This window comes from Nannobrachium achirus, assembly GCF_963921795.1.
Source record: "Nannobrachium achirus genome assembly, chromosome: 7".
NCBI lineage: Eukaryota > Metazoa > Chordata > Actinopteri > Myctophiformes > Myctophidae > Nannobrachium > Nannobrachium achirus.
The window spans coordinates 39941686-40073297 of NC_137816.1; the positions used below are offsets into that span (position 1 = coordinate 39941686).

Consider the following 131612-nt stretch of genomic DNA (forward strand, 5'->3'; position numbering starts at 1 on the left):
CCCGCTGCAACTTAAGATTATTGTTCAGCTCTCAATTGAGGGAGAGTTCTGTTTAATGTGTCTCTCCTGTGTCTCCCTCTGTCCGAGCTCATATCATAGGAAGAGTTGAGAAACACTGAGGGGGAGAGAAAGTTGGACAGAAAATTACCCTTACTGGTCAGGGTGCAAAAATGAAATACAAATGTTATGTACGATATATCGGTCATCATATCTGTATCTGTAATATTTGCCTTAAAGGGATATTCCACTTAAAAAAAAAACGATAACTGCGATGACTTTCTTCATTTATTTTTGGAGCGGTGAAAGCGCTCCCAATAGACAGTTATGTCCGTGGGTATGTGGGTGGCTGGCTGGCTGGCTGGCTGGCTGGCCGTGTCCGTCCGTAGCCTGGCAATACCTTGAGTGGCCACACACAACACACTAGTTAAAGGAGGGGCACTGTTTTGTGCTGGCCAGGCACACTCACCACTCACTCACACTCACACGTGCACGCAACACACACACACACACACACACACACACACACACACACACGCACACACACGCACATAGAACACAGAATCAAAAACAGATCTAGAACACATAGAATCCAAAACATAGATCTAGAACACATCGAATCAAAAACATAGATCTAGAACACATAGAATCAAAAACATAGATCCAGAACATATAGAATCAAAAACATAGATCTAGAACACATAGAATGTAAAAACATAGACCTAGAACACAGAATGAAAAACATAGATCTAGAACACATAGAATGTAAAACTAGACCAGGTCAACCTGGTTGTGCCAGACCCCCTGTCTGTCATCATCATTTATGACATCATGCCTTTTGTAGGCATGTCATCATCATGTCATCATCATATATACCCTTTATATAGAAAACCCGGACAGACCGACATTTGCTTATGTAGGCCTACCCATTTCATGGGTCTGGCAAACATAGACCTAGAACACAGAATCAAAAACATAGATCTAGAACATATATAATCAAAAACATAGATCTAGAACACATAGAATCAAAAACATAGATCTAGAACACATAGAATCAAAAACATAGATCTAGAACACAGAATCAAAAACATAGATCTAGAACATATAGAATCAAAACATAGATCTAGAACATATAGAATCAAAAACATAGATCTAGAACACATATAGAATCAAAAACATAGATCTAGAACACAGAATCAAAAACATAGATATAGAACATATAGAATCAAAAACATAGATCTAGAACACATAGAATCAAAAACATAGATCTAGAACACAGAATCAAAAACATAGATCTAGAACATATAGAATCAAAAACATAGATCTAGAACATATAGAATCAAAAACACCATATAGAATCAAAAACATAGATCTAGAACACATAGAATCAAAAACATAGATCTAGAACACATAAAATCAAAAACATAGATCTAGAACACATAGAATCAAAAACATAGATCTAGAACACAGAATCAAAAACATAGATATAGAACACATAGAATCAAAAACAGACACACACACACACACACACACACACACACAGGGTATAGCTGCTCAGATTCACCGCTCCACTTCGAACCGAGGTTTGATTTTTGATAATTCTTTGGGAAAATGTAAAAAAAAATACAAAAAAAAAAAAATGTATAAAAAGAACACGGCCTGCTCACGTATTAGGAGGGTAGTGTGAGTCACCAGAAAAAGTAATGGGTGTTTTTAATGAATCCATCATGGTTAAAATGGAGTTTGAAGTTACAATGGGTGTGTATGGGGAGAAGCCCTGGAGGAGGAGGACTGATAACATTTACATCAAACATCTAAATATTGATATATTAAAAGTTTTTTTGAAAGTGAAATATCCCTTTAATCGACCAGTATCAAACTGATATCAGAATAATATAAATGTATTGTTTTAGCCTTTGAATGCCTTTTGCAATGACTGGTTGCAGATGCAATCAATGTTTCCTGCAGAATATTTCAAAAGGGTCAGCAAGTTGGAACATTTTCAAATAAAAATATTACGTTTAAGTTGTTTATGTTCAGATGTGCGGCAAGCCGGCAACATTTCTATAGCATTGCTTTTTAAAATTGTGTTTCTATGTATTTTTCAGAATGGATAACATTTTAAGTTCTCTTTATACAGATAATAAAGATATTGGTAAGCATTGGTTATTGACCATAACAGCAATGTATCAACATTGCTGTTTTGGTAGATAACAAATACCAATACAGTGTTGGTCAATACATTGTCCAGAAATGTAACATCGGTGGATCCCTAAAAGGAATAAGAGCGATTGAAAAGACAGAACTTTCAAGTGGAATGCTATCTTGCGTCGCACATTTATGATGACAATGTGACAGTGGAATAATATTCCTTTTAATGATCCCATATCGTTTCTCTGGATATGTCTCCTCGTCCTCATCCATGCTCCCTGACTGAGTGTGTGCATCTGGTTTTATAGCCTGTCGTCGTCTCCTCTTTAACTTTCCCCTCAATCCCCTCTCACACCGCAGGGAAGATTGGATGATGAAACATTAATGTTGTTTTTGTTTTATCTTCTCCAACCTCAGCCTTGCTTAGATTCAACTACAGGAAAGCACAAAGGAAAACAATCTATAGGAAATCATGTATTGTACGCACCCACACACTCTCTCTCTCACTCACACACGCACGCATGCACACACACACACACACACACACACACACACACACACACACACACACACACACACACACACACACACACACACACACACACTCTCTCTCTCTCTCTCTCTCTCTCACACACACACACACACACACACACACACACACACACACACACACACACACACACCAAATCATGTCTGTGGGTGGAGGTCATTGGGTTGGTGTAGAAGGTCACCATGCTCTTGGACTTCTCTGCCCTCCAATCCCACACAACACGGCACACCCTCTTTACTTCCTTCTCTCTCCTTTCATTGGTTCTTGTTAGTGTTGTTAATTCTCCTTTCTTTCTAAACTCACCCCTCGTTCCTCCCTTGTTGCTCTTTTCCCCGTTCCTCTCGCTCTGTGTCTTGGATCACTACTCGGCTGTTGTCCCTTGGTGTCCACTGGGACCACTCTCCTCCGTCCTAGTATTGTTTGTGCGTGTGTGTGTGTGGTGTGTGTATGTGTGTTTTGGCCGTGTGCTCCTCAGTCCCCCAGCTGGACTGGCTGGTTGGCCATCATTAATCTTTGTCTCCACCTAAAGAGCCACTTAAGATGATGTAGGGCCTGTCCGCACACATACCTTCACTACTGTGGCAGGCTGTGATACAGCAAAGAGCACACACACACACACACACACACACACACACACACACACACACACACACACACACACACACACACACACCGGCTAGCCCTGCACTGCCCAGCCCAGTCCTATCACCCAGTAGCACAGTATAGGCGGCTCACACTAAAGTGCCTTGGAACAGAATGCTGACGTTAATATGATTTAATTACGTTTAGCTATTTGTTTAATGTTTACTCACAGAGTCCTTTTCCTCTTGCACCTCAGATTATTAGATTGGAAGCACGGGCTTGGACAACTATCAACTAGGGATGGGACGATAAGCGATATTATCGTTTATCGTGATAAAAAACGCTCACGGTAATCGTATCGTGGAGATTTAATTTATCGTGATATCGTCCTCCGTCATGCACTGGGATCAATTCACCTTTTATTTACCGAGCTGCATATCTGGTACCATTTAAACCCTCTATAATTGGTAAAAGTTATAATATACGTACTTTATACAGTCTTTTTTCACTCTCTATCAAATGTCTTTGCCAAAAAATAGTCGATCTACAAGCCCACAACGCGTTGTAAGCTTGTAGATCTGCAATTTTTTGGCAAATGTTCCGCCCCAGGATAATGGATTTTGATTATCGCGATAATATCGTGAATCGCGATTTATTTTGCCACAATAATCGTGACATGACATTTTCATATTGTCCCATCCCTACTATCAACCAACCCAGGTCATGCATCATGCATTTCATTGAGGACACTGGACACATCCCGTCTTGTCCTGCCTTTAGCTCACCTTCCCAACAACCCCCGTCTCAAATCCCTTAATGCAGCGGGCAGTTTTTAGCCCACTCTGGCCTCATCTTCACTACTGTACCTCTGTAGCTCATCTGTACCCAATCAATAGTCTTCACTGAACTGCTCAATTTCCACTGGGGAGGAGAAGACTGGGGAGGGAGGGAGGAGGCAGGGCAGAGCTATTTGATTGTCTCTTCAATTCCCCCACCTACTTCTCTCTCTCTCTCTCTCTCTGTGTGTGTGTGTGTGTGTGTGTGTGTGTGTGTGTGTGTGTGTGTGTGTGTGTGTGTGTGTGTGTGTGTGTGTGTGTGTGTGTGTGTGTGTGCGTGTGTGCGCGCACATATTCCAGCAGTAGGGTTATGAATCAGTAATCAGAGTGGTGACACACCTGAGCAATGCCCCCCCCCCCCCTTTCCCCCCTGGGTGTCATACATTATAAATCAAAAGGCTTCATTTGCATACAGCCTGGTTATTATTCTGTTTTTTTTGCTTTTGCACTAGCAAGCTAAGGGTTATAATCATGATAATGAGCTTTGCTGACTGTGGGCTTTTCATTTATTTGTTTGGAGAGCGCAGAGGGCATGAATAAATATATTGTTGGTTTTTGATTTACAGGTCTGCAGTATGGGATGTTCAATGCACAGACAAAACAATATAAGTTTGTATTATGCTGCAAGCCTCTGGTACACAGCGTCTGTTTGCCTGGAGAGGATGCTCCCTTGAATAGTTCTCGCTCGTTGATGCGTCTCCCTCACATTTACTCGTTGTACACGGCTCCGTCATTTATCTGAACGGAAATCACAAACAATCAATAGTAAACACAGATAGCGGGGGAAATTAAATATCCCTCATGCTGATCAAGATATTGTCTTCCCACGGAATCGCACATTTTGCGATTTCAGATAGGCTAGTGGCCAATCTTAATGTGATTCTCAGCTTTTTTTTTTTTTTTTCTGTGGGAAGTAATCCCGAGATAACGTCGGTGCTAAGCTTAAGACAAATGTGGCACACATGGAGAGAGAGACTAATGTCAGACTGTAGCCTACACAGTCCAGCCATTGTAAAGGCTATGAATCAGGGGCGTCACAGGGGGGGGGGGGGGGGGGGATCTGCTATTTTTGAAAAGTCGTGAGAATGTGTGCAAATCTTTGAATATATGTATTTTTTAAGCAAACATTTGTACTCAACTTTTGCTCCTGGGGGTCCCTGGAACTAAATATTTTGAGATGGGGGTCCGTGGCCAAATACATGCGTATCATTTTGGGGGTTCTTCACATGAAAAGGTTTGAGCACCACTGACATAGAAACAAGACTTTAGAGGTTTTCCAAAAACAGCAGATCTACAAGCTCGCAGCGCGGCACCGAGTGCCGCGCTGTGAGCTTGTAGATCTGCTATTTTTCAATGGTTAACACAAGATAACGCAGTGAATCCTTGTACCCAGGGCCCAGAATTTGGTGCGACACCCCTGGATATGAATACAGGAAGAGAGGAGCAGGTGTTGCCACATTGGAGGAAGCCCCACTGCCCTGTGGGAGATCCACGCGGAGGGGGGGGGAGGGGGAGGAGGGGGGGGGGGGGCAGGGGGGAGGGGGGGGGGGGCAGGGGGGAGGGGGGTGCTGGACAGGGCCCGAGGTTATTACTCTAATTGACACTTCACCTCACACACATGCACATGCTCCCCAGGGGCCAATCAGAGGGCTGGATTTGGGGAAGAGGGCTGGCGGGGGAGAGGAGGGAGGGATGGTGGAAGGCTGGCACAGGTGCTGCTGGTGAGTGTATCGGGGGTGTAATTGCACTGGTGATATTTGTCTATCCGTGTGTCACGCCACCAGACGCCCACTGTCCAAAACACACACACGCACGCACGCACGCACGCACGCACGCACGCACACACACACACACACACACACACACACACACACACACACACACACACGCACGCTCACAGAGCCCATTAACCCTACAGGTCCTATTGAGAGTAGCGTTCCTTTGAAAGCCTTCAGGGCCTCTGTGTTTTACACACTGAATATAATGATGCACAGAGGTGCTCGCTGGTGTCCAACAACAGTAATTGAGAGACGGGGGAGGGGGGGCGTCCATATATGGTCCGTCCTGCTCACTGGTGGGCCTTCCCCAAAGGAGGTCAGTGCTGTAGGGCAGAAACCTTGTAACTCCATATTTGAACTTTTTATTATTTTTCATTTAAATCAGGGGTCTTCAACGTTTTTCAGGCCGGGGACCCCTTAGTTGAGAGAGAGATGAAGCAGGGACCCACCCACAACCTTTGTGGATTCCATATAGTTTCATCGTTTGACAGCACAATCATCATTGTATTTTGGATTCATGTCAATTTGTGTTTTCATTTACCGAAACCACTTGAACCGTCAATACGGAATAAAGTTGACCTTTCACTCTGTACTTGGTCTGCTCTTTTTCCCCTCTACACCAAACCTCTTTGCTGAAAATAGTCGATCTACAACCTGAGCTTGTAGATCTGCTATTTGTGGCTAAAGTTATGGACACTAGGGTTCAAGTGGTTAATATAAAAAAGGAGAAAAAGGGTTTCTATCACACAAAGATTTGGAGGACCCCCTGTAGAAGACCCCTGTTTTAAATGAATGTCCTACTTCGTCAGTGTCACACACAACAAAACATGCAGAAATAGCTTCTAGTTGTGAGCTTGTAGATCTGTTATTTTTTGCTATTTTTAATAAACAAAATTATGTGAAAGTAGTTACGTCTGTCCGTGGGTTTTCATACATGTTTAGCCAATTAACAAGAGCTTGTGAGTAAATAACTACATTGGATCCATTGGAACACAGGTTCTTATTTTACCATTTCCTGAAAAGTACAAGTTTTGGACATACAAGGTTTCCTTGCCGATCGTGGTGATGTGTGTTTTTATCTACCGCTAAGTGTTTGTGTGTTTCTTTGCTTGTTGAAAGTTATGTCACCTCGAAGTGATGAGTTAAGCTGTGAAATGGCAGCGGTGGCGATGTCCCCTTGATGTTTATTACGTGCACACGTACACAGTACACACAATGCATTCACTACAACAGCAATCTGGCTAGCCATCGTCAAAGAAAAGGGAACGCCCACTCTGGTTTTCCCTAGAAGCGTAAGCTATCATGACTCTGTCTCGAGAGAATGCTACAGCAGTGGTTCCCAACGTGAGGTCCTTGAGGGGGTTCCAGATTGTCCCCAGCAAAATGAGTTAATATAGCATCAAAATCAGTTTAACCACTTTAAAGGTCCGTTCCCACCGAGCACTATAACTATAAAAATACAGTTAACTTGACATGACAAAGTTTGAGAATCACTGAGGCCGACCTTCAGAATCACATCAATGGCTATTCTTCTTTAGGTCTGATGTCTGTTCCTTCTCGTGTGTGTGTGTGTGTGTGTGTGTGTGTGTGTGTGTGTGTGTGTGTGTGCTTGCAGTGTGTTATCGAAGGAGTACCAGACTGTGTTGAACCGTATCTCTGCGGTTGTGCAGCAGCATAAGGCCACCCTGGTGCCAGCAGTTCCCCAGCTCAACATGTGTGACTTGGCTGTCATGGTGAGAGTCATGCACTATACATGCATTTACACACAAATGACTTGTTTATTTACTTATTTATAGCTTTTATTTGATGATACATCAGGTGGTGCATAGTACCAAAGTAGCAGAGTTTCATGCAAAATAATACATATTTTAACAGTCTACTTTAATCCATTGTCTGCTGAAAGGAAAATGACATAAAACTCTTCCCCTTTTTTGTGTGTTTGCGTGATGAAAACCTTTTGCGTTCTGTTAATTTGATTTTCATTCTTTTCTTATACATCAGATACACGATTAAAGGGAAACTGATAAAGCCTTTACTGTATGAAACAACTGAGTCGTTCTGTGTACCAAAGCCATTCTCATTTCCTCTCTGCATTCAGCCAGCAATGAGCCTGAGGATGTTTGTTCCACTCCACCAGACCGTCTTTTATGTTCACATGTTCATATGCTTACCAATATTTTTCTTCTCTCCTTATTAGCTCAAATAATAGCTTGTATCAGAAGTCATCAACCTAGTGGAAATCTTTTGTCGCTGATTGTTTGCTTGTTTCATGCATTTATATTAAGTCAGCTGAATTGCATTATGGCTTTGTTTCCTAAAGGAGCACTCTCACAGAACTCCTAAGTGTGCATCATTCATACACCAGCAGTGCGCCAGTGCCCCCTTGTGGGGAATAGAATAAACAGCATGACAAACTGCACCATTCTAACCAGACTAATGGATCTCCGTCCACTCTCTCTCTCTCTCTCTCTCTCTCTCTCTCTCTCTCTCTCTCTCTCGTGCTCTCTGCAACAGAACTGGGCCCCAGCAGGATGTGAGAAACTAGGAAAGTGCCTCAAAGCTCCAGAGTCTAAACCCTGGAAGTGTGACTGGCCTCACTGAGTGCACAGGCCTAAGCCGGAGAAGAAGACCAACAGTGAAGCATCAGAGAAGTGTGCACCGAACCCTGCCGATGAAGAACCAATCCAGTGATGTGAATAGTTTTGACATGCTGAAAACAACACACAAACAACTGGATAATAATGTGTCCTGAATCAAGACTCGTACAAATCCAGTCCCATCACCCTACCAAGCCATATTTAACAATATATCAACAAGCTTAAATAAGTAATTGTAAGCTGAAATCGTTTATTTTTTACCCCTGTTCTTGTTTGTGAACAAAATATAAGACATTGTGTATAAGACATAGTGTGTGGATTCTCACCAACTTGGAAAAGAGTCTGGTCATTTGGAAATCATTACGTTTTGATGGTGAGTCTTATTTTCAATTCGATACATGATTTTGATGTGGGTTTAATTCATTTAATTTGGTTAAGGTTGGACATTATTTCTATGTTTAGGTTTAGGCCTGGGTTGAATTAATTTACCGTACTATAGTTAAGTATTATTATTATTGAAATGTGGGTATAACTGAAGTTGTCTGTACTATACTAGTGGAAGTTGATGGGCTCAAGGAGAAATTATTACTGAATCTTAAACGTAGGTCTGCATCATTTGCACATGCTAGGTGATAAACGGTTTCACTATGTAAAGACCACACCTTTTTTTTAAGCTTTTTTTTATGGATTCATTGGAGAGAGACATATGCATCAAAGCGCTTTTACAATGTATGGACCCATTCACAAACCGATGGCAGAGGAAACCATGCATTTAGGGGCTCAGGGACTTGCTCAAGGACACTTCGAAACTTGGCCAGGAGGAGTGGGAATATTCTGCTTCCAATATGGCCACTCCACCTCCTGAGCCACTGCCCCTCCCCATAACAGTGGAGGAATGGAAGTGGTTTGTGTGGGTTGGGCAAAACCCGGGAGCCCAGGGTGAGGGATGGAGGTTTTGGGGGAGGATGGTAACCCTGGTCTTTTGGCTTGGGGACAGGGGCGTCACAAGGGGGGGAAAGTGGGACTGAGTTACTAGGGCCCAAGGTGGAGGGGCCTTCATTAATTATACTTTAGCTATTGAAAAATAGCAGATCTACAAGCTCACTGTGCGGCACTCGGTGCGAGCTTGTAGATCTGCTATTTTTGAAAAGTCGTGAAATTGTGTACAAATCTTTGAATATATGTATTTTTTAAGCGAACATTTGTAACTAAAATTTTACTTCTGGGGGTCCCTGGAACTAAATATTTTAGAAGGGGGTCCATGGCCAAATACATATCATTTTGGGGGTCCTTCACATGAAAATGTTTGCGCACCACTGACATAGAAACATAGGTTTTTCAAAAAACCTTAGAAGGATTTGAAATATTCAAAAATAGCAGATCTACAAGCTCGCAGATCTACAAGCTTGCAGCGCGTCGTGAGCTTGTATAGTACCCAGGGCCCAGAATTTTGTGCGACACCCCTGCTTGGGGATCCATGCTGCATGTTTGTCCTGTGAAGGACATTGGAAACCCCAAAAGAATCGACATGAGGGAATGATTACGGAATGAGGGAGTTTTGTGCATTCTTAATTAAGGTGGTGGGAGTTGTAACAGATGTAACCTGATATTCTTCATGCGTCCAGTGTCCCAGGATCTGTATCATGACTATCATCATGTGGTTGGAATGGCTTTCCGTGAAGTGGAGGGAGGTGTGTTTGGCATCGGCGTAATCAGAACTGAGGAGGAGTATATTTATGCTCAGGGTGGTGGAACAGTGGGCAGCAAAATGACCAATTCACGTTCCATCACTCAACAGCGTACCAAATAGCAGACCTACAAGCTCAGCGTACCAAATGTGTGCGATGAAGTATGAATCGGGCTTATGTCCATTGTTTTGCTGATCTGCGAACTTAATTTAGACTTGTGATGCATACTAATAATCTAAGGCTAGGGTTAACCCACAGCACAATATGTCTTGCACAGACGTGAAAGTGTAACCTAACCTTCCCTGGGTGAATGCAACCTTTCATATCCGGAGGGGGACAGGGATTGTATGTGTTTTTATCTCACCGCCAGGCCATTATAAATGGTAAATGGTGCATTTATATAGCACCTTTATCCAAGGCGCTTTACATTGGGCATTACATTCACCCATTCACACACACACATTCATACACCGATGGCAGTGGAAACCATGCAAGGCAGTGAAGGCACCAACCAGCTCACCGGGAGCAACTAGGGGTTCAGTGTCTTGCCCAAGGACACTTTGACATGTTGACAGGAGGAGGAGCCGGGATTTGATCCTCAGACCCACGGATCATTGGCCAACCTGCTCTACCTCCTGAGCTAGGGCCGCCCCTCCCTGATTCCTTTCTGATGACGAGCTTACTCTGACCAGGCGACCCTCTGGACGTGTCTCGTCATGTCCCGCAGGTCTAGTTAGTTCGTCAACCCACACTGTAATGTCAGTAAGTATAGGTTTTCCATCAGCAAGAGATCACACCTCTAAAGAAGTTATAAGTCATTTATTAAAGCAAAGATAAAACGAGGAGAGTGCAGGTTGAGAAGAGGAACCTGGGGAAGGATGAGACTGAAGTCTGAAGGTGAGGTTGTAGTCTCAGGACCTGGCAGCTCTGGTCCTGTCCATAGTGTTAAGCTTAGAGGAACGCTGTGGACCAGAGCTGAGGACCTGGCAGCCATTGTGGCTCTGCTCCCACAGGTGGGTTCCTAGAGAGAGGACTGGAGAGTGATGATGAGGAGAAAGAAGGAGGTTGGTGGTGGGGAATTTGGATGGAATTTGGGGGCTAAGCGGAGGCAAAGCCCCGGCCTTGATTGTAAACAACTGAGGGAGCTGCATCCCTGTAGATCTGGATGTGTCTTAATGAAGGTGGTGCGCTTGGGACAGCTCTTGCAAACAGCTGATGGGGGACGGAGAGACACTGAGGACCACCGACTGGATGGCAAGGAAGATCTGTTGGTGGTGCCTCCAAGGATCCCGCCTCGAGCGGGGCTGGATTGGTTGAGGGCTGACCTGCACTGGTCTTTACCTGAGTCAATGGATTCAGGCAGGAAGAGAGGAGGAGGAAAGCTCCTCGTTCAACACATTGGGCACGAGCTCCACAGCCATTTGATGGTAAGAGCAAAGCCCTAATCTGAAATAGGGCTAGTCATTTTTATTTACAGTATATAGCACAAAACAGCAACACATAGTTCACAAAAGCTAAACTAATGTCTAACATATAAAGTATAACAATCAAAAATCCAATTTGTATTATTCTCATTATTATTCACATTAAATTATTGACTTTGTTCCATTATTTAACAACGACTAAACTAAATTATTGACTTAATCTATGCTTGCTTGTATTATTCAAATTATCAGTCTATAACAAGATGTAACGGCAATGGTGGTTGTCACTGTCTGTCACTTGGGCGATCACACCAGAGTAAGTGATCATGTACCCAAAAAAGGGTTTTCACACCTGAATTAAGGTTTTGTTACGTGCCGTGCAGAACCTGTCCAGTGAGCTAATGTGCAGCACACAGGAAAAGTAGCACCCTCTGAGTCTGTTCTCTTCTCACTCAGCAGAGCTTCATCGGAGCTATGGCTGCACCAATACAGTGGTGACGACAAGAAGTTAAGGACTTTTCACCTCTTGGACTCCATCCTTTTTGGCTCAGCTCTATTTACTCTTGGCCTGGAGTTAAGTATGCTACCCTCTACCTAGCTCTGGTCCATCGCGTCACCTCCCGGTGAGGTGACACGATGGACCAGAGCTACCCTCTACCCACCACCATCCTCACAGGGTCCAATTTGTCATCTTTGTTCTCTGTGCTGACCTGGGCTGGAGGCCCAAGCAAGCCTCAAGTGTACAGACCCTTCTCTAGTCTCCAGAACACACTCCACTTGTCAGCTCCATCTGACAGCTGGTCTAGGCAGAATGTGTGGTGCTATCCTCCAGTCTACAATTACACTTTACAATTTAAACACAAAACACATGGAAGCCAAATTACTAAAAGGAAACTAAACTCTACCAAACTCACTCCAGCATGCCTCTTGCCAAACATGAAAGCCTTATAAAGGCCTATTAGTACAGCAGATGGTGGTAATTGGCCCTAATGAATTCATTTCAGCTTTGTTGTGGGCTGTTCACACTAAGCACTATAACTTAAAAATATAGTTTTAAAAGTCCTTCTAAGTCAAGTGGAAGGCAGAGTTCACACCAACTATAAAAGAATGGTGTGAACTCAACTGCCCTTTAGTTCTCATCTAGTTCAAACCCAAACTACACGCTTCACTAGGCAAGAGGAGGATTTGCAACACCCATTTTCAACCAATGCTCATTATAAGTAAGCACCATTTGTGTCCACTTGGTCTGTATCTCACAGGGCGGCTGTGGACAGTTCATCCATTACTGTGTGACCATTACAAGATTGTCATTACCTGATCTACAGTACAGTCATTCTCATCATCATGACAGGCTCTTTCATGGGGAGTTGAACAGGAAGGCTACGCTTTTCCATGGGCTCAAAAAGACCAATAACAGCTTCTTTATCTCTGAATGAACCCCAGATGTACAGGGGTGTCGCACCAAATTCTGGGTCCTGGGTACAAAGATTCACTGTGGGCCCCCCATGAATGTTCTTCATAGGGGAGGGGGTTTAACCCATTTAGGCTGGGAACGCATTATTACGCATTATTTTGTGCTTTAACTATTGAAAAATAGCAGATATACAAGCTCATAGCGTGGCACCGAGTGCCGCGCAGCGAGCTTGTAGATCTGCTATTTTTGAAAAATCATGAACATTAGTGCAAGTCTTTGAATATTTCAAATCTTTCTAAGGTTTTTTGAAAAACCTATGTTTCTATGTCAGTGGTGCTCAAACTCTTTCATGTGAAGGACCCCCCAAATGATATGTATTTTGCCACAGACCCCCATCTCAAAATATTTAGTTCCAACTTCCAGGGACCCCCCAGAAGCAAAATTTGAGTTACAAATGTTCGCTTAAAGAATACATATATTCAAAGATTTGCACACATTTTCACAACTTTTCAAAAATACCAGATCTACAAGCTTGCAGCTGTGAGCTTATATATCTGCTATTTTTCAATAGCTAAATAATTAAGGCCCCTCTACCTTGGGCACTAGTAACTCAGTCCCACCCCCCCCCCCCCTTGTGACGCCCCTGCAGATGTACACTGTAGCTGGACCTGTTCTCCCTCTCAACCTTTAGTGTGTCTGTATTCGACAGCAGGTTAGAATACCATGAAGTATTCAGATCAGAGTGCATAGTCCATAGATGTCTTTTTCCACCATGATGAAGGCCGTTTTAGGCCGAAACATGTTGGCGTTTTAACAATAAAGTTAGTTTTCCCCTCTTCTAAATTGTGCCCGGATCATGTGTTATTTTTTCATGATTGCATCCCGCTGGATCCAGGAGCATCACTAACACTTTTTATACCACTTTTTTTCATCCGTGAACAGCTGATCGTTCTGTTTTCTTCATCCATAGATGGTTTATTTAACTTCACTATGAAGTAGTGGATGTGAAACTATTGAGTCATTTCCTACACCAGGGGTCTTCAACGTTTTCAGGCCGGGGACCCCCAAACTGATGGGGAGATGGAGCAGGGACCCCCTACCACCTCGTAGGGTGGGGGGGTCGGGGCTACGACATATTTTTTATTTTAAACATGTACAAGTTACAGCGAGCAGGGTGGGCCGTACCACTACCATTTCTAAACATACTACTTATTAACTGAGAACCAATGTCAATAATATCAACAATCTGTCAATTGCATAGTAATCATGTATTCAAGCTATTCAAAATGGATAGAATCATGATTTATTTTTTAACATAAATGTAAAAAAAGATTTTTTTTTTTTTTTTTTTTTTTAAGCAATAATTTCGCGGACCCCCTGCAGTACCTACGCGGACCCCCTAGGGGTCGCGGACCCCCTGTTGAAGACCCCTGTCCTACACAGCTAAAGGGGAACTTGCTTCATCAGGAAGCAGTCATAGATAGCGCTGTTGAGGACATTGCAACAAAAACAGAATTTATTTTACCCAAACTGCCATGGAGGTTGATACAGCTTTTCTCAGATCTGTGAGGGGCATCGTGAAACTAGCAGAGATGGTAAGCTATTGTGTTTATAATGACATGTTTAAACTGCTTCAATAGCTTCTAGTTATGACAGAGAATCCCCACTGTAAGGAATACTGTACCTGCGTAAGTAGAGTAGTGCTAATTGATGTATGTACCTGTGATGTAAGAGATGTGTTAATTGATAAATATTCTCAGAAGTCGAGTGAAAAGTGTCTGTAGGGCCAAGTGAGGAGATATTGAACCTACTATATACTGTACGTCAGGGTCTCTTATTAACCTGCTCAACCTATTACACCTCCTCCTCCGCTTGTCATAATATTAGGATGGATCACGCATGGCATCATGGCAAGAAGATATTGTATGGTTTAATTTAACATCATGGTCAATGTGGAATAAATGAATATTTAATATTTTGCCAACAATGTTGTATGCAAAGGGAATATGATCTTTATAGTTCTATTGATTGAATTTGTTTGTTCATTACATGTCCTTGCATGGTGTGTTAAGAGTGTTGCACTGATGTGATTTGCTTGATCAGTGGATGTAATAATCACAGCCTGATTATCACTTATACTGTATGCAACATACTGTAGTAGATTGTGTTACTGTCTGTCGGACATATGGTGAAAAGCCAGTCTCAAGCTTTAGTAACACATTAAAAAAAATGTACTACCAGTCATGTTTCACAATTGATTGTTATTGTTTGTTTTGTTTTGTTAGTTTTTCAGTAGAATATCTCTGACAGTGATATCAAAGAAGAGGACCCGCACACTGTTAGGAATTTGTAAAAAACAAAACTTTGAAATAAAGAGCAAAATCTTTTGCAAGTTCCTGACAGTGTGCGGGTCCTCTTATTTGATATCGCTGTCAGAGAGCTCCTTCTGAATATATATGCACGTGTTGTCCTACGTCACCAACCTAGCTTTGAGATGTGCATCAGATGCCTTGCTCTAAAAAGTAATTTCTTTCAGTGAAAAATACTAATTGGATTTCTTTTCTTTTCCCCTGTTCCAGCTGACTCTGTTTGTGGCATTTGTGTGCTTCTCGGCAGCATCTAGACCCAAGTACATTGCAGTTACAGGCCTGGAGTTTCTGGTCACTGGTCTTCTACTCTTATTATACACACTCAAGCTGAACAAGAAGCTGACTTTCTTCTTCTGGCCACTCATAGTAAGAAATATTATACCCAGTGACAATACTTATACATCGTCACTGTCGGGCAGAAACCTTGTATCTCCAAGTTTCAAATTTGTATGTTTTTTCGTAAAGTAAAGCCCTGCTTCATCATACAAGGCCGTCGCACAAAAGTAGTGAGTAACAGCGAGTAACGGTGCTTGTAGATCGGCTGTTTTCACTAGTTTGAATCATTTTTAAAATGATAAATGCAAAACGAACGGTTTTGGACATACAAGGTTTTCACCCGACAACGTCGATATATTGCATTTATGCAGGGTGGTCTAATAATGACTCTCTTCATGTTTCAAAATGTTTCTCTTTTCAGGATGTGTTCAATTCAGTGTTTGGTGCAGCTCTTGTGCTCGTCTTCAGTCTGATGGCTGTGTCTACTTACACTGTGAAGGGAACACTGGGTGGAGGGGTGAGATATTGGCCATCAATACGAACTAGAAGAGAACATTTCTAAGAAATTTTAAGTGTGCCTGCAGCTCGCTAAGTCTGTGCAACCTTGTGTAGCGGTTGGTGTTAGCATTAGCGTTATTTCATTTGACGCAACCCGCGTGTCTGTATGACAAACGGTTCACGAGATCAAGGGTCACTTCCTGTTTGGTGAGGGGCACTTCCTGTTTGGCGAAATAGGCCCCAATTAAGGTCATGGACGATTAATGAATTAAAGCTGCAAGCAGCGATGACCAGGCCCTCGCAGCTCTACCCACGTCACAAGGCCAGCAGCCAATCAGAAACCAAACAGGAAGTCAGCCATTTCTACTAATTAGTGGCGTTTTGGAGCATTTTTGGCCGTTATCACGGGTCGCACTTTAACGACAGTTTTTTGAGAAAAAATTGTTTTGTGAGAAAAAAAAATTGAGAAAAAAATTTTTTTGAGAAAAAGAAATTTTGAAAAAAAAATTGTGAGAAAAAAAAATCTTGAGAAAAAAAAATGTGAGAAAAAAAAATGTTGAGAAAAAAATAATTTTGAGAAAAAAAAATTTTGAGAAAAAAAAAATTGAGAAATTTTTTTTTTGAGAAAAAACATTTTTTGAGAAAAAAAAATTTTTGAGAAAAAAAATTGAGAAAAAAAATTTGAGAAAAAAAAATTAAAGAAAAAAAAATTTTTGAGAAAAAAAAATTTGAGAAAAAAAATTTGAGAAAAAAAAATTTGAGAAAAAAATTTTTTGAGAAAAAAAAAATTTGAGAAAAAAAAATTTGAGAAAAAAAAATTGAGAAAAAAAAAATTGAGAAAAAAAGAAAAGGTATGACACCAGCCGCAAGTCTGTACGACAAACGGTTCATGAGTTATAGAGGCACTTCCTGTTTGGTGAAGGGCACTTCCTGTTAAAGAGGGGGCGAGGCTTAATCAATTACAGCTCATCCCTATTGGTCGGAAAAAGACCAAAGTTGTGTGAGCATTTTACATTTTAAATGACGTTGCTAGGCAAAAGTATGGCAGAGTTATGTGGCGCCAAAGTTTCTGGGTTTTTTTCGGAGTCCCCCATTCAAAGTCAATGGAGTTTTTGGGCGTTGTTTTTTGCGAATTACATCGCAATCGGAAAGCGGATCGGAAAGAAAAGTAATAGCACACCATTCCCGGCCGAGCCGCACATTTTGATGTATATATTGCGGGGGTGGCGTAAATCGTGCGGCAGTTATTACGTGCCGAAGTTTCCCCCATTCTAAGTCAATGGGGTTTATTGGCGTCGTTTTTTGCGAATTACGTCGCAATGGTAACGCGGATCGGAAAGAAAAGTAATAGCACACCATTCCCGGCCGAGCCGCACGTTTTGATGTATATATTGCGGCGGTGGCGTAAATTGTGCGGCAGTTATTACGTGCAGAAATTCGTGGCGAAAGACTTAATGACTTAAGTATGGCGGATTACAATAAGTGTTTTGCTATTGCATAGCAGGCACACTTAATAATTAGGGCCCGAGCACACAGTGTGTGAGGACCCTATTGTATTTGCAAAGATTATTATTCTTCCGCCGAATGAATCGTGTTTTTGAGCCGCAAAACGTACTCCAAAAGTTGCGCAACTTTGCACACACATCACAAGTGGCGAAAAATTTCGTATTTAAAAAAAAACAAAAGGGGGCGTGGCCTAATGGCTCAATAGCGCCCCCTAAAAAACTTCGTGCCTCAAGCCCCACTATACGGTTTCACCTACACGTACGAAAATCGGTACACATCTGTATTGTGTCCGGACTCACAAAAAAGTCTCTCGGCGCCACGTCCGAAACCAAACAGGAAGTCAGCCATTTTGACTAATTAGTGGCGTTTTGGTGTATTTTTGGACGTTTTCACGTGTCGCACTTTAACGAACTCCTCCTAGGGGGTTAATCGGATCAACTTCAAGTTCGCTCGGCATACTCAAGACACCTTAACGATGAAAAGTTATCAAAATCGTGAGTTTTCGTAAAACGGCGTGCCCGTGGCGAAGGGTCAAACTTCCTTCACCAAACAGGAAGTGCCCCCTCTTCTGATTGGTCCATACTTGATTGTTCCTTTTTTTGGCTGTTACTCTTCAACCGTTTATCGTACAGAGTTGTGGCTGGTATCATATGACTTGATTAAGAGTCCTTAACCTTAATTGACGCTTCCTTCGCCAAACAGGAAGTGCCCTTCACCAAACAGGAACTCATGAACCGTTTGTCGTACAGACTCGCGGCTGGTGTCATCATTTTTTTTTTCTCAACATTTTTTTTTCTCAAAATTTTTTTTTTCTCAAAATTTTTTTTTCTCAAAACTTTTTTTTTCTCAAATTTTTTTTTTTCTCAAAAAACTTTTTTTCTCAAAAAACTTTTTTTCTCAAAAAATTTTTTTTTCTCAATTTTTTTTTTCTCAAACATTTTTTTTTCTCAAATTTTTTTTTCTCAAACATTTTTTTTTTCTCAACATTTTTTTTTCTCAAAATTTTTTTTTTCTCAAAAATTTTTTTTTCTCAAAACTTTTTTTTTCTCAAATTTTTTTTTCTCAAAAAACTTTTTTTCTCAAAAAAATTTTTTCTCAAAAAACTTTTTTTTCTCAAATTTTTTTTTCTCAAAAATTTTTTTTTCTCAATTTTTTTTTTTCTCAAACATTTTTTTTTCTCAAATTTTTTTTTTCTCAAACATTTTTTTTTCTCAACATTTTTTTTTTCTCAAAAAAATTTTCTCAAAATTTTTTTTTGAGAAAAACTTTAAACTATCGTTAAAGTGCGACCCGTGATAACGGCCGAAAATGCGCCAAAACGCCACTAATTATTCGAAATGGTTGACTTCCTGTTTGGTTTCTGATTGGCTGCTGGCCTTGTGACGTGGGTAGAGCTGCGAGGGCCCGGTCATTGCTGCTTGCAGCTTTAATTATCATTATTATTGGATTGTGACATTTTGGTGGACTGATTTACATATCGTCACTGTCGGGCAGAAACCTTGTATCTCCAAGTTTCAAATGTGTACATGTTTTCGCAAAGCAAAGCCCTGCTTCATCATACAAGGCTTTTGCACAAAAGTAGTGAAAACAGCAGATCTACAAGCACACAACGCCTCGCGGTGCGAGGCGTTGTGTGCTTGTAGATCGTCTGTTTTCACTAGTTTAAATCATTTTTTAAATGATAAATACAAAACAAACGGTTTTGGACATACAAGGTTTCCACCCGACAACAACGATATACACAGTCACACCACCACTAACTGTTTTGACCTGTAGCTGATGTTGGAGCCATTGACACGTGTTCTCTTCTTCCAGATCGTGGGTTTAATGTCAGCGGTGCTGTTGTGTGCAGACAGTTACTTAGTATTCAACAAGATCACATTCAACAAGTCCAGGAATGAAAACACAAGTGACGGATGAAAACAACTCTACTAAGCACTGACATGCACAGCTGATCACATTAAATCTGTTCTTTCTTTCTTTCTTTCTTTCTTTCTTATTGTGTGTGTGTGTGTGTGTGTGTGTGTGTGTGTGTGTGTGTGGATCAAACATTTCCTAAGCCATCAGTTGTTTAGGAAACAGGAAGGAAGATGAGAAACATTGCAACTCTGTCATCTCTTTATGAGTAAGCTATTGCACGTAATGAGATAGGGTAGTACTGCTGTATATATACACTTGTGTCTGTATATTCCAGTACCTGGCTGTTATAAACCATTATAAGTTTTGACATGATTTGACCAGCACCATGATGTTCTGGTGACAGATCGCTAACCTATTATCATGATGAAACTCTGAACTTGTATCCAATCCATGTTATCATTCATCATGATGAGTTGTGAAGCCTGCAGCAAAACAATGACTCTACTTCAACCAATAGCACATTATTGATTTGGTAACTTTCATTGAGGTTGTAATTGACTAGTAAGACGCCTCAGGGCGACATACTGTACGATAGGGCGAGGTCGTGCCAATTCCTGGCCATCTGGCCAGTGATGTATATCGGACCACCCATATATGGAGATCCATGTACTGTATATAGTACAGTACATCCCTTTTATGCCCATACATGGAGATCCCTGTCTGAACCGGCCGCACATACAGTATATGGTCTGTCTTTCTCCAGCACCTGTGTGTACAGTACTTGTCTTAATTGTTTTCCTATATTTCATGTAATGTAGGATAGTGGTTTTTCGAATTTGAGTCATTATATACAGTAGGTTTATTTACAGTAGACATTTATTTATTTCATATACTTGAAACTTTGTTTGAGAATGTTGACAATGTGTCCGAAAATGTTATGGTTAGACTAGCTTACTTTTACAAAAGCTATCCACGACTATTACAATAAATAGTATATTACATATCATATGCTTTTTCTTCATTCTCAAGAACAAGCATTACATCATTTTCTAACATCATTTTCACCACACCTCTATTACGGGCTTACGCCTTGCGGCTATATTCATATGATACAACCCAATCACAAACTTCTTCATGATTTTGTAATGGTTTTCCTCACACTAGTTGGATTTCTGTTTGTACAGGTCCATCCCAAACAATTCGAATATTGTGTAAAAGTAAATTTTCTTCTTGTAATATATTTAATTTTTTTAAACGTTCATATATTCTAGATTCATTGTGCATGCAGGGAAATATTCAAAACCTTTTTTTGTTTTCATTTTGATTTGTATGGTATACAGCTCATGAAAAAAAAATCCATAATTATCTAAAATTATTAGAATATTATGTCAAAAGAAGGATTTATAATACAACATCAGCAATACAATACAATGCTGTTTTTTCTCCACACTGTGTTTTATCAAGTTCAGAGTCAACACAGCCATCTACCCAGGGATTTTAGAGCACTTTGTCCTTCCATAGGTTGACAAGCATTATGGAGATGATGATTTCCTTTAGCCAGAAGCACTTGGTACCTACCCACAGAGCCAAAACTACTAGTAACTGGTGTACTGACCTTGGTATTACTGGGCTTAACTGACCTAGCCTAGCACAGCTAAACAATCCACCCATGTTAAAACAACTGCAGTTAGTTAGCTGCATTAGTATTATAGTCTGTCCAAGCCAGGCTATAACTGACCAGCAACTTGCCTGACCTGAACCCCACAGAAAATAGTATGTGTTGTGTAGTCAAGAGGAAGACGAGACAACAGACTCAACCACACAGATGAGCTTAAGGCCTCTATCAAAGCAAACCTGGGCTTCCATAACACCTCAGCAGTACCACAGCCTGACCACCTTCATGCCACACCCCATTGATGAAGAAATGTGTTCAAAAGTATTCCAGACCAAGTACTGAGTGCAAAGATTAACATAACCTTTCAGAAGTTTGACATTTCTGTATTATAAATCCTTCTTTTGACGTAATATTCTAATATTTTGAGCTATAGAATTTTTATTAGCAGTATTGTTTTGAATATTTCACTGCATGCACAATGAATCTATAATATATGAAAGTTTAAAAGAATTAATTATTTTACAGCCGAAAAAAAAAAAAACTTTTACACAATATTGAAATGTTTTGGTAAGGCCCTGAAGAAGGCTATAGTCAAAATGTTGGTCCAAAGAATGTTGTTGTTTGGGCGGGTGAAAACCTCATACACTGTATAATGAACAAACCGGTTACTTGCTTATATACCGTATAGTATAGTATAGTATAGTATAGTATAGTATAGTATATAGCGCGTATATATAATCACTGTGATGTCTGGGGAACCAAACCCCTTTGGCCAATACATGGCGTGACTAGGGCAAGGTTTTTCACCCTTAGTTGTCTTATTGGTCCTGTATTAGTAGGCTACATTTATAGTCACATATTGTAGTTCTCTCACCTGATTGGATAAAATTGGTACCACAATAAACATCTATATAGAGAGCTGGTGAGATGGGGATACTCCTGTTACTGCTATTACAATAGTTATTTAGATGTGTATTTTAACAAAATAAATATAATTACTCCAGCTTTATGGCCTATTTCAAATATAGGCTATTGAAAATAGCACATCTACAAGCTCACAACGGTAACATGTCATTAGGTCGAACACCCTTTGGATCGACCTGCTATTTTCACTGTTAGCCTATTCCCTATTTATATTGTTTATATTTTCTGGAATGTCAATTTCTATACAAAATAATTGGTTCAAAGTTTTAAAAGCAACTCATGTACTCCTGAACTCAAGTACAATTTTAACTGAGCAACTTTCATTGTTGTAGTTGCCTATATATTTCACCAGGTGTGGGGCGCTAGAGTGGGTTCCAGGGGGAGGGGTCCGTGGCCAAATAAACATTAATGTAGGGTCCTTGACATGAAAAAGTTTGAGAACCATTGGGCTAGCCCAGGGGTCTTCAACATTTTCAGGCCAAGAACTCCTTAGTTGAGAGAAAGATGAAGCAGGGACCCCCACAACCTGTTCATAGATTCCATATATTTTCATTGTTTGACATGACAATATCAGTGTATTTTGGATTCATGTCAATTTGTTTTCAGATGCACGTGAACTGTCAATATTGGCTACTTAATACTCGACCTTTCACTCTGTAGCCTACTTATGTCTGCTCTTTTCCCCCTTTAAACCAAAGCTCTTAGATCTTGGCGTTGAGCTTGTAGATCTGCTAATCTGCTATTTTTGGCTAAAGTTCTCAGAATATGCACGCTAGGGTTCAAGTGGTTAATATAAAAAAGGGGGGAAACAAGTTTATTTTACTCAAAGATTTGGAGGACCCCCAGCTAACTCTGAGGACCCCATAGGGGTCCCGGACCCCCTGTTGAAGACCCCTGGGCTAGCCTACTTTGTCCAGCACTTCTAGCCACTACCTACTCGGGGCATCGCGTTTCACATCTGGAGAATGCTGCAGATGTTGCTCCTTTGTGAAGCGCTCTGCGTTTGTTTCCGCAGTGAGTGTCATTGTTTCCGTTTCCACTGTCAAGAAGCAGTACGCTGCTCCAGTTACACAGTCAGACTAGTGCATTCTCTTCAAACTTAGGTTTACTCTATTTGAGTTGATTTATTTCAAATTCCTTCAAAGACGCATCTTCACAATGGGGGATATCGAAGCTCCCAATTCCACTGCCACTGGACCTCGCGAAAGTGTTCTACTCTCCGTTCTGCCCAGCAAAGAGTTTGCAACTTCACGGAAAGGAATGCTTCTTATTGCTGAAGTGGTAAGATTTTTATAGGCTATTGGTTGGTTTAGCCATGGGTAATAACGGGTACTATGGCTCAAATGCGTAAAAGTCAAATGGTGCAAGTGTGCGTTACTTTCGAATTATCCACGTTTTATGATGGAAACTCGTTGGAATATTTGGAAAGTTTGTACCGTTTCAAATCTGTCATTTTCTTTAGGCTCCATCCATCACAAGGTTTCCATTAGTCTAGGGAGGAGCGTGGCGGTTAATAGCTATAATAATTAAACAATATAGAGATAAAGTATTGTGGTACTCCGAAAATTTAAGTTGGATATGCATTTTTTGCGATTGGTAGAATCGTAGCCTGCTATAACCAGCATAATGTCAAAGATGAACTGATGATACGCCTAATGAATCCAGATCTAAAGCCTACCCACCGTTTCTACAATCTGCAAAAAGCTATTATATTTTGTTGTGCTTTTAAAATGCCCTTTGTTTTGTTTTGAAATGAAATATAAGTAGGCTACAAATCAGGAAAAGAAAACGGGGGTGTGTCCAGAGGGATGGCTGGGTCTCTTATTTGAACAGTTGTCCCGTTACTTCAGCTTTTTAACTTCGCATCATTACAAAAGTCACTCTTTTATTAGGGTAAAAAGAGCGAAATATGCTAATCTGGGGGAAAGCTTATAGACTGTTTCATGTGGACCATACAACCAGCAGACCTGTGACATAAATGTCCCAATGTGTCGTCAGTAGGTCTAGCTATCATGTGACATTGAGAGTACAGCCTTGGACACAGCTATCTCTATTCACACTGCCCTCAAAAGGCACAGTTCTGTGTTTCTGTACAGTAAATGCAGGGAGGGCTCTATGGACCCCTTGCCCTGCCCTGAGGCGCTGGAAATCTGTCTGCTTCAACAATGGTAGTTCACTCCCACATCAAAATGTGATCCTCCTCACCCCTTGGCTGTCAAACTAAAACTGTATGGCCACCAGGGGCGTCACAAGGGGGGAGAGTGGGACTGAGTTACTAGGGCCCAAGGCGGAGGGGCCTTCATTATTTTATACTTTAGCTATTGAAAAATAGCAGATATACTAGCTCACAGCGCAGCACCGAGTGCCATGCTGCGAGCTTGTAGATCTGATATTTTTTTAAAGTCGAGAAAATGTGTGCAAATCTTTGAATATAATGTATTTTTTAATTGGAAATGTGTAACTCAGATTTTGCTTCTGGGGGGTCCCTGGAACTAAATATTTTGAGATGGGGGTCCGTGGCCAAATACATATCATTTTGGGGGGTCCTTCACATGAAAAAGTTTGAGCACCACTGAAAAAAAATGTAACTTTTTCAAAAATAGCAGAACGGTGCCGCGCTGTGAGCTTGTATATGCTATTTTTCAATAGTAATAGCACAAAATAATGCGTAATACGGTAATAATGCGTTCCCATGCAGTCTAAATGGGTTAAACCCCCTCCCCCTATGAAGAGCATTCATGGGGGGCCCGCAGTGAATCCTTGTACCCAGAGGGCCTCTAATAAGAGTGAATGACAATGGAAAAAGTGTGTGTGTGTGTGTGTGTGTGTGTGTGTGTGTGTGTGTGTGTGTGTGTGTGTGTGTGTGTGTGTGTGTGTGTGTGTGTGTGTGTGTGTGTGCGTGTGTGTGTGTGTGTGTGTGTGTGTGTGTGTGTGCGCGCGCGCGTGCGTGCGCGACCGTGCGTGTATGTGTGTGGGCTGCTGCACGAGACTTCAGTGTTACCATTTTGTTTCTTTGAGTGTGAAGTGTTTTATGTACCTGCTGTGAGCCTGTATCTATAAAGAACTTTTCTTACACTGCTGTAACTGTATCTTACTACTCTGCTGCCTTTGACAACTAGATTCCCTCCACAGGGTCAATAAAGGTCTTATCTTCTCTCACCATGGTATTTTGACATAAAGACACCTGTGCCAAAAGCACAGAATTAGTATAGAGCTGCCACCTCAGATATTTGTGGCTGCAGAATTGCTTATCAGGTTGGCACGAAGGACCCCATTTTTCATGGTCTTATTGTACACCAGGGGTCTTCAACAGGGGGTCCGGGACCCCTAGGGGGTCCTCAGAATTACTACAGGGGGTCCTCCAAATCTTCCAATCCTTTTTATATTAACTTGAACCGTAGTGTCCATATTCTGAGAACTTTAACCAAAAAATAGCAGATCTACAAGGGTGAGGTGTTGTGAGCTTGTAGATCGGCTATTTTCGGCGAGAGAGCTTTGGTGTAGATGGGGAAAAGAGCAGACTGCATAGTGAAAGGTCATGTTTCGCCGGTTCAAAGTGGTTAAATATCTGAAAACACAAATTGACATGAATCCAAAATACACTGATGATTTTGCTGTCAAACAATGAAACTATATGGAATCTATGAGGTTATGGGGGTCCCTGCTTCATCTCTCTCTCAACAAAGTGGTCCTTGGCCTGAACACGTTGAAGACCCCTGTTGTACACAAAAATGCTACCGTCCGTGTCATATGGAAGCAGCAGCCCATATGCAGTGACGCTGGGCCTCTAGATTTAGGCCTCTAATGAAAACAAGTAGGATTATAGGCTACTTGAACTGTTCTTGGACATGTGGTCAGTCACAGATCTCACTGTGCTTTTATAAACAGTGCATCAGAGCACCTTGTATGGCTTACTGTGTGTTTCAATTGCAGCTATTTCAAGGCCATGCAAGATGCCAGATATATGAACTCACATTTTGTAATCTATATGTTTAAGACGTTTCTGAAACACACTCCTCACTGTATTTGAAATGGTATAAAAACCAGCATGAAGCATTAAAGCTTGTGATATGGTCACCAGTAACGGCTAAAACTAAAATAATCCTCTCTTTTAAATACTGTTCATAATGTGTCTCATCAGGTTGGTAAAAATGATGCGTTGTGAAAGGGTTCTTGAGGATACAACTGATTTCCCCCACCCTTATCTTACATTAAAACATTTGTCCTCTAATATTGTATATAGAAAGAATACAAACGTCAAATGGTGGAGCTACTGTATGGTGTGACCAAAATGTCACTGTGTGTATGGGTGTGTGCAAGTGTTTTTAGTTTTTTTAGTTTTTTTTGTTACCTTGTTTCCTTTTCTGTTTGTTTTGTTTCCCCTTTCTCCCATACGGCACGTTTCATGAAATCTGACACGATGTATTGTTGTCGTTGTGCAAAAAACCCCAATAAACAAATATATATAAAAAGAAAGAATACAAACATGTAACTTGAGTTGTTGAGTGCCACAGATAGCCCATAAACCTATATATTTGAAAAAGGTGTGACTGGGAGCCCGATGGCCTAGTGGTCCAGGCGCATACCGTATACGTAGGCTTTGTGTAGCCTGCTGCGAGTCGCTAGTTCGATTCCCGAGGCCGAGCGAATGTTGCTGCTTGTCACTCCCAGTCTCTCTCTGTTAGTCTACTGTCCTATCAATAAAAAGGCAAAAAGCCAAAACACATTTAAAAAAAATGAAAAAGGGACGAAAATGCATCTTATGATGTAATGAAAAGCTCATTGTGACTTCATCTGCATTACACACCCCACTGTCAAGGTTGCTACAGTATATTATGAAGACATTTCCGGTACAGGATGTGGTCTATTTGGCAAATTCAAGCTAGTGATGATCAGAAGATAATCTTTTCTTCATGCAATACGTGGCCTGTAGATGTTCTCCCAGAACAACAACAGTGAATCCAACTATCAATTTAATTGATTACAAATGAAATAATCTGTAAGTTATGAGTTTGAAGATCTGCTATTTTCAAAGATTTTGCACGACACTGTTGTGCGGCGAAGTATAAAATAACGCTTAAGAGCTAAATTGATTATTCAATGAATTAAAAAACGAATAGATAGAATAATCGCTAAGTAAATAATGGATAGTGGCCTGGTTGGAGGTTAGTTTTATGTAGAATAATGCACATTAAACTTGGGCAGCGTCTACTGCAGGAACAGCAGCCACAGCAGTTTTGGTTTTTAGTTAACACAGGGGGGAGTTTCTACCCCCAGGCCAACGTCCCACGTCTGTGTAGTTCTGATGACTGGCTTGGCTGCTGCAACAAAGACAAGATGGCTGAGTCTGCTTAAGATTACAGTGTCTGGACTTGCCCACACTCCCGGTTTGTGTCCAGTTAGTGCTCTGCTCACTAGGGAAAAGAATCAAGGCAAGGCAGGTTGTTGTTACCAGACCCATTAACCAATGGTCAACTGCATGGTTCACATACACTGTAGCAGACACACTTTGTCAGAGTTTAACTGTAGTGTGTGTGTGTGTGTGTGTGTGTGTGTGTGTGTGTGTGTGTGTGTGTGTGTGTGTGTGTGTGTGTGTGTGTGTGTGTGTGTGTGAGAGTGAGAGAGAGAGAGAGAGAGAGAGATGTTATGCTGTGCAACCAGTGTGAATAAACATTGTCTTTAAACAGCTGTATCTCATTAAAGCTGGATACAGGAAGTATGCCTGTGTGTGAATCACAGCTTTTCTCAAAAGGCAGAGATATGCTGTTGAATCACAACACAACGTTAAGTGGAAACTGAAGTGGTGTGGAGTCTGTGGACACACATACAGGTTATGTCTTTTTGGTTTTAACAATCCGATACAGCCATTCTCAGAAGAAAACAACAACAAGGATCAAACACAAAAAGTACACATATGAAACAGCCTTAAACTAAAAAGAAATGTAGAAGGGAGCAGATACAGCCAGACTGGCTAAATCAGGGGGTCCGGGACCCCTAGGGGGTCCTCGGAGTCACTACAAGGGGTCCTCCAAATCTTTGTGTGATATAAACGTTTTTTTCCCCCTCCTTTTTTATATTAACCACTTGAACCCTAGCGTCCATATTCTGAGAACTGTAGCCAAAAATAGCAGATCTACAAGCGCGAGGCGTTGTGAGCTTGTAGATCTGTTATTTTTGGTAAAGAGGTTGGGTGTAGAGGGGAAAAAGAGCAGACTAAGTACAGAGTGGAAAAGGTCAAGTTTATTAGGTAATGACGGTGTAAGTGGTTAAATATCTGAAAACACAAATTGACATGAATCCATAATACACTGATGAGTGTGCTGTCAAACAATGAAACTATATGGAATCTTTGAAAGGGTTCTGGGGGTCCCTGCTTCATCTCTCTCTCAACTATGGGGTCCTTGGACTGAAAACATTGAAGACCCCTGGGCTAAAACATCAGCTTGTGTATTTTTAAACCTTTGAAATGATTTGACACTAATGCTTTCGCTCCTTGTCTCCTGTCATTTCAGGCTCTGTCCTTCATAGCGTTTACCTGTTTCGCAGCGTCCACAGCAGCAGCCTTCGTCACGGCGCCCCTCATTGAGTTCCTGCTGGCACTCTTCTTGCTTTTTCTCTATTCCACCAAGTTCAATGAGAGATTTAAAGGGTTCCAGTGGCCTCTTATGGTGAGAACACTTTTTTATTTTTTTTATTTTATATAATCTGTTTATTAGTTGTTGTTTTTACAGGTATACAAATAGCAACATCAGAAAACAATTGTTCAGTTTTGAATATGTGTGTACCATGGGGCGTCACAAGGGGAGGGGGGAGTGGGACTGAGTTACTAGGGCCCAAGGTAAAGGGGCCTTCATTATTTTATACTTTGGATCCGCGCTACTCAAACCGCGGCCCGCATGCGGCCCTTTCCTCATGTTTGTGCGGCCTGTCATGATCATACAAATAAAAATATAATTTTTCTAAGCCTGTCAAAGTTAACGCACGATTAACGCGGTGATGTTTGAGCCTCGGTGCACTGATACGAGTCAAGGAAGGTTAGGCAGGAACAGACAACACCCGGAAGTTGGCACACCATGGGACGCCGCCATGACACTTTTGCGTGGCGGAAGTGACGAAGTGCTCATAGACGCTAATGTTATTTTGGGTGGCACTTCCGCCACCCAAAGTGTCATGGCGGATGGCCATGGAGCCTAAAATGACGTTGGTGACTGTTCTTGCTGAGACCTTCTTTGATACGAGTCAGGAAGCGAATGCAGTCAATGCACAGCAGTGCGAGATGCGGCTACACTAGAGCTAGTACAATGAGACAGTCAGACAGACAAATCTGCTGAGATTTTGCAGCAGACAACCACAGTCGGGTTCACTGGAGACTGGACACATGACGGTAGTGCGATATGAACGGTCGCGACCGTCATGTTTCAGGCTAATGAAGACGTAGAAGGCACGTAGCCCTTGTTTTGTCTCTGCAGATCGCAGCAGCCAGGGAACTATGCTTATTGTACCACAAATCTCCTCCAATGAGCTGTTGTGTTTTACAAAGCTTAAAGCGTCAAACTGTTTTACAAGTACAATGCAACTGAGGCTGAGTTGAACTGTTACTTGAGTTATTTTTCCATACAACAACTCTCTTCACCAAAAATAGCCGATCTACAAGCTCACAATGCATCTTGTGGTGAGCTTGTAGATCGGCTATTTGAGGTGACTGTCCCCCGATAATAGGGATTCTGGCGTTTGAGTGATTGAATAATCTTAAAAATAAATGCGAGAAGTCTCTGTGTGCGTGTGTGCGTGAAATTTTCATGATTTTTCAAAAATAGCAGATCTACAAGCTCGCGCTGTGAGCTTCAAGACCAGTGGTTCTCAAAGTGGGGTCCGACCGTCCAGGGACCCCCAGGGGTCCTTGACGGGGATCTCTGGGGACCCTATATACATTGACTATTTGAAAATAGCTGATCTACAAGTTCACAGCGCAATGTGACACGTTGTGAGCCTGTAGATCGGCTGATTTAAAGAAAATCTGGAAAAGATATGTGGACTACCGGTATCTCACTTCTTGTATTGACACAACATGTTTTCAGATGGGGGTCTTTGGCCCAAATACCTATTAATTTGGGAGTCCTTGACATGAAAAAGTTTACCAACAGCTGATCTAGACCCTTCCACGTGAGGAAAACAAAATATAAATGAATATCCCAATGATTAATTATGTGGGTTTTTTTTTCTCTTCAAGGATTTCCTGAGATGTGTGAGTGCCTCCATCCTGTATTTCATCGTCTCCATAATGGCAGTGTCCAAATACACAGATGGTGCTTCCAGGGCTGCTGGGGTAAAGTTGATTAAGTTTGATCCACTTAACACGTCCAAGCTTACATCATCATTATTAATCTATTTAGGCCTAGAATTATTTAATGCTTTAACTATTGAAAAATAGCAGATATACAAGCTCACAGCGCGGCACCGAGTGTAGATGTTGTAGATCTGCTATTTTTGAAAAATCACAAAACTTTGTGTAAATCTTTGAATATCTCGTTTTTAAAGTAAACATTTGTAACTCAAATATTTGCTTCTGGGGGGTCCCTGATACAAAATATTTTGAGACGGGTGTCGGCGGCCAAATACATATAATTCGAGGGGTCCTTGACATGAAAGAGTTTGAGAACCACTGACGTAGAAACATGAGTTTTTCAAAAAACCTTAGAAGGATTTAGAAGACACAGAATCGTGTCAAAATTTAAATGTTCACGATTTTTCAAAAATAGCAGATCTAGAAGCTCGCAGCGCGGCACCGAGTGTAGATCTGCACTTTTTTTTTAAGTTAAAGCATAAAATAATAATACGCAATAATGAGTACCCGGTCTAAATTGCTTAATGTACATGCTTCTAAATTGGATGTTTATCAATATTATTGCCTATTATTTCTGCATGTTGTTTTAAAATATGGCCAGCAGATTGCTTTTCTTACCTGCTGCAGGTTGATACTGTATTGATAAAGTTACTATTCAGGAAATGGAAAAAATAACCTGTACTCCAATCAATCCAATGTAGTTATTATTTAGTCATAAACTCTTGTTGATACTTTTTAAGATGCCATTATGGAAGTACGAGTTTTCTGCCTGACAGCAACAACATCAAACACCATTCTCTTCACAGGTTTTCGGTTTCATTGCCACCATCGTTTTTGCCTTGGATTTTTACATAATCTTTAATGACCTGGCTGACTTCCTCAAGCACGCAGGGGAGTCAAATGAAGAAGCACCAAGACGCCAGGGTAACACAAGCTTATACACTGATGCTTTATGACTCAGACGCTCTTTAAGCTGACTAGAAATCAAAACAATACATTTAATTATACACATTATGTGACATTGTTGCAGTGGTGGACAAAATATACAGTATATACTCAAGTATTCCAAAACTACAAATTGCATATATGTATATATTTTCTATTTAATTTAATTTAGACCAAAAAAAGCAACAAAAAAAAGATCTACAAGGCAAGCTTACAGCATGTTGTGGCGTGATGCGTAGTGAGCTTGTAGATCATCTATTTTCACTATATTTGAAATATAGGACTTAAGTAGTTAATTAATTGTCTCTGCCAGGCCAAGGCGTGGCCGAGACTATGTTTTGCCCCCTGTCCATCTGTCCTTCTGTCCTTCTGTCCGTCCGCTTGTCTGTGAACAACTAATCTCAGACACCGTTGCGAGAAACTGTGCACGAACATACTCCGTGTAGGCCAGAGCAGAACCTCTGCCCCGCATTTTTCACATCAGCCTGTTATAGCGCCACCAGGAGGCTGAGGTTTGCATATTACTTCTGCAGATTTTGTCCAAACATCACGCAAATCTGTGCACAGTATCTCTATAGTCATGTGATCAAGACGGATCTGTCAGATCTTTCATGTTTCATTCTGATTGGCTAAGAGTGGTTTGCAGGAGTGGTCCGTTTTGCCTCAATGAAAGCAGCGTGCGATTGCCGTGAAACTTTGCACACATAACAGGCCAATTAGCATTTTTACCTATAATTGGACCGATCCGTGTGAAACTCTTGACCGACCCGTGTGCTAGAGGCCAAGGAAAAACCTCTGCCCTGCATTATTTACACCAGCCTTTAATAGCATCATCAGCAAGCAGAAAAACTATCTTTTTCATATTATATATCATACTCCTACAGATTTTGTCCAAACATCTCGCAAATCGGTAAACATAGTCTAGACCTGTGCTCCGAGGAGCACTTTTTGTAGTTCATAAAGTTTGGGAAGTATCCCTTCAAATCCCGTCAAAGGGGCAATATTTCTATTTGAAATGTAGCAAAGTGAAAGTCAAGAACTTGGTAGCTGTCCACCACTGCATTGTTGGCATAATGTTCTAGTGCCGTTCTCAACCTGTGGGTCTGGACTCTGGACCCTCAGGGGGATCCCCACGTGATTTTTTGGGGGGTCCCCAGATGACAATGAAGTGTTGTTTTAAGGACTTTTAAGACCTTATTAATACTGTACCTCCCCAAAAAAGGAAGAAAAAAAGAGAAAAGAAAGAAAGGAAAAAGACCATTACTGCATCAAAAGTAAAAAAATAACTACAGGTAGTAGGTATGCGATACAAACTGGTCAAACATTGGTCAAATTGTCAACTAATGGAAGAAAGAGGCCATACCGTATATCACCAAATAATAAATAGCCTGGGCGTTTAATACGCAACAGTGATTTGGACACCAGGCGTTAACCAGGTGGCTATTTGCAACAGGCTTTTATTTATTCTTGCACCATTATTTGTTTACCATTCCAATTAGGCTAAAGAAACTGCAAATAATAGCCCGGGTGGACCCAAGCTAGGCTGAAGAAACTGCAAATAATAGCCCGGGTGGACCCAAGCTAGGCTGAAGAAACTGCAAATAATACGCCCCCTGCAAATAATAGCCCAGGTGTTTAAACAAACATGGGCGTTTATTTAAACCAGGCCTTTAATACGCAAAATGGTAGACCCCAGGTGGCTATTTGCCACCAGGCTACTATTTGGTAATATTCGGTATTTGTGAAAATACCCAATCTACAAGTCGATCTGGTTTTTCACAATATTTTTCTGTGGAACAGAGTCAAACAAAATTGAATGCCCTCATTTTTGTTTTGCACTGTTCCAGTGCATTGACAAGTCAGAGTGCAGCCACTCGGTTAGTAAGAACATGAAACAGAGTCAGAGCTGTTGTTTCATATTGTCCTACATTTGTTCCATGGGGTGAATTCAGCCTGGCAGGGAAGTTTAACCATGCACAGATAGTAGACTTTAGTTTCACTTACCTTTTTACAGCAGCATGCAGGCTAACAGGAACTAGTACTTGTCTCACTTATCCAGATGAATCAGATTTCTCCATCTATCTATAAATGCGACAAATCTCTGTCTGTTTGTTTGTAATCCGCGTATCTCGAGAACCGTTCATCCCACCGGCTTCAGATTCGGCACGCGCGTTCCCCGCCGCCGCGCGGAGTGCAGTGCAGGGCCTCGACCCGACCCGACTCGCGGTTTTCCGAAACCGGCGCAAAACGTTCGGAATCTCCTTATGCGGAGCTGATTGTTGACATCAGGCTGTTCCGGAGGAAATCGGCGCAAGCGCTGACTCATTGTGACATCACTTCATAAAAGGCTGTGACATCACGTACGCCACATGAGTCAACAAAAAATCTCTGTGAATGTGTATGTATGTATGTGAATCTCGAGAACCGTTCTTCCCACCGGCACACGCTTTCTCCAGATATAGGCATAAAATGAATCCCCGAATGCGGAGCTGATGTCTGACATCAGAGTTTTCCGCAACCGGTACTGTGTGTGCAGAGATCTCCATATATGGGCATAAGGGGACAAAGGCAAACAGATGGTCAAAACGGGTCCTATGACAACAGGTATATTGGGGTTTGCATTAAAGGGTGGGGACAAAGGCTAACAGATGGTCAAAACGGGTCCTATGACAACAGGTATATTGGGGTTTGCATTAAAGGATGGGGCATTCATGGGGTCCGCTCCAAAAAAGAAAATAAAAGAGACAAAAACAAACATAAGACAAGCGACAAAGCGTGGGACTGGGAGGATGACTTGAATGATGCAGATTTAAGCAGGCTGTGTATTCTGCTTAAAGAAGAAACAAACAAAAAGCGACAGAGATCTCATATATGGGCATAAAATGGACGCAGATAAACAGATATCTCCATATACGGGCATAAAGGGACACAGACGGACAGATACAGAGATCTCCATATATGGGCATAAAATGGACACAAATAGACAGATATCTCCATATATGGGCATATGGGCATAAAATGGACCCAGAACTATATCTGCAGTGATCTCCATATATGGACATAAAATGGACGCCGACAGACAGACAGATATCTCCATATATGGGCATAAATGGACACAGGCAAACAGATGGTCAAAACGGGTTCTATGACAACAGGTATAATGGGGTTTGCATTAAAGGGCGGGGGATTCATTCCCTATTTACATCGTTCCCGAGTTGGCCAGGTCGCCGACTAGACGCTGGGCCGCCCAAAGGGCGGCCCAGCTTCTAGTAATAATAATACGTCTTTGACATTTGTATATCGTCACTGTCGGGCAGAAACCCTGTATCTATAAGTTTCAAATTTGTACGTTTTTTGCAAAGTAAAGCCCTGCTTCTTCATACAAGGCCGTCACACAAAAGTAGTGAAAACAGCAGATCTACAAGCACACAACGGCGTTGTGTGCTTGTAGATCGGCTGTTTTCACTAGTTTAGATAAATACAAAACAAACGGTTTTGGATATACAAGGTTTCCACCTGACAACAACGATATGTGATATTGGTCTGCTAAATTGTAAATTGTTTTGTGTTGTTTGTTTATTGTTATAATTGTGTTTTATTCTGCTGTCTTAGCCAGGCCACTCTATGAAAATACATTTTAATCTCAATGAATATGTTACCTGGTTAAATAAAGAATATGATGATGACATCCAAATTCAGTGGAGGGGAAATGGAAAGACTAAAGACTGGTCCTTTATATTAGGACAGTGAGTGATATACTGTCCTGATATACTGAGGATGTCTCTGTGTTCCTAGTAGTCCACTCCATATATTGAATTTAAATGTCACCTGATTATCTATTTAAGTGGATAGATCTCTGATAGGACTGGCTATGTGAGACTAAGGAAGTACATCTAGTCCATGGGCCATACGAGATGTCGCTCTCGGAAAGGTGGCAAAGGTTACTTAGCATTTTTGAGAAGCTCTATATCTGTAGATTATATTTTGGTATCATAACCCTTCCTGAGTCACAGCAAAACTTGTGTTATCAGCTGCTAAAGTTGGTGTCCCATTAACTTTACTATACTAGGGGAAAAAAACAAAAAAATGATCTGCTTTAAGTAGCATATGAGGGGTCAAACTAGGGGTTTTTCCATGACTCTGGATCCATTGCAAGCATGTGTTTTGCACGAAAAACATTCCGTGGGCTAAAAACGTGCCCCACAACACTGTGAAAGGTGTTGGCTCATCACTTTTCATCACTAAATCAAAGTTTTGTGGGGCCGTTTTTAGCCCAAGGAAGGTTTTTTTTTTGTGCAAAACAAATGCATGCAATGGATTCCGAATCGTGAAAAATCCCTAGTTTAACCCCTCATATGCTACTTAAAGCCATACTGTGTAAGATGCCCAACTAGTGGTCATTAGCCCTATAGCAAACCGCGGTCGCGTCCGCGTCTTTCGGACATTTTTCGTACCTTCAGACCCCCGCGTCTGCCTCCACCTCGCTGAGATCTATCTTTTAAGGGGTCCCTTGTTCCTGTGCGTTCAGTAATTCCAGAGATACGGACTCCTTCACCCTGCCTGGTAGGCGAAATTACCTAGAGAAGGGATGGTACAAACGGGCGACAACAAATATGGCTGCCATAGCGACCCCACTTCAAGATGCGCTGTGATTGGCCGGCAGTTGAATAACCCTCGCTGTGATTGGCCGGTAGTGTGATGACGCAATTTTGGCGCGAGATCCGGTCCACGGCAAGGATCTCAGTTTACATACAGAGAAGGCTTTACAGGCTGAAATTCACGGCGCGGATCTTCTAAAACTTTTGTGATTTAATAGTTAGGAGAATTTTAAGATTTGTTTTATAAAAAAAGTTACATAGTACAACTTTAAAGCAATCTTTTGCATTTTTTTCCTGTATGGTAAAGTTAATGGAACACCAACTTTAGCGGCTGATAACACCAATTTAGCTGTGACTGCAGGAAGGGTTATCATACCAAAATATAATCTACAGATATAGAGCTTCTCAAAAATGCTAAGTAACCTTTGCTTCCTTACCGAGAGCGACATCTCGTATGGCCCATTTAATTGACTGATCTGGAAAAGAAAGTAGTCATGACAGCTGAGTTAGCTTCAATTGACCTGTGACTTTTTTTCTTTGCAGAGGATTTTTCAGACTCGGACTCAGACTGAACAGTTCGCTCCAGGTATCCTCACCAGCCAAAGTTTTATTGTGCAAGAGGAACAGAGATGCTCAGAGACAGCTACTGTTACTCTGACGTCTAGAATGTTACACATCTTCTATCATTCCTCAGTGATCAATGAAGGCATTTTATGGTAGATCCATGCAAAGGTCACATTGGTTCTTGGTGAATTAATAATGCACTGAACAGCATTTGATTTGAAATGTCCAGTAAAGGCACATGAAGATGCATAAACTAAATGCGAGAATACTTTAGATGGCTCTATAGTGTGTACAGTACAATCATATACAGATGGTCAAAAAATATCAGTGATCTTATTTGAAAAGTCCTTCTGAAAATATCTGAAATGTTACTCATACCAACACATACAGGAAAGCAAATCTGAACTCCTGAATTTTGTATTGTTTTCTATAAATTCCACTGCTCACTGCGAATAGCTTTTGTTTTCACCACTTCATCTGCAATGTTCTAGACTTAAATGTTTATATTTGGAAATAGCTGTCCTTTCAAACTCTTTTGAATGTGATCCTGAAAGTTGCAAAGCTGTGAATAGTCTGTAATGTCATATTGAGGGCTTCGATATGCATTTACAGCAGACTGTGTATTGTTTCTACAGTTTTGGTAATAATGATTGGGGATGCACAGTGACCCTGTATTGCAAGCCCATTGTTAGTCAAACTAGAACACTAATACCCAATGAATCCCGGGTAAAGAATAATATGGAGAGCCTTAATCTAATCTAAATTGCATAATTTAGTGAAAGGTTTATTAACAACCCATTGTTATAATGACATTTTTGTGATTGTTTTCAGTGGACAAATCGGCATATGCCACAGTGTCCAGTTTTTTTTTTAGTTTGTATTATTACAACAAATTATGTTTACTTTATGACTGAATGGATTGGCAGCAGGTTGGCTGGTACACCCTCTGTCTAATACTGATTTTGCTTGCTATAGCTACAATTTCTATATTGTAAAACTATAATAATTGTGTGATAATTGGGATGGCATTATAAGAATGGAAATTCTACTTTTATTTTTACACTTTGTTTACCTGCTGTCTATGTGCTTGAGTGAGGGTTACAAACACAGACAGAATTGTACACATATGGGTTAGAACCACTTAGTGTAGCCTTGTTTAGTTTGATAATGTCATATATTTGAATAAATATACTGTGTTGGATTGCATCTTTATCTTTCTGTCATATTCAGCTTTTCTGTCACCTCCGAAATGGTGGACATTGTTTACGGCTACTTAGCCAAGATCTCCGTCAAGGAATGCTGTTGAATTAATGTTACATTCAGTCACATAAAGAAAAGAGGCCCCTGTTATAATAATTTAACATAATAACAAATATTTACAAAAGAATCTCTGTGTTTTCAAGGCTTAACAGGGTGTTCCGGGGGCGAACTACTACTAATACTAAATTACATATTGCTCAACAATTACAGATAATGTTGGGGAGAAATTCTGCACAGAATATCTTACCCTTTGTATATAAATGTTTTAAATAAAAATAGACCACTTGTGTCTTGTGTGCCCAAATCATTTTATTTAAATTGTCACTATAAACTATACTGATGCTGAATTTGTTTCAGATACAAAAATACAGTTAAGTACGGCATCGTGATGTACAAGAAAAACATTGACAGACCACATAGCTAAAAGGAAAGAAAAAAGCATCTCATTTTAAACAGGCCATGTTCTAACTTTGCCAATATTACAGGCAATTCAACATTCAGTTACAGGGATTGAATCATGGATATGACCTTTGCTGTGAAGCACAGTTGGTAAAATGGAGCTAGGCTTTTCTGTTTTACTTCATGAATACATTAGGTATAACTTAGTGTCTTAACATGATAAAATGTAATGGTCATTTTGAAAGCAGTTTTTTTGTCTTCTTTTCTCAGGATATATGACTCCATTGTGGTTGTCTGTAAGGTTTCTGTGATGTACAGATTGCTACTAAATAATACAGAGGTGGCTGTACAACCGAATATTGTTAGTTACACCCATCTTTTGATGTAATGAGAAACCAATATAAATACATTTGATTGTCAATTCAAAATAACCTAGGGCACCACACCTGGGGACTGAACACATTTTGTTATCATTCAAACAATATGAGAAATTCTGTCTAGCTGTCAATGTGCCTATTCTTGAGGCTGTGTAAAATATTTGACATTTTGTATAGTTTAACAAATCAAATGTACTTCACCTTATTCAATTTGAAGCTACATTCAAACATATTTCTGATATTGTTTGTCAATCACTATATTAAAGGTTATCACTAACAGCCCATAAGCATCAGTTACTGAAGTTGGGCGATGTTCCCTCAAACACAATTCAAAGCCATTGACATCAGGCCTGGATTGGTCCATTCTTGTCAAATATAATTTAGACAAAGACCAGGAGATGGTGCTGTTCAGTCCATTTAGACTCGAGCATCACTCCCTTAACTGTACAAACATTACCACATATACATACAAAGGTCTCAAACAATTCATAGAACACACATATTGAACGACATTGGTGTAGATACAAACAAATATATTAGAATGATTAAAAAAAACACAAAGAATGTTAAGTCAACTTTTCTTCATTAACCCTACCAAGACACAGGCATATTATGATCAGAGTTCTCAAGCCTACCGTTTGTACAGTAGCTACAGTAGGTAAAACAAAATATGCTGAAGGAATGATGAGACATCTTTGAGTTCTGTATTTCAATATCACTTCACATGACAGATGCGTTGTGGTTTAATAAACTTTTATAGTATCTGATGAAATGACATATATGCAGACATTTTCTAATGCAATCAAGTCTTCTTGATTCTTCTTTTTGTGAAGTCAAACAAAATCGGGTCCCCATTCTGTGAGACAGTCCTGTCATGGCCACTAAAATAAAGCAATTTATATACTTTGTCCTGTGACGAATAGCACACATAGCAGATCTACAAGATCAATGTGTCTCTATTTGTTATTTTTGAAACATTTGAAGAACAAAAAAATAAAAAATACTTTAGATTTTCAAACATATTTTGCCCAATGACAGCTATTAAGAAGGAAAAGGAGGAAAAAACAGCTTTCAGGTCAAGGCACACTGCAATTTCACTTCAATCAGTCTTAAAAATCATCATGTCTATGTCAATACCTGAGATATACATACTCTACACGATCACTTTATCTCACCTGTGGATTCTTATTTTCAAATGTACCACATTGACGTACCTCCATTCATTTCAATTTCCTGAGGCCCTGGATTTATAAAATAGTAAAATATTTAACAACATATTAAACAATCATTATACCTTCTACGAAATCATCAGCCAACATCATTATGCACACTGCTCTACAAAACAAATACATCTCAATTCCATTTCTGCAATGCGATTCTGTATCATTATTGGAGCTGTATTCTGTAACTAGTTTTTTAAGAACTCTATTCTTCTTTATTTAAAATTGGAGTCTTGCGCTTAACAGGGCAACAATATATCAATTCACTCGCATAACTCTCACAAGACAAATCCTGACATTATGAAGGCAGTCACAATATATTTTGGTCTCGTGGGTTTGCCAAGTCTTTGGCAGCATTGTGTTAGAACATTGCATCTATCCCTCAACTCACTTCATTGCAGTCGGACAGATGTGTTACAGCTATACCGTATATGCTGGCAGCAAAGGATTTTTACAGTGGCTAAAAATCACATGCTAAAGGAATTCATTAGAACCAGTGAGACAAAAGAAAGAAGATCTTCATCCTTTCATTCATAACAACATGTCTAATGTTTCAAATGAATTGTAATGAATCTTTCTCATGTACACTACAGTTGCAAAAAGGCTGATGTCAGAGTAACCCAGGACAGAACATAAACCACTTATAAGCCCTCCACGATGCAGCACTGAAGTCTTCTTTCTCTCTGCTTGTTAAAATATCTCATTAATGTGTCCTTTCAATCAATGCACCTCAACCCAATTAGCCCTTCGCTATGCCCCTCCTAAAGCCGTCCTTGTCCAATGCCAAGTTAGCAACAGGTTACTAACGCAGCTGACTTGGCAAGCTGCCATGGCGGCGCGCATCGCTGTACCGCGAGTCTGGCTGCTAGATAGAGATGGGATTTATGGTTCTCTGAAGTGAACCGGATCTCTGAGATCCGTTCCTTTCAAAGAGCCGTTCAAAAGACTGCCTCATTTTAGTTACTGGTTACTTTGTAGATTTTGATTATGATTGTAAATCACTTCCACCCAAATAGGCCTATACATTTTTGCCATTGGATACATTTCTGGCATTTGAAAATAGGTGATCTACAAGCTCACAATGTGTCACGTTGCAATGCATTGTGAGCTTGTAGATCAGCTATTTGCAAATGATTTTTCTACATTTTACTCATTGGAAAACCTGTGAAACAGGACATTCTGCATGAGTAGGCCTACGTTCTAATATTGGTAGGCTACTTTAAGTACATTTTGATACCAATACTATTTTACTTTTACTCAAGTACATTAATAACATTCCAAACTTGATTGCAGATATGTTTACCTAAGTAAAGAAATGTATTACTTTTCCCAACACTGTTCATTAGAAAGGAACGGCTCCCTACTGTGAACCGAATCATATCGTTCATTTCAAAGAGCCGTTCAAAAGACTCGATTCGTTCGCGAACGTCCCACCCACTCGCTTCCGTGTCACAAACACTGAAACAAAAACAGAACGGATTGCACTGACCTACACAAACCCACAGGAATAATTTAGGAGCACTTCATGAGAAAATATAACTGGTAACACTTGTGTACTGTATGTTAATCTGACTTTAGTATAGGCTATTGTTTTCTTCCTAGACGTGCGTTTGAGGCAGGTTAGTCTGCAGCTGGGTGCTATTGCTGCACGCCGCCATGGCAGCTTGCCAAGGCACCCGCCTTAGTAACCTGTCGCTAAACGTGGCATTGGGCAAGCACGGGTTTAGGAGGGGCATAGCGAAGGGCTAATTCCAACTTGGGGAAAGTTTTACTGTGTTTCTCCATTGACTGAATGTCTGGTAAATAAAGTTATAATGTCAAATCAGTGGCTCAAAGTTTTTCAAATCAAGGACCCCCATAATAATATGTATCTGAAAATGTATCTGAAAATATTGTGTGCCAGGGACCCCGCATATAAGATATATGTTGTTAACATGTTTCATGAATATTTCACGATTCTTTGAATACAGCAGATCTACAAACTCGCTTGTAGATCGGCTATTTTCAAATATCCAATGTATAAGTGGTTTAACTGATTCTGCTGGGGAACCCTGTGAATGGCCCCTGGGGGGACCCCCACTTTTAGGACCACCGATGTATACGCTATGTGGCTATATGAGACGAGGACTTATTCACCTGCGGTGAAGACAAACAAGATAAGAGAAAACTGGTGAGTTGGGTCATGGTGTTTTGTAAGGCTGACTTTTTTTTGTGTGTGTGGAGTGTGGAAGGTGGAGTGTGGAGTGGGGTGGGGTGAGATGATGGCATTGCACTCAGTAATAATGAAATCCAGTGCCATGTTCGATGGCAGACTGTCTGTTGCTGCTCTAAAGAAGGAGGAAGCACAGCTCGTAGCCACGATGCAATAATGTTTTATTCTAAAAAGATGACAACCAATGTTTGGACTGTACAGTTTTCCTCAGTATCAAAGCCCTGAGGAAGACTAAACAGACTATATGGTAATTGCATGGCACAATTATTGTGGCCAAAATAATGCTTAAAACTCCACTAAAATACCACTTTTGTTAAGCACTTTCACAACAGCATCCATATTCTGGAGGGAACATTAGCCAAACATATTTCTGGCGAAGACATTTGTTGTGGACGGGAAAGGCACAGAGACAACCCATGTTATCGCGATCGACGATACAAACAATTAGTGCCTTCGTCCCTAGTCTATACAGTCCAAACGTTGGTTGTCATCTTTTAAAAATAAAACAGTATTGCATGGTGGCTACGATCTGTGCGACCCCCCTGTCTTCCAAACAGTTCTGTGTCTACCATACGGTCAGCACCTCTTCAGCGTAGGCGTGCGTTCCTTCTCCTTTGTCTGCTGCTGCCACTGTGTGACTGTGTGCAGCCATTCATTCTGAGTTTGACCGTCCCGCCAGTCAAGTCCTTTACGCGAGTTCAGGCCGCGCCTCCATCTCGCCGCGCGACGCGGTGCGCGCTCGCATGTACTCGCTGCTCTGGGCCACGCCCTGTGCTGCGTCCCCGCGACGCCATCTCCGCACGGCCAGGAAGGTGTTGACGCCATACGCGCATGTCACCAGGAAGCCGAAGATCTGCGTTGAAATGACACGGAGGGCAGGGTTATTTTAGTTAACTACAAAAACTAAAGTTTATGCTATCATCACTGTCAGGTGTACACCTTGTAACTCCCAAACTGTTACTTTTCAATGTAGTTATTATTTATTCACTAAACTCTCAGACAGCAGACAGACAGCATTGGCGTTAGTTGGTGAAGACTTATGTGAAGACCTTACACATACTCAGCATTCAGTATGAAGAGGATTAAATAAAGTAAGTAATACTTTTCACTGGTTCAAATATTTATAAAACCCACAGACACACCTAAACACTTTCACTTAAAACATGTGAGTCTGTAGATATGCAATGTTTGGTACTTTTGTGTGACACAGTACTATGATAAAGTAGGGTATCAAAGCAAAAAGAAAAAACGAAATATAGAGATACAAAGTTACTGCCTAAGAGCAATGATAACCTCTGACCATTCATTCAATGTTCCTTCCTCTCTCATCAAAGGCACCATGTGATATGATGGTGATGAGGCTGGGAGAACCAGCCACAAGAGGGCAGCAGCGCTCAATGGACAAGAAACCAGAGGAAAACAACAATGCCAAAGGTGCTCTGCTCCCTCAGACAGGCAGGACCATAATGACCCAGACGGGTTATCCAGAAACAGCTCTAATCAGATGCTACTTCCTGTGTGCGACTACGTGCGTGTGTGGTGTTTACATTATTACTATCCTTGTGGCAGTGGTGTAAAGTAACTAAGTACATTTACTTAAGTACTGTACTTAAGTACAGTTTTGAGGTACTTTACTTGAGTATTTCCAGTTTTCAGTACTTTTACTTCTACTCCATTACATCTCGGATCTAAATGTTGTACTTTTACTCCACTAAAATGATTTGAAAACTTTAGTTACTAGTTACTTTGCAGATATAAATGATTATATTATTAAACATACATTAATGCACTTTAGCCCTATTCTATACATTGGCTATTTGAAAATAGCTGATCTACAAGATCTACAAGTCACAGCGTCGTTTGTAGATGTGCTATTTTCAAACATTTTGTACTTTTACTTTTGGTACTTTAAGTACATTTTGATGCCAATACTTTTGTACTTTTACTTATTTTTAATTATGCACTTTTACTTGTAATGGAGTATGTCTACATTGCAGTATTGATACTTTGTAAAAAAAAAATGTGAGTACTTTTTCCACCACTGCCTTGTGGGGATGGGGTGCCCTGGCTTGATATTAGTTGGAATCAAGCAGCTGTAAACATAAGTAGTGAGAGTGGATGTGGGAATGAATGAATGAATGGTGCACATCTACTCACCACTGCTGCTACTTCAGCTCCAGTGTTGTGGTTGATGCAGGCCAACACCAGAGAAGACAAGAAGAAGAAGACTGTACTGGCGGCAGTGTTGACCAGGTCCTATGGACGCGCACACGCACACACGCGCACACACACACACACACACACACACACACACACACACACACACACACACACACACACACACACACACACACACACACACACACACACACACAGTATGACATTAGCAGTGTTATAGATCCTCCTTGGGGTGTGATGTATGAATTAGTTTCTCAACACAACAGGTCTGACTTCATGTACAAAGGTTGTATGATGCTGAACATTGGAAAGGCCTTGCTGAACTTCTCACCTTCTCAGCCATTTGTTCCACTATGCCTGGGTTTAAAACATCAGGGGGGCAACAACGCCAACACAGCACACACTTCAAAGCCACCTAGCAACTCAGATTACACACGCGTCCCCCTTCTCAAATCCCCCCAAACTACACATACAGAGCAAAGCATTTCGTGGCACCTCCCAGTATGAAGTAAGAGCAAAATGGACGCAGTGTGAATATGGTCAGTTGTAGGCAGCATAGGGAGAATTCATATGGGGCATAGGGTGGGCTAGACCTATAACTCTGTGTGCTAGACCAGTAGCAGACCAGACAAGCAGTGAATAGTCAATAATCACTTGAGCCATATTTACAGTAGTATACAAATGAGGGGAGACCTTGAAATGTAAAAGTTTGAGAACCACTGCCCTTGTGGTAAACCTAAAAAGCTACAAAGCGATGCAGCATATCTGTCACAGATTTGCTGTTTAAGTGTTAATCAACACACTCGCTGACGTCAAGCATGCTTCCGAAGAGCGAAGTAAATATAAAGGATAATATAAAGTATGGGGTTAAAAATAACAGAACATGGCCGGCGTAAATAATAATTTGTTTTCCTTCATTACAAGCCGGAATTGTGTGGTGAGCGAAGGTGAGTGGGAACGGTTAAACAACACTTGGTCGTTTTGTAGCTGCAGTTGAAGCCAGCTCAACTTGGATTGTCCATTTTTGTTGCTTTGTATATTCGTGTCCCTGGCTTCCATTGAAAATGAATTTGGGTAGCCTGTAGCGGTGTAGCTGGCAGTGTGAACGCAGCGTGACTGGGGCATGCATGCACACATGGAGCCCCATGATTAGATATGTGATGGTAATAATGCCTGACATTGTCTCACATGATGTCACACGTGGTTGCATGCCACAAACGCACACATGATACTTAACAAACCAAGTCTGTTACTCATGTGCATAGCCAGGAAACTGTAAAGCTTTACATTAAAGATAACTAACAAGAGCCACCATAAGCAGACACCATGCCCTTGACCGTGTAGTTTAACCACTAAAACGAGCACTTCACCCATATTCAACCTTATCTTCATATAATTAGTACTCAATTCAATTTCAATTCAAAGGAGCTTTACTGGCATGAGAAAACATACGTTTACATTGCCAAAGCAAGTGTCACAAATAAAATAAAAACTGTAGAAATATATATATATACAGAAAATATACAGGGTATAAAGCTTTTGGAACAAATAGCAGCATTATTCTTTCTCAAAATGCATTTAAAGTTAGCAGCTCTGTTTCATACTGTATGTGCAGTAGGTCTAGATGTCAATCCATGGTTTGTAGTCCTTAGGGTGGTTGTTTCTAGCCTTCTTTTGTCGCAACAGTTCACAAATCTTTCTGCTGTGTTCACACATTGTTGTATTTCTCCCAGTAGGTATGGGAGTTTTTCATCATTGGTCATGTTTTCAAACTCACTTCGGGTGTGTTTAATCTGTGGGAAGTATGTGTGTATGTGTACTCACTAATGCTCGTTAAATGAGATGGAACCATTTCTGTCTACTCAATCTGCGTCCCAATGGCAGTTCATCAACCAATGACATCACCCTTGGTGGCTATAATGAGCACTAGTGACTACATATGGACATATTAGGTTGAACATGGGTGGCCCTTTAAACCCTATGTACTCCTGGGTTCTATACTTAGCCAGGTCCTTTTTCCGCCAGCAATAGCACGCTGTTTTGTACCCTGTTTTACAAAATGTACAGAAAATAGATGGTAGGGTTCATATAGTTAACATACCATAGTGTTAATATGTAGTCATACTCCGTTGCGTATGCGTGCGCGCACGCACGCACGCACGCACGCACGCACGCACGCACGCACGCACGCACGCACGCACGCACGCACGCACACACGCACACACACACACACACACACACACACACACACACACACACACACACACACACACACACACACACACACACACTATTATTATTATACTACATTCAACATTTTGAGATGTTGATTTTTTAATGCTATTTTCATAATGGCATATTCTTTTTTACCCTAACCCTAGAGCTGAACATAGCTGATCTACAATCCCCCATGAGTCGTGCTGTAACCCTCAAAAGTATTAGTAATACTAATACCCACACACCCACACACACCGTTTCTGGCTTGACTGGTTTTTCAGGAACCAGTTATATGTCAGTTCCAGTGTGCTGTCCTGCTCTCATCATAAGCCTGTTCAGATCCCTCATTCTGTGAAAACCCTGTGAGTCCTGTCCTTCTGGTTGACCCCTGCCTCGCTCTGCTCCACTCATTTCCCACATTCCACATCCTAACCAGGCCAGCACTCTGTAAACCTTTAAATAACACACATACACTACCCCCAAAACCGCTGGCCCTGTGCCTTAGTCATCATTACTGCTCCACAGCTTTCTAGCAGAAAAAAATAAATACAAAATAAGGTCTTCCTCTATGTTTTGCTTTGTTCGAACACAGAACCAAACCTGCATGTTGTGTGGAAATCTTGGATGTCCAAAACGGTTACTTTTTCAGGAAATGAACTGTGTTCCAATGTAGTTGTTTAGTCAAAGCACTTGTTAATACTTTTCATTGGTTAGTAGATAATGTACAAGTAAGACGCCTTAAGGCAGAGAAGCGACCGCCAGGTGACTGAGCAGCGTTCTGTTAAACAGCGTGTTAAAGCCTGTGAAAGCCACAGCCAATCAGCGACGCGCCACAGACCCATGTGAGTGAGTGTTAGACCAAATGTGTTACTTGCAACTTTTTGTGACCTGCCTTCGTGGATGGAACTGAAGTCAATAGGTAACGAAATGTTATGTATTAGTGTGACTCACGGACATGAGCGTGACTCACTCACGGACATGAGCTGGACGTTTCCATACTAACTGCGTCCTGACGGTCGCAATAAAACCTGAAGACACACTTAAGAATTTTCATTCTCATCTATCTAGGGTTAGACTTCTGAACTTGTAGAACTGCTATTTTTGGTACTTTTGTGTACAAAGTATGGGCATTAAATTATGAGTCACAAGGTTTCTGCCCGACAGCAACGAGTATTAAATATAGGACAACTACTATACAGTATATAATTAAATAGAATGGGAATTTAAATGCTTTACATAACAATGTGGTACGACAAGGACTCTATGGTGCATGTTTACATCCGAGCGGCTGCGTAGCTAGGCTGTGTTTATGTGCTAGAAAAACAAATGGGATTCCAGCTGTAGAAACCTTTCTGATGTCAACCATGCAGCTTCCAAACGAGGAAGACGCTGACTGCAGAGTGTACACACACTGATTTAAACATGGCAAGCACAATGCAAAATCCTGAGAAGGGATGGGTGATATGACTTAGAATCAGTATCACGATTATTTCAAACTTTTGCCTCCATTACGATTAATGAGCAATGTATTTTTTGTATTATCATGAAAATAGCATTGGGACACGTTGTGAACTTATCGACTACTTTCAGTGGACGAAGATCGTAACAGTTAAGTTTTAAATCATGATTATTTTTGCGAGTCTTTTTTGCTTCTGGGTGGTCCCTGGAACTAAATATTTTGAGATGGGGGTCCGCGGGCAAATACATGTAATTTTGGGGGTCCTTCACATGAAAAAGTTTGAGAACCACTGATTTAGAAGAAGGATTTAGAAGACATTTATAGAATCGGGTAAAAAATACTTCAATGTTCACGATTTTTCAAAAATGGCAGATCTACAAGCTGTGAGCTTGTATATCTGCTATTTTTTAATAGTTAGGGTTAGGGTTAGGGTTAAAGTGGTTCAAGTCGAAAGTGACACAGATTTGCGCAAAATGGCTTTTGGAGCTGCACTGTAAATTCCCTGGTCTCCCCCTAACCCTAAGTCCTGACATGTTTACCACTGAGCTCCTGCTTGCTCAGGGGAGAATTAGAACGTTGACCTGCAGGCAGTACCACTCGTAGCTAGGTTGTGTCAAACCAGACACAGGATCTAAATGTCTCAATAGAAGTTCTCTACGTCGGATTTCTTTTTGAAGCGGATATATTTCATTGCTGCTGCTGCTTCTGCTTGGGTGGCGGAACTCTGCTGTAAAACTAGAGGAGTTGTTCTTGGATTTCAGATGGAGGCAAAATAAACACTGTGCGAGAGAGAGAGCGAAGGGCTGTGTGGAGTGTGAGGACAGATTAATCACTGAAGATGGTAATAACTGCTGCCACGTGTATGTCATGTGCTCTGTGTGTGTGTGTGTGTGTGTGTGTGTGTGTGTGTGTGTGTGTAGTGGACAGTGCAGTGGTTATGTCTGTCACAAGGCGAAGCAAAGTGCCCTCAGTAGAGTTAAGAAGACATTGAAGACATTGGTACGCAACATAAGGTCCCGGGACCCCCAGGGATACCTGAGGGGTTCCAGGGGGTCCCCAGCTGAAGCAAAGCAGCTAAATAAGCCCCGCCTCCACATTTTCCCATACTAATACCATGAGTGGAAGAAGAGCCACCCTGGCAAACTCACCCAAGCACTGCATAAACAAATACAAGGATACTTGTATCACAGATTCATAGATATAGAGATCGACAGTAGAAAGCGTTCCAAATAGAGCTAGTTTTGTTAGAGCAATGTTCTTTTATACCAGGGGTCTTCAACAGGGGCTCCGGGACCCCTAGGTGGTCCTCAGAGTTACTACAGGGTGTCCTCCGAATCTTCGTGTAAGTTTTTTCTCCTTTTTTATATCAACCACTTGAACACTAGCGTAAATAGACTAAGAACTTTAGCCAAAAATAGCAGATCTACAAGCTCACAACGCCTCGCGCTGCGAGGCGTTGTGAGCTTGTAGATCTGCTATTTTCGGCAAAGAGGTTTGGTGGGAGGATAAAGAAACAGACTAAGTACAGAGTGAAAGGTCAAGTTTATCAAGTATTGACAGTTCAAGTGGTTATACTGTATATCTGAAAACACAAATTGACATGAATCCAAAATACACTGATGATTGTGCTGTCAAACGATGAAACTATGGAATCTATGATAAGGTTGTGGGGGTCCCTGCTTCATCTCTCTCTCAACTAAGGGGTCCTTGGTCTGAAAACATTGAAGACCACTGATTTATACCAAGTGCTGTCAATAATACAGTAAGTACAACCAGCAACTTCCTCCTCATAACGTCATGGCTTTTCAGTTCCATTCTGCCTCCTGCCTTTTCAGAACTTCTCATTTTGAGTAATTTGACTAATGTCCCTATCTTTACAGCCTATATAAAAGCGCAACTGATATGGTTTTCTAGATATGGCGTGGTATATTTAAATAGAGTGTGAAGAGTGTTGAAATACACATTGACTACTTGTGAAGGCTAGGTCTTGTACTTGCATAGCACTTGATGTGATCCTCCTAATAGGTACCTTTTAGCGTTGGTTGGCCCAATGCTCTTGACTAAGCACACAGTAAAACTAAGAGCATTATTTCAACTCTTGACTGTACAAATTGTGTAAAAGATTGACCTGTAAGAGCCCAGAGTTAAATTAATGCTCCCAATTTTACAGTGTAAAGATGAAAAATTCCAGGTGCATTTGACTGCATGTTAGCTTGTGAATGAATGCATAGTGGGGTTAGTCAGGGACCCACAAGCCCAAAAGCTCAAGGAATGGGGTTTAACCTGTGATGTCAAGCTAACTAATAGATAAAACAGAAATAAAAAGTACGGCATGACATTACTGGTCATCTCCCATTCTGGGCTTGTGGGTCCCTGGCTAACAGATGTTACTAGTGTTGCAACTCATAAGATAGACGGCAATAAATACTCCTGGCACCTTATGCAGAAAATGCATGGTTTGTGTGTGTGTGTGTGTGTGTGTGTGTGTGTGTGTGTGTGTGTGTGTGTGTGTGTGTGTGTGCGCGCGTGCGTGCGTGTGGCTATGACAGATCCTGTTCCCACAATCCTGTACAAAAGACCCAGACACTGGGACCACAAACAAAATACTAGCAGTGTATTCATGCTGTAGTACACTTGTACTTGCACACTCATGCATGCATATGTGGGTGTATGTGTGTGTGTTTGTGTGTGTGTGTGTGTGTGTGTGTGTGTGTGTGTGTGTGTGTGTGTGTGTGTGTGTGTAGTATGGGGCTCCTTCAATGCCGATGTGAAGGAGCCCCATAGTATGTGTGTGTGTTAGGGCTGTAATCTAGCCCTGTTTTAGGGATTCGAACTTCGGGGGGATTTTCGGAACGAACCATCGAACCTTCGATGGTTCGTTCAATTGAATAAAAACCGAACGTTCGGACGTTCGAACCATCGAACGTACTGTACCTTTAAACAGTGTAGGAAACTAGGAAATGTTTTAAATGCGCTGTTTTATCCATTGAAAACGCGTGGATGCGTGGCCGCATTAACACCTAGGCTAACACTTGGAAAATCCAACCCAATCGGAGAAAATGTCGCACAGTTTGTTGACGAACAGGCTCAATGTATAGCGGAGTTGCACGGATGATGATGATTAGACTTGGTGACTGCATCGGAGCTCGTCGCGTTCGGGCTAAACTGGTCTCGATGTAACAACCCCATACATCGCATTGATTATAGATCCTTTAGGGGGTTGCAATGAAATCCATTTTTGCTCATGCTTAGGAGAAAGGGATGTTTAATCTTTGGGTGCGTGGATGGCTGGGTGTTCGCTGTTCAAAGCACACACGTCTCTCTGAGCTGCTCTCACTCACTGTCAACAAGCGTGTGTCAGCGAGGCTGATTCGCCACCCGGTTCGCGGCCCCAAATAGGAGCGCAATTGGAGCGGAGGACGGTCCTTGATCGCTCCAAGCTGTTCTGGTGCATTTTATAACTACTATAACGGTCACCATTAACTGTTAGTGTTTACCGGTAGGCCTAACTTATTTCGTATCTGGCTATCTCTACTACTGTGATATTCTGAATAGGCCAATCACATTCTGATAATTATTTTTCGTGTAAAAAAAGAAGAAAAAAAAAGAAAAAAACCTGAACCCATTAATTTCGAACTTCGATTGCCAACGTAACGAACGAACGTTCGAACCTCCGAAGGTTCGCTTGCAGCCCTAGTGTGTGTGTGTGTGTGTGTGTGTGTGTGTGTGTGTGTGTGTGTGTGTGTGTGTGTGTGTGTGTGTGTGTGTGTGTGTGTGTGTGCGCGTGCGCGTGTGCGTGTGTGTGTTCTCACTCAGGCCTGTCCTCTTTTCTGAAATGGCCCTTTGCCTGGAGGTTAGTCATTTGACCATGACTGTTCAGTGTTCAATAAAACAATGATGCCAGTTGTAGGACAATCATTACACAAAATGTCAGTTTGGCAGTTTGCTACTTAAACCCTACTAAATTGACCTGTGGCCCCCAGGGCTCTATAAAAAGCCCTCTTCATTTTCCCCCTTGAAAACAAAAATGTCTTTGTTGAAAATAGCTGATCTACAAGCTATAACGAATTATCACTCAATATTAAAAAAATCAAATTTCATGTGTTTTGGCGTTAAACCACATATTTTTAACAAATCATTGAAAATATATATTGATATCCCCATAACCAATGTGTGTTCCACATGATTTCTTGGCGTTATGATTGATGAATCATTATCCTGGAAATCACATGTTATGGCTATATCCACAAAAATTGCTAAAAGTATTGGTATACTACATAAGACCCGTCATCTGATCAACTCTGAGGTAGCCACTATGTTATATTATTCTATGATTTATCCATATATTAATTATTGTAATATAGTTGGGGCTAGTACTCATCAGACTAAACTTGAGCCCTTATATTGTGCATCCGTTATTATGCAGGTGAATGATATTTACCACTTCATACAGTATATTCCTCTCAAACCTTAAGGCACAAATAAATATGGACAGTTCTTTGTTAATCTGCAGTTCTAGCCAAAAAATGCACATTCACAGAAAGTGAACCTGTAAAAGCCAGACCTACTAACTAGACACATCAACGCCCCAGGGTTGTGTTCGTTTCCGGTGTGTAGAGAGAGAACTCGGGGCAGCATTAGGAACTTCATTTGGCTGCGGCTGTACTGGAGAAGTCAGGATTGCATAGCACATACAGTAAAAGTATTAACTACAAGTACGAAGCTATGAACAATGGCTCCCACAGACACACACTGGCCACATTATAAAACAGTCAGCTCTACCGTGGGCTGATGGCAGTGTCAGCACATGGCTGGGAATTCAGAGAAGCAGTGAGAACACAACACGCTCACAACATTTTTCATGGTAAAAAAAAGAAAGAAAAAAGGAAAAGAAAAGAAACTCCCCCGAGTCCCAAAGTGCACGTGGTAGCTTTGAACCTGATAGATATAACAGCATGGGGTACAGCCTGTACAGGGGAGAGCAAAGTCTGCATGCTGGACTTGTTACTTACTACACTCATAAGAGCCAGTAGGGAGGCTCGAGCTAGCACATGGTCTAAGGGTTCCCAAACCTTTCCATGCCAAAGAAAAATATATATATCTATAGCCTCTGTTCCTATAGCAAAATGAAAAGAAAAAAAGAAAAGAAAAAAGAAGCCGAAATCATCCTATGAATTGAAATTATTGCGACCGACGAAATCATCCTATGAACTGAAATTATTGCGACCGACGGAATCATCCTATGAACTGAAATGATTGCGACCGACGAAATCATCTGAAATTATTGCGACCAACGAAATCATCCTATGAATTGAAATGATTGAGACCGAAGGTCGCAGTTAGCTATGAAAAACCGGCACATCTTGTCTGTCCTGTCCTCATTCTGTAACGCCTCAACTTTGTTGACATTGTGACATCACGTGATATCATGTGACATCACCTCATTAAAGATCAAACCCTGGATATCCATACATGGAGATGACTGGATCATCACCTAGATCTCCATATATGGAACTGACCTCTACACCTGATTCCCAGATGATGCCCTGGTAGGGCAACCACACTAATATAATCCCTTTTATGCCTATAAAAGGGGACAAGGACAGAGAGACAGTTACTGACACGCACGGACGCGATGTCTGGGATCTCAAAGCACACAGTTGGTTCTACAGACAGGGATCTCCATATATGGGCATAAAAGGTATTATTGTATGTATGATGTCAGACGTCATAGACGTCATATACTTTCACATAACGAGTAACAGAGTAAGCATGTCTGGGGTCTCACATGCAGCACACGGTTGGTTCTACAGACTCCAACATTTGCACACGGATAGCTCAGATTTTTGCCTATGTTCAGCTGCTTCCCCTGACGTTACTGTACTTGCACAATGTACAGTTGTATGTAACAACATTCTTTAACACTATATATATTATATATACTTATTTAATATTCTTCGATTTGTGCTATGCCTTTCTGTAAAGAAACCCTTTATTCAAATACAGTAAGTGTAGACTTGAGGCACACCATTAGAAGCGGTAAGACTCTAAATGCCAATCACCAAATTCTTGCTGGCAAAGGTAGATGTGTACTTTTCAAATGAAGAAAGATCCAATATCTTTGAGCCTAGCTGCAGGTTTTCCAGCACCAGCACCGAGCCAACCCACAGCAGCTCACCACAGCCAGACTGCTTCAAAGTACTGCCTCTTCTGGGAGCCCCATTCATACTTCCTCACACGACCGTGTCACACGCAGAGAACAGCCCACCTACAAGCTCACAACGTATAGTAGTTGTGGGTCTGCCACTCTCCTCCGTTCTTGCCATGCGACACCATCGCCGAAGGTGCATAAATTAGACCAGAGGTCTTCAACAGGGGGTCCGGGACCCCCAGAGTTACTACAGGGGGGCCTGTCACACAAATCCTTTGTGTGATAGAAAATGTTTTCTCTTTTTTTATATTAACCACTTGAACCCTTGTGTCCATATTCTAAGAACTTTAGCCAAAAATAGCCGATCTACAAGCTCACAAAGCCTCGGCTATTTTCGGCTAAGAGGTTTGGTGTAGAGGGGAGAAAAGAGCAGACTAAGTACAGAGTGAAAGGTCAAGTTTATTAAGTATTGATGGTTCAAGTGGTTAAATATCTAAAAACACAAATGTTATATGAATCCAAAATACACTGATGATTGTGCTGTCAAACGATGGAACTAAAATGTATATGGAATCCATGAACAGGTTGTGGGGGTCCCTGCTTCATCTCTCTCTCAACTAAGGGGTCCTTGGCCTGAAAACGTTGAAGACCCCTGAATTAGACTCAATAATGTACCAGATGCGTCAACAGACACATTTATGCAGCCCCCCCCCCCCCCCCCCCCGACACACACACACACACACACACACACACACACACACACACACACACACACACACACACACACACACACACACACACACACACACACACACACACACACACACACACACACACACACACGTAGGCGCACACTATTAACAAATTACTCAACACAAAATATGACAAACACTGCAAAGTGGAAAAAATAAGAGCTAGTCAGAGTTGGGTTGTGAGAAACTGATGCCTACTCGTACAAAATGTATTTTCAACTGTCACAATTGAAAAACGTGACACATTGCATTTGACGAGCGACGCAGCCGTAAGACAAAGGATAAAATTAGTCGTTGTTAGTCATGGAGCCTAGTCAGCCTACAGTGAATAAATGAGTACATGATGGGACATCATATCAGTACACAGCTCATACTGCATATCTAGAAAATCTTTCATTTGGTTTCTTTTTGCCAAAAGCAAAAGGCGTGTGTGCGTGTTTCACCTCATGTCTGAGGTGAAACACGCAGGACTGAGGATACCGTAAGGCAACCTGATAGCTATGGTTGGACTTGGAAGTTATACGGCTCAAAATGTACCTTCCATTGCTTTATTGGGGTACGTACTGTAGGCCTGTGTGGCCTCTGGAAATATAGCACACAGAGCTTTTTTCCACTCCCCTCTCTAAACTATACTCTCAGTTACAGCCCAGAACACACCAATGTGTGTATGTAGGCAAATATTCAAAGGCAACCAATAGCTTTGCTGGAGGATCCCCGCCAACTAATTTGCTTACAGCTGACATTGCATATCCAACTAACACAGAGTCTGCATGTTCTCACAACCTGGCCCACGCTCACTGTAGTGCTGTCCAATATCACCCATTTACTCCTACAGTGGAATATCTATATCCGCTTCAATTTATGCTAGAGCATCAGAATTCCACATACTGTGTACAGTATTACAATAGGTGTTATCACTGAAAATGTATTATTGAGCTAAATCAATGGTGGGGGTTTAGATTTCAAGTACCCCCTTTTTGATATGCATTAGGCCAGTGGTTCTCAACCTTTCCAGGCCATGACCCCCCAAATAATCATATTTTAACTGGGGACCCCCCCACCCTGATGAGCACTAAGAGTTGAGGCATGACATTTTGTATAACATGGTGAAAATAGCAGATCTACATGCTCACGACGCCTCGCGAGCATGTAGATCGGCTATTTTCACAATTTCAGCCTCTAATATTTGACAATTTGGCCAATGTTTAATTTGTCATTTTAGAGGTATTAAAAAGTCCTTAAATTGTCACTTTAGAAATGTGCAGATACCCTCTATACACTTATAAACTTTATGTTGGTTTGTTTACTGCTGAGAGAGAAAACAACGTTGCACATTAAGTTAATCATCGGGACCCCCCAAAATATTTTGGGGACCCCCCTGGGGGTCCCGACCCACAGGTTGAGAACCACTGCATTAGGCCACCAGGGTCCGGGGTCTCTGAGTTACAGAACTGTAAAGGTCATCATTTAGCTGGGGGAACCCTCTGGATCCTCCTCGAGGACCCGTGTGGGGGTCCCCGGCCCCTACATTGAGAACCAGCGGTGTAGAGAGTGTACCCTGTAGGTTTTTGCGTACCGTAAGGCTCCAGTTGATGTGGGGCACCTTGGTGTGCAGGTTGAGGCTGAAGATGAGCAGAAGAACTCCTGTCACCACGAAGGCACTGCAGCTGACAAACTCAAAGAAGTAGACGCCTCCGCAGGGAGAGCACAGCATGATGGTCTCTATGCAGATGAACCCAATGAGAGACAACACCTGAGGACACAGTGAGAGGGTGGAAAGGGTCAATGGACATTTAAAAGGACAAAATAAGGCTCTACTGAACACATTCTTTATCGTCGTTGTCGGGTGGAAACCTTGTATGTCCAAAACCGTTCGTTTTGCATTTATCCTTTTATAAATGATTCAAACTAGTGAAAACAGCCGATCTACAAGCTTCTACAAGCTTGCTTCTGGGGGGTCCCTGGAACTAAATATTTTGAGATGGGGTCCGTGGCCAAATACATATCATTGTGGGGGTCCTTCACATGAAAAGGTTTGAGCACCACTGACATAGAAACATAGGTTTTTCAAAAAACCTTAGAAGGATTTGAAATATTCAAAGACTTGCACAAATGTTCACGATTTTTCAAAAATAGCAGATCTACAAGCTCGCAGTGCAGCACTCGGTGCCGTGCTGTGAGCTTGTATATCTGCTAGTGCTATTGTTCAATAGTTAAAGCACAAAATAATGCGTAATAATGCCTAAATGAGATAAACCCCCTATGAAGAACATTCATGGGGGGCCCGCAGTGAATCCTTGCACCCAGGGCCCAGAATTTGGTGCGACACCCCTGCATGCACACTAAAATCCAGAGTTTTAAGAGTCAATGTGCATTTCCCAGGAAAGAATAATATGCTAAAAAAGAAAAAAAGAACATTCAGTTTCACACATCGCTCACTTTGACATCTCTGCTAAAAAACGCTTGTGAACATTGCACAGTAGTTGAGTTTCAACATTTTCTGAGAATCAAAAAATACCATGGTTTCCAGATGATGAATTGAACGCAGCGTATGAGCCCATCTCATAACTCTAGTCTAGCCCCCCTCCAGCGTCCATCACCAGACCACAGTATGGGAAGAATCCTGCTATTTAGGTGTTCCTCTGCCATCGAGCCCCCCACAAAACCACACACAGATTACCAATTGGTTTGGCGTGGTCCAACTTCCAAGACCCCAAGTCATAACAGAACCAAGAGACTGCAACTGTGACACATTACAGACCTGGTCCAGTCCAATGGAACCCGGTTCATACCAGATCTGGTTCATCTACCGGTGTGGGACATGGTTGGAGATGGGCGAAAATACATTGAAAAGTATTTTGATACAAAATACAAATACTGGGTCAAAAAATGTATCAAAATACAAAATATAAATACAGGCCAGAGAAATGTATTTGAGATTCAAATACGTATTTTGTATTTTGAAAATACATTTTATAAAAATGTATGCAATGATTAGTAATTTCATAGATTGATTGCCAAGTATTAATTTAATTGCCTGTCAGAATTTCTAAGAATAAATTGACCATACAGTGTTTATCTTTAGAGCAGGCAGCCTAAATGTTTTAGCCTGATCTCAGACCTGCTGGTGCAAGTAATTCGAAATTGTAAATTGTAATCATAAAGCACGTTACATTTGAAGCAAATCAGTGCTATGGCTGTATCACACACACACACACACACACACACACACACATGAACCACCAGCAAATTAGATTGGAATAAAATGTGTCTTTCCCCCTACAGTCTAAACCTTTGTGAATGTTTAAAATGTCTGCATTTGAGAATTAAATTAAATTAAAAATGTATTTTGTATTTCAAATGCAGAAAATACTAGACCTGAAAGTATTTTGATACACATTACGTCCAACTTTTCCATCCCAGCCAAATACAAATGACAAAATACAAAAAAGTATTTCAAATACGTATTTCAAATACATTTATTTCAAATACTGCCCATAGTAAATAAACTAAACGAAGGGGTACACAGCAGCATTGTTTAAGTGTAAAAGAAGAGGTCGCACGACTCGTATAGCCATGATGCACAATACATTTACCATGGAGAACAAACCAATGTTTGGACCGCTGAGGTCGTTTTCAGGGTATGCTGTTGACAATGAAACATTAACAGGCTGAGGGTGGGTCAGTCCGTAACCCCTATTTATGTTCCCCAATAGTCAGTTATAGTCAGCTTCACAGTGGGCCGTGAGGATACTGCAAGTGTGCCCCCAAATGATTGGCAAAACACTAAGATTTTAATGATAATATAACATTAATATCTATTTCTTAGAAAAAGTAAAGTAAAAGAATGTTGTGTTTTTTCCTTCGTTTGTGTTGTGATACCAAGAAACAAGAACTTAAAGCACAGTATACTACATTAGTACCACTGATCCAAGTCAAAATCTCAGAACACAATCAATTGATTTATCAGTAAAATAAATATGCTCTGAAAAGGAGCATGTTTAAATGAATAAGTGTTCAGATGGGTGGGCCACAAAAGCTTTTGAAAATTTCAAGTGGGTCCTGATCCCCCAAAAGGTTGAGAACGCTGTTCTACTGGCACTTTTCCTGGTACAAACGCAAGTTCTAACTGCTCCCGATGAGTAGGTTGGTGCCTTGCATTGTTTCCTCCACAGTAGGTGTGAATGGGTGAATGTAATACACGTTGTAAAATTATTTGGCTAACGGTGCAATATACTGTATAAATGCGCCATTTACAATTTTGTAAAGACACCATTTTACATTCCAAACCCTCTCCGCATTGGAGAGACAGTGCTAAACAATACTAAAGTTAAAGCTAATGCTCATTCTAATGCGGTCTGGAAACAGTATCAATTTCAGCTGGCTGTAAAGTCCAACAAAAACAGCTTTATTAACATTTTAGGGAAGCAATAGGCCATGTAGTTGCTCAATATCGATTCGTTTCACATTCGCAATGGAGCGAGGTTCTGGCAGTCAAACAGAGTTGAGCTGCTAGTCACCTGATACACACACTCATTGTCAAAGTGGGGTCCGGGGACCTGCAGGGGTCATTGAGGGAGTTCCAGGGGGTCCCCAGCAAAATTAGTTGATGTAGCATTTTTTGGTTGAAATCTGTTGTTCTCTCCGGCGCTTTAATAATCAGTAAATACTTTTTCAGTTGGGTTGCCAATTTCTGCCAATTATAAGAAAAGAGAGTACCCATTATTTACCAGTTCCATTTACTTTGTGTCATCAGTTCCATTTTCACTTGTTTATCCTGTATCCTGTGTGAGTTCTCTCTTCTGATTGGATAAATTGGTGTCCTGACCTGAAAATGTATTTTCTGTCTCTACTAAGATAGAGCTGTAGAGACCGACCGCAATGCCTGCTATCACTATATTTTACACTTTGGTTATTCAAAAATAGGCGATCTACAAACTGAGATTGTAAATCTCCTTTATGGGAAAACATTTGACAAATGTTGAAAATATTAAATAATTATTTTCTCTGGTGGGGGTCCCGTCAACAAAAATATTTTCAGATGGGTCTCCACAGCCTAATACAAATTACTTTGGGGGTCCTTGACATGAAAAGGTTTCTGAACAAATGCTCTAGTTTACACACATTCTTATAAGTCGGCCTATTTTTAACTGTCAAACTCATTTAGATTCTTTCTCTTGCTCCTTGCCATGTTCCCTCATTGTAGCTGAATCAGGAGCAGTACTGGCAACTGCAGTCAGGGGTTATTCTGGGTTGAATGGGAAAACATGGCATGCATGGCACAGGCTGACTAAATAAGCAATTTAAACAGTTGTTTCACCCTGTCATAAATGTTTTACATGCCGGTGTTAGCTACAACACATAGGTGCCTGGGTCTACCTTTAGTTCTTGAATAAAATGTTGCAAGGGTGATATACAACCTTTTCAGGCTGTGACCACCAAAACCGTCACATTTTAACTGGGTTCTTTCTTCATTTTCTAAATGGTTCTAAATGGGCTATCTCGTGACAAATTTCCATTCAGTGCGTTGATATCATTCGAATGGGGTGCATGATGCTGATTTGTGATCTCAGAGTTTAATGTCATCATTCTGTACCATCACAGGAGCCACACCACCAAATACTAGGGCTGGGCGATGTGACATCAAATCAGTACCAAGATTATTTCAAACTGTTGCCTCGATTACTTTGAACAATTATTTTGAAAATGAAAATAGCAGCTCTACAAGCTCACAACACCTTTTTAGTGATTAATCACACTTATCAATTTTGTTGATTATCTATCTATAAATGCGAGAAGTCTCTGCGTGTCTGTCTGTCTGTCTGTGTGTCTGTAATCCGCGTATCTCGAGAACCGTTCGTCCCACAGGCTTCAGATTCGGCACGCGCGTTCCCCGCCGCGGCACGGAGTGCAGTGCCGGGTCTCGACCTGACCCGACGCGCGGTTTTCCCGAACCGGCGCGAAACGTTCGGAATCTCCTTATGCGGGGTTGATTGTTGACATCAGGCTGTTCCGGAGGAAATCGGCGAAAGCTCTGACTCATTGTGACATCACTTCATAAAAGGCTCTGACATCACGTACGCCACATGAGTCAACAAAAAATCTCTGTGAGTGTGTATGTATGTATGTAATCCGCGTATCTCGAGAACCGTTCGTCCCACGGGCACGCACATTCTCCATATATGGGCATAAAATGAATGCCCCCATATATGGGCATAAAATGGATTGCAGACAGACAGATACAGATATCTCCATATATGGACATAAATGGACAGAGGCAAACAGATGGTCAAAGATCTCCATATATGGGCATAAAATGGACGCAGACAGACAGATACAGATATCTCCATATATGGGCATAAATGGACACAGGCAAACAGATGTTCAAAACGGGTCCTATGACAACAGGTATAATGAGGTTTGCATTAAAGGGGGAACCGGCACTGTGTCTGCAACACAGTTGGAGGAACAGACAGATACTCCATATATGGGCATAAAATGGACGCAGATAGACAGATATCTCCATATATGGGCATAAAATGGACCCAGAACTATAACTGCAGTGATCTCCATATATGGACATAAAATGGACGCCGACAGACAGACAGACAGATACAGATATCTCCATATATGGGCATAAATGGACACAGGCAGACAGATGGTCAAAACGGGTCCTATGAAAACAGGTATAATGGGGTTTGCATTAAAGGGCGGGGCATTCATTCCCTATTTACATTGTTCCGAGTTGGCCAGGTCGCCGACTAGACGCTGGGCCGCCTTCTAGTTAAACAAATGATATAAAAAAAATCAGGTCGGTAAGAAATAAATACAAGATATATTTTATTAGATATATTTTATTGCTTCTCAATTATTCGATTGACTTAGACGAGCAAGATTAAATCGGTTATTGGTTCTAAATAATGGTTCCAATATATTTTCGGTTATCATTGCTGTATGTTGTCCAGCCCAACCCCCAGCCATTAGGCTTTTAAACGTCTCACACAGATGCTTGGACAGGACACAACAGATGTCACATGATTTGTTGACAGCCAACTCCTCACACAGCGACTTGGAAAGCAGCATGTCTGAGGATCCATTTTCAGCTAGAACACAGGAAATAACAGAGCTATGGCTGGGACCAGGGGCGTCACAAGGGGGGAAAAAGTGGGACTAGGGCCCAAGGTGGAGGGGCCTTAATTATTTTATACTTTAGCTATTGAAAAATAGATAGATCTGTCGTGAAAATGTGTGCAAATCTTTGAATATATGTATTTTTTAAGCAAACATTTCGCAGCACCACTGACATAGAAACATAGGTTTTTCAAAAGATCTTAGAAGGATTTGAAATATTCAAAGACTTTTTCAAAGAAAGAAAATAATTTTCAAGACTTTTCAAAAATAGCAGAACTACAAGCTGCGCGGCACCGAGGGGCCTTTTCCACCAGCAAAGAACCGGTTCTGGTTCTTTCTCCCGCCTATGGGATGAACCAGAGGTGAGCTTTTCCACCGAGAACCGGAGTTGGTTCCGAACCGTAAAAGTTGGTTACGAACGGGAACCACAAACTCCTTGGTTCCTCTGGTTCAATCATGGTTCAATCTGGTGGAAACGCAAGCCGGTTCGGAAGAACGAACCAAGGTTCCAAGAAAGTTGAACCGGCCTGGTTCTGGAACCGGTTCTTTGCCAGTGGAAAAGGCCCTCGAGTGCCGCGCTGCGAGCTAGTATATCTGCTATTTTTCAATAGTTAAAGCAAAAAATAATGCGTAATAATGCGTTCCCAGTCTAAATGGGTTAAACCCCTTTCCCCTATGAAGAACATTCATGGGGGGCCCACAGTGAATCCTTGTACCCAGGGCCCAGAATTTGTGCGACACCCCTGGCTGGGACTTTGAAACACTATCCAGATTTTTGCAAATTTTGCTAGGAACAATATTAAAATGCAACCATAAATAAAAACACACAGACAACAGGGACACAACACACAAATAAAGTAGGCCAACTAACAGTACACCACAGTGACAAAGCTGTCACATTCAATGTCAGTATTCAATCTTCTGTTTGTGCACAAGCTACAGAAGACAGCAAGCTTTGTTTGGTCTTTGTTTGGTGTTGGTTCCTTTCAAGTCAAAAAGAAAAATATTCCAAGGCAATCTGAGCTGCTGGGTTCTACTAGGGAAACTGGACAACAGGGGCATTTGTGCCTAATAGACCCCATGTACAGTACTGTTGGAACAATATAAGTAGGACAATTAGCCTAGAAGTGATTTAATTGAAGTGGACAGAGATTTATGTTTCCATAAATAAACACTAACTATATTTTGACACATCACTTTTTTATTACAGCCTTGTTTTGGATCGTGTTGTTACAGATATGAATATGTTAATTTACCCATATAATTTCAATTAAAACAAACAAATGTTCAAGAACATACAGGAATCAATCAAAGTCATTACAAATGCTGTCTTTGCAAAACGTGCAGCAGCTTGTCCTCCCCATGTCAGGAAGGACCACTTCATCCTATGTACTCTGCGTATCCAAGCATCCAAATTTAATTGAGCAGGATGACAGGCTGGCTAAGACACACATGCACACGTGTGCATACACGTAAGGTTTCTGACAAGGACAGTGTCAGCAACTAGTTAACTGTAAATGAGTTCTCTTGTACAGACTGAACCTTTGGCCAATCCTACCAATCCAAATGAAAAAAATCACACCCGTGTGAAGTGGAGCTGTGTGTGTGTGTGTGTGTGTGTGTGTGTGTGTGTGTGTGTGTGTGTGTGTGTGTGTGTGTGTGTGTGTGTGGATCATGTGTACCGATTTTTGTGACATTTGAAGAAAATATGTAGGAAAAGGAGCAAAAAGTGTGTTTTGGAGAAAATTCAAGATGGCGGAAAATCTATCATGGCGCAAATGGGCGTGGCCTATATGGGGAGATGCGTCATGACCCAAGGAATCCAGGGAAAAAATATTTTTAATTTTCCGACCTACGGTTCAAGAGTTACAGGCCAAAACGTAAAGTGGGGTGTTATGGCGCCACCATGCGGCCAAATGACACAATTATTTTTTATTTAATCATTGAAATCATTATGAACCTCCTCTCCAAGTCTTGAAACTCTAGCCCCTATGGTTTGCGAGAGACAAATAATTGAATGTGAGTTTTTGCGATTCCCATTATAAGTCAATGGGGAAAATTAATTCACTAATAAATTAATATCAATTAAACTATAGAACCTTTCTCTTAGAAAAGTAATAGCCCACGATTCCCGAGTAAGCCGGTCGATTTGACATATGGCGCGAGTGTGTGGTGGCAAAACTGTGGGACAAGTGGCGTGCCGAAGTTTAGGAAGTTCAGGCTACATACAGACACACACACACACAGACAGACAGACAGACAGACACACAGACAGACAGACCCACACAGCCACGTATAGGGAGCCTGTGCTTCACACAGCTCCAAAAAACTCCACAGACAACGATGCATGCCCATCACATGGGCTGCCACAGCAGACAGCACTCTCTCTCACACCAATTTAACCCTAAACTAACTAAGGCGAAAATAGCCGATCTACAAGCTCAACGTGTCACACACTGGCACACAACTAAGTATAAATCAGGCTCCAACCCTAACCCCTAGACCTGACCTCTAAATATCTAATCCTGACCTGAATCTTTAATCATAAAACAACAATTTATAACCAGGACATTTGTCCTAACAATGTTTATTTCTCTAATTCTACTATACTTGTGGGGACATTTGGCCTTCACAAGTATAGTAAATACAAGTACACACACACACACACACACACACACACACACACACACACACACACACACACACACACACAGAGAGAGAGAGAGAGAGAGAGAGAGAGGCAACTGTCTGTTGAAGAAAAAGGGGAATGTCCGCACACGATAAACTGCTCTCACTCGTCTTTTTTTATGTATTAAACCAGACATAATGAACGTTTCGCCCGTGTAGGGCTTCATAAACTGTCTGTATCATCATAATTAAAAGGCTCTCTACCCCCAAAGTAGAAGAGGAGACGACAAGGATGAAAGATGAGGTCATGTCTCTTGATAAAAGGAAGTAGGGATGGGACGATATGAACATTTCATATCACGATTATTGTGACAAAAGAAATCACGATTTACGATATTATCACGGTAATCAAAATCCATTATCTTGGGGTGGAACAACAAAGACTTTTGATAGAGAGTGAAAAAGAGACTTGATACGTAATATACGTATAAGTACGTATATATTACCTTTTACCAATAGAGGGTTTAAATGGTATATGCAGATATGCAGCTCGGCAAATAAAAGGTGAATTGATCCCAGTGCATGACGGAGGACGATATCACGATAAATTAAATCTCCACGATACGATTATCGTGAGTGTTTTTTTTATCACGATAAATGACCAGTAAGACTCCCTAATCGGGAGATAAGCGTCCTTCAGGTCACAGTATACACAAAGAGGCCTGTAAGTGGCATTGGTTCCACCCACAAGTTTGTACGACAAACGGTTGATGAGTGAAGCCAAATAAAGTTTCGGCCAATCAGAAGAGGGGGCGGGGCAAAGTTAAACAAATTAAGGTGAAGGACTCTTAATGAAGTTAATTGACACCACCCACAAGTTTGTAGGACAAACGGTTGATGAGTAAATCCAAATAAAGTTTTGGCCAATGAGGGGAGGGGGCGGGGCAAAGTTAAACCAATGAAGGTGAAAGACTGTTGGAGCAGCAGGAGTCGGTGGTCCCCGGGAATTCCCCGTGAGCAGCCCAGTTGGGGTGTTGATTTGCACTATTTGGCGGCGGTGGCAGGGGGTCCCTGGGGGTCCGTGGAGGTCCGTGGGTCCTGAAGATTGTGGTTTGGCAGGCAAGGAGTGTGTGTAGAAAATTTCACATGGATAGGGGCAACGATGGCGGAGATATGAGTAGGGCAAAAGTGTGACGTGACAGACAGACTGACTGACTAACTGACAGACAGGCGGTGGAGGTTTTGATAGTAACTGCGACCTAACGGTCGCAATAATATCGCTTATCGTCCCATCCCTAAAAGGAAGCTTTCCCCAGCCAGGCTTCAGTGTGTCGCAGGTGTCAGACAGCAGCACAAAGTACCATGCCGGTTAATCTTGCTAAGTAATGATTTTATGTCAGCCCTCACCTCTATTCAACCTCCTCTGCATATGTGCATTAATTGACGCAAGCTTGAGTGTGCTGTGTGCATACATACACCCACACTGTATGATTAAGTCTATTGTGAGCTGTCTGTTAAGGCTGGGTTAATGGAATCAGATCCTTCTCGCATAGCACACATACACCATCTGTCGTGCACAGAACATTAAATAATGGATGACAAAATATGGCTGACTGCACAGACCAGAGACTGAAAGGGTAATATCTGCTCTCCAAGCGGTACTGCAGCTTTCACATATAAAATGTTATGATCAAGCATCCCAGTAGACTGGAAAAAAAGCAGTCCAAGTACAGAGCAACTCAGGTCCAGTTCTTCTAAGTCTTGAGGGTTTAAGTGGTTAATATAGCCTGAAATACATGAACGATTTGCACGCCCTGTGTGTGTGTGTGTGTGTGTGTGTGTGTGTGTGTGTGTGTGTGTGTGTGTGTGTGTGTGTGTGTGTGTGTGTGTGTGTGTGCGTGCGTTTGTGCGTGTGCATGTGAAGTGTGTGTGTGCGCAACGCATGTGAAAGTCCTTGTTTTTCCACTACCAACACAGAATGAGAAATGTTCAAACCAGAGTTGAACAGAGCAATCTTTCATTGCAGGAAGTGCTCGTTGACATAGTGGTAGCATCTGGTAACTTCATTAGATTGCATCCACAGGCTGCAAAACGCCTTTTCAAAATGTTTAATTTCTCCTTGTTAAAAGGACCACAAAAAGAAAGCGACATGACATGGTTCGTTGGCACGAGGGAACGTTTCTGACATAACTTAACAGCTGAACAGTATGCAGCTTTTAAGTCGAATAGCCCCATTTGAAATTAATTTATCATTCACTGATTTGGTTGATTTCAGAAGAGGGGAAACAAGACAGTTGTTCAGTGCTTTGGCAGACTCAACATGAGACAATCAGCAGGTTATTGAGAATGATTGTGATTGAGGAGTTGCCGTGCATCTGTAGCATGCGGGCAAGACCAGTAACAAAGGGGTCGTTAGATCATACTAAATTATGTTATTCATCAGATAGGCTACACTGGCTTTCTTCCAAATGAATCCTGAAAATGTTGATCCTTGTTAGCTCTATCAAGCAGTAAAATAGTTTCAGGAAATGTGACTGGTGGTCAGCCCAATTTGCCTTGCATGCCATGCAATGTGACTATTACACATGTGTACCTTGCAACGTATCATGTTAATGCTGAAATTATGGATACATAACATTATTAACATCATTGTGAGGACATAGATCTAGAGAACATCTTTCTTCTTAGGCCCTAAACATACATGCTCCAAAGTAGAGATGATATGGGATGCAGGAAACTGTGTACTCTATACTTCTATGTTTTTAATAGCAGCAATCAAAATACAATGCTGTGCTATAACGGCAAGAAAAATGACACAATACTTTTGGAGCAGAAGAGGTAGGGTTAGGGTCAGCTTGGTTTTTCAGTAATTATAGGGCAATAAAACAATCTCAATTTACATAGATAACTATGATAAACTTTGGAGATTTATTCTCAATATGGACGGATTTAACAGCCTATCACACAGCAGAAATAAATGCAACAGCCAGTCAGACTGACATTTTTGGCTTGCAGCATGCCCATTTCCTACGTCGAGGCATTGTTTACTTTGCTACCAGTGGAGAGGAAAGTGGATGCGAAAGTGATTGAGCAAAAAACAACAGAGGGTATGAAGCGAAATAAAGTGAACTTGCATTCTCCTCCAAAGGTGAGGACATTGCTCACAACACAACCTAAGATTACACCACGTCCATTATACAGTATGAAACTGCCTCAACTTTACGAAGAGTTCTGTGGAAAGCTGGAAATTCACTTGGTAATGTCCCTGATTCTCTCTCCCTAACCAGTCCACTTCTAGCCATATGAAGCTTATAAATATTGGTTAATGTTATTCTATTCAATATAATATTTACCCTGTTAATGTTATGTTATTATATTTATTATGTTAATAAACTGTATTCTACAGTTTAACTAATGAACAGTCTGGTTTCTTCAGGCTTCAGTCATTATCAGAATACTGTAGCATTAGCATACACACATATTGTGATTGTGATACATTTTGGTATTGATCAATATGGTGGAAAGCATTATCATAATCATATTTCTTGCCACATAGCCCACCCCTAGGCAGAACAAAGAGTATCACATTTCAGGCATCAACTCTGGCACTGAGGCAAGCATCAGTTAAGCTCTAGAGATTAAAGGTGGGGTCTTCTGTAATGAGAGTGGACACGCCCTGGTTAGGTTTCATCCCACTGACACAAAGAATAAAGTCTAGTGGGGCCATGTTACAGTGCTGGACCCACCAGAGCTGCATAGTACTGACTGAGAGTTTATTTTTAGTTTTTGTATATCGTTGTTGTCGGGTGAAAACCTTGTATGTCCAAAACCGTTTGATGTTTGTTTTTCATTTTAACAATGATTTAAACTAGTGAAAAAAGCTGATCTACACGCACACAACGTGTGTGCGTGTGCTTGTAGATCTGCTGTTTTCACTACTTTTGTGTGACGGCCTTGTACGATGAAGCAGGGCTTTACTTTGCGAAAGAACGTACACATCTGAGATACTAGGTTTCCACCCGACATCGACAATATCTATACTATAATTTTGCGAATGTCTGAGTGAGTGAGTGAGTGAGTGAGTGTCTGTCTGTCTGTCTGTCTGTCTGTCTGTCTGTCTGAAACAGCGTTTCTCCTCAGTGGCTGGAGCAATTGATCTGAAATCGCATCACCATTAGCATGTGAACACACCTGACATAACTGTGAAGCCCGTTTGTCACTTTCACAAATCGTATGCTGTATATTAGCATTTTTATGGTGTATCTACTATCTATTCTGCATCTAGCTTGAGGCACATCTATTCTGCATCTAGCATGAGGCAACATGTTTAACCAGCTCTCTCTCTGTGTGTGTGTGTGTGTGTGTGTGTGTGTGTGTGTGTGTGTGTGTGTGTGTGTGTGTGTGTGTGTGTGTGTGTGTGTGTGTGTGCAGGCAGGCGGGTGTGTGCGCAGGCGGGTGGGTGGGTGGGCTGGGGGGGGGATGGGGGGGGTAGCCATTAAACGAAACGGGTATTTCTTACATTGATGCTCCTACATATTATCATGCAAGCACCAGTTAAAGTTACTTTCCATCCCTCATATACTGTATGCACAGTGCACATCCCATAACCCACACACTGCACATCATTTTGGAGCTCATATCTTTGAACGGGTAAGGGCTAGTACCAACAAATCGACACATTTATAATTGATTACTATTAGTCTGATTAACCACTTAAACCCTGTATTATGCAGTACTTTGTTGGAAAATGGTGGCAGACAAACATTTTGAAAATAGCTGATCTACAAGATAGATAGATAGATACAGATAGATACCTTTATTATCCCAAGGGGGAAATTTAGTTGTCCAGTTGTAGCACAGCAGTATACAGTTATTTACAAAGTTACAGAGAAGTAGGAAAAAATAGATAAGAGTAAAAACAAGAGCAGTACAGTACCAAAAAAGAGAAGGTGCATCAATAGAGGGGGCGAATTAAATATGAGTATATATATGTTACAGTATGTTTGGGTAACTCAGGACGGTAAGAGTAAGAGCGCTTGTTTTGTCGTTCACCACACACTAATCACCACCAGATGGCGACGCAGCCATTCACTAGTGCAGGCGCTGACGTCACTCGTTTGCGACTCTCTTTCTTTATTTACTAGCCTAGCCTAGCCTAGCCTAGCCTAGCCTAGCTTAGCCATTAGCTCCATTGTAGTCACTTGGACAGGGCGTTTATCGTGGGCTTGCCCAGGCCATAAATATAACGATTGCATTCACCACGGCTTCGTAACTCGCGCCTGCGGCGCTCGGGGGCGAAGAGCAGGACCAAGGTCCGCTGGCCTTCGCGCCGCTTGCAATGTCGTGGACAATCGAGCGGCTCCGCCTGGAGGACGTTGTTGTGGCGACCGCTTGCTCCGCCCCGTGCGGCACCACGAGTGCTCCGTTTCTCGACCGTCCTGTTTCTCTAACAAACTGTGACATATACATAAAGTGTCTTACAAAAAGAGACCAAAGCAGTCAATGCTAGTTAGTGCAACAAGTATCTCACTGTCATTGTTAAACAAGACACATACTCAGAAACTACCAACACAACCTAATAGTGCAATGTCGAAAAACAGTGCGAAAAAAACAACAGAAACAGCTCAGAGCAGAAGAAACTAGGCAGCGTGTCACCGCAAGACGCACATGAGCACTCTCCCTCTCTACAAGTAGATCAGCTAGTAGATTGTCAAACGTTTGAAATAATTGTGATATGGGGGCACGGCGGCGCAGTCAGTAGTGCTGTCGCCTCACAGCTAGAAGGTCCTGGGTTCGATTCCTGTCGGTGGACGTTGTGGGTGTGTTCTCTCCTCCACATCATCAGTGCCCATACCCTAGGTGGGGTTGGCAAAAGGGCCATTCTGTGTGGAGTTTGCATGTTCTCCCCGTGTCTCCTAGGGTAGGTACCCTCACAAAAAACATACAGTAATCCTGGTATCTATACTGCCTCCCCCTGGCCTGCATGGGCGTCTGATGGAGGGGAAAGAAACTGGTTGGAATAACGTGTTGAAAAATGGGTTACAAAAATCGTGGGATAAACATTTAGAGACATAATTGTGTGTTGTGTGCCTGCTTGTAGCTACATTCTTACTGGGAGGACGACAAGGTGAAACGATGGCTAGTTTTATCTAACATAGCACACACAGTTCCATATTCTTTCTGGCATGAAAAACCTGGACTACCAGTATTAGAGAGGAAAAGAGCATTTCTGTGTAAAACAAACACAGGTCTTTAACCTTCAGGCTGGTTGTGTAACTACTACTTTAACAGGACCAGGGTGTGGATGTAATCAAACAAGCATAATCTTGACACAGTCGAATGAGAAATGACAAACAAAGGGCAGCCATAGAGAGAGCGGGTGGGAGACGAGACATTCAACGTCACTGGCTCTTGTTAGACAAGATAAATAATAATCGTGACATCAATGAAAAGGTCTTCAATAGTGGCTTGCACTTCCAATTGTGCACAAAAAAATATTTGTTCCCACGAACGTATATCAAATGGTATCAGCGGTAGCTGATTCTTGCCTCCTGTCTTAGTTTCTATAACCCAGTAAGCAATAGCACGATAGACTAAATGTAACTCATTACAAAGCATAAATGATCTACCATCACATTTAGTTTAAAATAGGTTGCTGACCCCAGTGAATGATTGTCCAGTTGGACAGTGGAAAAGAAACTGACCAAGACGAATAGGATCATTTCCTGACCTGTTCTGAAGCTGAGATGTTCTCAAATAAATCACAATGTCGGACCTGACCACAGGTCTGTATCCCTTGATTCCCTTAGGGGTCCATTTGCTTCCATTTGGACACTCTCAAAGTTAAATGAACACTGCAGACTTTACAGTATAGATACGTAGATTGTATTGGAGTCCCAGAATTAACTCATTGTACAGTACACTCTGAGAGTTACAGACCTGTAAAGCCCTTGTGTCGTTCACCACACACTAATCACCACCAGATGGCGACGCAGCCATTCACTAGTGCAGGCGCTGACGTCACTCGTTTGCGACTCTCTTTCTTTATTTACTAGCCTAGCCTAGCCTAGCCTAGCCTAGCCTAGCTTAGCCATTAGCTCCATTGTAGTCACTTGGACAGGGCGTTTATCGTCTTCTGTGGTGAAGAGCCTATCACCACAAATTTGAGGTGATAAGCTATCCACCTAAAGTGAGAAAACAAGTGGAGGCCATCATAGTCAGTCACGGTGAAGTCCTATCACTGTGACTGACTGGTCTAGATCGACCAATCAGTGAACGGGGTGATGGGCCGATCTGTCTGATAGTAAAAACAGAGAGATGTGTCGGGGTTCGCGGTGGATAGCTCTTCACCGTGAGACGTGAGTAATGACGTAATGTTGTCGTTTTATGACTTAAAAAGACTACACCGCGGTGGATAGCTTATCACCTCTGTGCCTACTATGATAGGGGCTTAAAGAGCCTCACAGACGAAACGCGATGTTGGATCCGATCAGATCTCGTGCCCGGGGGTTTATCGGTGTTCATTTCAAACGACAGTCTTGAATTCGGGCCCGGTATATCCCGCTGTGCCAAGTGAAATATCTCAGACCATTACAAATGAGACCGACGTCTCGCGATTCTAGCCACCCACGATCTCGGGGGGGTGGTGCCATGAGAGACACGACTAGATGGTTCTCAACCTGTGGATCGGGACCCACAGGGGTACAAGATGTACAGAAAGGGTTCCTTTAAGATGAAACCATGTTTACATACATATATTCTAAGGAAATGGGTTGTGATTTTATAATATTAAAATGACAAAATTAAACAAATATATTCGCTATCTAACGTTCGCACATTGCTGACCATACTACTGTGTATAAGTGTATTTGCCCTTCAACTATAAAATATATATTGTTTTTTATGAGACATCCATTGTAATTAGGCTATGCTCCCAAATCCATTTTATTACCTTCTGTTCGCATATGCAATGAGTCCCGCAGTGCTGCCAATCTGTTGAAGGTGAAAATCATGGAGGTTTTTTAGCGAGGTGAAACGCCATCAAAAGCCACCTCGAAGATGCAGGTTGGAACGTCATTTATATGGAGCGTGTATCACATTATCTGCGGGGATGGGTGACATAAAGTAGCCTACTGGAAATGTGCATCAAATGACAGTGCCGTCGAGCGCTGATCAGCTGCTTTTTTTCCTTTTCTTTTTTTGCGCAGCCTCTTAACAATTAAGGCACGCATGGTGCTTTCTTCAGTGGCAGTGCTACTAATTAAATATTAAAACGGCGAAATTAAACAAATATATTCGCTATAGTCTATAGGCCTAATAAAGAGTCTCTCTCTCTCTCCCTCTCTCTCTCTGTCTGTGCGATATTTGTAGCTAATAATGCAGTAGGCCTATTGATACTTTTACTTAAGTAAAGAATTGGAGTACTTTTTCCATCACTGCTCAAATTAACTGTTCATCAGCGTGAATGCTTTCAGGTGTGTATGTGTATCTGATCAATATAGGAAATTGCCCATTACATCCTGCATGACATCAAAGCGACATGTTGTGTGAAGTCTTGTGAGCATGAAAGAGTTTGAACTTGAACATGTAGTGCGCTACATCGTGAAAAAAGTATTAAGAGTAGACCTAGGCTAGGCATATAAAAGCCTTTTAAAATGTTATATCTTGCTCAAATTAATCATTCTACATCATTGCGCGAAACTATAGCACACGCGAGCCCATGGCATCTCACCCCTGGTCAGATCAATAATTAGCGCATCAGTTCCAGGTGGTGGTCGCTGATACGGCGAAGCGCAAATCAGGCTTGTCACTCACACAACACAGCTGCTGACGGCACCGTGTTTTAGACTTTGGTTGGTGTTATTACTGTTATGTTGATATGATTGATCTGAACCAAGCTGGACCCAGTGGATTATGTAGTCTACATGGAAGCACGTTGGCTGTCTCAGCCTGTCTGTCACAGCAATGGATTAATTGGTAGAAGTTGGTGTTACATTCTTCTTTCGTGTATCATCGTCCTTTGCACACAAGTGATAACTGCGCCATCATGACAAAACATTATAAAAACAAAGGTAGGTTGGTAGGCTAGTCTTCTAGGTACTGTGCGCACACTGGCCGCTGCTCACTTTATAGATATTATAATTATATATTCAGTTATTTTTTTGGCAAGCGAGACGCGAGATGTGATGCGCATCCAGCAAGACACGGCTGAGAGTGTCGCATCTCCAATATCATTGATTTAATAAAATCCATTGCCTCATCCAAGCTTTCAACCAACTGTCCAAAAAGGAAAAGGCTTTTTGTGAGGTGATAGAACAGCATACACTGCCCTAGCCAAATCTGCGCAGCAAAAAAAAAAGAGAGAAAAAAGAACGCCCGTGTCCACTCCTAAAATGCATCAACCAGCATTTTAACGGCAACCAGCCAGACATTAAACAGACATGAGCTTAATCAGCTAATAGCAATTATGAATGTCCAAACCTCGCCGTTGTGGGCGTGCAGTCACAGAAAAAAAAAAGTTTAACCTCTCGCTTTTTTTTTTTTACTGTCCCACCACCTCATCCAAGCATATAGAATAGGGACAGGCCTAGGTTCCTCAATATCATTTAGCTGGGGACCCCCTGGAACTCATTTTAGGGAGAAAGTAAGCTAAAGTAAAAAGTAAGTAGGCTATAATAATAAAAGTGTAGCCTACACTCTGCGCACACTCTGCCTACACTCTGCGCAGCCTAAAAAAAAGGGAGGAGCTGGCTTCATATCATCTGAAGCAATCCCGTGAGCTCATTCAGACGACAATAATTGTAAAGGATTCCTACCCGATGACCCGAGAATATCAAACTTTTTTGATATTATCGTGAGTGCTCCCGACGAGTCCCGAGGTCATAAAAAAGCTAATTAACATAATCCGATCGTGTCGGGGTACTGTTCAAGCCCAAGACCGATTCCGGGGCCGACCAAACGATTTTCCCGGGGGGTCCTCCCGAAATCTGATCGGGGATCCTCGGCCCCGGGATCGGCTCAATGTGAACGGGGCTTAAGGGTCCATTTGGACCCGTGGTTGGCTAGGACCAGACGGTGAGTTCTAAATGACACAAAGCTTTAATGACACAGAGCTTTATCTATTTGTCAGCTGTGAAAATGTCACAAAAACAAAAGAACTGGGCCCACGTCAGTGTATAAAGCAGTACAAATGAAGAGCAGTAAAGCTATTAGAGGTTGGCAGTAAGCCTTCTAAAGAAACTGTAAGTAAGCGTGGGTGACATTCAAAAGCCGTGCCCTTCTCAGTGCACCAACAAGGAAGTAGATGTTAAAGATTAATTCACTTCTGTTGTGTTTTGGGGATTCTACTAAATGGTAACAAGCTATACATTTTTTTGTTTTTTTTATATAAAGCTTTTTTACTGATTATAGGTGCTCGGCCTACCTACGTAATTTTTGTCGAGATTGATATTTCTATGCATTTGATGTATTGATGTATTACCTTGCTTATTGTATTGATGTATTACCTTGCTTACTGTAAGTCGCTCAGGATTAAGAGTCTGTGTCTGCTAAATGCCTAAATTGTGAATTGTATGCTATCCTTGGCACAGGCTAGCTCTGCAATTTTAGGTTTCATTTCCGTATGTTGACATGATGTCATACCATTGTTTTGCTGAATTTAGTTAATTGTTTTTGGCTGTATGTGTACAACTGCTTGTATATTTTCACAAAGGAGCCACATGAAGGAAATGTTTCTGTCTCATGCAAGGCAAGGTAGCCAGTCTGGTGATATTTACCTTCCTGCTTTAGCACCCTGCTGACAGATGGCTGCACAGCCCTTCTTCCCATATCTGCACAGGTAAACATCACAGGTGTGTGTGCGCAACCAGGGGCGTCACACCAAATTCTGGGCCCTGGGTACAAGGATTCACTGCGGGCCCCCCATGAATGTTAACTATTGAAAAATAGCAGATATACAAGCTCACAGCGCAGCCGCGCTGCAAGCTTGTAGATCTGCTATTTTTGAAAAACCGTGAAAATGTGTGCAAGAAACCTATGTCAAGGACCCCCAAGATGATATGTATTTGGCCACGGAACCAGGTGTAAACATATTTAGTTCCAGGGACCCCCCAGAAGCAAAATTTGAGTTAGAAATGTTCGCTTAAAAAATACATATATTCAAAGATTTTCACACATTTTCACAACTTTTCAAAAATAGCAGATCTACCAGCTCGCAGCGCGGCACTCGGTGCCGCGCTGTGAGCTTGTATATCTGCTATTTTTCAATAGATAAAGTTATTAGGGCCCCTCCACCTTGGGCCCCAGTAACTCAGTCCCACTTTCCTCCCCCTTGTGACGCCCCTGTGCGCAACAGTGCAAGTTCACTGCATGTGCTATCATCCTGTTAAGCTAGCAGTCCAGAGAGTACAAATGTGTTCCTTCCCACCGATGATATACACATGCTTCTGTTCTCAAACATAACATATGAGGCTCTTTTCAAGCCACTGCACTCACCTACATTTTCAATGAGCAAATTAAAAACTATCCATGGGTAGTTACCGGTAAGTAGCAGGCATACATACAAAAGAATAGAACATTTGTGTGGATGAATATAGCTACTTGTGGCACATATGAGAGATACAGAGCATGTGTGTGTGTGTGTGTGTGTGTGTGTGTGTGTGTGTGTGTGTGTGTGTGTGTGTGTGTGATAGAGAGAGAGAGAGAGAGAGAGAGAGAGAGAGAGAGAGAGAGAGAGAGAGAGGTCAATCAATCAAAGTCATTTAACCACCTCACTTGGCAATGCATGCCTATTTTGGCCTTGTCAAAATATCCATTCTACAACCTCACTTTGAGCTTGGTTATATTCGCTGTGACATGTACACATACATAGTATGTACAAGTACATAACAAGTGGTATAGGCCACTATATTCCATTGTAACATCATCTTCCAGTAGTTTTTCTTTTCAGGTTGCTTCTGCACAGACCTTGTTTAAAGTAATTGCTAGTTAGTTTCCTTAGTTTCCCTAGCTAGTCCAGGGGGTCCCCAGCAAAAAGAGGAATATAGATAGCATTAGTTTTACCTTAACAGTGGCATATGTTTGGCTATTTGAAAACAACCGCTCTACAAGATCACAACGCCTTGCCATGCCCCGAGTTGTTGTGAGGCTATAAGTGTAGATCTACTGCTTTAAAAAAGACACATCTTGTATCCCACATACAAGATCTTGGATTTTGTAGATAGCTACACACTACAGCACACCTGGACAACAGGACCATTGGGATGGAACAGAAATGATACACACACACACACACGCACGCACGCGCGCACATGCGCGCAGGCACACACACACACACACACACACACACACACACACACACACACACACACACACACAGCTTGTAGATCTGCTATATTGTACTGTATGCCTGTTGTGCTTTTTAAGGGGTTACAGTGAACTGAACAGTGAACACACACCACGTACCACTTCGACCACCTTCAGGATCCCAAAGTGTGACCTGATGTACTCCATGTCGCATCGGATCCCTCCCAGGACGCTCCGCGGGTGGACGGGCTCCGTGGTGGGCTGGTAGGGGCTGCTCGCCCCGGAGATCATGGACGTGTTGGAGGCCTCGCCATCAAAGCCCTCCGCCTCCTCCGTGGTGGTCCTCATGATGATGATTCTTTTTAGGGAGTCGTGCGCTTCAAACTTCAGACTCGAGTTGTTAGGTTAAATAAATGGCGTTAATAATAGCGTAACGTGAGAGCCAGCATACGGCGCAGGCTGTGTGCAGTAATAAGCACACTTTGTTCCATAAAAAAAAGAACCTCACAAAGTGAGCGAGGAAAACAAACTAGTCGGTCCAGTTGTGATGATCGCCCCCCATGCGAACACTGCGATGTTTTAAACAGGAGGACGTTGTGTTATTTTGAACATTGTTCACAGACTCAGAGTAACAATGTAACAAGCATCGCTGCCTCGCCCGCTACCAGCTTACAACAATGTTACAACCCAACTTGAAACAATGTTACCACTCTTCCCAAGGCGGGTCACTTGTTCGCGTTTCGGTGTCACTTCATTGGGCAACGATTCTGGCTCGTTCGGTCACCGAAAAACACAAAACAACTCCAGTCTATTAATATTATTGAGCTCCACTCCACCGTGTCTCCTCGATGCGACAGAGAAAAGCAAGCCGTGTCTTTATTTCCCAGAAGAAACGAGAGAACTCCTTCTTGTTTTCCAGACGGGAGATATTATTGTAACTTCCAGGCTACAGTAAAGACAGGCGCAGCGTTTTTACTTGATGCAAAAGCGGTCTAGTCTCCGCCCCGAAACTGCACATTCCTGTGTATAATGCACACGTTTTCCAAAAGTATCCCCAAATAATAGCTTTGCCGCAGATGAATCGAGTCGGGAGAAACTCAATTCCGACATCTGCTGTTACTGATCTTTTGTTTGACGACTGTTGTAATTTTGTCCACTCCCACCAACCATCCGTTTATCAGGACCGGTGATCAGGACAGCCAGACAGCCGCCCTACAGGTTCCCATCAGGCCGCTCCTGCCAAGCCGTTCAGGGACGCAAGGGGGAGGAGGCTGCATCGGTCGTCATAGGAAGACAGTCATGTACTGTATTTGATCCATTTCTGACATTTCACATTTGTGTGTCAGACTCAGACAGTGTCACAAATCAAGAAAACTATGTCTGGATCCAAGGCTATAGGCCAGATAGGTTATACATCAGCCTACACAGTGTGTGTAGGCCTAAATGTAACCAAATGGACCAACTTCGAGGCATTTTGGTTAAATTATTCTACACTCAGTCTGTTATAAATGGGGGGATTTGACTGTGTGTAGCAGTCAGGGTTTTAGGTCTACGGTCTGCATACCAGATAACCACTAGGCCTACAAGTAGGTCAGGGTGATAAACTGATAATAGTCGGACAAATAGGCTAGGTCTTATACCCAGCGTTTTACTTTTCTCTCCCTTATAAATGCACGAGGAAAACTATCAGCACACTCATATAATCTAAAATAAAACCATTATACCTTACTGCCCTCTTGTGGATTTTGAGGCCATGAAACCAAGAGGGTAATTAATGCAGTGGTTCTCAAAACAGGTCAAGGCCCAGGGTCAGCTACTTAATATTTGGCCACAGACCCCCATCATTAAATATTTTTGTGCCCGAGACCCCATACAAAATGTGTGTCGTTCTAAAATGTTCACATTTTTAGCAGATCTAGATCTAAAAGCTCACAACAGGTAGCATCCCGAGACATTGATCTAGATCTGCTATATTTCAAATAGGCAATGTATAAAGGTTTAAGCCATGGTGGTTAGACTGATTTTGATGCTATATTCACTCATTTTGCTGGAGACCCCCTCAATGACCCCTGGCGGTTGACTTACAATCAAATATTTGCACTTGAAATTCTCATAAATGTTGTGAGGTTGGTTGATCTTCTCATCCCAATGTCTGGTTTTGCATAAAATAATGACAGACAGTACTAATAGTATGAATGCAAACATGTGTCTAGACATCACAGGATTCAATATTCCTAGACTTAAAAACATAGAGCACACAAACTCAAAGCCACTGTAACCAAAATCTGGATTCTTTGTTTTATTGAAGCCAGGGCTGAGAAACAATTTCCTTATCTTTGTCTGCACAAGAAGCAAGATTCCACATGGCTGCTTACAGACTGCAGAACGGTATAAAGGTCATACAATCAAAACCCCAGAATGTATTCAGGACAAAATGCAGCCAGCCACCTGGGTACAATATCTTTATATCCTGATTCCTGAATAGAAAGGACTGGAAGCAAAAGCTTTAAATATGTAGTCTCAACAGGGCTGAAGGCAATTCACTAAACATTAAGTTGTAAAGAGGTTGTTCAGTAGTCTCATTCAGTCTTGGGCTTAAGGGTCAATCTCAAAGAGCAAGTGTTCATTTGAAACCAAGCGAAATGAGAACATGTCATTCCACTCAGAAAAAAAGAAAAAAGGGAAGTAGATTTACTTAAACCATTATAGGACATTTTGAAGAGCTACCTTGATGCTTGATGTTCTATTACCAAATAGATTCTAACTTAAGCTACTCTTAAAAGAAGTCTGAAGTAAGACATTGAACACATAGATGGGGATTTCTTAAATTGTTTTAAAGGACAGACCTGCAAAACACTGGGTATTTATTTGGTTTATCTGGGATATTTCCCAAATGGCCTCCCAAACAATCTGCCTAGCAATAGGTCTAGTGACAGTGATTCCAGAAAAGAAAAGAAACAAATAATAATATAAAGTCACAATATGGGTTACATCATTTAATTCTGAAAAATAGCTGACCACCAGGGGCACCTTGAATTAATTAAGCAGCAAATGCAGATAAATAATGCAATTTTAATGTGTAGGAAACTACTAAGAGCCATTAATTACATGTTCTAAAAAAGGCAAGGCAGGAGGAAATGTATGCATTCTGTATCTGTAACTGTAATAACAGGGAACGAATACAAGTGTCCAAAGGAAAGTGCTTATTTCAACATGTGGCTGTTCCAGTTTTGTGCTTCAATATTTTCAGCAACAGATCTCAGATGCATATTCTGTCCAATCAAAATAAACAAGCAAGCACTTCATTGTGATCAAATGAAAAACCAGAGCAGTTCCATCAGTATCTTGTGACAAAGGATTAGTTCATGCAAAAGTAAAGTAGACTGCACACCAAAGTGGTCTTGTGGTTATTCCCTTACAGAGCAAATATAACAAAAATAAAGACATTTAACCCCTACTTGAGATGTCAGGCCCAATTTGTTAACAGACCAACTTTCTGTATAAACCCCGTCCAAATACAACTCCTTCCTTACACACCTGAAAAATTGGGTATGAGGTCTCAAGTACGAGTATGGGTGAGTTTATAGTCAGACCTCCAGCTTGGAATGGTTTCTCCATGCAAAGACGAGGGAAAACAGTCTCTTGCAAATCGCACAGTTCATGACAAATTCTACAACAGAACTTATTAAAAAAAAAAGAAAAACAGAAAAATTGCATCTTTGGTGTTTCATTTTCCAATTTGCTCTACTGCAAGTGGGTGCGCTCTTCTGTCCTCATGTGAAATTTGTTAAAAGTTGAGTCAGATAAATCCATAGGATTGCGTATGGTAGATTTAAGTGAGATAATCTGCACTTTGATATGAATATAAGTGTCTGTGTCATGAACCATAAATAAAATAACAGATGTGATATCGCAGAGAATAAAATGTATATCACCATTATAACTGAAGTTAATTAAGCAACCCCTTAAAAAGGACAAAATGGTCAACTCGCCATGGACGAGTGAACATGACTAAAGGCAGGGTGCACTGCACAGTGACAAACTGAACTGTACATTGAAGGCAAAAGTCAACATTTTAAATGGGCACTGAGGATGATCACACAACAAAAGACTGGACTGGACAAATAGCTTTCCTACGGAGATACATTTCTACAGTTACATGTAGAAACTGGGAATGTTTTAATTTACATGCCAGGTGAAGTGAATATTAATACAAAACACTTGAAACTGAAAAACAGTACAGTCTGTCAAGCATTAAAAGGATAAGCTTAACATTTTTGTTTAAACCGTCAAACTAATTTCCATATGGGTTGGCCACAAAACAAGTGGTTTAAACCACATTAAGTGTTCGTCTGGGGGACGCAAATACTCTATAATTGTGGTTACTTCCAGATATCCTCAGCTATATACCTTTACAGTTCACATAAAGAAAGGCATTCACTCTATTGCTCAATTGAACATTGTCATCTAGGCCACAGAAATGTTCCTTTCTGAAAGATTACACAAAGACCACAGGCTTGTTGTACAAAAAAAAAAAGTAAAACAAAATAAATTACTTGAATGACAAAAGAACTGGACAAAAACGCGAAACTGTTGGTGCTACAGTGCATTTCCTCTTGAAGTAGACAAGCACCTCTACTATGACACAAACAGCGAACTGTGCCAGGCACTTGGGAGTTATAGTAGGAAAAGATGCTGCCCAAACCCTTCCCCAAACATATACACAAACACCTGTAGCCAAAAGAAGAGATTCTGTTGCAAACCGTTTGCCAGTCAAATCCCAGCCAGCCTTGAGTAAGAGACCGTTTCTTAGTAATTTGGATACAATAATTGCTTTTTGTACAAAAGAAATCTAACCAAAGCTTGAATAGCAATTTTTGCATTGTATATTTACAGCATCCTTCGAGATGACTAAGGCCCACATGTAAGGGGCAGACAACATGGTATGCTATCAGCTATCTGGATTTGTCATATTAGTGTCATGACATGAGTGGTATTTTAACAAGTTACGTGATAGATGTTCCTCCAAACGAGTAAGTGGTGCCGAGAAAAATAAAATAAAGTATTATTTTTGTATAAATACATCAGTATCATATTCAACATTTTTTTAAACATACTACATATGCTTGCAAGTATTTTAATTATTTTCCTTGAATATATTTAGTTTAAATATCTTTCCAATCGCTACCAAATTTCCTTCCATGAGATTAGCTGAACAAGAGGCCACAGGAGCAGTATGTTTCCACTCTTTAAGGACATGAGGGTTTGAGTGTTTACCCCAGTGACCAGGGGAGTGGGGGGCCTGCAGCCAAGAGCATTTGGCTGTCTTCCAGGGAGTGTGTGCACATTACCTTCAACTGACAGCCCTCGCACAACATTTACAGTTGAAGACTGAAACCAAAGCCAGGTCCTCAACACCCAACATCTCTTCTATCTCATAACCACCCCCCAAACACCCTGAAAATAAGAAAGAAAAAGAAAACACCCAAAATATCTGATAGCATCTGAAACTCATTTTGGCTAAACCACTGTCTCTGCTGACCGATAGACACTGGGAGTTTGGTCGATTTTGAGTGTTGTTTTGTAGTTGTTGTTGTTGTTGTTTATTTCTTTTCGTTGTAAAGTTTGTCATGTAAATGTTGTGTGTATTTTTCCAGCGTATTAATGCAGTTGGGACGTTGCAAGCAGTTTTTCGTTTCGTTTTGTTGCCTTCAAGCTTCGTTCTCCGTTGGTGGTGGTGGCGGCGGTACGTTGTTATCTGACACCATGGAGTCTGGTTTGCGGGTCATCCTGTCCAGCTCGGCCTGGACGTCAGTCAAACCCGGCTTCTGCCCTTGGGAAAAATAGGAGACAAAAAAATCCAGAAAGTAATCTCCTGTAGCTTCTGTGCGTGTACGTCCATGAATAACACAAAGAGCCAGCAAGCGGATGGATGGAGGATGGGGGGGGGTATGGTGGTCCCATGCTGGGACACCAGTGGCACACTGCCATGGTTAACGCACATGCAAAACCAATCAGAGGACAAGGGGAATGTGTTTTCATGCATTATCCTTTCAATGTGGTTTTACAGATATGGCGACTCTGCCCAAGGCTGGAACAAAAGCACATGTCAGTGGGGCGCAGACAATGAGACAAGTTAATGCAGCGTTTCCCCTCATCCATTCACCAGGAGCCCCCCCAGCTGTTTCACATATTTGCTCCCATACACAGTAAAACCCTCTGGTTGTTTAACTCTTGAGTGTACAAATGTTGAGCGTACATTTGTACATCCTCGGATGGAACAACAAATGGATAAATTAACAGAGGATTTTAAAGGCCTGAACATTTCGGAGCTACTTTGGACAGGCCTTAAGTAGCAAAAAAAAAAAAACTAAAACAGCTGAGGTTTACCCGAGCAACAGTTTGAAAAACAGCAGGTTAATTCATCGGTTAGACGTGCGTGATGAGCAGAGGACGGCAGTGAGATATGGCACGTGCATTTGTAGGCAACTTAAAAGTGTTTCTGCATGGCGTTTGGGACGATGTCTCTGCAGTCACGTGATGACATGAGCATGGAGGTTCTCGTGCATACAGGCCTTTCCCCACGTTCATCCAGGTTGAGGGAACGAGAAGAGGAAAATGCTTCCCTTTCTTCTTTTTTTTTTTTTTACTTTCTCTTACTGTGGGGAGAAATCTCCAGACAACAGCATGGTCCAAGGCCCACCATAAAACAAAAACAGACCTTGTACATCAGGGGTGGGCAACTTTCATGATTGAGAGGACCTCTATATTTCCACCTTCACTCCAGAGGGCCACATTGCATATTGCTATGTCTTACTTTGTCATTATAGTATCTCATACAAAAGAGCAGCGACGAGTTTTGAGCTTGTAGATCTGCTATTTTTGCTTCTTTTGAATTGGAATCCTGAATTATTTTGTTATTTTTGAATTGGAATCCTGAATGTAACAATTTGATTTAATGTAAAATGCGTTTAGTTATACTCATGTTAACTTTATGAACTTAAATACAAATACGTTGGACATAAAAAAGGCTAACATTTATACAAGTCATTAAAGCTATACTGTGTAAGTTGCTAAACTAGTGGTCAGTAGCGGTATTGCTTTTTTCGGCCATTTTTCGCCCGGAGTCGTCGCGGACCACCGGAGCGGCGCCGCAAACCACCGCGACGATACGAATCCGTGGAGGGGTAGAACCATGGTAGAACGTAATTTTCTGGCCAGGATGTGTTTATGATCCGCGATATGATTGGCCAACGTATACACAACGTATACAGATGATGCAGATGACGTCATTTTGCCGCGAAATTCTCCCCCCCTCACGGCTCATAGAAAACATATAAAGAGAAGGCTTTAGGAGCTGAAATTAACGGAGTGGGGGTTCTAAAACTTTAGCGATTTAACAGTTAGGACAATTTTAAGATTTGTTTTATAAAAAAAGTTACATGGTATAACTTTAAGCTACTAATATAGACGATGTTTGCATATTTGGAATTGTAACAGCTGAAATCAATAATGTACCAATATTCCGGTATCAACCTGCGGGCCGCATTAAGTGAAGGTGGGGGCCGCATGTGGCCCCTTATTCCGGTATCAACCTGAAGGTGGGGGCCGCATGTGGCCCCTGCGCCGCCAGTTGCCCATGTATGGTGTTGTGTACATAATGCCCCTCTTCTTTTAAAAATTGCTTATTACGTCCAGGTCCTGACATGGATATAAAACAACAGGACAGGGCTGACCAACGAGTGTAACCGGACAGTCTTTTTTTTTTTTTAAACAATGCTGTTAACCTGCAGGGCGGAGGGTGAGGCTACAGTAAGGCTGTCATCTTATCAGTCTGTGGAGGGGTCAGGATCTGTACCTGTTTTCATCTTATCAGTCTGTGGAGGGGTCAGGATCTGTACCTGTTTTCTTGGCGGATCCTTGCCCTCCAGTTCCCGTCACTGGGCTTCCAGGGGCCCCGGTCTTTTTACTCAACAGGCTGTTGAAGAAGTTAGCCAGCACTCCCTCGTTGGCAGCTGCCCCTGAGGGGGGGGGGGGGGGGGGGAGAGACACAGAACGTATGGCATTTAATATATTAAACGTGATCACAGGCTGAGGTTCCAAGGAATGAACACTCAATCATATGGATTCTTCACTAAGACGGTTGTCGTTTCATCAATCCATATAATTTTAGAACAAAACAAGGCTACCTACCAAGAGGTTTGTATAATTGAGCCACAGTGACCTCTGGTGGACGCAATTACAGACAGAATGACATAATGTAGCCTACATACAAGCAGACAACCATATTCACATAGTTCAAGTAATGCAGGGATGTCAAAGTCAAATACACAGAGGGCCAAAAAACTAAATTTGCTACATAGTGCAGTAATAATGTCAGTTGACCTCCCACTAATTGCAACAAAAACAAACTCATCTGATTTTGTGTTCCACATATGTCCCGAATGAGAGGGAAAAAGTCGCAAGGAATTGCATGAAGGGAAAATCCAGAATACATCATATACTGTATCTTGAAAACAGAATACTTTGAAGACAACATTTGGCAGGTGTGTTGCTGGGGGGCGCGTAGAAAACAAAAAGCCCATATCATTTCTCATTCTAGTTCAAAACTGGCTGAGAATGGAACAGGATTAATTTATTGGAAAACACAGACAAATGCCATCCATTTCAAGACCACTAGTCTACAAGGGGAAACTGCGTTACTGGCCTAAATTGAATAGGGTTTAACTCAAGAATGTATGTTTAGGTGGGAATGAGATAATGACAGACATGGCCGGTCCAGAGCAATGCAGGAATCCATTGTTTAGAGAAGTATTTTAATGGCTACCTTGGAGGGAGTGTTGCAGCTAGTTAACACCAAGACTTTGGAGAAATGCTTATCCCGTTAAAAGTTATTTTTTAGATAGAGATAGAGAATGTGAATTCAACAATACAGAAGCAACAATCAGGGTAGAAGCTTTCCTGTCTTTACTATGATACCTTCAATTGACATTTTAATTCACAACTAGGACGGTCAAATATTACATAATCGTCTCAAAGCAATTATTTGAGAGAATTCGCAATTATCTTCCATAAGTCAGAACCGTTTCCATTCATCTATATAAATTCATGTTTAAAAATAGATGTATTTTATTTTATTATTATCTTTTTTTTTTAATAGCGATGTTGCCATAAATGGCATAGCCTGTTTTGGCCATAGTAGAGTACTGTTGTACAGTAATTTCTTTGCATTTCCAAGTTATTTGTCCTATCTGTCTTTTGTTTACAAAGCCTAAAGGGAAAAAAAAAGGTTTATATGTTCAAGTATTCAATGCAAAACAAAAAAGAAAACAATATATTTAAATGCAATTACTCACTTTTCTGCAGTGAAATCAAATGCTATTTCTGCCATAACCGTGCACCAGACAAAAACGTAACTACTCATCTGATGAGTGCACGCCTCTCTCTTTATCAACTCAAAATGCTTACCCTTCATGTTGGGGTCAGGCTTTTTGACTGCCGTCATTGGTGAGCCACCAACAGTCACGTTAGGCTGACCCGCACGAGGGGAGGGTCTGGGTGAACCTGAGGCCGGCCGTCCTGGAGACTCCTGCAACACAACACGCACGACACACATGACTGAATGAGCATATTGTCACTGTCGGGTAGGAAACCTTGTAGGCTATGTCCAAAAATGTAACTTTTTCCAGGAAATGGAAAAAATAACCTGTGTTTCAATGGATCCAGTTATCATTTAGCCACAAGCTATTCTTAATACTTCACTACAGACAGACTTGGCATTCCTATTTGGGGATTAGGGTTAGCTCATTACTGGTGAAATACAATAAGACATATTTAGTTTTCAAAAATAGTAGATTGGCCATTCTTAAAGGAAAATTCCAGAATAAAACATATTAATCCTTAATCAGCCTTTTATCACGTCTGTACATACCTGGTATGATGGATTTTTATCATAGTCCTTCCAGTTTTTACTTCTCCTGGACTCCTCAGATCTCTCTCCCACAGCCAAAACGGTGGTCAATTGAGGTCCTCCAAAAGCGCTAATTTTCACCGCTGCAAAGTTACTTTTTTCTTCATAAATCTTCTATTTATAGTTCCAAGAGAGCCAGTAATCCACTGTTTTATCGCGGCTTGAGGGAAATGGCCGTTGTTTACATGATCCCAATAGTAGCACTCACAGAAGAAGAATGAAGTCTCGCGTGATTACCGCGCCCCCTTTAGCTTTTTCTTTAGCGCAAATGAAAGCTTTCTCCTGGAGTTATTACAGCCAGTATGTACACAACAAGACATCGTGGTATATATATAAAAAATAAGAAAGCAGAAGAATATAATCTAGTTAGTCTGTTGATCGCTAGAATCTAGTAATATGACTGAGAAGGATTCATAACAAAGCATTTTAACGGACTTCCTGTAGTCATAAGGTAATTCTATTACCTTTATTTTTTTCCTCAATACATTTCTTCGATTTTATTTATTATTTATTCATGGAATTACTTATAAAATAACTTTGACGTGTATTATTATTTGTAAACAATGTAGGCTACAATATAATCACAAAATAATCGTATTTTCCTCAAGACATTCTGCAATGCCTCACCAAATAAACTTTAGGTAAAAAGTACCTCATGAAAGACACGTTTCTGTGGTCATGAGGTAATTTTTACCTAAAGTTTATTTGGTGAGGCATTGCAGAATGTCTTGAGGAAAATACGATTATTTTGTGATTATATTGTAGCCTACATTGTTTACAAATAATAATACATGTCAAAATTATTTTGTAAGTAATTCCATGAATAAATAATAAATAAAATCGAAGAAATGTATTGAGGAAAATAAAAATAAATAAAGGTAATAGAATTACCTTATGACTACAGGAAGTCCGTTAAAATGCTTTGTTGTGAATCCTTCTCAGTACTAGATTCTAGCGATCAACAGACTAACTAGATTATATTCTTCTGCTTTCTTATTTTTTATATATATACCACGATGCCTTGTTGTGTACATACTGGCTGTAATAACTCCAGGAGAAAGCTTTCATTTGCGCTAAAGAAAAAGCTAAAGGGGGCGCGGTAATCACGCGAGACGAGAGACTTCATTCTTCTTCTGTGAGTGCTACTATTGGGATCATGTAAACAACGGCCATTTCCCTCAAGCCACGATAAAACAGTGGATTACTGGCTCTCTTGGAACTATAAATAGAAGATTTATGAAGAAAAAAGTAACTTTGCAGCGGTGAAAATTAGCGCTTTTGGAGGACCTCAATTGACCGCCGTTTTGGCTGTGGGAGAGAGATCTGAGGAGTCCAGGAGAAGTAAAAACTGGAAGGACTATGATAAAAATCCATCATACCAGGTATGTACAGACGTGATAAAAGGCTGATTAAGGATTAATATGTTTTATTCTGGAATTTTCCTTTAACACATATGGTGCCAACCCCGAGTTTCCCGAGTTTGTATTGGTACCAACGCTGTGCCAACCCCGAGTTTCCCGAGTTTGGGCCGTTTTTGAATAAAAAAATAAAATAAATAAAAAAATTCAAAAAAGTTTTTTGGACCTCCAGAAATGTGTTAGGCATGATCGCGATCGCGAAATTGCATGTTTAACCCCCATAGCAACCCATTCTTTCAAACATGGCAGCCATGTTTGTTTAGATCTGAAGAAAACATAATGGCTGATAAATCATGAATGCCTGAACGGATTTTCAAGCGGATTCTTTTGTTTGAAAGCTGTGAACAGTGGGCACACACGTGGTGCATCATCTAGGCATGGGCGTGCACGATCCGTGCACTATAAATTACATGGAAGTCTATGGAGACCATGGCATCAAGGGACATTGAAGAGAAAAAAATCATGGCACCAAAAAAGTTAAGCAATACGGTCATATGACAAAATATAAAATAGGCTTGAGGGCATTAATTTATGGAAAAAACAAAAACAAATGGGGAAATATGGACATACAAGGTTTCTGCCTAACAGCAATGATATCAAACATATAATGTAAAAAAATAATTGTAGCATGTTCATAGCCAGTCAAAATAAATAAAGCCATCAAGCAAAGAGTCAGCATTCTTAAAGAAAACATAAAGGTTGGATAGATAGGATGTGGAAGTAAACAAAAGGTGTGATAGAACAGTTGTTCTCAAATATTTTCAAGGACCCTCAAATTGATATTTGTTTGGCTGCAGACTCCCATCAGAAAATATGTTGTGCCAGGGACCCCCACAAGAGAAGATTTGTAAGCATTTTTCAAAAATAGCCAGTATACAAGGCGAAGCTCATAACTTATCACATTGTGAACTTGTAGATGGCTATTTTTGAACTTTCTTTTTTTGCTGGGGACCCCCTGAACCCCCCCCCCCCCCCCCCCCCCACGACCCAGGCTCATTTTGAGGACCACTGTGATAGAAGACACTTACTGTTGCACCTCTTGTTGGCGTAGCTGGTTGTTTCGCTAACAGAGACTATGGAGTGAGAAAGCGAAAAGAAAAATGAATGGAAGCATGAATGCTAATACAAGTTTCCAAAGTGCATTCCTAGACAAAATTGTATCTGAAATTCAGCATAGATGTTGTACTGCTCTCCTGATATACAATAACACCGCTGTAACGCTGCGCTCACACTGGCAGCTACAAAAGATACAAAGCGACGTGGCAAGTCGCTGTTGATGATTTGATCAACACACTCGCTGTTGTCAAGTATGCGTCTGATGAGCAAGAAAAATATAAAACGGTAATATAAAGCCTCGAGTTAAAAATAGCACAGAACTAGCTGACGGAAATAGATAATTAGTTTCCCCCCATTACAAGCAGGAAATTGTGTGGAGAGAAAGGTAAGTGGAAATTGCAGCTTCGTAGCTGCAGTTGAATTGAAGCCAGCTCAACTTGGATTATAGCTTTGTAGCACCTACAAATGTCGGGTGTCGCTTTGTATCTTCATCTTGCTGGCTTGCTTTGAAAATGAATGGTAGCCTGTAGCTGTCCGTATGAACTCAGTAAAATGGCATTCTAAATATGGTAGGCATCCTTGGTGACTTAAAGAGTGAAGAATGTAAACAATGACATATACCTGTTGCTTCATCAGGAATACCTGCTCGTCTTCTGCATTTATCTCCTTGTCGTGCACCAACTGTAAAGACGAGTGCATACGGGACGACATCAATGAGTGGAGGAGCTTGAATGAACTTTATCAGCAAGAAGAATTGGAATGTTGCCCTCCTACCTTTCGTACTGGAGGCTTCATAATGAAGTCTTCAAATGGATCCGCGGGTGAGACTGTTGTAAAGTTTTCGTGCAAAATCCCAATTTTCTTCTCATTATCCCATCCAGATGGACTAAATTTGGGAAGAAATACTTCAATTAGGTGACCGTTTCCCCCGCCCCCCAAAAATGTGTGTAAGCAACTGAATACAGTACATAGTAAAGTCATTAAGTGGCCACAAGACATGTGAAGCGGTGAACCATGATTGTTGTCACTTGGCGTTCATTTCTTTTTAGCCATCTTGACTTCATGGAGTCCCTTTTTAATTCTTCATCAGATAAGACAGGCAAACTAGGAAGACAATTTGAAAAAGAGTCAGAGCTGGTAAAGGTTTCACTTACATGAACACTGCATCCTTCTCCACCACTAAGGCAGGCGAGGTGAACTGAAAGTCATATATTTTATGAGCTATGTATTTGTAAAGAAGATCTAAATTCTTCTCCTCTTTGACTGAGGTGTAGATCAGACCAGCTCCATCTGGTAGGCGGTGTTAAGCTGAGGAACAGTCATAGGGAGGCACAGAGGATATGCGGTTCTTTTACTGGGTAGATACATGCAACCAATTAGCACACTAGGGTACTTATGCAAATATGTTATGTATCTTCATACAATGAACAGACACCATGGTCTCTACAAAAACAAGCATGGTACCGGCTCAACTCACTAATGATCATTGTCTCCACCAGCCGAAGGCTGAGGGAGAGTATGTTTTCCCGTCCGTCCGTCCGTCCGTCCGTCCGTCCGTCCGTCCGTGCGTCCGTCCGTGCGTCCGTGCGTGCGTCCTCGCAGTTTGTGAACAGCTAATCTCAGTCACCGTTGGCCCGATCGCTGCCAAACTGAGCACACACACTCCCTGGATGCCAATCTAGAACCTCTGCCCCACATTTTTCAAATCAGCCTCATGGTGGCGCTATAACAGGCCGATTTGTGTGGCCTGGTTGTTACCAGCTAATCTCCGTCGCCGTTGGCCCGATCGCTGCCAAACTGAGCACACACACTCCCTGGATGCTAATTCAGAACCTCTGCCCCACATTTTTTAAATCAGCCTCATGGTGGCGCTATAACAGGCCGATTTGTGTGGCCTGGTGGAGACCTGTGCTCGGAAGAGCACTGCTTCTAGTTATAATATGTTATAATTTTGATTACTCACTCTTTATCTCAGAGGAAGGCTGTGGACTGTTCAGAAACCTGCCTGCTACCAGTGACATCATTGGTAGGCAGGTTTGGACATTCCCCTGCGATGATGTCCACAGCCCTTCTCTGAGACACAAAATGGCTTGTCCTTTATGTGGTTAAACCCATACTCACAATGCAGGATAACTGTGTTCAAAGTGCCCATCAAGTGTCACAACAATCCACTAGTGAATACACCCATTAGATTTTGAGAAACTTTGCTTCCCCCACCTTGCAAGTGAAAGGTTTGGCATAAGGGTGTTGCTAGAGCAAACGCTAAGGCACCACAAAACCTGTAGCATGGGTCATCCTCTGGGGAACATTAATGTGCACAGTAAATGTATTATTATTCCATGGCAATCCATTCATTAAGAGATGTGACCTTGCCTTCCTTAGAGCCCTGCCGCTAGAGGGCCAAAACAAGTAAACCGGAGGTCAGACTATTGACTGTCAATCTAGCAGGGCTGAACAGAAGCACAGGTAAACAGTAATCAGATTGTGGCAAATGTTCAATTATAGAAATATCAAGGCATTCGATTGAGAGACAAAATATCAAGGCTGGCATTTGATCGGGAGGAGGACAAAAAGAAGAAAAAAAGCATTGTTTTAACAACATATTGACTACAGTTTGACTATAGTCACACTAGAAGAAAGGATACACTTTAAGCAGAATCGCCTAATGTGAGACTGGATGAAGTCAAAGTGCTCCTCTCTGTAGTCATGCTCCTTCTCCAATACACTGACTGCGTCACACTGAAGAGACAAGAGGTATACAGCCATTATTACAGATGACATAGTATGAGACTCAATTACATTATGCTCTGGACAAAAGGAGAACATTGCTCTGCTTACCCTCATCGAGCTTAATTTATACTTTGTCATCACTTGCCAAAAATAACAGATTTTCGATGAGCAACCCTTACAGTCATCCAACGAAGTATGAATTGAGCTTCAGTCTTTGCCCACATGACCACATTCCAGGCACGTGCGCACATAGACATCAAAGGGGGCTTGAGCCCCTGCCCTTTTATCCGTCTGTAAAAAGTGCCCTCTCCAGACCAGGAATGCAGTTTTCACTATGGTGTAAGTAAGAACCTGAAGGCAGCATTAAGAGAATTACCTTGTCCAAACTCTCCTGAACTTGAATGCAGCATATGAAGTTGAAAGGATTGCCCTCCGTGTAGAAATCCATGCCATAAACCACCTCTCTAGTATAGATTGATAATGCTTAGTTCAGTGTGGTATCAAGCACCGCTTGGAGGTCTGCAATTTTTGATATTTTTACCAAAAGGCCCTTTTAGAAATTTCAGCCCCTGCCTCTCTAACATTCTCTGGACGTCGCTGCCACATTCTTACTCCGTCTTCCACTCCCCTACCTTCAAATCTGGTCCAACTCATATTCTCTCACCCCATCAACCTGCATTTCTCTCCTTCTTACAATTCCATCTTGCCGTTTAGGCAAACGGGTACTGTCTGTCAAGCAGCACTCAAATTCAACAGGCCAGCAATCAGCTCTCACAGATACACCTCTCCATGGTGACCACAAGGGGGAGGCGATGTGACAACATCCATGCGGGGCGGGCTAGCCTGGCATAGCCAGCCTATACTAATGCAGCTAACTAACTGCAGTATATATCATCCCCACCTTGTTTTAACATGGGTAGGCTAGGGCTAGGGCCAGGCAGCCACTTCCTCAAATTAAACATGGCCGTGTCCCGGCCGACAGCAGGGCCTGGTTAAATATGCAGGAGACAGTCATCAAATATAAATACTCCTCCTACACTCTTCTCTATGGATCTGATCAAAAGTTTCCAAAACACTTGGAATAAAGTAAATAGATGCATATCACTCAGTGTATATTATGGAATGGAGTCTCCATCGTCACAGCATAAAGCCTACCAATTTCATCTCTAGTCATTATCATCTGTGGCATGATTTGACCAGTATGGTAGAAACACCACTCACAAAACGTCTTGTTTAAAACATCTTTATAGGCTTTGATATTCTCCATTAGGCATAAGATATTTATGCCTCATTCATTTCTAGAGGAAAGACTTAAAGAATTCAAAGAATGATGAACAGAGAGCATTTGCCAGTTCCTATAGGATCATCCATCCATTAGGCAGCACACAAGAAATTAACTAAATCATTACCCTTTTTTCTGGGGTGAACATTGTATTTCTAGCCCCAGCTAAGGTACTTTCGTTAAGAGAATTGTTTTTAAAGTGAATTTTTCTGAAACCAAAATGCATATTATGTACACAAAGTTATACTTATATTTTTGTTTTAAGGCTTATAGAAAGAGTACAATGTCTTCAACCTAAAGTACAACTGAAAATAAAGGAACTAACGCCTAAAGAGAACTCTTCTAGCCTAGGTCAGGAAGAGAAATAGACCACTTGTATAAATGAGTCCCTCAAGAGAAAAATAAATCCACTGTGAGAAAGACAGAGCAAGCAACAGACAGGAAAAGGCACACACTGAACATTTCCCTGTTTCACATCTACCATGTGAAAGTGTGCTCATGGCTACATTGTGTTCCTCAGCACTAGCCATTACCCAGAAGGCTTACTGGGGAGTATAATGCTGGCCTTTCATCAGAAACGGGACACTGCGTCGCAGGCAGAAGCAACGCATCAAACTGAGGACAACATAGCGTCAGAGCTGACCTGGAAAAGGCACAAAGACTTGCACAGGCAGACGTTTGATTTGCACAGTGGCACGTGGGCACATTTCGGTCCTTAAAGTCTCCAGGCCCACCCTGCCCAGAATTGGGACTTCCAATAGGGTTGTACAGTTTCCATTTTTTCTAAACCCCGGTTTAGGCTCCCCAAAAAACCCCGGTACACGGCTTTATACATTTCAAGTTTTAACATGCTTTTATCTGGTCTGAGATGACAGGACTCCCCTTTTCAGTCCACGTTTATCAAAAAAGCACCTCGGTTAAGGCAGGACTCGCCCGCGGAAGCTTGTGCTTGGCTGCGCGGGGGTGCCCAAAGTCGGGGGGATGAAGATGTACTATTCTGGCTCCTGGTTTACAACTTCTATCAGCGTTGAGTCAGCTCAAGCGGACATCGCTCTTTTTAACTTGCTCGGCAGTGTCTCACGTGGATCAGGTCCGCTTGAGACAGTGTGCCTCCCGTCGTCTTCACTAACCAAGGCTTGTTTGATACACGCGGACTGATAGACGGTTAGACCTGCAAAAAAAGGGACTCCCTTTCTTCCCTTGACAGCTACTATAGCGACAAGTTGGCTAACGAAGCCGTTAGCTCGGCCGTATGACTGCATCGCGTGCCAAAAATAGCAGATCTACAAGCTTGTGGCTCGTCAACCGTGCACCGCGTTGTGAGCTTGTAGATCCACTGTTTTTCACTATAAGCTAAGCCTCACCTCTGTAGTCTGTATTTGGTTAGTGCTGTCGAATTTCTTTTGAGACCTGGTCTCCCTCCAGCTGTTAATGATGCGTGATTTCTGCTGCTTCCGTAAACACGTTCACAATCACATGTGTATGCACAATCAGATGCGTGCGGCGGAGCACGTCACACATGCGGTTTTGCCGGTTTGGCTTACGAGACTGTCAACATTTTATAACACCGTATTATACCGTTAAACCGAAATACCGTACAACCCTAACTTCCAAAATGTGTTTAGATACATTTTGAGCAAGATGGAGAAGCCTCCGATTGGCTTATAAAAGTAGATACAAGCTCGCAAAACACACCATGATGCAACGCATTATGAGATTGTAGATCAGCCATTTTCCTTCCCAATCCAATTTAGATGCCCGCAACTTGCGTATCAGTCAACACAGACACAGAGTACCAATCCAAAATAATACCAATGCATAAGAGTATAAAACAGTAGTGCAGCATCAACTGAAGCATTCAAAATACGGTACGTTACTGTAAATGAAATATCAATGTGATAAATGATGACGTGGCATAGGATTGGCATACTTGCCTATATCAGCATTTTAGGCTGTTATCGGCAGCTGAAACGGATACTGGTATCGGGAACATCTCTAATCCTGCAAGGAGCTTTTACCTTTGTGCAAACTATTAGCACTGGAATGCCCAGGTTGTGTGTGAGTGTGTCTTCTCCCAGAGGCAGAACAACGTCCTCATCCTCTCCTGCCGTCGGCGCTCGTCTCTGTGGGGAGGACGAGGAGGCATCCTCTGGTTCTGCGTACTCCTGGAACGCCTTCACCACTGGTCAACGAGCAGAGGGAGAGAAAGGCATCAACGCGTCAGTTAGGGTTGTCACTAACCTGACATTTTACTTTAATTGTTGTACAAAACAAATAATTGCACATGGTAGATAAGACAAATAACTTCAATATACAGACATGACACTACCAGTACCAGTCAGACAACATACCACATTATTTCCTCATTTATTGATTTCAATATTTTGAATAAAATGTCTGTATTCTCTCAATTGACAATGTATGAACAAGACGATTTTATGCAAAATGTGATAATTGTGTGTAACATTCAAGGATTAGGATGCCAGGTCCTCCTCTTCAATTGCACACAGGAGGAGACCCAAGACCCAACACACAGCCAAGGACAGGTAAAAAGGGTTATCTGTTTGTCAGTGCTGCTGATTTCAACTCCCACAGTCTATGCAGTTGACCCTAGGCTTTAGCACACATGTAGTAGGACAAAATGTCATACTATAGTATTTTTAGTCCTACTACAGCATTATTAATATGTCTTACCACAGCAGTGGTTCTCAACCAGTGGTCCGGGGACCACCGGAGGGCCTTGAGGGGGTTCCAGGTGGTCCCCAGCTGGAGTTGGTAACCAAATGGATCCTTATAGATATTTAACCCTTATCCTTAAACGTCCATTTGGTTTAATTGTATGCTCTCAAGAGTTAAATTGTACTACAACATTGTTAATTACAGGAATGGATTTGACAAAAGTTCCATTGAGGTATCTTTTTATCATTTATGCTGGTGCCATTGTGATATTCTTTCCTTTCAATACATTTTAAAGCATAAATACAACAACAAATCCCTAACTCATTGCATTATTAGGCAATATAATTATTATAACATTAAAGTTATACCATGTCACTTTTTTTATAAAACAAATCTTAAAATTGTCCTAACTGTTAAATCGCTAAAGTTTTAGAACACCCACTCTGTTATTTTCAGCTTCTAAAGCCTTCTCTTTATATGTTTTCTATGATCCTTGCCGGGGTCCGGTTTTCGCGGAAAAATAGCGTCATCTGCATCATTTGTATACGTTGGCCAATCACATCGCGAATCATACACATACTACCGGCCAATCACAGCTTATCTGCCGCGTCTTCAGGAAGTAGCCTCGCTCAGCTACAGTGTTTACCATGGATAAGGATTCTTAACCTCTTAATCCCCAAATCCTGGCCAGAAAAGATGCGTTCTACCCCTCCACGGATTTGTATCGGTCGCGGTGGTTTGCAGCGCCGCTCCGGTGGTCCGCAGCGGTGGTCCGCGAGTGACTCCGGGCGAAAAACGGCCGAAAAAAGCAATACCGCTACTGACCACTAGTTTAGCAACTTACACAGTATAACTTTAAGTAATGTAGAATCATTAACCACTCTGAAGAATACTTTATCCACTAAATATGCTTTTACACATGTTCTCCGATTTCTCACCAATATGAATATTAATATTGTCCGGCCATCAACCCTTCTGTAGGACAGCAAAACTGTATGTTCCCATTGTTCTATCCCAGCTGTGTGTAGGATGCAACTCCTCAGTTGCTGGGTACGAGGTGTAGGGATTTGGGATGCAGGAAGCTATGGCCTACTTCCTCAGTCAAGAATGCAGTTATGGATGACCTACAAAGTTAGAATGACTTCCTGATTCCCCCCTATACCACCAAGAATGTGTGAGCCAAAATTATTACTTCTCTGCCATGGGATTTGACATACCGGCCCGGGGAGTGGACAAATGTAAGAAATGTGATCACAATTCCCTCTCCGATTCAGCAAATCTGAATCTGAATTCTGATTAAGCAAATCCAATGCTGCTGAACATACCGTGGACCGTATAAAGATGTACACAAATATGCATTTAAAATCGGACTCTGATTTCTACGGGTTTGATTTTTAGTTTTGACCCCTGTGAACATGATCTGATTGCAGTGAAGTCAGCAAGTCACACAGCCGTTCTGTATCTACTGTAGATATTGCCGCCGTAGCTACGTTGTCCAGTGCCCATGGCATAGCCAGTGATTTATAGTTTGGTGTAGGCTTTACAGTTTTAGCCGTATCACTGCCACAAATCTAGATAGCAGTGTTTTGCACTTACATGTAGGGGTGTCTTCTAAAAATCGACGAATCGACGCGTCGTTTTAAGCCCCGGGAATCGACGCCAATTGTTTGAGTCGAAGCGAAAATATTTTTTTTTTTTATATCACCAGTTAGCCTACTACTGCCAGTACTGCTGTGCACTGTCTGCTGGACTGGTGTGGTGTCATGTACTTCCAATGAGAAGTAGCAATTGGCGAACAGTTATTTATTGTCTCGCACCAGCGTCGGGTTGAAAGTGAGACGGAACGGCCAGAACGGTTCAGACCGCCGCTTCGTTAAAACATTCAGAGCCGGGACAGTGTTCCGTTAAGAGGAGGAAGCACGCTGTCAAAATCCCATATTAAATAACCTGCCACAGCACAAACGCGCGTCCACGAAGTAGTAAACAATCTTCTAAAGTCAAATTAACATACACAAGTGTAGGCTACAAGTTACATTTTCTAATTAAAGTGCTTCTGAATTGTTCCAGTGTTGTAATCCATGATGAATGATTGTGTTTCGCTGTGTTTGCGTCCATGACATGTCCACACTGCTGGCTCAAGCGGGAGCTGTGCCTCCACCTGTTTATGATCCTTTTCTGAAATGAATCCGTTCTCGACACTGACTCATTACTCTGTCAGTGCTCTGTGTCCCGCGACTGCGGACTGGATCCCATCGTTCATTTAAAAGAGCCGTTCAAGAGAGCGGAATCGTTCGCGAATGTCTCATCTCTACTGCACGCTGCCGAGAGACGGGGCAGAGTTGAAACAGCGGAGATGTTTTATTTGTTTTAACGGTGTGTTATAACTCTATGGTTCTACACTGCTATGCAGATAACATTTGTGCTCGCGCACCGATATCACCGAAAACACTGTGTATTCAATTCATCTCTTAATGTATTATTCTATTATGTTGACGTGGTTTAAAGCAACACTTTTTTTTTTTTTTTTTTACACAAAGTAGACTATAAAACGATTCGTCGACGCGTCGGATTAACCCCCGCGACTCGAGTCGACTTCATAAATCCTGTGTCGAAGACAGCCCTACTTACATGTCATGTTTATATTCACTCACACTAGTGGTACAGAGGAGTATGGCAGTGAAGTGAAGGTGTGCACTAGAAGAGGCATTGCTGGACAAAGAGCAAGTTTGTTTAGCATTGTTGAGGAGGCGGCGGTTACATCATAAAAAGCTGAGACAGTACAATATAGAGAGACTTGAAGATGTTCAATGTGAATAGATTTGAATTTGATTATATAACAATATACTGGTAGTGTCTATTCATCTCTCCCAATTCTACTCACATTGATCTCATCCAGAGATTAGCAAAGCAGACGAAACAGACAAATTACAGCTGTGTCCAGGTAGCTCCTTAACCCTTTCCAAGCCACGGGGAGCCCCTTAACCCATTTAGGCCTAACCTATAGAATAGGGCTAAATCAGAAATTAGCCTACAAAACATATATGTTGCTACATACTGTACATGTACTGTAAGCCCCTCCCAAACAGCAAAATGTGTTCCCGGATTAAAACCGTACTATATCGGACTTCCTAGGGGGGGACTCAGCCGCTCGTCTTTTCCCGTACTTTCCCGTATTTACCGAAATAAATGATTTTCATCAGAAAATCGGCGATCATCTAACCTTCCCTAGTCACCACTCGTGCATCGATAGCTCATGGCTGGTCTGACATGAAGCAGAAGTGATGTCATGGCCCTTTCCTTCTCCAAGGCACCTTCCCCCATTCGGTTACTCGGTCTGTACACGAGTGCTTCTACTGCAGCCATGCTGGGGGCTATGCTAGCGAAACTTTTCAGTTCTACTCTTGAGTCACACGTGGATTATTTGAGGGGACATTTACGTGAACGGATCGCGCACGCGAAACGCACGGGGACATGATGCGTCAGCCGAATCTCCCACTCTAAGCCAATGCAGATTGAGAATTTCACTGGGAACTGGGGTGAGTATACAACGGGGGATCGCGGTATGGTAATGGGGGATGAAGACCACGTGATATAGCGCTGGATGTCTGGTAAAATGAATGCGGTTCAGATCATAATATAATAATAGAAATTTCACGGCTAATCTACCAACAACCATTCTATTTCGGACGGCAAAGAGTTAAGAGGTGTAAGGTAAAGCTAACGGCATAGTAGACCGCTTAGCGTCGACCTACAGAGACACCTCGATGCAGAGGCATAAACTAGGCATTAACTATATAATGTCAACATAAAGATGTTCACAAAGATAACAGAATACAGTACTTGGTACTGTTTAACTACTATTTTGTTTGTTGGCCTCAAAAAGAAAATATGAGAGAAAAAAAAGACAGACCGTGGTGTGAACATTGTTTATGATAACCTGTGCCATGTGCCTATTTTGCCTTGAACTAAAGTACACCTAGCCTGTTTTGCATAAACTTACTATGTTCTTTAGGGTTTACTGGGACCTCTAGGAATGTTGTGTGAAAATTTTGCTAGACCACAGCAAGCCTCTATAACTGGGGATTTGGGATTTTCTTCCTTCAAGCCACATACTACAGATTACACTGTTGGGAAGTCAAAGCCTATAAAGTACATTTCTTACATAACACAGCCAGCCAGAGATACATTATTAAAGACGGCCATATGCCAGTTAATATATAATGATCAACTCCCGTTATTGAATAACAGGGAAATATGTTAGGCTACTAAATGTGTAATTAGTGATCTTAAAAAAGGTTATAAGGTAAACCAGCTAGTTCCGCAAGTAGTTGAATTATAGGTAGGTAATCTGACCGGTTTTCTTTTACAAAATAACAGCCGTCAGCACAGCACATCTGTCTGAAGTAGCACAGATTAACTAGTCATTAGACAGCAAGAACCAAATCAAGCATCAGTGCAAATATAATGTGCTTATTCTACAATGTGAATGTGAAGGAATGAGCACAAGTTTCTGGACTGTTTAAGCATGGTAGCAGTATATTAAGTTTCAACATGGGGGAAAGCTAGTAATTATATTCTGACTTGTATCAAGTTATTAACTTATTTAAAAAAATGCATTGGCAAAAAGTTTTATGACCTTATACGACTAATGTTCACCGAGACATACAAAGACATACATGAATGATATAGCAGCTTCTTTCATTGATTTGAAAGAAATTGACCTCAAGTCTAAACAAGGTAACCAGAAAATGAACCAACAGTTTTTCCACATACAAGGGCCACCAATAGAATTCCTTTTGTCAGAAATCAGTAAATCAACAATCTCATGTCTTTTTTTTGTGTGTGTCATCCAGCGAATGGCTTATCCAGTATCCTGACTTGAGGAAGCTCCAGCAGACAGCCTACTCCAGTTACAGGTCTGGAGTCAGAACATCCAGCCCACTGAATGAATTCAGACCAACTCGGCTTACGTCCCTTCCTTTCCCTGACGCTACTGTCAAGAGGGGAGGGAACCATGATGCAAGAGGCCTGCAAGACTGACTGAACAAAAGCAACACACACACACACACACACACACACACACACACACACACACACACACACACACACACACACTGACCATGCACAACAAATACACTCTCTGGATTGGTATCACCAATCTGCTATGTGCAGTGCCAGTGATGACATCATATCTGACAGGCTGTAAAATGCCCTATCTGGATGACATGCTCTTGCTAAAACCATGGGTGGAGTCAAATAAGATTGTCTAAGGAGAGAGTACAATGTACATAACCATAACCATAACGTAACCTAACCGTAACCTAACCATTTCTAAGATTAAGAAGCTCAAATTTGCTTGACAATTGACACGTACCAACCTACTTCCCTTTCCTCTTTTGCAAAACTTTCAGAGCCCAAGCGAACAGTTCCATTTCTACACTATCAATAGTTACATTTACAAACACAGGATTTTACAGTGTAACATACATAGACTATATTAAAGCAATAAGCCACAAGAGGCGAGTGGTTACCGGGGTATTATACACCGGCTGAGAGGCGTTGGGAAACACGAGGCGTCAGCTGAGTGTTTCAGACCCTCTCAGCTCCTTTGAATTTGAATTGAATTGAAATTGACATATATATATACTGTATTGACATTTACAAACAACATGAACAAACTCGTACATTTCCACTAACAGAGAAATACACTGCCATAACACAACGTGGAAGATTTGCATAAGCAGAACAGTCACAGCAAGTAACCTTTGGAGATGGAGACAGACACGCCTGGCGTTAAAAAAAGAAATGTAGAAAACCTGCAGGCTAAACCAACTTGTTTCAAGTAAAAGAAGATTTCTGAGTACTAAGAAACAGTTCAAGCCATGGTTCAAGTCTAAATTAAAAAGAATCACAGCATCTCAATGTATCACAAGTATTGAGCTCTAGAAAACTGCCTCTAGTCAAAAAACACAGCTGAGTATCATGGGCCTAGCTAATGATGACCAGGGGCGTCACAAGGGGGGGGAAAGTGGGACTGAGTAACAAGGGCCCAATGTGGAGGGGCCTTAATTATTTGATACTTTAGCTATTGAAAAATAGCAGGTCTACAAGCTCACAGCGCGGCACCGAGTGCGGCGCTGCAAGCTTGAAGCTTGTAGATCAGCTATTTTTTAAAAGTCATGAAAACGTTTGCAAATCTTTGAATATATGTATTTTTTAAGCGAACATTTGTAACTTAAATTTTGCTTCTGGGGGGTCCCTGGAACTAAATATTTTGAGATGGGGGTCCGTGGCCATATACATATCAATTTGGGGGTCCTTCACATGAAAAAGTTTGAGCACCACTGACATAGAAACATATGTTTTTCAAAAAACCTTAGAAATATTTGAAATATTCAAAGACTTGCACAAAGTTTTCACGATTCTTCAAAAATAGCAGATCTACAAGCTCGCAGCGTGGCACTCGGTGCAGCGCTGAGCTTATATATCTGCTATTTTTCAACAGTTAAAGCACAAAAGAATGCGTTCCCAGTCTAAATTAGTTCAACCCCCTCCCCCTATGAAGAACATTCATGGGGGGCCCGCACTGAATCCTTGTACCCAGGGCCCAGAATTTGGTGCGACACCCTGATGATGACCTAGAAACATCCATGACAATGTGAAATGTTATATGCTTGCTTGCCTGTGCAATGCAGTGACTAAGCCTTCCTTCCTTTTGTATGAGGAGCAAGGCAGCGTTCGTTGGGACTCCATTTATATATACAGTAAATAATAAATATATAAATGAATGATAGTGACACCACTTTTGGATGCTTCATTTTGAAAAGGCATCTGAAATGCTGTATGACCCTCCCTAGCTTAATAACTGATGATCCCACATTGTAACTTATGTAATTAAATGATTAATTACTCTGTAAACAAATTCTCCACTAAATGGCCATCACATAGGAATCTTGGATAGTTTTTGCCCAAATGATCATGCATGTCACAACACAACTAATAGAATTTAGATTTAAATCACTCAGTTATCCTTTGGACAATAATGTCTAATCTTGTCATCGCAAACTTCATTGACCAAATGGCAAAGCATGTGAGGAACGTAATTTCACACCAACTGTGACACCTGCCACCTTTCACCACCAGGTCCCCAAATATCCCAGCCACTCACTGACCAACTAGAAACATGTTAACTCTTGATATACAGGGTTAGCAAATACCCTCTAAGGCCCGCATTAAGAAATACTTGAAATAAAAAATTGAAAAAAATCAGATGGTGTTGTAGGAGTCCTATTAACACATGGGCGGCCAAGGTTTATAACATTTATAGCTGTTGCTGGTGCCACCATTGACTTACGTTATGTTTTGATGAGCCCCGCAAGCTTCGTGCGTGTGCACGTGCGTGTCCAGAGAAGATTGAGGAGGTACTCCATTTGTTTACAAACGCTCGCGAAACTCGCGGTAAAAAAATCGCGGTAAATTCGCGGTAAAGTGTCGCCGTGAAAACAATCAGCTCTCTGCCTCCATGGGGCTGTTTTTACCTCATTCTCAGATAAAGCCGTTCTTATGTTTCAAAGTAGAATCTAAAGCCATGTAAAATCCTTCCGTGTGGGGAGAGACAGGGGGCTTCCTGCCCTGGCTGGGTGACGTAATGGATTCAGGGCATGCAAAGGGAAGCTGCGGTCTCGAAAAGTTAACTATTTGTTGACTCGTCCCTCGACGATATAACTTCCTGTGGCAGGGTGACATCTAGTGGCCATAACTCGTCCCTGAACGCGTTTGGCTCCCCAAGTGTTAAGAGGAAAATGTAATGTTTTTTTCAAAAAAATGTTTTTGTAAGATTTTATAGCCATAAATCAAAAATCATAAATCATGCTCTAATTTACATATGGGGGATATTTTTCACAATAATAACATATGTACATGTTCTAGACATTCTAATGATCACCAAAAAAAATAGTACAGGCATTTTACTTATGTTTTTGTGAGGTATAGCTTCCATGAAAAAGTGAGATGTTGTTCGTCAAAACTCTGGAATTTCAGCGGGTGTGGCGGGTGTGAATGTCAGCCCCTGTGGGGGGTATTTATATGCAAATATTGTGGCCAATGGCATTGTAATACTAAACAATAGAATCCAATGGTGGTGTTTAGGTGGTAGGGGGAGCTAAAATAAAATGATTTAAACCTTTTTTTGGATAAAATACAAACGTTGTAATATTACAACCGTGGGCCTTAGAGGGTTAAAACGTGCTTTGTATACAAAAAGTCAAGGAAAGAGCTGGACTATGTTTCCCCTTCAATTTCTAATTTTGTGCTGCTGTATCCATTGATTGAATGTCATTAGTACACCCTCAACTGCACAGTGATTGAGATGAGATGCCCATAAATACATTCACTCATTTACGTACTTTTCTGTTCCATTTCCCTCATCTGTTCAGGAGGGATCTTGAGCTTGTCCACGTGATCACGTAGCACACTAGCCCATTTCTGTAGCGACTCCATAATGGTCCATGGTCGTGACATGTCCACAACAAACACGGCCAGGCAGTCACTGAGGGACTCAGCCGATACGGCAAATTTAAGCAGGCCTTTATAGTACAGGTCTCCATCCAGGATCCATACGTTACATCGGGTAAGGTCTGCAAAGAAGAAGTAGTCACAAATAGGGCTGTTACGATCATGATATATTAGTTGACGATTAATGTAACCGTTTACATTTCTGCAAAATTTGAAACAATACAAATAAATGACTGACAGTGACTGGTACCCATAATCAACATAGGCGTGAACAGGCCACACATTTAATATTTTACCCCTTCAAGCATTCTTTTAAGCTAAAATAGCCAATCTACAAGCTCACAGCGTGTCGTGTAGATCTGCCATTTTTCAACAGATAGGCCTACATGTTTGTACATATATGAATGGAAGTGACGTGACGTTTATACAAAAACAATTGCAAATATTTTAAATAATTGCAATTAGGCAATTATGTAATTGTGAAAGACAGGCCTATAGTCACAAATAATAAAGAATAAATCCATTAAATACCGGTACTAATATTGACCAACAGCCTCAAAAGAGCATCAGCAGCCAGACTCACCATCTCTGTCCTCATCGTGGACATTCAGGTAGAGGTACTCCAACCCTCTCCCTTTCTTGTTGTGTTCCATTCCTTGAAGCTTTGCCATGATCGTGGTCTTTCCTGATCCATCCTCACCTGGGACATTTGGACAGTCCTGTCATTGTTTGATTTCTTGCACTCATAATGCACACACTGTTCTTGACAATATCAATAAATAAAGCATAATAATTACGAGTAACAATCGCCAAATTAAATGATGATCTATTAAATGAAACATATGATTGTCATGTTATGGTAGGACTAGCTCTGGTGAGCTATAATAGGACCGTAATAGTATGTAGCCAAAAACACGCAACTGATTTTATACCTACCAAATACGAGTATATTTTTTCCAGGTGGCAACTTTGAACTTGAACGTGTTGAGACCTCACTCAGTATTGATGACCTGCAAAGAATCCACAAATCACGTATTTAAAATAGGAAATGGGACTTGACAACAAAGTCGCTAACACCACGGTGAGTGAGCATTTATCACACTGGATTCTTGGGCGTTAGTAGCATGACAATCAGGTGCTCTGTCTGTATTGATAGCTTCCACTTCTAACTATAGTCCCCATTCATTACTCATAGTGACCAGTTTTATTTCACAGAATCATGGTCACCAAACCTTCACCCCGGAGTTAAAAGATAACAGTTTAAATCTGGCTGCTGTGAGAACAGTGAGATGTGTCCCAGAGCAACAGTAAAAAGCAGGAAATACAGCCAAGAAAACAACAACACAGCAATGGACTACAAATGAATGGACGCTTTGCGTTATTAAAACGAAATAGCTTTAAAACAACAATAAAAAGAGATAGAGAACGTATAACACCCCTGATGCCAAGCGTTGATACAAAAAATGCTGCACTTGACAACAAGTATACATAATAGGTTGTCTGTCATTAGCTAACAGTTGACGTTGCTGCTAGCCGGCTGCTTTCGGTGATGTTGGTTAGCTTGGTGCCAGTAGATTTTTAGCTGGTAATATCTACTGTTCAGCAGCTTGGACAGATTATTAAAATGTAAAAGTATGGAGTCTGGCGATCTTACGGATGATCACCATCCGACTAGTTAAATGTCAATAACGTTACACCAGTTGACAGCTATAATGTTGTGGGGAACTCGCTATGTAGTCACAAGCTGAGGGTTGGCTAACGTTAGCGGACATGCTAACATAGGCTAAAGGCTACTGCTTCGCCGGGTTTTGTGCTGGAAAGCAGCGGACAGATAGAAGTAGTGGTGAAGCAACAATGATAACGTGCTGCTTTTCGTTGTGGAAGTTGTTGGAAGAAGGCACGAAGACTGTGAGAAAAGGAGTCCAACTCACCAGAGGCTTTGTCCTTCCTCGTCTTCGTTGTTGTTGTCGCCCGAGCCGGCTGCGCCCAGGAGTTGGTTCTCCAGAACGGGAGCCATCTTCTCTCTCTACTCTACTCTAGCAACCACAAAGACAAGGCCCGACTAGGGCGCCCCTATGGACCTCCTTCCTTCCTTTCCTACAGGACGATACGTCAGTGGAACTTCTCAAACTTTTTCATGTCAAGCCAGGGAAGACCCCCAAAATGTACGGTTACAGTACCGTATATTTGGCCGCAGACAGCATTTATAGCTCAATATTTTGTGCGAATTGTTAAACATTTGGTAAAAAATTGTACCAAAAATGTCAAGATTTTCAGAATAGCTATGGTGTAAAATATAGGGTTCAAGTGGTTAAACTGATGAGATGGATGGCTATATTAACACATTTTGCTGGGGGACTCCCGGGAACCCCCTCAAGGACCCCTGGGGGTCCCCGGACCCCACTTTGAGAACCAACCACTGGATTCACATCATCCTCCAACGTCTCCAACCACTGGATTCACATCATCCTGCTATACTAGTAAGACGCCTCAGGGCGACATGCAACCTCGCGCCAATTCTTGACCATCTGGCCAGTGATATACGTATATCGGACCAGACCCATTATATATGGAGATTCCTGCATGATAGTCAACAATGTGATGCCAGAACATGCCCATATATGGGGCATTACCAAATATGGGCATTCCCAGATATGCCCTCGATATTGATGACATTGGGACAGGGATCTCCATATATGGGCATAAAACGGACAGGGTCAGAGGGAAGTAATTAATTTGCAAGTGTGATCTGGGAATGCCCATATGGGCAAGTTCTGACATCACATTGTCGACTATATATGGGCATAAAAGGGACATCAAGCCAGAGTGTGATGTCCGAGCAGCAAACCCATTCTGTTAAGAGTGGTTCCCTTGAACAGTGATCAGAGCATGATGTCAGGTTTGTGTATCAACCATACACAAACCCATAGAACCATAGACTGTAAAAATGTGTACTGACTGACTGACAGACACAGACGGAGACAAGCTGCGACATTTCTCATGGTATGCTGCGACCAAGGAATAGTTGGAGGGGGTACAGTATTGTGTTATACAATACCCATTGTACTTGTTTGAGACCTCTGTATCTATCTATGTGTTCCTTTTGTGCCGATATAAATCCCTGATGTCATCAGTATATGCCCATATATGGGTTATGTCACATGGGTGATGTCATGCTGACATGGTTTGTTTGGGTCTGATGTCTGATGACACGTGCCACACTGGGAACTCCATATATGGTTATGGCTGAGTCACATGAGCAGGTTGACATCATCCTTATAGGCACAGTTCAGTCACAGAAGGAGCACCTGTGGAGTAGCGAACTCAGAGTAGCACAGAGATCATCTCAAGACATACAGAAGTTGAGAACTGACACATCTCTTCATCCCTCTCTTGACTCTGCTCGGGATTCACTCTAGATATCGAGAAAGTCTCTAGTTCTAGTATTGAATATATCAACAGCTTCCTTGATTGGCAGTAACAGTGGTGCTGGTGAGAAATAAATGTTGTGCTGGACAGTTCAACTTAAAGGACCAAAGAGACTGGAATCTCTTTGGTCCTCTGCTGTGACTGTGGGGCACAAGGTGTACTGCTTTGAATGGTTCAATCAGCTCGATGTTCACATCTTCAACACAGTGTCTTTATGCTGGAAGAAGTTGACCCCAGTGACCAATGGAAGCGGAGAACGTCACCTTGAAGTTCCCTCCAGACGCATGGGCCACACAGCTGTCCTAATAGAAGACACCATCTACATCTGGGGAGGGTGGCCTTACTGCAACAAGCTTTATGCATTTGATGTTCACACCCACACATGGTCCAAGCCGAAGGTTTCTGGGACTGTTCCAGAGGGGAGGGAGAACCACTCAGCCTGTGTTTTTGGAAAGGTCATGTACGTCTATGGAGGGTGCATGACTGGTCACACTGGTGACATCTATAAGTTGGACACCAGCACAATGGTCTGGTCTTTAATTAACACCAGAGGAACTCCACCGCCTGCTTTATATTATGATCACTCTGCCACCATCATCGGGACAAAGATGTTTGTATTTGGCTGCATAGAGCACAAGGACACGATCAGTGTGTTTGACACAGAGACCAACTGCTGGCTGAGCACAACCCCTGCACGGCTTCTCCCAGAAGGACGTTACGATCATTCAGCCTTTGCCTACAATGGAGAGCTGTACATATTTGCTGGAAACACATCTGACCAGACCTTAAATGATCTGTGGACGTTCAACCCAGAGAGCTTCTCCTGGAAGAAGGTCGAGACCAAGGGCAGCGGACCGGGTCCGATGTGTAGCATGTTCTGCTGCGTGGCGGGGGGTCACATCATCCTCTTTGGAGGATACAAGGACAACAGCAAACCCTCTGATGACCTGTACATATTGGACATGAGTCCTAGTCTGAAGACGTTGTGCAAGCTAGCAGTTCTTCAGTACGGTCTGAAGCACTCTGAACTCCCACGCGACCTCAGTTGGGAACTGGCAGCCATGACAGCCATGACAGCCAATGGCAACGGACAAAACAACCCACTAAAAAACGAAAGAAAATAAAAACCAGAGGGGGTGTGATGAGGTCATGGCTCCTGTGTGGATCTGGGTCTTCACATGCTTCGTGACCCTCTTATAGACGACTCGGCTCTACGGTGTATCTATGACAGATGAGTCCCTATATGGGCATATCTCAGTCCATTCCGACCACCATTCACTTCCATTATAGAAGAATAACAGCTCTATAAGTCAGTACAAATGGAACCAAATGGACCCTTACGCGTCTGTAACTCTGAGAGTGTACAAATGGAACCAAATAGACCCTTACAGGTCTGTAACTCTGAGAGTGTACAAATGGATCCAAATGGACCCTTACGGGTCTGTAACTCTGAGAGTGTACAAATGGATCCAAATGGACCCTTACGGGTCTGTAACTCTGAGAGTGTACACATGGAACACTACAGGCCTTCAACTCTGAGAGTGTATGTGTGGAACCAAATGGACCCCTTATGGGGTCCAAGTAATCTTGGCCTAATCTTGACCTGCGGGGGCAACCACACTATAGTACTTGTCCGACTTTATTCTTCCAAGTACACTTTTTTTTCCTGCGGAATTCCTTCCACAGTTTTTGTGGCTTCATCGGGATACGTTATGTAGTAAAATCTATATAAACTAGAAGTTCGCTGCCCTTTGGGCCGCTCACGTCTAAAGATCGAATCCGCTTCGCTCACAGCTACGTTGCAGCAGTGATCCAACTGATATGGCCATATATGGAGATCTGTACTGTCAGTCCTTGCACACTTGACCACATATCGCTAGTGCCCAGTTGTCCAAGTGCCCACATGTCCCTAGTGTCCAGGTGTCCAGCTCTTCACATGCCCACATGTCCCTAGTGCCCAGTTGTCCAGGTGTCCACCTCTCCATGTGCCCACATGTAACTATTTCACAGTTGTCCAAGTGCCCACCTGTCCCTAGTGCCCAGGTGTCTGTCTGTCTGTCTGTCTGTCTGTCTGTCTGTCTGTCTGTCTGTCTGTCTGTCCATCCATCCATCTCTATCTCTATTTTAAAAAACTGAGTGGGGCCCCATGCAGGCAGCCAACTAGGCCCGGCCCTGCACCGCCTACAGGCCAAAAAGGCCCTGACTGTGTGGGGCGCCGGGCACCAGGCAGCCACCTAGGCCTGGCCCTGCACCCCCTAAAAGCCAAAAAGGCCCTGATTGTGTGGGGCCCAAGGCAGCCACCTATAGGCCCGGCCCTGCACCGCCTAAAGGCCAATATTTGGGGAAAATGTGTAAACATTTTGTGATTATGAGAAGTAGAGACACATCTGAAGGTGGAAAAGTAGATGGTCAGCTAAGCAGAAGCATTATTGATTTTTGTATTAGACAATAACCAGTAAGACTCCCTAATCGGTCGCTTATCTCCACAAATAGGGCAAAAACACACTCATGACATGAGTGTAGACATGCTGTGTAGTGATTTTCGTGATTTTAGGGCAAAATCTGTAGGAGCAGTGTCCAAAAATGTGTTTTTAAAAATCGGCCTGAAGGTGGCGCTATATGGGACAGATTCATGTTGATGGGATGAGTGTAGACATACTGTGTAGCGATTTGCGTGATTTTAGGGCAAAAACTGTAGGAGCAGTGTCCAAAAATGTGTTTTAAAAATCGGCCTGAAGGTGGCGCTAGAAGAGGGCCATGTGAGAAATGAGGGGTGGGGTCTCCGCGTTGCCTTGGCGGACGAATAGGTACCGGCCCCGGCTCTGCCGGACGCTCCTAGCCCGAGTTACGGCATTTTATGTGAGCTGCAGTGGAGGGGGTCCTCCACTGGGGGCGCCACCACTTTTGCATCCGTTCTGGAGCACCAGGAGTGGGTGGTCCCCAGGAATTCCCCGTGAGCAGCCCCGTTGGGGTGGTCATTTGGTCATTTTTGCACATTTGGTCATTTTTTTACACCTGGGGTTCCCCCAGGGACCTGGGGGTCCCTGGAGCTCTGGGGGTCCTTGGAGGTTGTAGTTTGGCAGGTAAGGAGTGTGTGTGCAAAATGTGGCATGGATGGGGGCAACGGTTGTGGAGATATGAGCAGGGGAAAAGTGTGACGTGTGACGTGTCACTCACGGAGGGATTTTTTTTTACACCTGGGGGTCCCCCAGGGACCTGGGGGTCCCTGGAGCTCCGGGGGTCCTTGGAGGTTGTAGTTTGGCAGGTAAGGAGTGTGTGTGCAAAATTTGGCATGGATGGGGGCAACGGTTGTGGAGATATGAGCAGGGCAAAAGTGTGACGTGTGACGTGTGACTGACTCACTGACTCACTCACTGACTGACGGACGGACGGACGGACAACCGGTGGAGGTTTTGGTAGTAAATGCGACCTACGGTCGCAACAATGGACAAACATGCATTATGGCTGATACGCATTCTGAGATTGCTATTGTGTTTTATATCATTTACTTTATATCGTTGATTAGTCACCTTTACAACGATGTACAGCTTGTACGCATCGGGCATTCGTGGAATGAGCATCACAGTCAAACATGTGGATAGCGCAGACCAAATATATGCCAGAATTGCCTGTAATACGGTTCTATTGGTATTCACCTTTGTTGTTTGCACTCTCCCACAGCAATAAGGACAAGAAAAAACAACACATATTGGCCATGTATACACATTAATTTATCTGTGTCAGGTAAAATTGTAGGAAGCAATAAGGACAAGAAAAAACAACACATATTGGCCATGTATACACATTAATTTTACACTCTGTGTCAGGTACCTCAGTCAACAGCTTGGCACCTCCTCCTCATGCTGGTCACCAACCTAGCCAAAGTGGTTCTGTTGGTCCCACATACAGCTCACCCAAGCTGATACCACATCTGGACTCGTGGCAGGCCATTCCATTCTCTCCACTCCCAAATTCTGGAGGTACTGTCTGGTGATCCTGGCTCTGTGGGGGCGAGCGTTGTCATCCTGGAGGATAGCATTAGGTCCCAAATTTTGGCAGAACCCATGCTCAGGTGCAAGGCACACACCTGTGACTGGCACACACCCTCAGTTTGAAAGGCTTAAGAAGGCGCATAGGCCGAAACGCGTCCATTTCTAGACTCCTGCTGCTGTGCATATCTATACTATAATTTTGCGAATGTCTGTCTGAGTGAGTGAGTGAGTGAGTGTCTGTCTGTCTGAAACAGCGTTTCTCCTCAGTGGCTGGAGCAATTGATCTGAAATCGCATCACCATTAGCATATGAACACACCTGACATAACTGTGAAGCCCGTTTGTCACTTTCACAAATCGTATGCTGTATATTTGCATTTTTATGGTGTATCTACTATCTATTCTGCATCTAGCATGAGGCACATCTATTCTGCATCTAGCTTGAGGCAAAATGTTTAACCAGCTCTGTGTGTGTGTGTGTGTGTGTGTGTGTGTGTGTGTGTGTGTGTGTGTGTGTGTGTGTGTGTGTGTGTGTGTGTGTGTGCAGGCAGGCGGGTGTGTGTGCAGGCGGGTGGGCGGGCGGGCTGGGGGGGGGACAGTATCTCTGTAGCCATTAAACGAAACGGGTTTCTTACATTGATGCTCCTACATATTATCATGCAAGCACCAGTTAAAGTTACTTTCTATCCCTCATATACTGTATGCACAGTGCACATCCCATAACCCACACACTGCACATCATTTTGGAGCTCATATCTTTGAACGGGTAAGGGCTATATTTATAAATAAAGAAATCTTAATATATTATTCAAGAGAGTGCAGATATTCCCTTCACTGACACACACCTGCCGGCATTTGAAGCCCAAAACGAGAGTGAATGCCAGCAGAACAGTATTACAGGCCATTTGGGCAAATGTTTGGTCGGCGCTACCCACATGTTTGGCTGTGTTGCTCATTCCACAAAGCTGTACCTTGTTGTAAAGGTGACTAATCAACGATAAAAATGATATAAAACACAATACCAAATAGTATTATTAAAGGGGAGATATAATAGACTGAAGTCAAGTTTCCTTACCTTTTGTGCATGTTTTTACTGTATATTAGCATTCTTGTGTAATAGATCTCCAGTAGATGGTGCTATATTCTCAAATGTAGGTATTTATTTAAGGGGGTATAGTCCTATATCCTCATAAACCAGCCTCCTCACATGCATTACCTCCATTAAATAATATGGTATTTATAACTAACCCAGCCTGGGTTAGTTAAAGTTTTCTTTTTCCTTTAGTCAGACAAATCATAGTCTGGCTGAATATACGTACAGTATGAAGCCATTTAATAAAACAAATAATGCTGCCATATTGACAACTGATGTTTACTTCTAGTTTAAGTTGTATGAGAAAGGATGTGCGTAGAGACCAGACCCAGTTTACTCTATACACATAGCGGTGAGATAGTGAGTGCAGTAGTCTCTATTTAAATTGCTATACAAAGGTGATGTGACTTGAAAATCTGCAGAGATGTTCGTCTAAAAGAGAAAAATCTTCTTTTTCAGTAGCATTTTCATTGATTGTGGAAATATGTGTATCAGCCTTTCTAGTTTTAGGTAACCTTGCGTCACCAGGCTTTCTTACGTTTTAGGAGGTTATGGTAATTATGGTCTTAAGGGGGTAGAAAAGTAGCCTAAAATACTTTTAGTTTAGTTTTTCCATGAGATATTTTGTGATAAATCTATGGTGTGGTCTGGCAACCGGTAAGATATACTTTAGTTCAGTGCACTTGGGCTCTATCTGTATTTGTATTCTGATGAATCTGCTCAAACCATTAGAATGAGCCTATGATGTAATTTCCTCTCCTTAGTTTTTCAGTTCTTTTTTTCTTTCTTTTGAACTTTACATTATGTCCTGGTGTGTGCATGGGATCTCTGCCACCTTATCAGTCACCAGCTCAATTTGGTATGTTAATGAGCCTGTGATGTCATTTCCTATAAAAGCCATGTTTGTGCAGCATTCATGTTTTGTCACCCTGATGAAGGCTGTGTGCTGCAACTCGTAGGTGTGCTATTTATTTAATTATTGCCATGCATTGGCTCCTTTTCATAATCTTAAGAGTATATAGGCCACCCCCCCCCCCCCCACAAATGATCAACAGTTAAGCACAACCACTCCCTCCTTTTTGGTGTTAGGTATTAACACCTACACTGATTTGATGCTAAGGTGGCCTGCATTACAGGCATCATCCTTATTGTGCCTTATCCTTCCTCTCCAGGTGCTGCTGTTAAGCTAGGTTGGTTGTGATGGTTATGGGCTTTAAACATTTACATTATGCCTTTAGGGATTTCCCCCAGGCATACCAATATGTCTGTGGGTCCTCCATCTTTGTGAAGTAGATTGGTTGGCTTTAGTCGTGGTTTTACCACTGGGACCACATGCCAGAGCTCATGGCTCATGTGAAACTTGACCTCAGCACTTTTCTTTTTATCACAGTGGAGTTTCTGCCAGCAGGGAAAACAAAACAACTGGAGAACATATATTTTCTTATTCTCTAGCAGAGGCCCTCAAGGGAACTAGATCCGCCTGCTCAATGAACCATGGCTTCAAGTGCAGGTCCCGAAGTAGACATTAAAGAGCAAGTCTGAATTTCTAAAATATCATGAACTTGCTTTTCTTGTCATGTCTTTTTCTTTGGTATAGTATCATGCATACGTTTTATCCAAAGATTCAAGGTCTCGGATATATTCTCAAATGCACAAACATATGCTATTTAATCTCAAACAGTCCAGTGTTACATGTCCATTATATACAAAATATAAATTTGTATTTGATTAAAAAGTCTAGTAAAACTTGATATACTACTGTTTGTTGTGTAGTGGTTATTGCTTGTGAGATCTGTACTACAACTTGGCTGTGTATTGTAATGTAAGGTCTAACAGTAGAGGGCACTGTCCTATCAGTAATGATAAAACTGCTTTCTTGGTCTTGTTTCTCCCAAGACAGCTCAGCTTGATTTTGCTTATGTTTAAAGATTTACACCTGGTTAGAACAACTAAAACGTTATTGGTTAGTTGAAGAGTATTGAAAGTTCACAAGGTTAAGTATTCTAAAAACAACTGCCTACAACAGTAGCCTATAAAAAAGAGTTGCACAGAGCATGTAATGGAAAGGTCTGGTTTCCACATTTTCTGCCACAAATGTAGAAATATGACACTTTAAATGATCATTTAGAGTAGAGTTTTGAAACAAATTGCTTGTTGTGTTGCACCACATGGTTATGTAAGAATAACCATGCTGTAGCCTCCAACCTCAACTCTCATATTTCGTAGCATTTGGATCTATTTATTAAACTGTCCTCAATTTGAATTATGCTAAAGAAAATATCCACTGATGTGCATTCATAATGGTGTTGAATAAAACGATAAGTAACATATTTGGGAAAAATCTGATTAGTCAGATTAAAGATTACCAGTGTCACTGTGATTTTTGTTGTGCTATAAGAGAAGCTTGTTTCAGTGCATTCCTGCAAAATGTGTTAAGAAATTGTCATTTATATTTTTGTTTTGCAGGAAGGCTGTTAAGGAAGGACATGTGGGGTGGTTTATTTGGCTCTGAAGACTGAAGTTATCAGGTCAGTGAAGGTATACATTGTATGAAAGCAGTAGGACATCCCTTTTATCTGACTCTTCTGAGCAAATAGGCAAAGCTTTACTGTATGTTTGTTACATCAAGGGTGTTAACATTTTCAGGTCAGCATTTGACAGTGTGCTTTACTGTTTAAATGGGCAGTGTGTTCACCTATGGAGTCAGTTTGTAAAATGTCATCTTGCAGCAACCCCTACCAACATATTGTCCCACTCCCATTAACACACAGAAGGCATATGGCACCAATGTGCAATGCCTATTTAATTTGTGAATACATATTTCCCTTTGGAGTTATTTCCATGCCTTGCCATTTAAACAATGGCTTACAGAACAGTACATTATGTAGCCAAACATTGCCTAAAGCATACGTGCTTCAGACAACCTGTTCTCAAGTAAGCTCTAAGCCACAGTAGGCTATTATATTGACCTACTATCCCAGAAGCCCATGGTCCAGGTTCTGACTTATGTAACAGTTGTTGCAGTATAGGCTAGCTATGGAAGGCACATTTCCTTATCCTGAGATGAGATCCAATATTTGAGAGCTTATTGGTGAAAGGGAAAAGTTATTTTCAATTGCATGTTGTGGGCCTAATAAAAAAAGGTAGCCAAGATTTTTTAAAATGACTTGAAATGAGACGAGACACCATGCAAAATGTAATTTTCCTTATTGTTCACTGAAGGTTTTCGTTTTTCCCTTGCAAATTAGGTAGTTGTTTTTGCTAGGTCTATTTCGTTTGATATATTTGTTGATGGATTTTTGTTATGGGAATAAGGTTGACATATTCAAACACCAACTGAACAAGGGTAAAACAAAAACAGAGCAGAAAACATGAGCTAGTCCGTTCAATAAAGGCCCAATTTTCTTCTTGAGCAATAAGCCTATGTGCTTGTGATGGTAGTGGGTGTGCAGGAAAGGAGGAGTTTAGACGAGGATGGGAGGGTATAGATTGCCAACAGAGCCGTAGTAGGTTAGGGCAGATTGTGATAACGACAGATGCCTAGAAAACAGTGAGGGGCACTCCTCAGTTTTAAGCAGTCACAGATTGCACCTCGGAGAGCGGGGCGGAATCTGTGCAGCTGTCAGTGACCGCCAAGGTTTCTACTTTTATTATCAGTTCCAGCTGAAGCTTTCAAGGAGTACAGATCTTCAAAGCAGTTTGTGAACGGATCGAAGCCACAAAACACAGGTTAGTCTTATCAGCCTAAAACTATTTTGCAGCGATCCTCAAAGAAAGATGGAATGGATGGAAGGAAATAAAAAAATATTCTGACAATTTTATGTAGGAGACTGGGCAGGTTACCCTTCTTCTTCTTCACTCATTGTTCTCTCTCGTTGTATGAAGCTATAATTCTTCCGCTGGCAGCTAATGTTTTTATTTCTCTCTCCCTCCCCCTTTCTTTAAATTGGCTTGGCTCTATTGCGTCTACTCAGCTATAATTGCTAGACTCATATAGGCTACCTTTCCTAATCAAACGCGGCGTAATGCCTAAATGCATGACCTGTGGCTAATTGGTTTATCATAAAACAACAATGATCAAGCAAGCATATCGCTAGTTTTGTTTTATAAGCCAGTAGAACGGCGATGTTATTTTCAAATGGCCGTGGAAAAAAGGGTAGCAGATGAAAGGAGTGGGGTGCCTAGAGATGTGGGGGTGGAGTCTTCTAGCCGTTAATCATGTGTGTAGTGTAGGCCAGTCATCAATAGATTGTGCCTTTGATTCTTCATCGGTGGCTATATTAGTAGCTCGATGAATTGACTGTGAATTATGTATAATTAGCGACATATCTAATTTCGAAGTAACTATTCCCACTCCTTTATTCTGTGCATGTGCTACAAACGTGTTTTTCTTTTTGGCACACTATTTTCAAACATTGTGCGCAAGGCATGCATTTACTATAACTAGAGTGTTGATTGCTTCTTTATTTGGACATTCGTTCCTAAATAGCCTATTGCCACACCGATAACGAGACAAATATGTGAGAATCACAGATATGCCCAATAGTCCACGTGCACGTTCATAGTAATTCTAAAGGGATCGATCGATGCCATAATTTCGGCCCGGTTTTACTCTACGATTATGGTGAATGTTCACAATCCTAGAGAGACACAACCACCTTGTCGAATGACAATCATAGAATTGGTGAGCAGGCACTGTGCTGTTGGGTTAATGGTTATGTAAGGGAGACATGGCTGGTCATTGTTTTCATGTGTTGAGTAGACATTTTCATCTTGGGCAAGACGACCACTGCGTGCGTAATGGATGTGGCCTACTATCCTGCGCGTTGCGCATCCCGTTTTGATTGCTCCATTGCAGTACTATGGACAGCTCCGTGCCCATATAGTACCCGTCCCTTTACCGCAGATCAAATACTGTATCTTCCTCTGTAGTCACTGATTACAGCCTGTGACAGTGTAATTAACACTATTAATATGTCCATACCTTAATTTGAAACTATCCAATAAGCCAATCAATTTGAACTGCATGCATCAGAGCTAAACTTCCATGCTCCTTCTCTATGCAAATACATATGATGTTTGTTCTTATTAAAACAGGTTGTTTGAGCCGTTCCATTCCCTTTGTCAACTCAATGTGGACTTCCAGTTCCCTATTTTCTTACCAAAAGGAAGTTAGATTCTTTGGTAATCATTGGTGCTTCCTCTTGATCACAGCATTACAATTGATTCTCAGAACTGATTGGCATAGCCTATACAGATAAACTTCTGTATGTGCATACAAGATTTGAAGGTGACTATAGTATAGCTCATCCGTGCTTGCTCTGAAGCCTAAATCCATAGGTTTTCCCTTGCTATGCACTGCACACTCTGGCAGTCTTGAGAGTAGGCTACTAGGCAGAATAAATGAATGTCTTATAAAGGCCCACACTAGAATAGGGGCTGGCTTGGCACACACCACCTTACCCAAGATTCCATGGAACCCTGTTGAGTCCTCAGATCTCAGAAAGGTTCCCATGTAGTGGTCATTTGTCTTCTAGCCAAACTGTCCGTGGCAGGGAGAAGTCTCCCAATTGGAATGCCATCCTTTCCCCTTTCCAATAAAATCCTTTCTTGCAACTGAGGGGACTGAGTTGATTGCACAGCTTGCCTAAGTTACAGAGAAGCCTTTTGTTTCTTTTAAGGAACATGCGCGCGAGAAGCAAAGAAAGAAAAAAAAAAACTAATAGAAATAAACATTTATCTTTGCAATATTATGCTGTATACCCATCAGTACATTGACTAGACATTCTACAAATGGACGTGTTTTGAGGGCTCTTAAACTACACAAACATTTTTCATTTGATTGCGTACAATGGAGAGAGACAGAAAAAACAGGAGAGGATCTTTTGCATATTATCATGGGATCAATGTTTATCTAATAGCCTGTGGTCTATTAGCTAAAAAGCTAAAAACTATCCCATGTGACATTTACTTTTCAGGTGGCTTTCAGAGCCTGGGCGCACCCAAAAGCAAAACATGTTTTTGAAGTGATCCACTGCATCACATGTTTTAAAGTAAATAGGTTCATGACTGTCATTTATTCTGCATTTAAGTGTTCCTTAAACCAGTTAAACTGTAAAGTTAAATGGTAAAGCTTTAATATCCACAACACTGAAGGCCACATATAAGGGACACTGGTGACTGATCCGATGTTAACTGACATCATTATCCACTTGTTCCTATAGGAGACACCATGGGAGCCAAACTGAGTAAGAAGAAGAAGGGATATGATGTGAGCGACCCCAAAGAGAAGAGAGATGAGATCACTGCAGCGGCTGTCAGTGCAGTGGAGTCCATTCAAGCCTCAGTTGAGAGTGCTGTACCAGCCCCAGTGGCTGAGGTGACAGCTGAGGCAGCCAAGGTGGTATCGGCAGCGGTAGAGGAGACTGTAGGTTCAGCAGTAGCAGCAGTAACGGAAGCTGTGGAGTCAGTGGTGGGAACCTCAGTAGAGCCAGCTCCAACAGAACAAGCTCCAGCTGTAGAAGAGCCTGCTCCAGCCGCAGAGGAGCCTGCTCCAGCCGCAGAGGAGCCTGCTCCAGCCGCAGAGGAGCCTGCTCCAGCCGCAGAGGAGCCTGCTACAGCCGCAGAGGAGCCTGCTCCAGCCGCAGAGGAGCCTGCTCCAGCCGCAGAGGAGCCTGCTCCAGCCGCAGAGGAGCCTGCTCCATCCGCAGAGGAGCCTGCTCCAGCCGTAGAGGAGCCTGCTCCCGCCGCAGAGGAGCCTGCTCCAGCTGCTCCAGCTGTAGAGGAGCCAACTCCCTCCGTAGAGGAGCCTGCTCCAGCTGCAGAGGAGCCTGCTCCAGCTGCTCCAGCTGTAGAGGAGCCAACTCCAGCTGTAGAGGAGCCAACTCCAGCTGTAGAGGAGCCAACTCCAGCTGCAGAGGAGCCTGCTCCAGCTGCAGAGGAGCCTGCTCCAGCTGCAGAGGAGCCTGCTCCAGCCGCAGAGGAGCCTGCTCCCGCTGCAGAGGAGCCTGCTCCCGCTGCAGAGGAGCCTGCTCCAGCCGAGCCTGCTCCAGCCGTAGAAGCAGCCGAGCCTGCTCCAGCCGTAGAGGAGCCAGCCCCTGCTGCAGAGGAGCCAGCCGCAGAGGAGCCAGCACCAGTTCCAGAGGAACCAGCTGCTGTCACAGAGGAACCAGCACTAGCAGAACCACCAGTGGAAGAGTCCCCAGTTGTAACAGAGGAGCCTGCTGCTCCAGCACCAGAAGAGCCTGCAGAGGCTGTCCCTGAACCTGCTGCTACTCCAGAACAGGTCCCCGTAGAGGAGCCTGTCCAAGCACCGGTGCCTGTATCAGAACCCGAGCCAGAGCCCATCCCAGAGACTGTTATTGACACTGTGGAAGAAGCAGTGGTGCCAGAAACTACAGCCACCCCAGAACCTGAGCCAACAGCTGAGCCCGACACACCCGCAGAGACACAGGCTGAGGCGGAGACACCGGTCCCAGTTGCAGAGCCAGAGCCAGTAGCAGAGCAGCCTGTGGCAGAACCAGTTGCCGAGGTTGAGACAGAGTCAACAGATGCTGAACCTGAACCTACAGAGCCTGCTGCAGCAGCAGAAGCAGCGGCTCCAGAGAACTCTGCTCAGGCTGAAGTTCCGTCCGCAGAACAGGAAACGGTCACGGTAGAGGCAGAAGCAGAGCCTGTCCCTGAGATTGTTGTCTCAGAATCAGCCCCTGTTGTTGAGGATACTGAAGGGGCTGAGGTGGTGGCGGAGGCTGCTACCGTGGATGAAGAACCCGCTGCAGTCACCCCAGAGCCTGTGGTGGAGACCAAGATGGAGAATGGAGATATAGAGAGCCCTGCTGTAAACGGAGAGTGCACAGAATCTGCTGCTACTGATGAGCCACAGTCAGAGCAATGTGTCAATGGTATTGAAAAGCCTGAGGAGATTCCTGTCAAGGAGCAGAGTGACATTGAACTGAAAAAGGACTTGATCCTGAGTGGGGCTATTCAGGAAGCTCCTGATGCAGTTTCTGACATGGTGGAGGCAATCAGTGCAACTGTCAGCCAAGCAGTTGACTCGGTCTGAAAGGATGGCATCTTTCAAAAATAATGTGAATTCCAGTTTTATCCTCAGATGGTGCAAATAAACTACACATCAATAACAACTACAGCTGCGCAGACTTTTTAAAATGTCTAAACCACCACAATGTTTCTTGTGGTAACTCAGGCAAAAAGGATTTTTATCTGGCTTACCAAAAATGAAATGCAACCACTCGAGAATAGAGAGAAAGAGAGGGAATGAATTCGTAGGAGCGTGAATAAGTATGTGTTCAAGAAAGATGGAGGCACAGAGAGGAGGCTTGTGTTTGTGGAAAAAGAGACAATAGGAAGCAAAATTGGACAGCACACTAAGAGGAAAATTACTGACCATTAACAATGGAAATAATGGATGGAATGAATAGTCTTGTCTTTGTGTGTGAGCCTGATGAATAATAAGAAATGGTTTATTTGAAATAGTGTTCCATATTAGTATATAATCTAATTTAGACTTTCTCATATCCTTTCTGTAACTATATATAAATATATATATTAAAAATCTATGGATGAAATGTTTTGGCCTTTTATAATGATGCAATCTGAGAGGAATGTTCATTTTAACTTGATGGCTTGGAATAGAGAATAAAAGCCTACCTCATCTTTCTCCTTCTCATGCATTCTGAACATCGGTTATGTCACGATTCTCTGAGGCAGGCACACCAAATTAATGGCAAGGTGTATTAGTCATCTTCTTCAGCTTCACCTTATTTGGCTGTATTTTACGGTATTTCACATCTACATTTATGGTAGACAAATATATAAACGATGATCAGCAGTGAATGTTCTTTTCCATCATTTTAAAGGAAAAAAAAATAAGTAACATTTAGAGCAGTGGTTCTCAACCTTTATAGGCCAGTCAATCTGAGGTTTGACCCAAAAGAAATTACAATATTAATGGTTCAAAGTTTTTTTATGATCCTTAGGGTCATCCAAAAAAACATGTTAAAAGTTTCCCGTTATATTCTTAGTGGATCAAGGTGAATTCAGGGGGTTCACGTTTGGGTCCCTTCACCTACTATACAGGAAAAAAAGACCCACCCAAAAATCTTTTAAGTAGCATGCGAGGGGTCTAACTAGGGGTTTTTCATGATTCTGAATCCAATGCAAGCATTTGTTTTGCACGAAAAGCATTCCTCGGGCTAAAACCAGACCCCAAAAAACTGAGCTGACCCCAGAAAAGTGATGACTCATCACTAAACCATAGTTTTGAGGGTCAGTTTTTAGCCAGAGGAATGTTTTTTGTGCAAAACAAACGCTTGCAATGTATTCAGAATCATGGAAAACCCCTAGTTAGACCCCTCACCTGCTACTTAAAGGTGTCTTTTTTCCCCTGTATACTAAGTGAAGGGACCCAAACTTGAACCCCCTGAATTCACCTTGATCCACTAAGAATATAATGGGAAACTTTTAACATGTTTTTTTGGATGACGCTAAGGATCATAAAAACCCCTGAATGATTACTATTGCAATTTCTTTTGGGTCAGGCCCTTTTTTAGCTTAGATCGACTGGCCTATTATCAAGCCGGCGACCTCCCAAAATCATATTTGAACTGGGGACCCCCCACACTTACAAGCACTTGGAATTGTAGGAGTTGAGGCATTAAATTTAGTTCGATTCCACTGAAAATAGAAATCTACAAGCTTACAACACATTTGCAAGGCGTTTCTTTTTTTTAAATGTATTTAAAAGGTCTTAAATGTCCTTTAATATCACTTCGTTAACCCCCCAAAACTCATGTGGGGACCTGGTTGAGAACCCCTGACTTGGAGAACATGGAATCTCTGTAACTGTCAAACAATGTGACATGCACCACCATTGCTGTCACACACCAGCTCTCACGGGTCAGGGTTTGGTTGCATGTTCATATCGGCGAAGGGCAATGTCCTGCAGGCCATGGGCCAAAATTGCAAAATATTTGGGTTGGTGGAACCTGGCTGGCTTTTGGTTGTTGGTTGGACAAACCAATAAACGAAGCTCAGTGCATAATGCAGAGTAGAGATCATTTTATTTCTATAGGTCATCTTCCCCCAGCCTTTTCACTATTACATCACCATACCTACCACTGAGGCTTCAACACTCCCAACATTTCACAAGGGGACCTAGAGGGGGAAGGGCTGGAATTCTAGCAGGAGAGGCAGGGAAAAGGAAGGGATAATTTATAGGCTAGGCTACTTTGTCAAACGGTCGTGTCACACAACAAAAATGCTGCATATTCAGCTGAAGCACGTCTTTGACTGACTATCGGCCTACGTCATCTTTGTTTGTTGATTGTTCGACGTAGTAGCTTAGCGAGTCTGAAGAGTGGGGGGCAGGGGGATACCAAGAGGGGGATATGAGGAGTGGGGGTTGGTGTTCTGATGTAACACTAGAGAAGAAGATCTCTGGCAAATGAAATAATCTCTCCTTTGGCGTCAAACATTTTCAGACTCTTTTTTTCCCCCTGTGGTTGGCATATCGGGCAAGAAAAACTAGTTTGAGTGCAGAGGACTGAAATTAGCATGGATAAACAGGTTTTGACACCTACTTGATCCCTCCGTGCAGAATGTTGCCAATCTTGCTGCTCACACAGCTATGTCAGAACAGACGGGCTATAAGGACCCTCTCAAGAAGGCGCTAAAGCAGCATTAACACGGGGGAGTTAAATGAGATGTGCCTTGATAAGTATGTTTCTGTATGGATTTAATTATCTGTGTGGGTGTGTGTGTGTGTGTGTGTGTGTGTCCAGGGGTGTCACACCAAATTCTGGGCCCTGGGTACAAGGATTCACTGCGGGCCCCCCATGAATGTTCTTCATAGGGGGAGGGGGTTTAACCCATTTAGACTGGGAACGCATTATTTTGTGCTTTAACTATTGAAATATAGCAGATATATAGGCTCACAGCGCAGCACCAAGTGCCGTGCTGCGAGCTTGTAGTTCAGGGGAGCGTTCTTTAGGTTAGATTATACTTTATTGACAAGAATGGCAGCAGCAACATAGCATATAAACATCAGCAAGATATGAAGGCAGCAGCACGATACATAAAGGCAGCAGCATACACTAGGCATACTAACGGCAGCAGGAGAGCGACAAATGCATGACATGTATACTGTGATACTATACTAAGGCCGCAGCATACCAACAGCCTAGGAATAAGAACAGGCATCTATGGCAACTTAGGCAGGAGCATAACTTGGCGATGGATTCTGTATTCGGGTCATTTCCTGCAGGCCCACGATCACACGTGTACCATGTACGGCGAAGTACATGTATGGCTGTGTACGTCGTGGGCTTAACATATCTCTGCAGGCAATTACCCGAGACCCCCCGCGGGGTCTAACACAGAACCTACGGTGGAGCTGGGGTGGTGGCGGGGCAGTAGCTTGCGCAACAATACCTTACCTACAGGCAGGTCTACCTATATGTTGTATAGGGGGCGGGACGCGCAGGTCCTGACCACGTGAGCGCACGCAACCTCCAGAACACTCCCCCGAACTCGCTTCGTCATTACACTCCTTCGCATCATTTCAGGGGAGCGTTCTTTAGGTTAGATTATACTTTATTGACAAGAATGGCAGCAGCAACATAGCATATAAACATCAGCAAGATATGAAGGCAGCAGCACGATACATAAAGGCAGCAGCATACACTAGGCATACTAACGGCAGCAGGAGAGCGACAAATGCATGACATGTATACTGTGATACTATACTAAGGCCGCAGCATACCAACAGCCTAGGAATAAGAACAGGCATCTATGGCAACTTAGGCAGGAGCATAACTTGGCGATGGATTCTGTATTCGGGTCATTTCCTGCAGGCCCACGATCACACGTGTACCATGTACGGCGAAGTACATGTATGGCTGTGTACGTCGTGGGCTTAACATATCTCTGCAGGCAATTACCCGAGACCCCCCAAAACAACAACCCCCAACACAAGCAAAAGCTAAGAATCCACTGCCAATGCCAACCAACGGTGAAGGTTGCTCTGCTGTAAATAGGCGACTAGTGCTGAGCACAACTACACTAACTGCCTAACCTTAATACTCTAGAGCGATACCAAATGAATATGCAGTAATACTGGAATTAATGAATACTAACAGCGAGCAAAGACCAACCAACGGCGAGGAAAGTGGCGCTGCTGTACTTTTAGCGCTTACTGTGAGCAGGAGGCACTGAACTATATAACTACCTAACACAATACTCTGGAAAGGCCAAGCTCAGTTATTAAAGTAAAGGCGGCGGGACAGCTCAGAACATCCTACCTAAAGGGACACCCCAGCAACCACCTTGCTTTGCAGAGAAATTGGAGTGCGGCATAGCAATGCAACTATTCATAAAAACGTATACTAGAATGGACAGCAAATGAAATACGCTGTAGTACTGACATTTATTAATATTAGCAGCTTGCCAAAGGCCAACCAACGGCGAAGAAGGTAGCACTGCTGCAATTTAGCGATTACTGCGGTGGGCAGGAGGCAACTAAAGTGTAGATACGCCGACCAACACTAGAACTCGAGCGCTATGCTATACTAGAATGGGCAAACGCGATAGAAATACACAGTAGTACTGAAGTGTATTAATATTAGCAACAGCCAACCAACAATGAAGGTAGGTGTCATTTTAGCGATGCTATACTGAGCAGGAGCAACTGCGTATAACACTGGTTTATACTGTTAAACTTACCCATCTAACCTAAAAGACACCTTGGCTTGCATATTAAAATGCATGTGAAGCGCAGCAGAGAGGCAGCCATTAACCTAAAAAGACACCCCAGCAAACACCTTGCTTTGCATATTAGGCATGTGAAGCGCAGCGGCAAATAAACACACAAACATATCGGGTACACGCCGAAGCAGAACGGCATAATGTAACCTTATGAAACCTGAGCTATTAGCACAGCCGCTCAGTCCCGAGTTGCATGGCTTGATGCTCATTGGTAGCTGGGCGTGCCGGATTTCAGATTGCCGAGTCTGACGTAACGGACATAGCTGCCGATGCCCGGCGGCTAGAGGATTTCCTGGTTGATGACAGCACCCGGAGCGCTGCTGTTGTCACTGCCCCGGTCCAGCGAGAGAGCTATGCGGGTGGACGGGTAGCCGGGTGGGGGGCGGCGTGCAGGTGGGCAGCTGGTTGGGCAGGCCGCAGCTCTCTCGGTTTTATGCCGTACCAGGCTCGTGTCATGGGTGCCGGGGGCAGACATCAGGCGGATGTTTCAGCATGGAAATAAAGGACGGAAAAGTGAATTAGTTCTGCTCCAGAGTCTGCTGATGCGTAATATAAGAAACTCAACAAAACCACATCTTGACTTTTAAGTCAAGCAATGCAAGAGCGGCCAAGCCAATATACCAACCAAGCTAATGTGCTGCTATTTACTAAGGCTACCTATTGTTTCCAAGCTTAAAGCGACTGAAACCCCAACAGCACCGAACAAGCAAATGCGCTGCTATTTACCTGCTAGAGTCTGGCTCCGCAGTGCTTCTAGGATAGCTGTTGCTGGTGAGAGGAATGGAGTTCCCGCCACTGGTGCTGGAACTGCAGTTCCCAGGTTCCTTTGCGGCATGATGGCGGCGTCGGCGTGTTGCGCCTCCGGAAGACGAGCCTGCGCCCCATGAGCTTCTAGCACGACACGGCGGGCTGGCGGGTGGGCTCGCGGGCAGGCGGGTGGGCTCACGGGCAGCGGGCTGGCGGGTGGGCTCGCGGGCAGCAGGCAGGCGGCGGTATAGCGGGCAGCAGGCAGGCGGCGGGCTAGCGGGCAGGCGGCGGGTGGGCTGGCAGGCGTGACGACCGCCTTGCTTGGGTTGGCCGATGCTGTAGAAGCAAAGCCCTCTGCAGTGCTAATCGACTCCTGACTGGCCTCATGGTATTCTACAGCCGTGGACGAAGCTATAAAGATAATAACATGTTAATAGACAACGCAGCCACTGCAGCACGACGCTGCAATGGCAAACATGCTGTAGCGACAGCCATGCATCAGCTCCAGCCCAAATCTGAAAACCTGTTAGCAGGCATGTGGCAGCCGAAGCAAGAAGCTATGAAGAAAAACGCACTGTTAGCGGAACCTGTAGGAGCTTAGCCAGAAGCTGTAGGAGATTAGCCAGAAGCTGCAATGATCAAAATGCTGCTGTAGTAGCGGGCCTGCCACAGCTCCGGCATGGATCTGCATTGATAAAGATTATGTTAGCTGCTGCAGTAGCAGCTATATGCAGCCACTCCAGCACGAGCTGAAAATATAGAAATGTTAGCAGCAGACATGTAGCGGCCGCAGCAAGAAGCTATAAAGTAAAACATGATTAGTGGAACATGTAGCCGCTTTAGCATAAATCTGCCATGATAACCTGATGCAGAAGCCGTGGGCCTGCAGCCGCTCCAGCCTTGAGCTGAAATAATAAACATGATGTTAGCAACCAACATGTATTAGCTTTAGCATGAGCTGTAAGAAAACATAAAGTGTGCTATGTGACCCAATACTATAACCTTAGTTTGAAACGACATTTAAATTAAATCACTTTTACTTCTGATACACTGGTAGCAGCTTTAACATGAAGCAGTAACGATTGCAGCGGACCAGAAGTGCTTTAGCCAGGAGCTGTAATGATACAAATAATGTTAGTATCAGACACGTGGCACTGAGCATGAACTGCACAGATAACATGATGTCAGCATCCTACAAGCGGAAGCGTCAGTTGTAATTATTAGCAGCCATAACAGCAGCATTAGCAGCTTGAGTAGAGCTAGCCTCCGCCGAAACCGTAAACCTCCTCCGTGAAGACGTAAAGCTCTGCTAGGTAGATTCATAGAGTTATAATATGCCGCTTACTGACACGCGCAACCTACAAATTAATGTATTCCTCCTGACATGAGACATTACTGTTAATAGAGGCAACGTTTTCACACGGGGCCATACTTGTGCCTAGAACATGGCTAGCAAGCTGTTTTACCAGCTAACAGCTATCCTTACAGAAGTTAGAAGCTAGCCGGCTAACAACAAGCAAAGCTAGCCCTTGGCTGACTGAAGAAAGGAACGCTGCTCAACAGTAGCAGATACGGCTAGCTCCGTCGACGACACACCACTGTTCCCGATAAGCACAACCAACTGCGTTTACCTTTATAGCGAACGGTCGCAAGCAAGCCAAGCACAATGAAGTTATTTTAGCATTAGCCAGTAGCCACAACTACTTCCATCTTGATCTGTAGTATGCAAAAATCGCTGGAATGGGCAACATTACCTTGATGAAACAGTAGTTAGAAGTAGACCTCAGCCGTGTTTACTACCAACAACAAACCCAACAGTTATGCCATAAGCCTTGCCTTGATCACAGCAGCTAAAAATGAGCTTTAGCAATAGTGAGCAGCCGAAACAAGAAGAGCAATGGCCTACAAAGGCACAATTAAGTTAGCTAAGCAACAACAACAACAGCACAAACACACTAAATTAGCCTAGCCACGACAACAACTGCCGCAAGGATCAGCAGCACTGCACTGCAGAAATCAGCTGGGAATTAGCAACATTAGCGGAGACCCACACACTTGTTGAAGCAGTACTAGAACACAGCAGTGTCTACCCAAATCCACAATCCCAAAGTTTTTTCCATACAACCTTGCCTTGAATCCCTTGATCCTAGCGTAGACAGCGGCTAAAGACGCGAAAGACATGATCCAAGCAGAAGTCAGCAGCACAAACAACCAGTAGCCCCTCGAGACAGCCATGCGTAGCAGCAGCAGTAGCTTGCGCAACAATACCTTACCTACAGGCAGGTCTACCTATATGTTGTATAGGGGGCGGGACGCGCAGGTCCTGACCACGTGAGCGCACGCAACCTCCAGAACACTCCCCCGAACTCGCTTCGTCATTACACTCCTTCGCATCATATCTGCTATTTTTGAAACGTGAAAAATGTTTCTATGTCAGTGGTGCTCAAATGTTTTCATGTGATGGACCCCCAAAATGATATGTATTGGCCACGGACGCCCATCTCAAAATATTTAGGTCCAGGGACCCCCCAGAAGCAACATTTTTGTTACAAATGTTTGCTTAAAAATACATATATTCAAAGATTTGCACACATTTTCACGGCTTTTAAAAAATAGCAGATCTACGAGTGCCGCGCTGCGAGCTTGTACATCTGCTATTTTTCAATAGCTAAAGTATAAAATAATTAAGGCCCTTCCACCTTGGGCCCTAGTAACTCAGTCCAACTACCCCCCCCCCCCCCCCCCCCCTTGTGACGCCCCTGTGTGTGTCTTTGTGGTATTTGTTTAGTTACAGCTTGAACACAAAATCCTGAAATATCCACTGGACTGGCGAGTCCAAAATGTGAGAGAAGATTAGATCGCTATATGAAAGGTCCCCATACAGGTACCTCCAACCCTATAATGAGCTGCTCCGCATACCAGCTCTCTCCAGTTTCTTAAAAAAATACCCTGGCCCTTAGATTTATGAAAGGAATGTTCTGGGGAGAAGTTGGGGGCCAAGAGGATGAACTTGATGGCATGTTTTTCTTCTCCCTCCCCCGCTCTTAAGAAAGATGTCAAAATGTCTCCTTTTATATGAATGGCATAGGTTGAAAGGCCAAAAGGTCGTTACCTTGGATACATATGTGTGTATTATTTTCTTACTGTCAAAGTGAGATCTTCCATAGGATGAATTGAAAGCATGCTAAAGTTTAGGAAGTGTTTATATACTATCAATGTCAACAAGCTATCAGGTTTATTAAAGGGAAGACTCCTATACTCGCTCAGCAGAGCATAATATCATAGATTCAAAGTCAATCAGTTTTATTTGTAGTCATGCATGTTTTGTAGTTTTCTATCAGAAGAGAGAACAGAGCTCAAGAAACCAGGTTAAATGGAACAAATAAACATGTATATCAGGTAGCGTTATGTGAGAGCAGGAACAGGATATTTAGAAAACTAGCACCATATACAGGTGTGTACATGTTCTTTAGAAACATTAAGATCACACGCAGGTGTGTATGCTATTTAGAAACATTAGCATCTGTGCATAACATGATGCCATAAGGCTGGGTAAAACAAAAAGTAGTTGAATTCCCACTTATTAATTACTATAATGGTTCAAGGTTAGGGCTCTTTAATTTGTGCTATTTAAACCGACCTTGGTCTTCTTGTAACCTTCATTGAATACTTCCCTTGAAGTAGGGGTAAAGCAAAAAAGTAAGGGAAAAAAAAAGGAAAAACATAAATGTTTCACAACCCCATCAGAGCAGTTATGCAACCAGTGACAACCACAGCCAACCCATGCAGCACGAAATATTAGGCTAACCCTTTTCTAATGGGAAGCATGGGTGTTTGCGATTTTTGCTCTCGCCAAACTGCAAATCATTTAACAATTGGGGGGAGGGCCAAGTGAAGAAATTAAAATGAAATGCTTGAAATCTCTCTCTCTCTCTCTCTCTCTCTCTCTCTCTCTCTCTCTCTCTCTCTCTCTCTCTCTCTCTCTCTCTCTCTCACTCTCTCTGTCAGTGTGACAGAACAGGGTTGTTGTGTGAATCTTGATTTAAACACTGCCCTAAAGTTGCATAGTTGTAAAAGACCAGCTGCATTGCCTGGATACCTCAAACACTATGGGCTCTATAGAGAAGCTTGGCACAGAGTGCAGACTGCCTTTCAGCCTCTCTTCATTCTGTGTGGAGACATGGCTTCCGTCTCTAGCCATCCCTAATTGATGCCTGGGCCAAGGACAAGAAATGAGTGTAATGAGTTTAAGTGTATGTAATAAGTGTAAAGGCTGTTATGATGGCCTATACCACGCCTCTCTTTCCTTGTCCTGCTCTGCGCATGTCTTTCTACAGGTGATTGGTACAGTCAGGGCTGTCACACCAAATTCTGGGCCCTGGGTACAAGGATTCACTGCGGGAATGTTCTTCATAGGGGGAGGGGGTTTAACCCATTTAAACTGGGAACGCATTAATAGGCATTTTTTTGTGCTTTAACTATTGAAAAATGGCAGATATACAAGCTCACAGCGCAGCAGCGAGTGCCGCGCTGCGAGCTTGTAGATCTGCTATTTTTGAAAAATCGTGAATGTTTGTGCAAGTCTTTGAATATTTCAAATCCTTCTGAGTTTTTTTAAAAAAACCTACGTATCTGTCAGTGGTGCAAACCTTTTCATGTGAAGGACCCCCAAAATTATATGTATTTGGCCACGGACCACCATCTCAAAATATTTAGTTCCAGGGACCCCCCAGAAGCAAAATTTGAGTTACAAATGTTTGCTTACATATATTCAAAGATTTGCACACATTTTCACGACTTTTCAAAAATAGCAGATTTACAAGCTCGCAGTGCGGCACTCCGGTGCCATGCTGTGAGCTTGTATATCTGCTATTTTTCAATAGTTAAAGTGTAACATAATTAAGGCCCCTCCACCGTGGGCCCTAGTAACTCAGTCCCACTTTTCCCCCCCTTGTGACGCCCCTGGTTGTCAAGTGTGAAAAGGTCTAGGGGAGGGCTGCAGTCTTTCCTGCAAACTCCAGTGACTCTTCTTCTCAAGCTCCCGGGCTCCATCCTCGATGGGGTCCTCCTTCTTCAGCAAGTTGTGTTGAGCAACAATTCTTTCCATCTCAGAAACCACA

The 131612-nt window shown here is 42.2% G+C and overlaps 6 protein-coding genes across 7 annotated transcripts in view; 4 read left to right on the plus strand and 2 right to left on the minus strand.

The window, feature by feature from the left end:
• Positions 1-8746, plus strand: part of galns (galactosamine (N-acetyl)-6-sulfatase) — a gene marked incomplete at its 5' end in the record, with an annotated part of 41704 nt that extends 32958 nt beyond the window's left edge. The window contains 2 exons of the mRNA XM_080730223.1: positions 7510-7627; positions 8409-8746. Coding sequence (XP_080586349.1) covers positions 7510-7627; positions 8409-8495 — 205 coding nt within the window. The 3' untranslated portion in view covers positions 8496-8746. The remainder of the gene's footprint in view (positions 1-7509; positions 7628-8408) is intronic.
• Positions 8747-14549: 5803 nt separating this feature from the next.
• Positions 14550-23148, plus strand: cklf (chemokine like factor; the record flags this gene model as incomplete). Its single annotated transcript, XM_080730224.1, has 5 exons — positions 14550-14612; positions 15597-15752; positions 16084-16179; positions 19482-19575; positions 23081-23148. Exons 1-5 carry the CDS (start codon positions 14553-14555, stop codon positions 23146-23148), a joined length of 474 nt encoding a protein of 157 aa, XP_080586350.1. The 5' UTR covers positions 14550-14552.
• Positions 23149-23223: 75 nt separating this feature from the next.
• Positions 23224-37581, plus strand: cmtm3 (CKLF-like MARVEL transmembrane domain containing 3; the record flags this gene model as incomplete). Its single annotated transcript, XM_080730013.1, has 5 exons — positions 23224-23346; positions 28578-28733; positions 30296-30391; positions 31216-31333; positions 36496-37581. 5 exons carry the CDS (start codon positions 23224-23226, stop codon positions 36522-36524), a joined length of 522 nt encoding a protein of 173 aa, XP_080586139.1. The 3' UTR covers positions 36525-37581.
• Positions 37582-41703: 4122 nt separating this feature from the next.
• cmtm4 (CKLF-like MARVEL transmembrane domain containing 4) lies at positions 41704-77212 on the minus strand. Its single transcript, XM_080729454.1, has 4 exons — positions 76963-77212; positions 56318-56494; positions 44142-44240; positions 41704-42837 (listed from the first exon to the last, which is right to left on the minus strand). Exons 1-4 carry the CDS (start codon positions 77149-77151, stop codon positions 42673-42675), a joined length of 630 nt encoding a protein of 209 aa, XP_080585580.1. The 5' UTR covers positions 77152-77212; the 3' UTR covers positions 41704-42672.
• A 1861-nt stretch (positions 77213-79073) lies between these two features.
• Positions 79074-106474, minus strand: dync1li2 (dynein, cytoplasmic 1, light intermediate chain 2). Of its 2 annotated transcripts, none has more exons than XM_080729219.1 (13): positions 106384-106474; positions 105389-105462; positions 105036-105152; positions 104344-104574; positions 95278-95441; positions 91893-91986; positions 90402-90537; positions 90022-90133; positions 89869-89928; positions 89220-89264; positions 86272-86392; positions 84705-84824; positions 79074-82631 (listed from the first exon to the last, which is right to left on the minus strand). In XM_080729219.1, exons 1-13 carry the CDS (start codon positions 106467-106469, stop codon positions 82615-82617), a joined length of 1377 nt encoding a protein of 458 aa, XP_080585345.1. In that variant the 5' UTR covers positions 106470-106474; the 3' UTR covers positions 79074-82614. The 2 variants fall into 2 exon arrangements, with proteins under 2 accessions (XP_080585345.1, XP_080585344.1); XM_080729218.1 differs by having other exon boundaries at positions 79074-82636.
• Positions 106475-116494: 10020 nt separating this feature from the next.
• LOC308288212 (uncharacterized protein) lies at positions 116495-121632 on the plus strand. The gene is made up of 2 exons (XM_080729584.1): positions 116495-116694; positions 119190-121632. The coding sequence occupies exon 2, from the start codon at positions 119198-119200 to the stop codon at positions 121025-121027; it is 1830 nt and encodes a 609-aa protein (XP_080585710.1). The 5' UTR covers positions 116495-116694; positions 119190-119197; the 3' UTR covers positions 121028-121632.
• Positions 121633-131612: the final 9980 nt, after the last annotated feature.

What these genes read in the sequence shown, in the direction of transcription:
- cmtm4 (XM_080729454.1), bottom strand. Translation starts at nt 77,151, where the DNA reads ATGAGGACCACCACGGAGGAGGCGGAGGGCTTTGATGGCGAGGCCTCC. An exon ending in ACATCAACTGGAGCCTTACG is followed by an intron (nt 44,241 to 56,317) that starts GTACGCAAAAAC and finishes GCGCGTCCATAG; the next exon opens with GACCTGGTCAACACTGCCGC. An exon ending in GAGCTGAAGTAGCAGCAGTG is followed by an intron (nt 42,838 to 44,141) that starts GTGAGTAGATGT and finishes ATTTCAACGCAG; the next exon opens with ATCTTCGGCTTCCTGGTGAC.
- LOC308288212 (XM_080729584.1), top strand. Translation starts at nt 119,198, where the DNA reads ATGGGAGCCAAACTGAGTAAGAAGAAGAAGGGATATGATGTGAGCGAC.
- dync1li2 (XM_080729218.1), bottom strand. Translation starts at nt 106,469, where the DNA reads ATGGCTCCCGTTCTGGAGAACCAACTCCTGGGCGCAGCCGGCTCGGGC. An exon ending in GAGGAAGGACAAAGCCTCTG is followed by an intron (nt 105,463 to 106,383) that starts GTGAGTTGGACT and finishes GATTCTTTGCAG; the next exon opens with GTCATCAATACTGAGTGAGG. An exon ending in CGCCAACAAGAGGTGCAACA is followed by an intron (nt 86,393 to 89,219) that starts GTAAGTGTCTTC and finishes GTTGTGTTGCAG; the next exon opens with GAGTCTCCAGGACGGCCGGC.